The following is a 121,896-nucleotide window of genomic DNA, read 5'->3' as shown; positions in this document are numbered from 1 at the left end:
GCGTCTTTGGTATTGCTCGGGCTCCGTCAAGCCGAGGGGCGCTGGCGCTTTGCAGAGGGCGGGGGACGTGTCGGCAGCGGCGTGCCGTCCGCTGGGAAGAAGAATTGTGGACTTGTGGTTTGGCTGGCTCCTCACCAAGCAAGCAACAAATACAATCAGGTGACCTAAGCGAGCCCACCCAACTCGGAGGAGGAGATGACAGGGCCCGTCGCTAGCCAGCGTCCGAGCGAGAGCGGCCTAACGGTAGGCGCCGCGCATGGCACGTCGCGCCGCAGGGTGCGGGCACACGGCGCGCCGAGAGGGAACACCGGAACAGGGATGCCGCGGCGCCGTGATGCGACATGTGCTTTTGGCGGCTTGGCCTGGGGGATAGCGTAGAAGCAAGCCCTGTTCGTTTTCTACCCTCTAAACTTTAGACCCATCACATCAAAGAGAATCTTGCTATTTAGAAGTATTAAATAAAATCTGTTTATAAAACTTTTTGCACAGCTGGGTGCTAATTCGCGAGACAAATTTAATGAGCCTAATTAATCCATAATCTGCCACAGTGATGCTACAGTAATCATCCGCTAATCATGGACTAATATACCTCATTAGATTCGTCTCGCGAATTAGCACTGGGGTTCTGCAATTAGTTTTGTAATTAGACTTTATTTAATACTTCTAAATGATAAGATTCTCTTTGATGTGACCTCTCTAAAATTTAGACCCCAGGAAACGAACACACCCTAAGTAGTCAAAGATTGCAGCGTGGATGCGCATCCGCAACCGTACTGTATTGAAAAGACCGTCCGAATTGATCTTGTAACAGATCCGCAACCGAACGAATACGTTTATTTTTCAAGTGATTCAAGTATACCCGTTCCAAATTTCATTCCAATCAACTGATCCGTAGCGGCCAATACATCTCATGGTAACAAGAATGTATTGTTCCGACTTCCGAGGGATATCAAGATTCGGTCTCCGAGTCAGTGGTCAACCGCACACACTGTGCAGGAGCTTAAGATTCAGCGACCGAAAAGTCGTACCGATCCGTTGGTCACATGCACGTTGCTCGCGGCGAAATTGTTCGTTTGATCTTTTTTTTTTTGGAGAAAGGGAGGAATTGTTTCATTTTCAAAAGCGAAAATGTACAATACTTCAATTCGTTGTTGAAATGGATCAAATGGGACCGTGGGATTAGCTTCGCATTTCTTTTTTCAGTTTGCGTGATAGAGAAAGGAAGCACGCAAAAAGGAACTTGACGATGCAAATGCCGTCAGTTTAAGCCAACAGAGTCTCCTAAATCCGAGCAAGTAGAAAACATGCCAACGGAGGGCTAGGCACCTGAATAGAGTACGATTATACTACAACGGAGTACTTCTAAGCTGGTGACAGGAGGGGTCGCTGCAAGGGAGAAAAAAAATTGGTAACAAGGGTGGCAATGAAGCTAGACTGTTTTTCCGCTAAGATCATTCACAGTGCAAACTTTATGGTAGTTTCATTTGTATTTTAGAAAGATAACATATTAGCAAATTAGATGACATGATATTTATAACGAGGAATGGTAGCAGTTTCGTCATGATAAAACTCATCGTACATGGTTATCAATACCTTAAAATTGTCTGAAACTTCCATCGAGAGAATTTTATTCCATCCTCGCACATTTCATCCACTCACATTGATCACTTAAGTGCAACATTTAAATGGTACGGTAGCCTAAGGAATCGTAAAGTGAAACTTTACATTGAGAGATCTAATTTTATTTATCTAATAAAAATATCTAAGGCTGGCATGACACTATTACAAACTGTGAAATGAAATCTTGCACTGGTTAAGACTAAAGATATGGAGTACAAGTAGACTATTGGTACACAGGAACCCTCTGATTAAAGGGACGGCTGCAAGCTGCTGCCACCACCTACTGGGGGGAACCGGGGGGCCCAGGGCACGAGGGCCCACGGCCTGGTGGCCCCGGTGAGCTGGCCTGTGGCTGCCACCAGAGAGACATGCGCGTCGTGGGCCGGTGGTAGAGTCCGAGAGGGCCGGGGTGGCGACGGGCCCAGCGCGACAGTGTCCACGCCCCTGATCGGCGGCCCTGTTCACCGCACTTGCTGCCGGCGATGGGAGCTGGACGACCTTCAAAACCAGCCGAGCAGTGCGCCTGCGCACCGCGCATCGCATGTGCCGCGTCCTCCTCCCCATCTCCGTGGACCGACGGCCGTGCGTCCCCGTGCCTGGGTGCCGTGCGCGCACGCTTTATCCGAGACGCTGCTGTCAGCGCACGTACGTCGCGTCGCGTGCGCCAGCGCCCTGCGAAGTGAAGGGGGTTTACGCTACGACCTCGGTGCGCGGCGCCACGCGCGTCGGCGTCTGGCGTGCGCGCGCCTGCGGCTGGTGGCTGGTGCCTGCTGGCGCGTCGTGCCCTGCTCCGGCCGACCGGGGGCCAGCGCCGCAACAAAGCGCGCGTACAGTTGGTGCGGGCTCTCATATTGACAGGCCCGATCCGCCACCATCGACTCCGCTCCTCTGTCGTCGTCTCTAATGGCGCACCAGCAACGGCGGCACCGGCACGTATCGTCCATCTACCTGTCCCTGTTGCCCGGCACGACGCTAGCCTTTGCCCTTGGGGGCATGCCCATGGGCAGATGGGCTGAAGGCTTGATCGTCTCCAATCCCAATGGGGGGCCGTTGAGACAGTTTAGATGTCCAGACGTCCTTTGAGGTTGGTGAACAGCTGGTTCAAGTACGCACACCTTTTCCATTTTGACCTCCGCCATAAATTGTTTTCAGAAAATCGCGTCGTGTTCGCTGGACAACTTCGCACAGGCCCCGGACCATTTCTTTCTCGCCCAACCTGACCAAAGAAAAAAAAAACCCAGCTAGCCCAACCTGCAGACGACTTGCGAAAATCAGATTGCCAGAAGATAAAGAAAACAGACACGCACAAAGACCAACGAACGACCGTTTCTCCTCCACATTTGCATCTTCCACCTCGATCCGGGCAGTAGGCTTGATCGACGCGATCGAGTTCCCGATCAGGGCATGTCTCGGAAGCGCCATGATCTGGGGAGAGCGGACGGCAGCGGCGCCGGCAGGCACGGCAGCAGCAGCAGCAGCAGCAAGGCGTTCGTGTGGGACACGGGGAGCTCGCTGTACGACTCCTACGAGCTGGCCGCCGTGCGCCGGCTCCTCGACGGGCGCCTCCTCGCCGCCGGAGCCAGCGTCCTCCCTCTCCCCGACGAGCCGCCCGCCGCGGCAGAGCCGGGGGGCGAGAACAAGCAGATCGTCGTGGCGGCCAGAGCCCGGAGCAGGAAGGTGACGCTGCGGGCGCTCTTCAGAGCCGTGGCCACCTGGGCGGCACGGCCGAGGCAGGCGCCGCTCGCCTGCGCCTGCGCTGGTAAGGTGCATGGTCAGGGTGGTGCCGTGGTCGAGCCGGATGTGCCGTCGCATGGCCAACTTTGATCGTCACTGTTGAAGCTGATCGGTTTTGCATTGGGGCAGGTTGTTGATCTTCTTTTCCTCTTTCTGATGGTGTGTGGTGTGATGTGTTTTTGTGTCAAGTGTTGGCCTGTTCATGCTGTTGTTGTTCATGGTCCCACCAACCAAATCTGCAGGGAGAGGGAGCCGGGTCAGGCTACGGATTTGTATGTGAGCACTTGAACACTTTGGAGTTTGGACAGCTGTCTCATGGAAAGTTGTGGCGGGACCGACTGAATTTGCTTCTAGTACAGAATTTTTGCTTCAGAACACAGGCGATCTTTCTGAATTTTCTTGAGTGATAACGGCTGCATGCTAAATGCAGTGCTAGGAATGCAGCAGCCATACATCACAGCTACATTACACTGTCAAACAGCTATATTTACATAAGAGCTACTGACAATATACATCTATCAGTTGTGCTAACCCCAAGGCCCCAAACTGATGGATCGTCCATGAAGTACTTTCAATTGACCAGATAAAGTGATCAAAGGATCCAAGACAATAAGAAAGAGATAACTGAATTTCAGCTATCAGTACACGTGTGTATATCAACGATCAGAACCCATATGCAGTGCTGAAGTAGCTCTGGGTGACGTTCCTGTTCAGTATCTGCAGCACCTTGCTGTTGGACTGGCTCACGAACCGCGGCGTCTTGAACTGGCTCACGGCGCCACCGAGGCTCAGGTAGTGGTTCATGACCTGCCCAAAGGTGCCCTTCCGGAGGACCCGGAGCTCGAGGGCGCCGATGGTCTTGATCTTCCTTGAGCCGACGTACCCCGCGTCCACAAAGGCCAGGTCCAAGCTGTTCGCGCAGCTGTTCAGGACCTCCTCGCTGGCGTTACCGGAGCTCAGCTCCAAGAAGATGACGTAGTGCCCTGGGTCGCTTGATCTGTCCACGAGGCTCGTGAAGTCCACCACCTCGAGCTTCTCTTCGGCCAAGAGCTTCTCTGCCTCTTCGATGGCCAGCTGCAGGTCTTTCTCTGTGTTCTTGTCGATGTTGATGCTCAGCACTAGGCTTCTGCGGCAGATGAACTGGAGCTCTGGTGTCGAGTTGTGGAAGCCTGCTATCTTCACAATATCTCCCAGCCTGTATCGAAATAGACCTATGGCCCAATAGCCCATAGGGAAAGCAAGAACATTAAAATGTGCCATTTCGCTACAAATTAGAGCTAATCGATAAACCCGTCTCACGAACAAAGATACGGAACGCTGATGAGTATTGATGAATGATGACTGATAATAAGCTGGGGCTAAAGCCTAAAGCACGCTAACAACCCCCTAAGGTGAGATTACTTGAATCATCATATGAAAAAAAAGATAGTGGGTAAAACAAGATGACAACATATAAATTTGCAATGCAAAATCAAGAATTCGAACTGCAGCGTTTGGATGTTACTTGAGAAAGAGACTTACTTGAGAAAGAGACGTACCTGCAAAGTTGGTTATTACAACTTCGTAGATTTTGCCAACCTCAACTTCAGTTAAGCCTACAGGCTCTGACTCTATGTAGTGAATAGAGGAACTGTTCTCCATTTCTTCCCCTTTCGGTTTTTCCAGAGGAATGAACTCAAAATAAGCAATATTTGGAAGAACGGCGTATGTCACCTCCTCAGGCAGCAGGGTTGGGTTTACATTAGAGCCAACCCATCCTTCAGATGCACCGTAGTCAGCACTCATCAGTGGTAAGTGTCCAGCATAATATCTCAATTTCTTTAGGTATGGCTCCATGGACCCTGTCATGATGCCATAGATGTACTTCGCATTTGGCCACAGTGCTGGGATTACCCCATACCAACTACTCAAATTCCGGCACTTATTGTAAATCGAGCTAGCAAGCTCAGGATTTGGCCTCAAGATTTTCGAAACAGCTTGACGGATAGATGGTGTGGTAATTCGCTTTGAGAGAACACCATTTCTTATATCAGCACATAGATCTTCCCATACCTCCTCGAGGGTATGAAATGCATGGACAAGGCTGTGTGCAAATGGTGAGAAAACAAACTGAACTTCATCTGAATAGATCAATCCACATAATAGATGGCAGTATAAAGACTGATGGAAGTCGGGACCAAAGATGACTTCATCAGGACTGCAGCATTGAGACATGATATCCTTCATGGCTTCCTTGAAACGCGAACTCCTGTACAGATTTGTCGTCGCAGTTGTAGCAAGAATGCCCCCTTGGGTAAAGACTTGCTTGCTCCCATAAACAAACTGCAACGATTTTCCATTACCAATAGGATATTCACTGCAAGTAAGCCCAAAGATTATTTTGAAATTCTGGGATCATAGCACTGAAGTGATCTATGAACATTTTACAAACTCAAAATTATTATATCTAAAATCACTGTCGAGCATATAACATAATTTATAAAAGAAGTAAAATATCATAAGTAACAAGTGAAGTTCCTTACCGGTTTCTAAAAGCATATGAGGTTCGGAATATTTGAATTGTACTCTCAAGCAATTCGTCATTGAATGGCAACAACTTGGGTTTTCCCTGTGTTGTACCAGAACTGAAGCAAGAAGACAGAAGCAATGAAGTTTTGAGTTCGCCTATTTCAGACACCAGTTGATGCAAAATGAGACAAAAAGAAAACTTCAACTAGTACCTTACGGAGAGAGAAGTGATGGGCTTCCCAGTTAGCACCAGTGTGTTGTCTCCATCAGCTATCCGTTGGATGTAGGACTCTATGTCACTATGCACACATAGGGGAATGCAGGATTTGAAGCTCTTGGAATCTGTTCTCCTTTCAAGATTGAAGCGATTCAGATATTCAGAATCAGCATTAAGTTCAAGAATCTTTCTCAGCGTATCCTGCTGCACGCGCCCAGCATCACGCGTTAGCAACTCAAACTCATCAATGATCTCATCACTGCTGCATATTGTCATCGGAACTTGTAGGTCAGAATCTTATCGCCTGCAATTGCGTTGAAGAGGATTCTGCAAATATCCACATCGGAATAAAATAACCACATAAACCACTTGAAGAAGCACTGTCACAGTGCAAATTTAAATCAAATGGCTTAAAGTTCAAAAAAAAAACAGAGAGCAGGGACGTCTAGAATTACATGTTTTTCATGTGGATCATTCCACATGTCTAACCAAGAGTTAGCTGGATCCAGCAGTATATATTTGGGGGTCAGAACTAGAATGGAAAGGATGTACATGCAACTTCATAACTGACAAATTAGGCTACATATCATAAAGTTTGCCATGAAACAGTTGGAGGAAACATATGTGGACACCTAACAAAACCAACGACCAAAGAATGTAATATTTATGAATACATGTTAGTGGATGACACAAAAGTAGTGAGTCTTTCTGTCATACATAAATAAAGGTAGAACGGACTCCCACTTTTATTAAAGGTTGAGAGTTTTCATGACAAGATGTCCTCCTATCCAAGCAAAGTCAATCCCAAATTTTAGAGCAGAGATACCGATGATTACAAGAGTAGCTTCAATTAGGTACGTCTTAGTAATTATGTTAACTACCTTAACACCGAGTCAGCCCTTCTTTCCAATGATCTGTAACCATAAAGTCTACTTCTAGCCACCAATTTTACAAGACAAGCGACAATAGCAGTGACGGCAAAACATTTTGGTAAGTAAGTATGTATGAATTACTACTAAAGGAAAAAATGAGCTACTTCTGCAAGAGGCAAATTTACTGAGGCAGCCATGACATGCATTATCCCGAGACAACCCACCTAAGCGTGAAATTTGCAAATTGTTTCTGCCTTTCTGGCAGAGCAAACAAAATCATGAAGGATTGTCAGCGACTGGCGTGCAGTAATTCGCATTTACTGGATTGCTCAAGAAGTTGCATGAAATAAATGGCTTAAGTACAGAGATTCCTTCCTGATTCAGAGCACTAATGCAACTAAAATGGCAAGAAAAGTACAGAGGTACAGACGCTTGAAGCATTTATTCATTCTTGTACATACCAAACTGACGATGGAGGAAACATGTAGGCCCAGTATAAGCCGAAAACAAAAACATGGTTCGTTGCTAGCGGCAGGAAATCATGGTTTCTGTTTGAGGGAATGCGTTGACCTGCTATTGGGGGGGGGGGGGAGTGGGGTTGGTAAGGTTCAGGTAAAATCCCAACTCCCAGACAGTACATGTACATCCACTGCAGTCAGGACTCAGGAGCAAGGTGATGGCTCTCACACCTCGTTGGCAGAGAACTAAAACTGTACAAGAAGAGGGCCAGATAAATAACCTTAAATCCCCAAATCAAGGAGGCTAATTTCAGGACAAACCTGGCGTCGGAATTTCCTCGATCAGAGACACAGAAATTCTTGGTGGTTTCGCCGCAACAGGAGTTTGGAAAAGAAGCATGCGAGAGAAACAGCAGAATCCATGCTCAGATCCAAAAGGTGTAAAAAGGGGCTTTCCCAGGCATCCTAGCGGCTAGTAATCGGCACTGTTGCGCCCAAAAGAAGCTGGGGGCAAAAGGGTAAGGGAAGGCCAGATCGGCCGAACAAAACATGAATCTTGATGCAGTATATTCCCACTAGTTTACCAAAGCATATATCGCCTCCGAGCACCATTAAAAAAAAGATGAGAATCCCAGTCCAAGAACCGCACTTTTCTGGTTTCTCTCCCCAAAATTCTATCAGGAATCCATTAAAATTCACCCCCGAAACAACAAAATCCAACCGGTAGGAGTGCACTCACCGCGAAACCAACGAGCTGAAGAGGCGGCTTGCGAGACGGGGGCGTGGCGAGGAAGCCGGCCCGGCCTGGACGTCCGGAGGTGGAGGGGAAGTCTGACGCTGCGGCGGATTAGCGGAGACCGGTGGACGTTTACTGGGGGATGCTTGCTGCTTGTTGACGAGGAGCTTGCGGCTGGTTTTATAGCCGCCCTGCTCACTCTCACTCCCGAGTTGGACTCGAGCCAGCAGAGTAGCAGACGGAGCTGGGCGTGGGGATTTCCATCGTCCGGTCAGTTGTGCTGTCTGCACTCTGCACTGCACATGTCAGCAGCGTGCGACAGACGTACAGAGAAAACGGGATTTTTTTTCATCATGGGGAAAAAAGAAAAATGACACAACAATAGTATGACCTATGATGTATAATTGTATAACGACACAAAGAAAAAACATTTTTTTCATCCATGATTGATGGCACAAAAGCTACGGGCCAGGCTTTGTAAGATGGTGGCCTTTTCCCTACTAGATATCATTGTTATGCCCAGATAATTAGGCCATCTCATGTGCCCGTTTTGTCAAAACATATGAGGGTTGATATGGACCCAAGATCGTTTTTGTATTTGCAAAAAGGTAGGTAGAAAGTCGTGCGCTAGTCTCGCTGAGCGATATGAAAAATATAAGTAGGGCGCCTCGAAGTCGGAATTTGAGCTCAGCGAGTATTCGGCAGGTAAAGTCTCCTTTAGAATAAATGATTGACAGAGAAATTTCACAATATTTGATTGCTATAGCAATATTTCTTATGTGTCTCTCTGGAATAAAAGATCAGATATCCTAAAATCCAATAAAATTTTCTAGCGCATCTCAACATATTGGAATTTTAGAGCAAATTTAACATGGGATGTCACCCCTTGGGAATTTTCCTTTGTATATCTTTCTCTCCTCAAATCAATGTGTTTTTCCTCAGTTGTATCCAAACATTCTATTGAAAGTTTCATGCACACAAAATTCCTATAGGATTGCAACTGGCACCCAACTTAAAGAAATATGGTTTTATCTTATTCTTAAATTTTGGTAATCTTGCGTTCCAAACGTGGCCTATGCACGATGGCATGTAAAAAGACAAATGCGATCGATGTTGATGCGAGGCGATACAGCAAGAAGACCTCACTAATAAAGTTGAAGAGGTCATCGGTGAGGAAAAAGAGTTGGTTGCCTGAAGTGGATCCTTTGTTTCAATCGGACAATCAGCACTAGAACGCATCCGTTCGGCAAGCTGAGCCAGAGAAGGGGAAGAAGAATGGGTCAGAGAAGATGACATCCATTGCCATTATATAACCCTGGTGTCTTCCTCTTTAATAACCCTGGTTAAAATCTCCTAAGTTGCCATTATATATATCTGGTTAATTAAACAAAAAAATGATTTTTTTACTCTTTCTACAAGGAGTATCCAACAGCCAAGATGTTCCGTGGAAATTTGGATAGGATGTGAGAGATCTCCACTGCTTGCATGACAGAAACACTATTCGATAAGCTGGTTCAAACTTTTTTACACAGACAACATCCATGTCACCTATTTGGGTACATGACACCAACTTGTACACTTCTTAGAGCATGCCTGCACCAAGTCTTTTCCATGACAAATGTAGGAGAACGTCACATAAGGCCACTAGCGTTTTGGGAGATGGGGTGTGGTTCAGAATCGACCAACGTTTCCTTTTTGCCAAATGGGCAACCCTGACATGGAAGCGGCAATGCCAAAACCTCGGAGCCACCAGTGCCTTCCGGCCTGGTGCAAATCCTAATCACCTGGTGGCCTGTGGATGTAGCTTGTGGACCGCAGCTAAGAGCACGCAAAGGAGGTGTCTGATTGGCGCCCTGACCTCCGATCCAAATGTTTCATGTTTCCTGTTGCCTGTCACTGATGCTTGCATAGTTGCATATTGACTGCATGTGCCTACTGAACTTTTTGCATTGTTTTTTTATACGAAATTTCTGCAAAATTACTTTGTGCACAAACAGGTTGTACAAGATGCATGGTCCGTGACAGGTCTCTTTAAAATTTATCTCTATGCGTGGACATGTTTAGCTGTCATCAGGCACTAGCTGCCTGTAACAATTTTGGACACACACGATTAGTACGATTAGCTTGTCGTTTCACTAGTTTGCACGGAAAGAGTCAAGCCTGTTTTTATCCGCGCTTGTCACAGTCTCAGAGAGTACATCCGCTACTTACATGCATTGCCCAGCTACCTGCTGCACTGCGCTGCTGCGCATTTTCGCTTTCCCCCCATGTGTTTTTGGTGCTCAACAGCTCCCGGACGGGGTTGCAATTTTGGCCTTTTTTTATCGTCACATACATAACACGCTTGACTTGTCTTGTATATAGTTTGTTCTTCTCCTCGTAGGTCACTTCTCATCATGTAAGGCCAAGCAGATCATCATCATCTATCTCGTGTCTATTCTTTGTTGTGTGGCCTCTAGGGCACACGGATAGCCGTTCTTATCCCAGTATGTTAGTGAGATTATAAATTTATGATGAGTTATTTGCAATCTAGATATTCCTACGATGGCGAATCTTAAAAATAAAAGAAGCAATGCAAAGATGAATAGAAATATAGTTGAATTTCATGAAGTTAAATTCAGCACCTATTTCTGAATTTTTCCTATTGATTTTTCCTCCAAAGAAGAGTCAAAAGATTGTTCACATTTGCAACGTGTCGGGAACTATCTTTTATCGGATCTTTTATTGTGCTCTGAACTAGCACGTCAAAACTGCAACTCTCAGTGAAAAATCCCACTTATTTTTACGGGCTGACGCTTCCACGCGGTGCTCCACAGCCCACAGCCCAGATCAACCAAATTTGTGTGGTGGGCACCAACAAAATGGGCCGCGTGCAAGTGGCCTGACATTGGGCTGGCATTTCAAGCGTCGCACAATTTTGAATTGGCTCATCAGACCGATGAATTGGGCCGATATTTCATCTTTGTTGCGGGCCACTAGCCCATCGATGACAATTCCTTCACCAAATGCTATCTGTTATATTGACACGAGCAGAATGTGCAGAAGCCAGGGAGCACCGATCCGGCAAACCAACGAATTAACTAGGGAGAGTTGCATAAACGTTTGAATTCCATAATTTAAATCGCTAATCGCTATAATAGAAGCAACACGCTGAGGTTCAAATCCGAACTATATTTCTCAGGACTTCACCCAAAGTATTTAGTTTCAATATAGAAAACTTCTATAAATACCAGAGCTCCACTTATACCACAATAAAACCATCAAGCGAAGCATCTATGCAAAATGCAAGACTCTAACCTACTAGAACCTATGGAACCAACCAACCAATGCAATGCGGAAAAAAAAAGTCGTTCACCAAAATCGAGCTGCTGGAACGCACACCATTCCATCGTCGCTCAAACATGGCAGCTCCTGGCGGTCTCCGGCACACGCGCCGCCGCCTCGCGGTCCTAGTCCGAGGCGTGCCCGGACGTCGGCCGCCGCGCCGGAACGTCAGGCTTCACGCCGAGCGTTTTCCTTGCCGTCAGCGGAGGCTTCACCGCGCTCGCTGGCTTCACCTTCTGCTGAGATCCTGAAGAGAAAAGCCTTTCACCCTGTCGGTCCTCCCATCGCTAAGATAAGGTCAAGTTTGAAAATTTGCGAGAAGAGAGTGCACCGCACCTGTTTGTCTGGGCTGCGCCTTGCCGTCCGCCTTCGTGACCGGCGTCTTCTTGCCGTCGCTGCTGTCCGGGCGCGACCGCACGGTGCCGCCGGAGACCGTGGACGCGTCGTCCGGCGTGGTTGCCCCGCCCCCGTTCTCCTCGCCGCACAGCGAGTTCCCCTCGCTGCCGGAGTCCCAGGCCCTGTCCCTGCCGGCGTGCGCGCCGGGGATCTTCTCCCTCTCCACGGCCCTGTACGCGAACATCTGGAACGGCACGTCCGCGACACGCGCCGCCGTGCCCTCGCCACGCTGCCACGCCGGGATCCGCCTCAGCAGCTGCGCCTCGATGTCGAGGTAGTCGGCGGGCGGCGCGGCTGGCGGCGCGTCGGCCTGGCCCTGCTGCTGGTCCGGGTTCATGACCAGGAACCGCTTCACGTACCGGAGGACGCGGCAGACGGAAGCGAACGTCGGGCGCTGCGCCGGGTCGGCGTGCCAGCACCGCTTCGTCAGGGCGACGAGGTACTTGGGCGCCTGGAACGGGAACAGCGGCCGCTCGCCGGCGCGGATGTTCTTGCTCGTCTTGTCGCCCTGCAGGTGGTTGTCCTCGAACGGGACCTTGCCGGTCAGCAGCTCGAAGCAGATCATGGCGAAGCTGTACACGTCCGCCTTCTCGGTGCGCCTGGCGGCGGGATCGCCGCTCTCCTTCTCGAGCACCTCCGGCGCGTGCCAGATGCACGTGTTGTCGCCGCCGCCGGTCGCGTTGGCATTGGCGTTGCCGTTGGCAGCTGCCTTCGCGCCGGCTGTGACGGTGCCCGACCGCTCAAACCCGGCGACCTTGACGTGCACGTACCCCTCGGGCTGCCGCGGCTTCACGAGCACGTTGGACGGGTTCAGCTCGCCGTGGTAGATCTTCTTGGCGTGCAGGTACTCCATCCCGCGCGCAATCTGCAGCATGATGTCGACGGCGACGACGAGGGGGAACGGGATCCGCCGCCGCGGGCAGCTCATCTCCTTGACGTAGCTCCCGAGGTCCTTGGCCATGAGCTGGTCCATGACCACGAAGTACTCCTTCCTGTCCTCGTCGCGGAAGCAGTGCGCGGCGTGCGCCACGTTCGGGTGCGCCACCGACGAGAGCATCGCGACCTCGGCCGCGGCGTCCCCGATGAAATGCTTCACCGCGAAGCTCTCCCCCATCCACTGCGCCTCCTTGAGGCGGCCGCCGAGGCGCCTCCGCACGTTGTAGTCGCCGCTGAGCAGGATGGACGCCGGGTGCAGCTTCCCCCGCGGCGCGGTGAGGACGTCGGCGAGCCGCTGCTCGGTCTTCGTCAGGGGCTTCGGCGCCGCTGGGGACTTCATCTCGTCGAGCAGCTGCGACAGCAGCCACCTGTCCTCCTTCCACGCCATGTCCATCCGCGCAACGAGCTCCTGGGACACCAGATACAGCTTGCCGTACGCGCTCTGGAACAGCCTGGGCTCCACCATGTCCCTGTCGTACTTCTTGGCGAGCAACGTCCGCCTCCGCGCGATCTCATCGGCGTCGGAGCCGGCGATCTCCGCGGCGGCCTCGACGGCCTCGACCGCGACGGCGACGCACCAGAGGATGGCGTGGAGGTGCTGCTCCACGCACTCGGTGCCGTGCGCCACCGCCGCAGCGCGCGCCCACCAGCCGCCGCCGCCGCGCGGGTCCAGGCACTGGCGGACGTAGCCCTCGGCGTCGCGGAACGCGCGGTGGAGCTCGCGGAGCGGGGCCTGGACGGCGCGCCACTTGGCGCCTCGCTCCTCGAAGCGGAGGCTCGCGCGCACCTCGCCCGTGACGGCGGCGAACGCGGCCGCGCACGCGTCGGCCAGGAGGCGGCACTGCCGCGGGTTGACGAGGAGCTCTGACTCGAACGCCATGAGCGCGCTGATGCTCCCCACCGCCTCGCCAAGCTGCCGGAGCTGCTCCATCCCGACCGGCGATCGCCGATCAGCCTTGCCGAGACGACGAGGACGGATCAAATTCAAATGTCTGCCTGCTGCCGGATTGCTCCTTCCTTCTGTTTCTTGACAAGGCTTCGGTTTCTGCCCATGCAAAACAAGAAGGTTATGTCAAATACTGCTAAAAAATGCGCGCGTTTCCATTGGAAATGCTAGAACTGCGCGTATGAACAGAGGTCTCTCTGCGTTTTTTTTATGTCGAGGATACAGCATTGATCTCATTACTGCTTGCTTGATACGGCGAAATACTGGAGTATACTGTTACTAGTGCTGGAAATTGATTTCGGTGTATTTCTCAAGATACTACAGACTACAGCTAGCTGTTCGTTTTCATCCTGTTTCTTTCAACCTTTTGAATTTCTCCTTTTTTGGGATTAATTGATGTTGCGTGTGAAATCGAATCAAGAGCACCAATTTCTCATGACTAAACTGGTGATTAGCAAGTACGGACCGCTATTGAGTTGAGATAGCTTTGGTAGATTGATTAACCAGGAGAAAACGCGCAAGATCAATATGCGAAATTGAGTTGCATATCCCCGAAAACATACACGAAAGAAAACCCAAGAAACAGGGGGGGGGGGGGGGAGAGATTGCTTACAGGGCTGTTGGAGCGCGGCGGAGAGAGCTGGAGGACGATCGCCACACCTGGGACCAACACACCGGTCACCGGGTGCTCTTCCCTGGACTTGGAAGAAGAGAAGGCAGCCGAGGACCCCAGAACAGAAGAACCTTGGAAATCCTTCTCTGAACAAGGACGTGTATCTTGCTTGAGGAAGCGGTCAAAATGGAAACTTCTAGAGGAAGAGAGAGGCCTTTTGACGAAGAGACCCTAGCTAAAAGGGACAAGAAGGAGGGGGAGGATCGGAGTCTCCAAAGCAAGCGAGGAAGACGACAACAGGGGAAGAGAGGCCACGGGGAGATGAAGGAAGAGGCGACCGGAGCGACGGATTGTGTGCGAGTTTGTAGCCGAGCCTTGCCCTTTTGTTCTCCCACTTCCTTAACCGCAGGGAGTTTATGGCAGCGATGCTCCGTTTTCTCCCCGAGCCTGAACATGCGACGTTAGTAACTGCAAAGGTGGTTTCTTCAGCTCCACGCCGTTCTGGCCATGTTTGGAAAACGAAGATCCTTGTGAAACTGTTACGGAGTTCTTGCATTCCAACAGGAACTAGATTGTTACCTAAGTTTTTTTTTGTTTCAGAAAAAGTTTCTTTCCCCTCTCTGAGTAGATTGTTTGGCTGCTAAACACAACAACACAAGTTTGTTCGATGCTCTGTTGTCACCATCTGTTGCGATGCAATGCAGACCCTGGATAGCCGGATGCGTGCCTTTTGGCAGGTGAGAGACGCTTTGCCTAATTGCCTTGCTACCACCGCTAAGAGGCGGCATGGCGCTGACCATTTCTCACAAGCCACAGTCCAAAGTGCGTCGCTGACGAGTGACGACCGACGAAGCGATCAGATATGCATACCAAGTTACCAACTCAAGTCAACCAGAATCAGAAAAAGAAAAGAAAAGAAAAGAATAGCATCGTCGGCACAAAGGCCACCTGCTCTCTCCTCACTCTGACATAAAATTGTTGGCATCTTTTGCTTCGCATTTCACTCGCTCGCGTTGCGAGTTGCAAGCAATGCGACGAGCAGCCAGACCGAGCCCAAGAGTGGCGTCTGGGGAGCGACGTGGCCGCCGCCCACGTCCGGAGTGGGACGGCGAGGTGGGAGGTGGGCGCCGGCGAGCTCTGATCCGCTGCGGTGGTTGTTGCTGTTGGTGCGCCCTCTGGTCCGGTCGGTTACCGAACCAGAAGAGGAACCGCCTTTTCCGTGTCCGTGGCAGCCCAACCGCAACCAAACGCACACGCGGATTCACTGAGGCCTTGTCTAGATCGCAAGTTTTTATAACAGTTGGAACTTTTTGCTACTGTACCACTTTCGTTTGCATTTGACAAATTTTATCTAATTATGGACTAACTAGGCTTAAAAGATTCGTCTCGTGATGTACAATTAAACTGTGCAATTAGTTATTTTTTTACATACATTTACTGCTCCATGCATGTGTCCCAAAATTGATGTGATGGAGAGAGTGTAAAAATTTGGAATTTGGAAGCGATCTAAACGGGGCCTGAGATAAGAAAAAGGATGCGGCGCGCCAACGGTCTGATCAGACTCTGATCCGGCCTGGTGCTGGCTGGCTCACATCAGGCCCGTGTCGTGTGTGCTCTTTTTTTTTTCCCTCTTCTTTTCTAAGACAATTCAATGGATGATGATGAAAGAAAAGATGGGGGAGCTCTGCGTTTAGCATAGCCATACGTTTCATCAGTAGCAAGGGGGGGGGGGGGGGGTTTCCATCAAAGCAGGATACGAATTAAAGAGTGGAGGGCTCATATATTTTACTATATGTACACTACCTTTTCTATTCTAAATTATTAATCTTTTTTAGCTTTTGAACATTCATAAATTTTGCTATACATTTAGACATAGCGTAAATCTATATGTATAGTAAAAATTATGTACCTAGAGAATCTAAAATAACTAATAATTTAGGAGGGAGAGAGTATATATTTTAGTTGATTATAATATTTTCAGCAACTTGTCACCTGTAACATTCATTCCTATTAGTTTCTTTCTCGCGAAAAAAATACATTCTCACTAGTTGGTTCAGAATATGTTTCCCAGAATAGTTGGTTCGAATGAGGTGTTCTTTTCTTTTTGAAATAAAGAAGGAGCTTAAAATGTTTGTAATGATGTACGAGTTAGTCTTGCAAATATACCGTTTTAAATCCCGTCACCAAGACCCATCAACATGCATCTCAAATCAAGTGAGTGTTCAGCAGCCAGATTGAATATAATTTTTTTTCTCTAAGTCGCCTGGCTTGGCTGGCAATCATCCTGCATAACAGATGCTTGCCTTTTGGCAGAATGCTTGACCAGATACGGCACAAGAGACGGAACGCCGCTGACCATTTCTCATGAGCTATTTTTGCTGACGCTTCACAACAGTTCAGTTCTGTTGCAACTCGGGCCCAGCAGGTGGTTCAAGTCGAAGACGTCGAGGAATTAGAGATGGTAATGGATCATGGTGTTTATGCTCTCTTCACAATTCGATTTGGCTTTTATGTATATTTAGCTTAAAAAATTAAATAAGATTAGAGTCCGACACTTTTAAGGCCTAGCCTTATCTAGATTAAAATTTAAAACTCTTTACTACCCCTACGAGGAATAGAAGGGTGGAGAAGAAGAGGCCAGTGGAACTATGGAAAGGTTGCGGTGCGCCAGTTTTGCAAGTCTGAAGACTATTTGGTTAATTCGGGTACCCGAGGTCTGGACCCAAAATAACCCAGCTAAACCCGATTAGTTAAAATTGGGGACTGAATTTAGGACCGCCATTTTCCTTTTAAATTATATTATTTTATCTCAATTAGTTCGGTTCGGTCTGATTTCACAAAACTATTACCTTATCTTAATGATATAGTTAGAAATTCCAAAAAGAAAAGAGAAAAAATGGTGTCAATGCAACATGGGCCCAATAAAAAGAAGGCAATCGAGGCCCAGAGGATACAGGCCGATCACCAACCCGAAGCCCACAGGTCAACCGTTCAACCCCAACGGACCCTAGATGAGCCCCTCTCGAGTCTCGTCATTTCGCGTCTCCACCAATTTTTCTGCAACTAGCTCGCCGATGGACCGGTTCCGGCCGCTCATGCGGATCCAGGTGGAGCCCGAGCCAGCGCAGCCGCCGGCGCCGGCTGCGGGAGCTGGCGGGGACGCGGCGCGGGATGAGTCTCCGGCGCCCGCGGCGGGGCTGCTCATGGGGGCCAAGGTGAGGCGCCGCGCGGCGGTGTACCGCGACTGCAAGGGCGACTACATCGGCGTCCCCAACGATCCCTGCCTCACCAAGATCCTCTCCAAGCAAGGTGACGTCCCCTGAATCGCGTCCGTATTGATCTCTTGGGCTAGTTTATCATCAGTAGACAATGGGAGCGATCTTGCTGGTGTTCAATTGGCTCGACAGCTGTGGCGTGGATCTGATGCGCTTGCCGGTGGTCAATGTTTTTGAATCTATGCAACATCGATAGTTTGGATGCTGAAATGCGTCGGGAATTGCCCAAATTCCATCAGTTAGACTTCATACCAGGGTGAATGGGCCATGCGATTTTGATCTTACCTCTTATTAGGGATTTTAATGTGAGACTGAAGTTTAACATGTAGCGTTGGTAAATTCTACCATGTACCGTGTTGACACCCTGATCTAATGGTACTAAGTGCCGGATACTGCACTGACATCTATATAATGCTTCTAGGTTACTAACACGCCTTACTATGCATACTCGAATATGAAGAGCAACACTGTACTGCATAATCCTAGCTGCATGGGAACCACCAGGACATATGTGGCATGAACATACTTATCCATTACAAGCAAATATTATGTAGTATCATGCAAACAATTGGTTACATTGGCTATTCCTAGTTTCGTGCACAATCTCACGACCACTTGTTCCTGTAGCTATCATTATGTAAGTCTCTAAGTCGATGCTCAATATATTACAGGGGACAACAAAGTTCTGTTTGCAGACAAGGTATTGAAGTTCACTCAATCAGGAAAGATGAAAAGGCGCATCCTGGTGATCACAGACTTTGCTCTATACCTTGTTGATCCCGATGCCGATATATTGAAGAGGAGGATAGCACTTGCAGCCGTGGATAAGCTATGCATTAGCAACCTCAGTGATAACTTCTTTGCGATCATTGTGCCGACTGAGTATGATTGTTTAATGGCCAGCACTAGAAAGAAGGAAATTGTTAATGTCATAGTTAAGGCTATCAAGAGCACATCTGAGTTTGAACCTGAAGTGGCTTTCTCTAACAGGTATATTGTTTCTGATGAACCCTTGATATGCCCTTCTAGTAGCAATATAATCTGGTCTGAACAGTTGCTTCTCCGTCCTCACAATCACCCAGTTTCTTGGGAGAATTTTAGACCCTTCAAATTCTGTATGTATCATTGACAGGTGATTGTTTTTTTTCCTGTCAACATGACACATATTCTCATAGTAAGAAACAACTAATGTATGCAGGTGAAATGGGTACTAGCATTAAAATAGAGGATAACAACTATAACGTGCCAATCAGGTTGCAGTGATATATGTCACATCAACCACCAAAAGCCAAATAAACTTTTAAAAAGACCACGCTGAACTGTTCTGCTTATCTCTAATGTCTACCACCTTCTACTGATTTGGATAGTCTGTATGAGTCTCTACCATTTAAAGCTGACCTAGCGGTTATGATTATAGTCCAGGCTCTTCTATACCAAGTTTTTCAACAGTAATTCCTACTCTATCCGTACTGTATCAGCTGTAGTTGCCTTTTAATTCTTCGCTGTTTATAAAGAATTTTTAGTATCATCTGAACTTTCTCACTGCTCTGATTTGATAATTGCACTGGGTTGAAACTCCAAATTTACATATCTTTCCTTAAAACATATACTGGTTTGTATTACTGATGAATGCTAGTCTAACGCCCAGCTTCATCCTGCAGGTTTGAGTATCATGCAGCTGCGGAAGTGACTAAGGTGGTCGAATTTGAGGATGTTGACGGTATGTTCAATGTTAACAATACACAATGTAGATGCTATGTTACCCTCAAAGCCATTTACTGATCATGCGGAACAAGCTAATGCATTGCTCTTGTGAGCTAACAAATAATCCTGTTCATTTTCCTCTTGACCTATCTCTACCTGTTCAATTATGAGAAGGATGTATATACACAGTCATTTATGTTTTCTATTGGCACAGAATTTGATTTTCTTTTTGTGTGCTCTATTTGCTGTTTTTTCTACGCAGGGAGCATTAAAACCAGGATCACGAACTAGGAGAAGTCGTGATCCAGAACTCATGGATAGTGGTTCCCTGTAAACTGTATAGCTCTTTCAGTTTCAAACGGGTGTTATCTTCACATGTGTGGCTGTATGTGCTCTGTATTTTACTAGATAACTGTGTGTCAGCGCCTCACTCTATTGAGCCCTGGGCTTGGATAAGATCAGGCGAGTAGTGCTACTGCTAAACCCCAGGAGCCAATGGAGTGCAGGAAAATCCTACTGAACTGAGTGAGGTATTTCATGGGCCTTGGCTCCGCCTTAGGTTTGGGGCACTGGCCGCTTCACAAAGCAAATACGTATCAGCAAAGGTCAATTATGCATTTTAGCTATGGCTGGTACCACTGTACCCTTTTTGATCATATCAACGGAGAAGTTCATTTTCAACATCACTTCTGTTTATTATATTTTATTTTGTATGCAAATAATAATTCAAGTAGTCTGCAACGTTGTATGCTCTGTCAAGCTTTCATTGTAATTGCATGACTGACCTTTCTTTTGGATCAGCAATTGAACCGATTCGTTTTATGTGGTTAAATAAAGCCGTGCAGACAATGCGAAAGACCTGAACCTGCTTCTATGTCTATAGTTAATCGAGCTCCTCTTTCACCATTGATGCTTGCAAGATTACCTTGGCAATGTTTTGGTTTTGGGACCTCTTCTTGAAGCGTGTGATTACGCAATGGAAACTCTTGGCTCATCTCGGTGGATGATAGTGCTTCTAGTCGGGTGCATTTTCTAATCTAAATTCCACCACACTAAGGAGTAGTCAGAAAGGGACTGGTTTTTTAAATCCCCCGAAAGAACTCAAAGAGAAAATGGTCTTTGGCTAGTCGTGCCCATGTCACATCATCGTAAGCTATCTTTAAAATTCTAACAAACAGCCAAATATGCAACTGGACCTATCTTCCTGAAAAAGGTTGCAAGTTGGGCATCTATCTACCAACAAATAAAAACAGGTGGATCTTGAGAGTTTCACCACTTGTGGAGATCATCACGAGTTGACATCTGCTCATTGGCGTTGCAAAATTTCAACAACTTACTGTTCTGAGTCCAAGCATCAAGCACAAACGTCCCCTAGAGAGCCCAAAGGCCATGCAACGGAACGTATACGGATGTGAAAGAAAACAGGCGGCGACTAATAACCACTTGAGCGCTCAAAATAACGTTTCTTTCGTTCATCGATCTCCATCACCTTTATATCCTCCTCGGATGAAAGGAACACAAAATCCGGTGAATAGGACACATCATGCACAGCCACAGGTCCTACCAACCATAAGAGGAAGAGCCATATCAAAAACAAAACAAAAAAGAAGAAGAGGAAGAGCAAGTGTGTATCTGTGCTCGTTCATGGTCAGAGTTACAAGGATGGGCATCGGCACAATAGAGAACTAATGCCACTCTTCACGCGTACTTGTAATCTCTGTTTTAGCTTTCTCCTGCCCTAATTGTTTTTGTAATATGTATATTGACAAATCCACCTTGTTTCTAATGGAAAATTAGAGCCTATGCAACAGCACAATTTTAAGTAATGACATGCTGGATATCCAGTTTGCTTTTGTGTATGTGGCACCACCAAAAAAATCCATAGCTTGTTGGGCAAGCTCATTGGGATCGGAGGGTGCATTCTTTTTCTTATTTTTTGTGTGCGTCAGTGAGGGGTGCGAAAATTGTTTATTGTTGGTCCGATTGAAAAAGTGGATCAATAATCGTAGTGGAATGTATTTTTAAGAGGAAGCTGACTTCTTCTTGAGATAAGTTTTACCATCCATTGTTTTCATATATAGGACGAGTTTTATCTACACTCGCGTGTAGCTGCTCTCACCATCAGTATACCACCGTGCGTATGTCCGCATACTTATTTATCACTTTGAGTATATTCATACTTCAAATGGATACATACAAAAAATTTCAAAAGCACCCCTATTTTCTAAATATATTATAATTATATCTTAGTACTAGTATATAAAAATTACTATGTCCACATACTGTATGCATGGTCAAATACCCAACATATATACCATAATAGATGTTCTAGTATGATCACGTAATTCACGTACATGCTCTTCATTGGGTCAGATACGTCCTACATCATGAGATATATATGTGGGAGTAACTACAAGTGCGTGTAGAATGGATTTTCTATATATATATATATATAGAGAGAGAGTTTTCTGCACTCGCGTGTAGCTACTCCCATCATCAGTATACCATCATGTGTATGTCCGCATACTTATTTATCACTTTGAGTACGTTTATACTTCAAAGGGATATATATATAAATTTTTTTTCAAAAGCATCCCTATTTTTTAAATATATTATAATTATATACTAAAAATAAGTATGTCCATATATTATATGTATGATCACATACTCAATATATATATATATATATACCATCATAAATGTTCTACTATGATCACATGCTCTATGTACATACTCTTTGTTCGGTCAGATACATTCTACATCATGAGATACACATGTGAGAGTAGGTACAAGCAAGTGTAGAAAAGATTTTTCATATATATACACACCCACACCAACATATATCCTTATTTACAACTTAAATATCGCCAGCAACAAAAGCCAACCGCAGTTGCTAGGAAGCCATAACATAACCAACTAGTTTTCTTCGTAACATATCGGTGTGATCTAATAATGATGACAACAAATAGTAGCTGCCATGTGGCACGGTTGACCACATGATCCAATACAAATGCATTGCTGTGTTTGCTCCACCGAATCCAATATGCCTACATTAGGTCTCAAGCACCGAAGTATTGGATTGTGTCCGTGCCTAAAGAAATTAAAAGGAGTGGGGTATATTCTACAAAGTAAGGCCAGCACTAACCTGCTCATGCCTTGTGGGCATTGCGCTCACCTCAATTTGTAGCCAAAATGACATGAAAAAGGTTCTGCATTTGCACCTTGAACCCACAGTCCTTCCAGTACTAGGAAGATAGGCACCATGTCTGTCCACAGGCTACATGTACATCACCAAGTACACAGTACCTGGAAAGACCCGGCGCATGCATTTACAGCTAAAGACGAACACATTTCCTCTGTCATTTCCAAAGCTTTTAGACAAAACTGAGACTTTGGCACATGATGGAGCCAAAAAAAATTTACACGCTCCAAATCTACTTTCCAACACGACAAGATCTAGATCGGTCGGCCTTTCCTTCCAACGGATTAAACTAGCCCGTACGTGGTGCTCGTGCTGGCCTCGCTTTTGTCACTTGTTTTCTACCCTCCCCCCCTCTCATCACGTTAGCTTTACAGAAACGCAAATGCCGCACGGCTTCTGTGTAATCGTGTGTGGTTTGTAATGCTAGTATTTTACTTTTTGTGTGTGTTCTTGTCGGGTAGAGCACTCATCTCTTGGCTTTTGGCCTAATATATCATCTCTGATCCAGGAGAGATATCCTAGGCATATTCTCTGAACAGATTGGATAACCAGACAAAAAGATGCAGCGCTCTTCTCGCTTCTCAGTATACTGCCAATGGGCACGCGTGTCAAATGCAGTTTAGCATAGTTTTTTTAATAAAAAAACTTTTTATATTTAAACGCGTTTGTGCATTCGAGACCTAATTTTCTCAATCTTTTAATTTGAGAGAAGTTGGCCTGAAGCTCTCGGAAAAAAGCGAGGAAGAAACCAAAGTCGATGAGCCTCAGGAACAACAAGAAGCAATAACGCGTGTCTTCACATAAACTAAATAAAGCTACTAATCGTGATCCCAATTTCGAAGAAAAGCAATTGAAACCATCAATCGCCATCAACTCCTTCTGGAAGGTGAGGAAGATTCCTCGCACGTACACCACCTAACAACAAACACGATAGCAACGTAAAATGCACGCCAATGATGAACAAAGATAGAGAACTTCACTACATACACCAACCCCCTATGGCAACAATGTTTATTATGTACCAGCAACGTTTTTTATTTCGTTCGTGCAACGCAAATAAGGAAACACTACGAGGATGAGTAGTTGAATTCTTGTACTAAATATTCGAAAGCAGTGACGCAAAGTTTCTTCGCTAAAAAGGGAAAAAGTCTGGTTTACATTCTCGAACTATGATAAAAGTCCGATTTTCAACCTTCAACTACAAAACCGGGTAACATAGACCATCCAACTATCGAAACCGTGCAAATTTGACCCTTTGAGTGGTTCAAAAGGTGGTTTTGTATTTATAAAAAATTAAAAAAATTCTAATTATACCTAAAAAATCAAAACTAATCCATTTTAAATCAGAAAATATGAAATTAGTATCAAAATTTTTATAAAAAATATAACATATCTATTATTGCTCTATATGAAACTTATTTATTCAAAAGTAATAGGTATAACTACAAGCAACCAAATACTATGAACATAAAAAAATGGATCCGGATAACTGAGAAATAGAGTGTCAATAGATAGGTTACATTTTTAAAAAAAAGATACCCATTTTATTTTTTGATTTAAAATGAATTACTTATGAATTTTTTAGTTTGAAATTATGTATTTATAATTTTCACAAAATGAAAACCACGTCTGAAACTTCCCAAGTATCAAATTTGCACAGTTTCGATAGTTGGATGGTATCATCCGGTTTTGTAGTTGAAAGTTAAAATTTAGATTTTTATGATAGTTTAAGAATGTAAACCGTATTTTAAGAAAACATTGAGAGAGAAAGTGACGCGAATTTCCATTTCAGAAATGAGGAAACGGACGCCCGCCATGACGTGCTTTAAGATATTTGCTGGTGAAGATCGAGAGGAGGCATCGAACGAGAATACGCTGCCTCCAAATTTGATTGAGAGATCGATGACGCCGCCCGAGAGAGCGATCGAGCGAGCTGCGTTCTTGATTACGCGAAACAGAACAGCATATGCTGTAACAAAACCGTTCCGGAACCAGTATGGCTTCATGCTTAAGCAGTCAATTTTGCCTCCGCGCTCAAGAGACAAAAGGTAATCAGTCCTGGTAATTGGCGGTTGCGCATTTTCAATTAGATTGGTCGGAAATGAATGGTAGGAAAGGATTGTTTGGGGGAGTTTCTTTCAATACCTTAGAATAGCTTCATGTTACAATACCTTAATTTGCGCAAAACAAGTAAAAACAAAACTGAAATAAGCCTTTACAAACTGATCCGATGTCAACCATTACCTCCAGCAAAATATATGGAATCAACAATTGGGGATCACAAAATGAAAGCACACAATCCGACACACACAACCATCCTTTACTTCCGTAGCGATTTGTTCCACGAACAGCATCCCATGATAGATTTGCTCCACATCTAAAAGAGCGTGCAATACCAAGCCAACATCTTCTTACCGTCGGACCATCAGCGCATGCAGGAACAAGATCAAGAACAGGATGAGATGATGATGATGCCGCCTCTTTGCAAGCAAAAAAAGTTTTTTGAGTTGCTCTGAATCGCGCCACGTGCAGATTGCGCGCTTCATCGGATCAGCGCCAGATCGGCCTTTAATAAGCTGCTGTCTCGTCGCGGCACGGAGGAACATGGAATTTGTTCCATCGGCCACCGGGAGAGGCATGCATGCTTGGCGAGAAAAAGGGTGGTCATCCATGGCTGAAGGGGTGCTTGAAAACGGCTTTAATTCCACTTTAGATTTTTCAAAAAAATTTCCTTTGTGGTGTGTGTTTGAGATAAGCTCCTGTTTGACTTGAATAAGCTATATGTGGTCACACTTCAATTGACATAGGGTTCCTTTTTTCAAAAGAAACAAACCGGGGGGTGGGGCGGCGCGGCGGGGGGCTGAGCAGTAAGCACGGGCTTTCATTTTTTTGTTTAGGTTGCTCTCGGTCGGAGCAGATGAGACTAGAGTGTCAAAATGGCCAAACAAATTTTGTATCTCACGCAAAAGGCGGGGCCAAATATGAGAGGTTGTCTAGCAAAAAATTGTCATCGAATCAAACTATGAATGCAGCCAAATATATAGCCGAGTTTATATATACCTAAAACTTTGACACAACGCAAATGAACAAATTTATGTATGACATTGAAGATCTTAATATTAAAAAAAACATTATCATTAGGTGTTATCAAGCTTGAAGCCAAAGCGAACATTGAATAAGTGTGATACTATTTCTCTCTTCTTAGAGAAGGCACAACACAATATGACGAATAATAAGTATATCCAGCAACTAATATAGTTAATTGTGATGATGGGCTCAATGGACAGCCAGCATAACGGATGGGGTATGACAGCTCAACCGTTTTTTTATTAAGAGGAAGCAGTTGGCTTTCCGATCGAAAAAACCTCCAAATCCTGACCATGCTAGTGAGCGGGATATTTTTTAACCTCAGCTCCCACAGAAAGTCGAACCTACCCATGAGAAATGCTATTGGAATCAGCAAACTAAATCAGCTAGAAGCCCGTTGGCACACTACTAGTCCGATAATCCGTTGGTTACGAGTGAACGTTTTGCAGAGTGGTGCTGAAGCATTTTTCGCTGAGAGCTGAGGGGCACGAGGCCGTGTCCGCCGATCCAGAGACACGGAGCACAAGCCCAACAGTGGGCAAACGTGCGACAAGGCCAGGCTAAAACAAAGGGCAATAAAGGCAAAACGAAACAAAATACGCCACGAGCGCCAAAAGAGGACGGGGGAGGGGGCGGGGCGGGGGCCGCGGGCGCGCACCGGCACCGCACCACGGACGGTGGCGAGCCGCTGCGGTGCCGCCCACGTGGCCCCCCCCAACCCAATCCCGCGACGACGCGGCGCCCGAGGCTACTTTACCTGCCGTGCTGCCTCCCTCTGGCATGTGGGTCCAGGGGGTGGACGGGGCCCACGCAGCGGTAAACGTGCGCGCCCGTGTGTGCTGTGCAGTCCTCGGCACACGCGGCTGCTCGCCGGCTTTTGGTTGCCGTCTCGGGCGGAAAGGGTCGAGGGGATAAAAGCGCTAGCATCACCCGCCCGTCGTCCCCAATCCCGCGCGTGACGCCGCGGGTGCACCTGGATGGGTGACGCTCGATCATAGGGGGAGGATGGAAACAAGGGCGGGTTCAATGGATCGTGCAGCCTGGTTCTTGGCAAGTCATCTCCTAGAGGAAAGCAGGTGCCGGAAGCTGGAGCTTGGAGTCACTCTTGTTCCGGGTAGTGGCAATGTGCTTCTGACCAGTCTTTTCCTGATAAATCTGTTTTAGAACAACGCATAATCAAAATATGCAATCATAAACGTATATAAATTTTGATATACATAGTAATACCAAATTTAAAATACCCTCATATCCAACTCCATTATTAATCATTTTCCTAATAAATATGACCTACAGAGGAAGTATAACTTTAACTGTCCGCATCTTCAAAAACTCATTTAATTTATCAATAAAAGGTCGGTGGTGGGTTCCAAATATTAATAGAAAATTATATGAGCGAAATTCGAACTAGTTTAAATATAGATATGGGGATCGAAATGATTTTATCATAAAGCATAACTTTTAGGAACCCACCACAAACTATGTCAAAATACATGAATAGTGAGCCACAGAAGTTTCTGATTCAATATCAGCTCACCTTTTTCCTCTAAACTTGAAGATTTTGTTTGTTTCCCTTGAATTTAACAGCTGAGCTCACTTCGTGAAGAAAAAAACATAACCTGGCGGAGGAGCCACCGTTACAGTGGCCTACCCTACAGTAACAAACTAACAATCCAGCATACCGGCACTATACAAAAGGCCTCACGATCGAATCTAGACGACACGCCAAGCCAGGTGGCATGGCAACCCAACGCACGGCGCATGCGCAGATACATCTCCTTTTCCCCTCTTTTCGACGTCGCACTCCTCGACCAGCAAGCGGTGTGGCCTCAGCGATTTGCCGCGCCTCATCGCCTTTTTTAGCGCCCCCGCTTGCGTTCTCGGTTTTTCTCCTCCTCTTCCCACGACCGCTTCTCCCTCCGCCTCTCCTACAAAGCCGTGGGCGCTGTTCGCGGCGGCGGGGCCTCTCTCTCTCTCTCTCTCTCTCTCTCTCTCTCGCCTTCTCCCGCGCGCAGCGGCCTCAAAAACCCTAGCGACTCGGCCGGCGCACGGCTTGGATCGTGCCCGGGGTGGCCGCTCGTCTCTCTCGCCGTCCAGCACAGGTGTGGGCGCGTCGGCTGTTGTCCGATTCTCTGTCTCCGCTCGCTGTTGGTTGTGTGTGTGTTTCGGCCGTTCGGTGCGGTGCTGGGTCGGCGGCGCGGTGTAGGAGAGCTTGCATCGGTTGCGGCCTCGAATCCTCGCGTATAGGTATTACTAGCCCGTTTGGGGGGCGTTAATGGGTTCGTTCCTTGCCGGCTCTTGTTTGTTTAATTGTTTTGTGAATATATCACTGTTTCGGCCGCTGTTCCTTGGAAAACGAAGTGGGATTTTCGATTTCTGTTTTTCATCATGTGATTTGTGGACGTACAACTCGCAAAATTCTTCTGTTCGATTGACAGGATTTCCCTTTTTTAAAAAAAGGAATTCTGGTCTCGTTGCTTTTTTTTTTGAATGGTCTGTTTGCGGCTCCCTTCGTCGTGATGCGGCCTTTTCCCGTTTCTGTGCAAGTCTGTGTTCAGGGTGCGCAATTTGGTGATAGAGAAGGTCTCACCATTCAAATTGTTGGTCTGCTCCTTTTCTCGTCGCTGATATTGCTTTTTCTAGGATCCTTCGGCACAGGACGCGTGAATTTCATTTGATTTCTGGACGGCCTTCACCCCAGATTTGTCTCGTTGTTGGGTTGTTTCTGTTAGCTTAGTAACGAAATTTGAAGAGCTTCTCAATGGAGAGCGGAGACTTTTATCATCTCTCCCCCTCTCTCATTTTGTCCCCTGTTCGTCGTTACCTAGATTACTAATGTTTGCCGCAGGACAACGGTATTAGTATGGTACCTCCTGTAGTTATTATCGGATAAAGTGTGCATTTATGTCTGAATGTTCCACTTCCTTCAGCGATGTAATCCTTTTAGGCAAGGGGATTATACATTCAGTAAGATCAGTACTGCTTTTCTCATAAACGTGAGTTCAAATTTTGATGCATCTTGTGCTACCAGATGGTGTAGGATTCTTTTTTATCGCATATGGAGTTTTGGTGAGCTGCTCATTTTTCGTGGATAATCAATCCACTGGTTTGTTCCTGATTAATTATCTTGTAATGTAAATACTTAATGCGTGCTGAATTGCAAGCAATTCTTACTTATTTTATGAATTTGGTGTAAAATTAGGTGCAGACCTTTCTAACAACTTGTGAACATCGCATATTTTTTTTTAAAAAAAACAATATAATGATCTTCTAACACTAGTGCCACCTATTGCTAAGGTGTAGTGGTGTACTAAGCATTTTAGAACTATCGTTAAATTTGTTGTGAAGACAGATTTTACTATTTCTGTAGAAACTGTACTGGAGCATTTACTGGAAAAGAATATAAGTATCAAAATGAAAATAAAAATAGCCAACTAGTTGATCAAGTAGGACTAAATGGGGTCTCTAGGACTTTAGCTTGTATCCATAGAACATCTGGCGTAACCTAGATAATAAATAAATAGGAGTTAATAAAGATCGTAGTTCTCGAACGAGCACTCGAAAAGATTCTGGAGGATCCTCGTGATTAGGCACTCTTTTCCCCCAGATCGTAGCATTAAGTATTTCTTGGCGAGCTATAAGATGATCAGATTTATAAGTATCTCTTGTAAAATATGAGCAACACCAAATCCTTCTAAAGCCCAAACTTCCATTTCTCCTACTCGTTGTCCCCCTTGCTTAGCTCTTCCTCTAACGGGCTGTTGGGTAACAAGTGAGTAGGGTCCAGAGAATGATTCCTCTGGCATTAGGACCTTTACCACAATGGTGCCGTCCATGGATCAATTTATTTCGTGGATTGGATTTCACTTGCCTCTAGATATTCTTGTAATTAGCTGTGGTCAGTATGATGTAGGTGTATTTGCTGCCATGTGTTCTTTTTTTCTGTGCCTTCCAATTACTAAGGCCAGCTAGTTCGCCAATTTGGCCCTTCTTGTTCAATAAAAGTAGATAATCAATTGAAATTTGATGCTTAATATGATTCCATTCTCTATTTGACAGTTTAAATCTTATAAAAACTGATCTCGTTTTGCAGGATTGTGATACCAGCTTTCTTCCTTCTGTTATTCGAAGTCATCCAACCTGTAAAGAGCCCTGCTTTATTTGGTACGATTCAGAACCTTTGATACCTTTAATTTCTTAGTCCCAAGTAACTACCTTTTCTTCTTACTGCTGAACATTATTGGATTTAGATGTATTGTTTCTTGATCATGAGATCTTATTATACATGAACATGAGGTATGGACTAAAATTTTCCCTCTGGGGAAAAAAGGAGACAGTTGCACAAGATCCTTGCTATTGACCAAATTTATAGCAACAGACTTGAATTTTACCTGTTCACCTACCGGTGTTTCTCCTGATTGGACATAGTATATATGCATTTGATCTTTGCCTTTTTAAGGTTGAATGAAAATGGTACCACTAGACTTACAAAGTTGTAAGGAAAATAATTAAATTGTATTGATCTATAATATTTTGGCAACACGCGATTACAAAAAATTATACAGGCTGCAATGGCCAAATGGCATTGATTTATCTGGGGAGGCAACTTATTCGTATCTTTACTAGCACTAGTGTTTTTTTTTGGGTAGTAAACGAAGGTTCTTTATGTGTACAGACTCTTTTTGGAGATTAATGAGCAGTGGATTTGACTGCTTAGTGAACTATAATTGTCAGGTATCATTCTAGGATCTATCAATTGTGACAGAAATCCATAATTTCTAATTTGACTACACTAGCTCTGTTTGGACGATGGTAACCTTTTCCTTTGTTATTTTATTCCTTGATGTTAATTGGCTAGTTGGAGAATTTCTAGTCCTTTGGCTGCATGATTAGTAATTGTGACTGACTGATTTTTTTTATTGGCCAGCAGGATTATTAAAGTTCATTTAGCCTGAATGCCACAACTGGAACTTTGCACCTAGAAACTGAAGCTAAGTTCACAACTTCATCATACCCTTTCATACATAGAAAGTGGCGAGACATGGATCGTGATGATATAGCTGGTTTTGTCAGTGGAGGTTGCTAGGGGTCCTAACTTCCTAATACAATACATGGTAGTAGAGTTATGATATCCAGAAGGCAGACAATTGGTTCTTTTCATTTTCTAGTTGCTTTGCGTTCGATGTTCCTCAACGGGAATGGACACAACTACTCGAGGCCTTGAGTCTAATGATGGTATCAGCTCCTTGAAGACTTACTGCTGTTGGAGCACAGCTCAAGATACAGCTCTGCAGAAAGATAATACACCAGATTCCACAGCATATTCCAGCTTTTCTATTTATAAGACAAAAGTATCAAAAAGGAAACAAGGTGCCATGTCTGGAGTCAAAAGTACTGGAAACCCTTTACTTAGTTTGGGTTTAGGATGCTCACCAAGCTCATCTGATAACAGCAAGCTAAGTTCTGGCACTGCTTGTGTAACATCTTCATCTTTGTTAAAGGAGATTGATGAGGAGTCATCAGTAGATCTTGGTCTTAACCTTGGGTTTTATGTTGGCAATGATATTGTGCCCTGCCAACAGAAACCCCATGTTGGTGTTGAAAATGTGCCATCGACAAACTCTCCTAAACTGGATCTTCAGTTGAGTTTGTCTACTGGTTCGCCTGAATCAGTTATCATTGATGCAAACATGATGTCACCAGATGGCTTGGAGATACCAATGGCCAACTCATCACAGGCCATTGTAGGAGAAGGATCTGTACCGCTTAATTGGGTTTTTGAGCATTCAATTGTTTCATCATCATATGCTTGTGAAGCAACATATGCCTTTCGATTTCCAAAGAAAATCAATGAAGGCAATGCCTCTGTGCCTTCTCCTGTCATATCATCAACTATGTTTACAAGTGTGAAAAGTCCGGTTGCCTCTACTTCTGAGACATCTAATCCGCAACTGCGCAATAGTAACACTAAAAGCTGTCAGTTCCCAGGATGCATGAAAGGAGCAAGAGGGGCATCAGGGCGCTGCATAGGCCATGGCGGTGGTAGGCGCTGCCAGAAACCTGGTTGCCAGAAAGGTGCTGAGGGGAGGACAATCTATTGCAAGGCCCATGGTGGAGGCAGGAGATGCCAATTTCTTGGGTGTACAAAGAGTGCTGAAGGGCGCACAGACCACTGCATAGCTCATGGTGGTGGTCGCCGTTGCAGCCATGAAGGTTGCTCCCGAGCTGCTCGTGGAAAATCTGGCTTGTGCATCAAGCATGGTGGTGGAAAAAGGTGTCAGGAGGAGAACTGCACCAAAAGTGCAGAAGGTCATTCTGGCCTCTGCATCGCCCATGGTGGTGGAAGACGGTGCCAGTTTCCAGATTGCACAAAGGGTGCTCAGGGAAGCACAAAGTTCTGCAAGGCGCATGGTGGAGGAAAGCGCTGCACATTCTTGGGATGCACCAGAGGGGCTGAAGGTAGCACTGCATTTTGCAAGGGCCATGGCGGAGGCAAGCGCTGTGCATTTCAGGGTGGCGGCGTGTGCCCAAAGAGTGTGCATGGTGGCACTCAGTATTGCGTTGCACATGGTGGTGGGAAAAGGTGTGCTAGCTCTGGCTGCACTAAGAGTGCTAGAGGGCGCACAGAGTACTGTGTGCGCCATGGAGGTGGCAAGAGATGCAAGTCTGAGGGCTGCACCAAGAGTGCGCAGGGGAGCACCGATTTCTGTAAGGCTCATGGAGGCGGTAAACGCTGCTCATGGGGCGAGGCAGATGCGAGCTTTGGTATTGGCACACAGCAATGCAATAGGTTTGTTCGAAGCAAGACTGGTCTCTGCTCAGCTCACAGCACTTTAGTCCAGGACCACTGTGTTCATGGTGGTGGCACATTAGGTCCTGCAATCCACCAGTTTGCGGCGGATGTCAAACCGACTGAGATGAAAGTTGCTGCAGTTCAGGTAGATCCACATGAGAAGACAATCCATGGTGGCCAAGCTTTGCTGGGTATGGGTGGCTCTGTTCCAAATGGCGTTCATCCTTCTGTCCTGGCCCAGTCTATGATCGATCCACTGCCGGAGGGCAGAGTCCATGGTGGCGGGCTGTTGGCTTTACTTTCGCAGGGCGGAAGCAGTACAAGCGTTGGTGGCTCAGAGAATTGTGCTTCAGGCAAGATAGCGTGGATGTGAGGGGAAAGGTTCTACAAGAAACTGGTTGCCTGCAGTTTTGATCAGTTCCGAGATAGATTAAGTCAAGCCTTCAAGATTCCTTCAATTGTGTTGCTCTTGCTCGGGTTTGATAGGATCTACCTCGTTCGTGTACTATGAAAATAAGAGGGTAGGTCCTTAGAGCATGGGGATGTATTGTCTCTGTTATTGTAATTACTTAATGTCGCTGAAGTGTCCATGTTTGTCTTTTTAGTTTAGGTACTTCAGTGTTCTTGTTTGGGCTAGATTTTGCTCCCTGCAACTTGCTTCGGTGTGAAATGTAATGTTCATGCGGCTGCTCATTCTACTGAGAGCCTAGGGTAAGCTCATACAATACAAGTAGTCATGTGTTTGTCAATTACACAAAGCTTATCACACTGATCCTTGTATTCGACTCGCGAACCCAGTTGATGCCGTCGACTTTTGCCAGTTCCCAGCATATCGATGGTCCAGGCGCAATCAGGACTTGATTCGGATTATGAACGATTTAGTGTAGGCGATCAGAATAGTTAACAACAGCAAGATTCTCGACAACGAAAGTAGACATTAGCAGAGGCTCAACCATATATGGGACATCAGTCATTTACTCATTTACCCAATTTGTTCTGCAGACGCAAAGCAGCTGTTAGAAAATTTTAAGCTAGAAGAAAAGCACCCAAGGGAATCCAATTTACATCTAGGGTGGCAACTCGATGGTCTAGATATCTTACAACGCCGCCGTTAACACCCAGTACAGAGGGCACAACAAAATTGATCAAATATGGACACCCGTCCAGGGGGCAACTAGTGAGGACATTAGCCATAACGATGAAAGAATGAACAAAATTTCCTGCAGAAAGAATCATCGCCCTAAGTATGTGGTCAAAATGCTACAAATCTACCGTCATCGTATGGTTCGAGGCACCGATATCCTCAGGTGGTGGCTTTATATACTTGCCCAGCGTCTTTTGCCGAGCTCTCTTCTTGATTCTCTGGATCTTGTCTCTGCTCTGCTGCTTCCGGCGCTCCTTTTCCTGTTGCCGCATGGTCCGCTCCCTCTCATAGAGACCTTGCCAGAAGACTTCTCCAGTTTGTGGCCAGAGCCACCTCCTGTCTGGGTGGTCTGAGTCGAACTCTTCTGCCAACTCCTCATCCATGCTCTTCAGAGTGGCGTAGGAGAACCACTGGACTGACATCTGACCTTTCCTGCCACTGAGCTGGTGCTGCTCCTGCATTACACCAGTCTCAGGATTGACATAAACCATCCGCCGCGCACTGTGGAATGCCCAAACATTCACAATCACCTCCAGAAGACGACAGTAGCAGTGCTGGTCCTGTACAGAAAACAAAGAGGTCAACAACGCAATTTCTTTTAAGGTAGATGAGCTTATAATTAACCATAAGCATGTGGCAAAAACGCATAACAAAAACAAGGCTCACTATGAGGCAAATGCGAATGGTGAGCTTAAATTTTTCTTCTTTTCTGAGCACAAGAGGATGACCATGTATATTGGCATGGTGATTATCTCAGATTCTTATAGGTACCAAATTTCATTAATACTATTGATTATTCTATCTTCAGAAACTAGTGCTCTGGGACAGGACTTGAAAATTAATTAATGCTATCTCAGGGCTCACCTTGTGAAGACTCAAGATGCAATGACCAGTTCGATGGTGTTTGTCATACATTTGTGCATCCAGTGCATCAACAAACATTCTGAAAAAGCAATAGCATACTGTAACAATAACCAAGCATATAGAAAAGGGCTGGATTAATATAATATCCTATCAGGTAAAAGGAATGAACACAATGAACAACACAGGCAAGCAAATAGCGACCAAAAGGGTTTGCTCCATGTCAAATTGTCGATTGATGCCTAACATGCTGTTATAGCAACACAATGCTTTGAAATGATCAAATGACCAAATACTTGTAGACAAACAGGTTTTGTTTTGGACCCCGGTCAATAAGAAACTACACTGTAGCAGTTAAAACTATCCATGTAAAAAAAGCACTTCATTTGGATCTTGGCTTGCATCACTACGGTCTAACAGGTAAATTACCTGCATAAAGTACACTACCCCAAATCATCACTAGCACCGCAATTCTACCAGTACTGACATAAATATACTTAGATCAGCAACATCCTGGTGCTCATTCACAGTAGATAGTTTGATATACATATAGCATTAGATAATTAACCAGTGCACACATCTTTATCTAGTTATAACTTAGCAACCTTGCTAGATTCTCAATAAGATTCTAAAAACATAAGGCATACCTTGAAAACATAACAAATTCTAGGAATGACCGTGTAGGCAAAACCCAACTTTGCATCACAGACCAAGTGTCTCCATCACTAGGCATATGTAGCAGAGAATCCAGTTCATGATCAAGCTGAACACCATACATCCTTTGGAAGGCCTCCGAAAATGCTAACCTTTGAGGTAGAAGCACAGAGTAGATTAGTTCAGTTGTAACCGAACAATGTCCGCAATGACAATACCATTGAATGGTATACAAGACAGCTGATTACATTGGCTAGGATGCAGGTATTCGTATATACATACATATAGCATATACTCCCTCCGTTTCAAAATATATGTCATTTTGGCTTTTCTAGATACACAGATTTTTCTACGCATCTAGATATACGCTATGTCTAGATACATAATGAAAACTGTGTATCTAGAAAAACCAAAACGACCTATAATTTGGAACGGAGGGAGTATTAATGTAATAGATTTCATAGTTCTGTAACAACGATCTACTTACAGACACTGGAGAACCAGCAGTGAAATAACTACTCTATAAGAAAAGAACATAGAACTCTTTGAATGATTATTCTGTATGAGACGTATTTGGTATTTGCTTCATAGAATTGACTATGTGCAGCAACAACAAAACTCTTCATTCCCAAGCAAGTAGGGGTAAGCTAGAGATGAATCCCAACCAGGGACAAAAAAGCAACATTTCTCAAACGAGCACATTTGCAGGCTTGGATATCAGTTCAATATATGAAATATGAAATATAGTTAACTGGCTAACCTGCAGTTCCCAGCATTGATTGCATCACAGAAGGACCAAAAATCTTTATTAGCATGGTTCCTTGGATCTTGATCCATCCGAACCCAAAAATAAAAGGCATCTCCATGCTTTTGAGATTGAATGGCTTCTAAAATTGCAGATTCAGCATTCTCTGATAAGTTTTCCTGTTTAGAAAAACAGCTGCTCAGTTTAAGTAGGATGTTAATTGTTATGCAAGACAATGTAGATAGTTCTCACTGCACTAAAACAACACGTTCCATACACAGAACACTTGCCTAATCATCATTTTATCAATCAGACTCATGAAATCCATGGTATGCCCCCAAAAAAGAAATTAAAAAAAAAAGAAATCTAAATGAACTTGATCTTGATCATTACCTTTCTCGCTGTTACTCTCCAGGACTGAAACCCTATCCAAGAATTTTTATGTATACGGTCAATTCTGTTGGCAAGAGCAAAGAAAGCTCCAAATTCACCAAGAATATCTCTATAGTAAACATTGTTGAGAAGTGGAAGGCGAGAAGAGGCATCAATATCATCCGCTCCTGGTCTTCGACCTTTTGAAGACTAATGAAAGAGAAGCAAATTATCAACATCAGCCATTGAGAATTTGTAAAGCAAAATCATACGTAGCGAAACTATGCTAGATTTAGTTTTAGCTACTATTTTGCTTGAACATAACCATTTGAAGAAACTATGCCAATTTTAGCGAAGGGAAAATATCTACTGCAAATGAACTTTTGGATGCTAAAGTATAAATGCACGATTCTTGGATGCAGTTTGGATGGATCAGGTTTTGAAGGGGATAGAGGATGCAAATTAAGAGTGGTGGAACTCCACCAATGATGATAAATCATGTGGAATTCTGCCTCCTCAACTGACTATAAATCTGTATCACCCAAATATCATGCAATGACACCGATGGGAGTTTACACATCATCACATAACAGGCCAACCAAAAATATTTATTGTTGCTCAGAGGTAACAACAGCTTACCAGGCCAACTCCACGATAAAGAGAGCTTTGGTGCAGAAAGGGCCAGGTCCCCTCCCCAAAGAAAGGCTCATATATACAAAGCGGCTGACCTGTCCGCTCAAGCTCCTTGTCGTCTCTTTCATGCAATTCATTCTTTAACCTCTCTACCCTTTTGACATTTCTGTACACCTCCTCCCATGTTCCATGAAGTTGGTCATTCCTGTCCTTCAACTACATAACAATCAACCCCAGTTACTTTGTAGCATTGTTTAAAAAGAAGAGGATGTGAAAACCACGTGAAGCATTGTTTTACCTCATCTTCTTCCATTTTTCTTTTGATATCCATAACTTCATTTGCTCTCTGTTCCTCCCAGGCAATTGCAGAGAATGCTTCACTATTCTTCGATGTACCAACAGGAGGGCGTTCCATTAGGTTGCTATGCCACTCCTGCTCTAGTTTCTGGAGTATCTTGTAGCCAGACAAACTCCCATTAACATGGTGTAAATGCTTCACATCCTCAAATAGGTGCCATTTCCACTCTTGTTTCAGAGCTAAAGGTATCTCACCAGCGGTTAAAGGGCTTAGTGCATCAGTGGGGAACTTGATAACATTTTCCAGAAGCTCAGCATAGCCCTCAATGGTCTCAGAAGCCATAAGGTTCTTGGCATAGGCCTTTCCAACTGATGCAATTTTTTGCCCTGAAACAGACACTTTACCATTCGACACTGCTCGAAGTAGGACTTGAGTTAACATGCCAATATTCTTCTTTGGAAAAAGAAGCCCGTTTACCCCATCATCAATCTACACCATACGACAACCATGTTAGTTTATTTCTAATATACAATATGCAGTCTTCAGTATTTGGAAACTAGAGATGAATCACAATCTAAATGTCGGTGCACTCATAAACATACATGTTTTCTAACAATTGCAAGGTCAGGAGCTATAACTAGCTTCTCAAGACTCATAGCTTGGACTAGCACACTGGGGAATGATTGCTCCTCGAGACAGGAACCATATATAACAAGGTCAGCTGTATGAAGGAGGTCGTGCTTGTCACCAGCAGCAACATGCTCCACTGCACCTCTTGGGAAGCCAACACTCAGAGCAGCAGACTATCAAAACCAGAAAACTAATACATTGTTAGATACGAATTCAAACAATGAAGTCTGTAAATAACCAGTTCACATGATGAAACAGAATATGAAGGCGTGAAGCAAACCTCAAGGACCATCTTATGCTTCTCAGTTTTGTTTCCAGTGAAGATCTTCACTTTCAGTTCAGATTCTGTGCTATTCTCGGAGTGATATTGCTGTAACAGAGGACCTATTGCTTGCAAGACAAGCGTCTCTTCCATCAAATTCTCACCATATGAAAATGGAGTACCAACAATTGCAATTACAAAGTCTTTGGTGCTCAAGCCCAAGCTGATCCTCGCATCTTGGTGGGAATGGTTGGCAATAAAGTTATCAGCCTGAAATACTTCTGAGGGAGAACCTGGAACAATGAAATAGTTACCAGAATCAAATGCAGCATACATCACCTGCAGAAAAATATTTAATTATACTTTTAGGTTAGAGGATCTTTATCCATATGACAATGACTGTATGATTGTTGAAATCACAATCAGATTAGAATTAAATACCGGTAATATATAGTTTGGGAAAACTATAACATTTGCCCTGCTGAAGACTTCTTTCCAAGCATCTATGATCTGAATCATTCCACTCGCATTATATTCTTCAATACGATGAGCAAGAGAATATTCATGCACAGTCCAAATGACAGGTACGGATTTGAAAGGCTCGTGCAGAAGACTGTAGGAAGGCACAGACACACGGTCCAAATCAAAAATCTGACTTTGAGAAAGCATTCTATCACATTCTGAAACAGATGAAGAAAAATAGTCATATGATTCTAGTTTTGTAATGCTACCTTGAGAATACTGGTCTTGCCTCAATAGAATTCACAAGTATGCCATCATAGCTGCAGAAATAATGCAAATTAACCTGGTGAGGAAATGATAAGAAAGTGAGGCTGGTGCCACATCTTATCAGTAAAAGCGAGATGGGACACATAATGTGAAAATACAGTAAGCGAGAAGAAAACAACAGGAGAGAGAACTTCAGAAACTTACTGTAACCAATCTACAGAATTAGGTTGGTTTGCTTCCTCAGGTAAAATGCTCACTGGCGCTCCAATGGCTCTCCAAATATTACCACAAGGGCCATCCTCAAGTGAGAAAACCTGGATTAATAATTTGTAAAGAAAACTAAGGTTCACGGAAATCATTTTGGCTGTATATGAAAATGACTAAGCAAATATATATGTAGGAAATCTTAACTCATACTAGCATCAAATGATCAAAAAAAAGAGAAGGAACAAGCAGGTGATGCAGCACATGTTGACTAAACTTAGCAGCTTACTGTGTAATAATACAGTTTTCCAAGTATCATTTATCCAAAAAATCTGCACATACTTAAAAACATATTTCAAGAAATCAATACGAATAAAGCAACATGCCAACTTATCTCCCCAGGAAAAGTTTACTAGCATTGCCAGAATCTTGGTTAAGTACATTTAAAATATGCTGAATCTTGTTGTCTCGTTGTGTTTCTTGGGCATATGGAAGTCTAATAATGTTGCCAATTCATAACTTTTGCAGGTAACACTTTACCCGCACAAAAAAGGGTAAAAGTATTCATTCCTTACATTTTTTAGCACATAAGACCATTCATCATAGAGGCAAAGTCGATCGATCTGGATACCAATATAACGTTATGTTTCCAAGTTCTGACAGCCAAGTAATAATGCAGTGTCACAAATGCTTATATAAAACATGTTACTGGCAGCAGCATTCTAATACACGAGGGCAGATGTTCCTCTTTGAAAAAAAAATCACCAACTAGGCAACTAGACAGGTTTATCAAAAAAAAAAGACAGGTTTATCAACATTCAAAACCAACTTTCAGGACAAAATATAGCACGGGATGCAAGTTCAGCAAAAAGGGTAGCATCTCTAATTTAGCTACTTGATAAGTTGTAGGCCCTGAAATTTTCCATAGCACAAAAACTGCATTGACATGGACGTAGCAAAAAATACAATCCGCATCACGTTACTTCCACACTGAGGACATCCAACTGCAGAGCTATTTAACTACCACACGAGTCAATTGAAGTAATCCCACACTTAGAGTGGTATCCTACTTTTACTTCGAAACTGGAACACACAGATCAACAATGTGGCTCATGTGTTGCCCGAGAGGTGCATACATCATACTGGCAAACCAACTTGCTCTGAAACATTGACGATTAATCACAACAGCTCAGCTCAACCATTAAGCTATAACCAGTTCTCCACCAACAGCTCAGCTCAACCATTAAGCTATCTCCAGTTCTCCACCAACTCCTAGAATTCTCTTTCTAAAAAAAAACTCCTAGAAGCAAAGTCTAACAAAATGAACACAGGGGCATGCATTCCATTCAAATCTGTACCTCCAAGAGCTTGAGCAACGACCAACAAGCACACTAGCAGGCAATGATTCGCAAGACTATGATTCGGTAAAGCAGTTAAGTCATGCACCTTCATTTCGTAGCCCATAGCCTCCAGCACCGAGGCGACGCTAACCATCTGAAGCTGCATTGCGCTGGGATACAAGTCACCAAACACCTACAGAAATTTCAAAGGAGAGTAGTGAGAAAAATCAGGAATGACACCGCAGAAATCAATCCCCGACCGACACAAATCCTCCCCCCACGCCACCACCCATCAGTACTCACCATGGCAAGGCGCGGCTTCCGTACCCCTAGCCTCCTGACGGGCGTCCCGAGCTCCGCCAAGCTCCGGGCCTCCTCCCTCCGCTCCCTCGCCCACTTCTCCCTCAGCCTGGTCGGCTCGAACGCCACGCCCGCCTCCCGCCCCACGAGTCCAAAGTCGACGCGGGGCAGCGAGGGGTGCTCGCCCCCGCCGCGCCCAGGCCCCGCGCGGCGAGAGGGGAGCATCAGCCTGGGCCGCTCGACGACGCCCGACCCCGGGAGGAAGGCGACGAAGACGATGGCGACGAAGAAGAAGGCGGCGGAGGCGGCGATCCACTGGAGGTAGTCCACCTTCTCGAACAGCAGGAAGCGCGCGAGCCTGGATCTCGCCCGCACCCTCCGCGCGCTGCCCGCCCGCAGCGGCTGCGGCGCCGGGGCCAGCCCGCGCTTGCAGCTCCCCGCCGCCGCCGCAGCGGCCCCGTTCTCCAGGGAGCCCATGGCGAGCGTGTCGGCCGCCCGCCCGCCCGCTCCTAGGGTTCCGCGCGCGCGGCGGCCATCAGCGGATTGGTCCGCGGGCGGGAGCAATGGGATTGGGTTGGCAGTGAGGAGACCGTGCTGGGACTCGTGAGCGAGCGCGGCTGCTGCTACTAGTATTTCCGCAGCGAGGCGTTGCGTTTCGTTGAGCTCAACAAGATGGGGGGAGGAGAGAGAGGGAGAGGGGCCAGGGGAGAGAAGAGGGGGAGGCGGTGGCGTTTAAGGCGTGGTGAGCGAAGCGGGGCGGAGCGCGGGCGTCGGATGGGGAGGGGACGGCGGGGATGGGCTCTCCCCACGCCCGGAGCATGGGGCCGCGTGTTTCGGGAAGCGGGAGGGCGGGTGGGGATGGGGGTCACGCCGTCTCGGGTTCCGTAAGCCGCGTAGGCGGGTCTCGGCTACGCTCCCTGCGTGCTTTGGCGTGGCGAGGTGGGGTCCGGAACCCGGCGGGACCCGCGCGACATCCCGCGGGTAGGTCGAGCGCCAGGTGACGTTTGGTTTGGGCTGGGGAGGCGCCTTTGGTTTGGACTCCACTGTTGTTGTCGCCAAGCCAAGGATGGAATAATAAATCGACATTTCCCGAGGCAGATGCCACTTCTCGGGCACATTTTCTTCTAGACGCCAAATTTGTAGCCACAATATCCAATAATAGGAGTGGTATTTTGTTATTCTACACAAAATATATTTTTCTCCGGAGGCAGAAGCCACTCCTCGTGCACATTTTGTCCGCGACGCCAAATGATGGCTCCAACATCTTGTATTTTGATTTTATTACATAAAATATGCTTTTATCATGTCTTGCTGCGGAAGTATACTCGAGAGACGGCTTGATGCTGCCATTATGACTTGTGAGCACGCACGGAAAAGTGGCAGGATTCTTGCGGAAAGAATGTGCTAGCGGCAGCCTTTGATTCGTCCGCCCGGGAAGTTTTTCAACGCCACCGGGCGCACGGAAAAGATTTGCTGGACCTGGACCGGGTCTGTCTCCTTCCTGCAAGAACGAAACGCTCGTGTGGCCGAAAGCTCCAACTGCGGGGTTGGTCGGGGGCGGTCGGGGAGTTTTGCTCGCAGGAAAATGTCTAAAAGCTTGGCCGTTTATTCCTTGCGTTCGTACACAAGATGAAATATTCTCTTTTTTTGAAAGAAGAAATATTCCTCCTTTTGGCACCCGTCTGCTTCAGGGAATTAGTCTTGATGGCACGTAGTACTTGATTAGGAAAAGCAGAGTAGTGTTCCCAGGAATTATAGTTGACGAGACGTACAACTTCAGTACTTTGGTTCGAAAGGAGAATAGTGTCTCAGCTGATTCCATTCGGACTGGATGCGAGAGCGGGCGAATCTTGGTGAATCCTACCAACCAGATTAGCGGAACGGTGGGAAGGAGCCGTAAAGAGCGTGAGCACCTCCGTACCCAAGCGCGCATTCAGGATTCAGTCTCCACACGAGATCAGCGTGCGGCTTGACGGACCGGTAGGTGAAAAGAATTCTGTTTTCTGAATATTCGTGAACCAGAGACTGTCACGATTTCCCTATTTTCTATACCATAAAATTCAAACAATTAAAATTCTTTCTCAAGAAAATTAGACCCATAGTATTATTCATGGATGTCCCACTTCACGGGCCTAAAGATTTGACGAAAAAAGGTGGAGATCTATTTTTTGATAGAAGAAAAATGATTGCATCAAAAGCTAAAAAATTTTTCACCAAACCTTCTACATACCTACTCGATGTACCTGCCGCATGGAGCACCCTCACGTATACAATTAAGGGAGAAGACTGATCCCGCTGTATTTCTTTCCTTATGCATAAATAGAAAATATGAAATAAAGTAGCATAAATGGAAGGGTATAAATTAAGTAGTATAAATTCTTTCCATACTAAATCAATATATCTGAAAGATATTTTGGCCCCAAAGTGGGTTTTGGTGTTTAGATGACAAAACATATGCACCTTTAATCTCGTTATCTAGCATGTATCCAGGTGCTAAAGTTGAACAAGCAAAATATATGATGAAGTCCAACCCCTTAAAAGGAAATAAAAAAGCGGAGATTGAAATTTACTCAAAGAGTAGATTTTTATTTTGTTTTTAGTATAGGAACCCCGTACGGACTTTGATCTGCAGGTTTTAACTTAGAACTAGTGCTCAAGAGAACCCATACAAACTCATGTGAGCCATAAAACCACTTCAAAATAATATTTCGAGAGCGTCTCTGCCAAAACCAGAGTCTCCGGACTTCTGTCCGGAATGTCCGGGAACAATGTCCGTAGTATCCGGACATATATCCGGAGTATCCGGGTATCCTTTCACCAACGGGGAGTCTGCGGGTCTCTATCCGGAATGTTCGGGAATGTACACTTTCTCCAATGGCTAGTTTTTGTGAGTAAGGGTATAAATACCCCCGTATCCTTCCCCCTCCATCCAGCACTATCTTGCCTATATTTTCGAGCTGAATAGCCTCACAAGCCTTTCAAAAGCTCTCACTCCCTTTCTTCATTTCTTGAGAGATTTTCTTGAGGGATTCAAGTGAGAGCGTTGCAAGAGAAGAAATCCGTGCCAGTGAGCTTCCATTCCATCATTTTGAGCACTTAGTCTTCGTCAAACCGGTGGATTCAAGTTTGTTACTCTTGGAGCATTGAGATCCTTGACGGCTAGGCGTGCTCGCGAATGCTCAGCTAAAGTTGTTAGCATCACGGGAAGTTTGTAATCATCTTTCCTCTTGGAGGAACTCATAATAAGTAACCTTGAACTTGAGCGTTGGTCTCGCCCTTGGATGAGGAGCATAGAAGTTCTTGAGCACCGTCTCTTGAACTCTTCCAACTCCTTTGGGAGTGAACTTGGGGAAACAAATCTCTGTCTGTCCGTGTGCTCTTCACTTAAGTTTTGTCTGAGACTAATTTTTTAAGGTTTAAGCTTGATCTACTTATTTACTAGCTTCTAGGTTGAATCAGCTTGTGAGAAACACTTAGAAGGATCCTTGGTACTTGCAAATTTACTCGATCTAGATTTTCCACACCTATACTTTATTGTTTGTTTTTGAACTTTCATACCAGGATATTCCGGATAGAGTATCCAAAAACTCCGGACTTCAGGTCCGGAGTATCCGGACATATATCTGGAGCATCCGAACATTTAGATTACTAATTATTTGAAAAGTATTTTAAAGTTTCAGATTAGCCTATTCACCCCACTCTAGGCATTTTGAGATCCTTTCAATATCCCTATCAATCAATCAAGAGGCTAATTGCCTTTATTACCACAGAAAGCCTTTCCAAAAGTATGATGTCTCCCTGCTTTCCATCACTACACTTATAAAGTCATACACTTCAAGGGTTAGTCATTCACCCTATTGTTACCGCTGCCGCGCCAAGAAGCTGATATCATCTAATTTCTTCTTCCAAGATAGGACCTCTCCACCAATCGGAAGCCATCCAACAGGACGTCGCATCCAATGTCAAGGTTTGCCTCCTACCTATGTTGCAATGTTTATTGTGATAGCAGTTTTATGCTGTTGGTTAGGCAAGAGGTGTTGTTCATCGTGATGTTGAAATCATATCTTAGGTCACCGGCGTAACACATCGTCCGCGTTTTCCTAGCCGTCCGGCGTTCCCCGTTCTTCCTGTCCCTCCTAACGTCGCACATTGGGTGGTCGTCAGCACCGGCGCCCGTTGTCCTGGAGGTCACTGGCGTCTGTTGTCCCTGGAGGTCATTAGTGCCCTTGTCCCGCTAGAAGCCGACCCTAGAGGTGCGAATTAAGCTGTGCTGGCGCTGGATGCAATGGTACATAGAAGTTTGTAGAGGTAAGATTCTGTTATCCATTCAAACATTTTATTGATTTTTTTTTGTCCGCATTCATGCATTCGAATGTTTACTTGGTCACAATCCTCATGATCGGCACTCCTAGCGTGCTACTCGCCACCGTTGCACCAGGATGCCAATCAGTCTACCCTGTATTTCATGTTGATAACGATCGAGCTCTCTGCTGAAACTGCTAGAGGTAAGATATTGTTCTCATTTAAGTTTTGATATATTTTAATATGCTGCTTATAGAAAACCATGTATTTTAGGTGTATTTTAGGTTTTTGTGTTTATAGAGATCCAAGATCCATGTAGTTTTTTTATTATGGCTCTATGCAAATGGTATATTTTGAATATTTTGTAGCAATGGTTGGTCATCGATCATTTGGAGATATCACAAACACGTTGTGTTACATGAGGAGCCTGTTATCCATGATGTTGTCGATGGTATTTTCTTCTCATATCTTCTTTTAGTAAATTGTTATTATAAGTTTCGTATTGTATGGTTGTGATTAATAATCTATTCATGGTTCTTTTACAATTGCAGGTGATTCCACTGATTAAAGCGAAGCTAAGCGGCAAAGGGCAAGGGAGAAGTACGCAAGCCTGCCAGCTGATAAAAAAGCAAAGTTGAATGCAAATATGTGGGAAAGTTACCATCGAAAAAGATTGAGAGAGAAGCTGCTTCAAATAAACTCATGTAAACTCCTATTGATAACAAACCCGGCTAGGCATTCATTCCTATTAGTGCTGGCTCACCAAGTCCCTCACCAATTTATTGACTAGTTAATTTCATAAATATTCATGTGAAAACAGTATGCTTTCATTCCTATATGCTTTCGTATTTAATCAAAGGTTGTCTTATATAGATACGAAATGTTGCTTCCCTTTTAGACTTTTAGATAGCAAATATAATTAGTTATCACACAACAAATAAGATTTTTTAGTAGTAGTTTGATGTAATCCAATTTTTTTTAAACAAGTTGATTTTAAACACGTGCATGTGGCATAATCTTTGCTAGTTAAAAAAAAAGAAAGACCGTCGCGATGCATCGTCAGATCTGCTCGCGTTGGATGGTGTCAACGAAGGTGGTGGAGGATCCCAATCAGGTCGCTTTACGACCACGCAAGCAAGCAAACAATCCAATCAATCATCGCGATGCAAATGGTAGCTATTACAAAGATATGCAGCAGGATCCCCTTTCTCGTCATGATTCGTGAAGCCTGGAGCTGCGGAGGCCACCGTTTTCAGCCACATGCAACGACTCCGAGCCAGTGGCAAATCAGGACAGAGGTAATTCGGTGTTTCCCCCCATCATTTCGACCAGGACTTCTATTTTTGCTAAATAAGATAGTTGCGACGGCAACTAACCGCGCCCTCCAATATCCCAGTAGCTGGCTGGAGACGAAGCCCCACCCCACCGGCCACCATAATCAACATCATCGGGTCCCATTCTGCTGCCCCTGGAAAGGCAATCATATTTTGATTGATTTAGACACCACGGAGGTTGACCCACACACATCATAGCTGCCGACGCTCTGATCTTTTCTCCCTCCACAGTGGCATGGGCAGGCAGATGTTGGATCTCAACTTTCAGCTGCTACGAGAGATAAAAAGAACACCGAACTGCCGGTCTGTTGCATCCTGCAGTGCTGATGGTATCCTCATCTGATGGGGGCTACGCGACGCCCAGAAATTCTTGTCTTGAAAATGTTCGGTCAGTCATCAGATATGAGAACTGGATTATACAGCGCGCATGTAATTTGCAATAGTTCTTGCACATATAAAGGAGACTGGGTTGTGACAAAAGGCATAGGTCTATAATCTGATAGAATATATGAATTATCAAGCCATCCATAAAGGAAATACCTCAGTCTTATCACCGAAATAGCCAAATAAGTTGCTTGGATAAAGAACATCACGAGTAATGCTTGTGCCATTTTTAAAAAGGTAATTCCATTTTCCGACAGAGTATTTATCAGGCCATTTTTAAGCCCAGGAAATCGACCAGAGATCTGTGATATGCTAAACCTAGACAGCATGTGAACACATGGCCCATCTGACATGGCAATAAACAACGGCCATAGTACTGATCTAGTTAAAGCATGACAGGTTAAAATATTGGTACCAGGTCCAGATCAGGATCCTTGGGTTACTTACCTAAAATAAGATGCCAATTTACTTTGAAAAAACATGATGCCCATTAACAAGAAAATTGCAGATATGGCATGAATTACACTGATTGAGAGCGTGTTTGGATACCATGGCTAAACTTTAGCCTTAGGCTTAGCCCAGGGTGTTAAAAGGTCCCATTTGGTTCCGGAGAGCTAAAATTTACCTCTGTCACATCAATTTTTTTTTACCATTTAGAAGTATTAAATGAAATATGTTTATAAAACTTTTTCACGTATGGGTGCTAATTCGCGAGATGAATTTAATGAGCCTAATTAATCTATGATTTGATACAGTGATGCTACAGTAAGTATCTGTTAATTATGGATTAATATACCTTATTAGATTCGTCTCGCGAATTAGCCTAGGGATTTTGCCATTAGTTTTGTAAGTATATTTTATTTAATGCTCCTAAATAAAATGATTCTCTTTAATGTGACAGAGCTAAAGTTTAATCCTGCAGAACCAAACATCCTATGAAAAACCGCTTTGCCCCTAATTAATGCAGGTAGGTAGAGAGGGGGTTGGGTGGGACCGTGGGAGGGCAGAGGATGTCTTTTGCACACCCTAAACCAGTTCTAAACTTTTTACTTTTAGCCTACCTTGAAGGGCTAATGGTTTAATGGGATCTAAAGATTTAGACCTTCACTTTTAGTCCAAATGTTTGGATCTCCAAGATCTAAAACGAGGTTAAAAGTGGTGGTCTAAACTTTTGACCCATAGAATCAAACAGGCCACTAATAATTGATAAAATGAGGTAGTAATAATTGATAAAATAAGATAGAATGGTGCAACCTGGTTGTGGGAGGAAAGCAGGGGAGGATGCAGGGAGTTGTCCGTTCTTCCAGAGCCTCTAACGACTTTCTCGGTCGCCAGCCAGAGTGAGAACTGCTCAGCTTGCTCTCTTTCCCAAGGAATATGCACAGGAAATCAAGTAATAAAATAAATTTTCTCCCATCTGCTTCTGTCTCTAAAGATTAGAGTCATCGACGCGATTCAAGTCCAGTGCTGATAAAATCCTGCAGTCCAGTTACTGCAGTTTGGGAAAGCAAGTGATTGATTAGTTCCATTGGTCTATTGACTTCAGCTGATAAAATCCTGCAGTCCAGTTACTGCAGTTTGGGAAAGCAAGTGATTGATTAGAGTCATCGACGCGATTCAAGTCCAGTGCTGATAAAATCCTGCAGTCCAGTTACTGCAGTTTGGGAAAGCAAGTGATTGATTAGTTCCATTGGTCTATTGACTTCAGCTGATAAAATCCTGCAGTCCAGTTACTGCAGTTTGGGAAAGCAAGTGATTGATTAGAGTCATCGACGCGATTCAAGTCCAGTGCTGATAAAATCCTGCAGTCCAGTTACTGCAGTTTGGGAAAGCAAGTGATTGATTAGTTCCATTGGTCTATTGACTTCAGCTGATAAAATCCTGCAGTCCAGTTACTGCAGTTTGGGAAAGCAAGTGATTGATTAGTTCCATTGGTCTATTGACTTCAGCTTCCAACAACAACAACAACTTGGCTTCTGTCTCTAAAGACAGAAGCAGATGGGAGAAAATTTATTTTATTACTTGATTTCCTGTGCATATTCCTTGGGAAAGAGAGCAAGCTGAGCAGTTCTCACTCTGGCTGGCGACCGAGAAAGTCGTTAGAGGCTCTGGAAGAACGGACAACTCCCTGCATCCTCCCCTGCTTTCCTCCCACAACCCGGTTGCACCATTATTTATTGGTCAGATGAATAACTGAAACTGGCAGGCAATGAATAAAAAATGGCGTCGATTTGCTGTCAAACGACAATATCCAGGTTCTCCCAAAACGCGTGGCTCTTACAATTACAAGGCAGAAGGTACTGAACTAGACAACACTAGGAATCTAGGATAATACACAATAGATCAAATAGACAATTGATAAAATGAGAATGGCACTGCCGTTGTCATGCAACAGCCTGTAATTCTCCAGCAACTGAACCTTGGAAAAGGGTGTCATATCTCAAGCTCCTAGTGACATCAAAGAAATGTGCTACAGCTTCTTCAGGTGTCTTTTGTAGCACACCGTGGCCCAAATTAAGAATATGGCTTTTTGGACCAGCTGATTTCACAACCCTGCAGAGCAGATAGTCAGAAAACAATTATTATCAGTTCATCATAGTGACTGCCTGGAAAGGTATTTCGAATATAATGACTGGACAGTGCAGCCCACTTAGAAGCTAATGCATCAAAATTACTTCAAAAAAAAGAAGCTAATGCATCAAACGATATGACCCCCATGCAACATAAAACAAACATGAAGGGCTTAAAATTGCTTCACTTTTACATGTTCCGTGCGATCATTGACGACATGCAGAAAAAATGCAACACTCCAAGATAGTGTGAGGTGATCAACTATTTCCTATTCTTCAATCAAGAATTCAATACATCTAAGGAGTAAGATGGATACCCATTTGTGTACAACTGACAGATATCCATTTATATACAACCAAACACTTGCGAAAAATTAAACAAGTTAAAGCTGTAGCAAGAAGATCAACACTATGATGGTGTAACAGACATGACAGGAAGACATATACTTCTGAGAGAGCAGTTTTGGAGATCTCGTTAATTAATTGCACACAGCAAAAACACATAAATGGAAAGCATGAAACCTTTACTGACCTATGAATCTCATCAGTCAATACTGGTAACGGTGAAAATAGAAATGCTGGATCCACATTCCCTTGTACACCAATTCCATTACCAAGGCGCCTCCTTCCATCAGCCATGTCCACTGTCCAGTCAAGCCCAATAACATCAACTCCCGTATCCTTCATGCGCTCAAGTAAACCTCCATTTCCATTTATATACAACACAAGGGGTACATGAGGGCACTCTTTCTTAATCCTACTCACAATCTGTCAAAGAAATGGAAAAGGTCAATGAACAGAATAGACCAAATTAGAACTTTTCATGAAATATTTTATTGTAAATAATAGTCTCAAACAAGCTAGAACTTATGCCAATTTACAAGCACAAGATGAAAATTGGGATCCAGCATATTTATGACCAAGTCAGTCAATTACATGTATTGTGCTAGTTGCAGTCTTGCAGATTAGCAGATATGTAAACCAAACTAAAGCAACATATAGTGTCTAAATGCATGGTTACATCATATAATATATAAATCCAAATTACTGAGAACATGTTGCTGATGTAAACATCAGTATGATTATGTGTAAAAGATTAGCTCTTTCCATATTCACTTTCTTCATATAAAGAGATTAACTCTCAGAAGATAATCAACTTTAGAACATTTAGTGCTGATAGACATTACTGATCTATTATACAGTGCAGATACATAGTAATGCCACCGAACATGCCATATGTGAAGGTGGGAACACATGAGAGCATGAAAAGTAAGGAACAGTTACCTGTTTGATATATGGTTTTGACCATTGCTCCCACACATGAGGTGGAAGTTGTCCACCCCATGAATCAAATATCTGTATACACTGAGCACCAGAGTTTACTTGGTAAATGATATAATCAGATATTGCTTGTGCAAGGTGTGAGAGAAGGCCCCTCAAGACATTTGGAGCAGTATGGCACATGCTCTTTATATTTGTGTATGTGTTGGTCATCCCCCCTTCGACAACGTAAGTTGCAATTGTCCATGGAGCCCCCACAAATCCTAGCAAAGCAGCTTTTCCATCAATCTAGAGGATAAAGAAGCAAACAGGTGTATAAGCATCATAAGAAAGTGTAGTGCAGAATGCATTGCTGAACTATACCCAGTGCAATTCATGTTGATATAAGCGCACTCATAAATAAACTGTTGATGTTCATGCGAATGTATTGCGGATTTGCAGGGATAGTTTACCCAGCAGAATATTCAACAATGAGAGCAACAACAATATAGCTCTGGGTTGAAATATACTAACATGAATAGCATTGTACTGATGTTTGACCAGGCTTGTAGTTCATTAATTACTAGGAATTTTAGATTGAAATGCCTAATCAATTCGATACCACCAGAGATTTCGGACAATCACAGTCACAAAACATTTAATTCAGATAATAACAAATATGCATCTTGTAACACCTACACATAATCAACATCTGGAAAGAAATAAAGCAACAGCATAAAATATTTACTAAGTTGCAAATATTCAAAAACCTGTGTCATGAGATACGTCAAAAATGTCAAGTCTTTCTCATTCATACCATGCATCAAAATCTGTTTTCCTGACATTTATTTTCAGTTGGAGGCATTCATAGCAGGCAAAAATAGTCTTGAAGCCACCAAAGTATACCAAATTAACCAATAGTGTATCGCTTTGCAGATGCTACATTAATACTTGGAAGTTAAATGGTTAACAATGAACCTTCTGCCAACATTAGTTTTCAAAAAGAAACGCAAGAAGATGAACTATATTTGCAGCACAATGCAGACCAACTTTCATAAATGATAAATGTATGACTGAAAAGTACAACCGCATCACATTAGCGGTAATAACCAACTATTCCTGCATGACGCTAGCAAATTAGTAATTACCAACAATTTCTATAATTTATTGCTTAGTGTCATTTTCATAGCATGCAGCAGTGAACCTTACAATACTCATTTCATTTTATAGGTCAAATTCCAGCATGAGCGTTGACTTTTAATGGTACCTTGTATAACACTTAGCTAATAATCTTGTACTATTCAATCCTGAACCACTACAACAACGAAATTCAATAGAACCAAGCTTTCCGTAGCACTAGCACCAAAATGTATATGGGCATTACCTCATTTCGCAGAATCCTGAGCGACTCCCCGACGAAATGGAGCTTATCGAGGTCGATGGGCACGAGCTGCCTGACCTGTTCCTCGGACCGCACGGGCGATTGGATCACCGGGCCCTTGGAATCTGAGATATCGAACGGCACCCCGATTGCCGGCAGCGGCGTGAGTATGTCCGAGAACAGGATGACGCCGTCGGGCGCGAAGGCGCGCCAGGGCTGCAGAGTGATCTCGACGATGAGGTCCGTGTTCTCGGACCGCTCCCGGAACGAGGGGTGGCGCTTGGCCAGCGCCTGGTACTCCGCCATGTACCGCCCCGCCTGCCGCATCATCCACGCCGGCGGGCGTGGTAGGCCATCCTCGCCCCGCGCCGCGCGCACCAGCAACGGCTCCTCTGGGAGGGACAAGCGGCGGGTAGGTCAGATTAGGACGGAAATGGTGGAGAGGGAGAGGAAGGGGAATTGGGTTTACCGGAGGAGGAGGACGGCGAGAGGGATGCGGAGATGGCGGCGAGCCGGCTGCGCCGCCGACGGGTGGAGAAGGAGGAGGGCGCCGCGGATAGGAAGATGGCCGTTGCGGTGGCCGTCGGAGACATCATGACGGTGGCGATTTGGCGATGGCGGTTACCGGGGGTTTGGCTGGGCAGCTGGCCTTTCGGTTATCTAATCTTGTTTCGGGCCTCTCGGGGACGAAGAGGTCAGGTTTGGGTGGCGATGAAGCAGGGATATTTATTTTTTTTCCATCTTTACAAATGATCAATATTTAAATACTAACTTTACAGATGTTCTAACATATTTGTCACGGAAAAGAGAATAAATTTTGCAAATTCGCTGATGTGGCAGGCCACGATAGCATGGATATACTATGCAAAATGCCCTTTACACATGCTAACCAACTCTATAAGCTATCTTTCTTCCCTATGGCAGTTGGGTCCCATTTGTCATCTCTAACATCCCTCCCTCAATCTGTTTCATCTGGATGCACCACTCCAAGAATCAAATGCATCTCCGACGTCAGGAGAGCGCCAGATGGCATCTTCGGCGGTCCGGTTGTCGACGAGGCACCGGGAGAGCGCCGGACTGCATCTTCGGCGGCGATGTCGGTGAATTCCTGCAGCACCCTGACAATATGGGGTCCCTGCTCGACACTAGCGCGTGGGATAGCGTCGCGCTGACGAGATCCGGGAAAGGTGGGCTGGCGATTGAGTGCGGCAGCTGGCTGGCGTCGGGACCGAGCAGCATTGTCCCCGTAGCTCCGGGTCCCCAGGGACGACAGGCAATAATATGGAACCTCTTATAATCCAATCGAAGTAAAATCGAGAAGAAAACAAGACGGCGAAGCCAAGAACCAAACAAAGCACCGAGATGAGAAAGAGAAAGAAAGCAAAACACCTAATTTACAAAGTACCTAACTAGAAAAGCACCCAATCAGCAAGGTGAAGCTTAAACCAGGATGTTTTGCTCATCATTTGTGCTATTGTGGGGCTCGTTGAGCATACACCAAATTTCATTAGCACTTTTGAGATTGTAACTCTATTAAATACATCAATGCGTCACTCTACGAACGTCTAAGCAAAACAAAATATGGTACAAGAACATATTATAGAGATAGTTTGTAACGTCAAAATATGAAAGCCTATCAAGATCGATTCTTATTTCTTTGGATGTATTTTGCTGATAATGGTGAAGCCAAAGGTACAAATCTATCGGTGCTCCTCTTTATGTGTTTTCTTTTCCTTTCTTCGTGAATCTTTGTTCGCAGCTCTTTTCTACGATGTATTCAGTTGCTAGATAGTCCATACGCTTGATCATGCTTTTAGGTGGTTTGATGTTTTAAATCTATTACCATGCATATATTAGACTAATGCCTTTCTACTTCGTAGTAACCAGTGTTAATCTAACCGACCTATGCTATCACCCAAACATCAAAATTACTAATGATCTTGCTAGACTAATTTCTTTTACGCTTATAATGAGTTGATTTCTAGTTTTACACAGCTTAATAGATGCGCTAAGTTTAGAAAGAAGCGCAAAACACTTGGAAAGTCGTATGCGCGAAATCCATCTCCGAGACTCCGAACTTAGTGAGGTTCGATCGACACAGAAAAACTCTGCTAAACCGGTTCCACCGCACTGCACATGGCCTTAAACGCTCAGGCATCGAACATGTTCTGAGCAACCGGCGAGATCCGGCCGGGGGTTACTACGGCCGAGGCAGCCGGATCCGAGTAGCCGGCCACTCTGGTCGCTACCCCAAAATATCCCACGCGGCCACAGTGTCACGAACACCCCGCCGCGGATAAAGAAAGTCCGAGCGAAATCTCGGCGACCACCAGCTGACCCGGCAGCATCGCAGCGAAAGCACAAGTCCTCACTGACCCCACGACGCCGCCGCGCTCGCGTCCCCACCACGCATCCACTCCCCGGGCCACCTGCCCCGCGGTTCTCTTCTCCAGTTCTCCCCCCAAAATCGCCCACGGCCACGGGCCACACGTGCCTGTCGCGCTCGCACGCCGGCGGACCTGCTCCGCTACTCTATTGCCTTGCCCGCCGCGCCCAACCCAACCCACCACACCCCACGCGCCCCCACGCGGTTGTGCTCCGCGCCGCGCTGAACGCTCGCCCTCCTCCCCTGTCCTCGCCTGCTGCTTCAAACATCAGAACCGCAAACCGGGAGGCTCCCGTCACCTCCTCCCCCCTCTTCCTTCGTCAGACCTCAGCCCGGCACGCAGCCATGGGCAACCGCGGGTCGCGTCACCACCGCCACGCAGCCGACCAGCAGCCGCCGCCGGCGCCGCCCAAGCCCCAGGCCCATGCGCCGCCGCCGCCGCAGCAGCCGAAGCCGAAGCCGGCGGCGGCCCCGGCGGCGGCGGACGCGGGGGCGGTGGGGCGCGTGCTGGGGCGGCCGATGGAGGACGTGCGCGCGACCTACACCTTCGGGCGCGAGCTCGGCCGCGGCCAGTTCGGGGTCACCTACCTCGTCACGCACCGGGAGACCGGCCAGCGCTTCGCCTGCAAGTCCATCGCCACGCGGAAGCTCGTCCACCGCGACGACATCGAGGACGTGCGCCGGGAGGTGCAGATCATGCACCACCTCACGGGCCACCGCAACATCGTCGAGCTCCGCGGCGCCTACGAGGACCGCCACTCGGTCAACCTCGTCATGGAGCTCTGCGAGGGCGGGGAGCTCTTCGACCGCATCATCGCCAGGGGCCACTACACCGAGCGCGCCGCCGCCGCGCTCTGCCGCGAGATCGTCGCCGTCGTCCACAGCTGCCACTCCATGGGGGTCTTCCACCGGGATCTCAAGCCCGAGAACTTCCTCTTCCTCAACGACAAGGAGGACTCGCCGCTCAAGGCCACGGACTTCGGCCTCTCCGTCTTCTTCAAGCCCGGTGAGTGCTTCATTTTGACTTCATCCCTTCTTCCATATGGATCCTGCAGTGCCCTTTTGCGATGTTTGACACTTTGACTAGATGTGGATGTGGCTTTGACTTGACCGATTCGCTCCGTTTGACGGTTTCGGACCCAGCATCGCTAAACTTTTAATAGTATCTATATGGAGGTGGCGTTATTCATATATGTCCATTCTTGTTGCGAGATGCTATGTTAGTATTAGGGATCCAGCTCAACTCCCAAAGTAATTGAGCTTTAAGCTTGTTCCAGAGGTGACATTGTAATGGTGTTGTTTACTCTCTACATATGCGCTACATTGCTTCCACCATTATTCTTTAATGGAGTAAGCATATAGTATCAAACTTGTAGAATGCTTGCACAGAATTCTATATGATACCCAAAGTCTGTTGCATAAAAGCGTGCTTGTTCATTTTGCAAATCGTTGGTGATGGTGGAGGGTATATTGTTGGCTTAGTCTATTTTTATATTTATTCTCTCTCTTTGTTTTGTCTTCTTAGGAAGTGAAATGGCTTATCTGTTTGTATTTGCGGCGTGGTCATGAGAATGTATAATGGATGATGCAGGGGAGACTTTCAAGGATCTTGTAGGAAGCGCGTATTATGTTGCTCCTGAGGTACTCAAACGGCACTATGGGGCAGAGGCTGATATTTGGAGTGCTGGGGTTATGCTTTACATCCTCCTTTCCGGTGTTCCTCCTTTTTGGGCAGGTAATTATTTTAATTTTGAGAATCTCGTTTCAGTCAGATGATTTTTTCTGGCTTCTATCGCTCTAATACAATTGTTTCTTTTCCTTCACGTTGTCCTTTGATTTTGCCAGAGAATGAGGATGGCATATTTGATGCTGTCTTGCATGGTCACATTGATTTTTCTTCTGATCCTTGGCCTTCAATATCTAATGGTGCAAAGGATTTGGTTAAGAAGATGCTGCGGCAAGACCCAAAAGAGCGCCTGACTGCTTCTGAAATTTTGAGTAAGTCAACTGCTCTTTCACTGTCTTTGTATGTCTAGTTGTCGAATCACGTTCCATAATATGACATTTTCATTTTTAGAGAATAAACACTCATGTAGTAAGTTAGTAGCAAAAGGGAAGTAGTCTGCTTGTTTGTTCCACATCTTTGTGCTTTTCGATGCAAGAGTGACAAAGCGCAGAAAGTAGCTATAGTATTCCAGAAAGAAACTGCTGTTTTTCTCTCTTCATTAAAGACCTGTCCGCTTTCTCTCTGTAAAAAAGAAAGAAAGGTAGAAGACAGCCTGTGTTTTTCCACATGAACTTAATATTCATTTGCAAGTATAATTTATCGGTCTAATATTGTGAACATACAGATCATCCATGGATTAGAGAGGATGGAGAGGCCCCAGATAAGCCACTTGACATTACGGTCATCAGTAGAATGAAACAGTTCAGGGCAATGAACAAACTCAAGAAAGTTGCTTTGAAGGTGATTAACTGCTTGGAATGTGACATTTATTCCAGCAAAATACTTGATTTTAAGGAGCAGATAATTCTAATATCTTTCATTATAACCAGATTGTTGCTGAGAACTTATCAGATGAAGAGATTATGGGCCTCAAAGAAATGTTTAGATCCCTGGATACAGATAACAGTGGGACAATTACTCTTGAAGAGCTAAGATCTGGTTTACCAAAACTTGGCACTAAAATTTCTGAATCAGAAATCAGACAGTTGATGGAGGCGGTATGTTCATCCTCCAGGCCCATATGCTTCATTTTTTTGGTTGACTGCATAATTTACTTTCAGTATATTTTCATTGTTCTTAAGTATTTACTATGCCAACTCTCAAATCATATCTCCAATTTGGAAAACTGAAAGCAACTGTCTAGGACTGCCTTGCACCCCACAGCCTTTTCCTGTTTTAAAAAGAAAACTTCATACAGGTTTCTGGTGTTTCCTATTGAATGGAAAACCCAGTATCACAATAATTTGGAAGAGAAAATGGGATGGAACATGTGAAACTGCTATAGATCAAACTTTCAAACATTGTTGATAGAATTGTCGTAGTAGTTCAGCGCATACTACTTTGTTTCCTTATTCTTGTTTTTAATTCCCCAAACAGGCTGATGTTGATGGAAATGGTACCATTGATTATGCGGAGTTCATATCAGCCACAATGCACTTGAATAGATTGGAAAAGGAAGACCATATACTCAAAGCTTTTGAATATTTTGATAAGGACCACAGCGGGTAACTTCACTTCTAATTTTGCCTGAACTTGTTCTGCAAATATCTACTGTTTTCATTTGATTTCCTCACTGTTTAAATCTTTCTATGCAGATACATAACAGTTGATGAGTTGGAAGAAGCTCTGAAGAAGTATGATATGGGAGATGATAAAACAATAAAAGAAATCATTGCTGAAGTAGATACAGATCATGTGAGTATATATTTTGCAGAGTTTAAGTAAAAGCTTAGCTATTCAAATATTTAAATCAATCCACTCACTGACTTCAGTTATGTGGCATGTTACTTACTGTTGACTCCAACCACTTGACTTGTTCATAGAAATGAATCTTATAGGAAGAGAAGATCCAAAGATTTGACTGGTGGGGGGCTTGTATGTTAGAAAATGCTGATCACATTATTTTTTTCTGGATGCACATGCATAGTAATGAGTTCACATTGAACCGAAATTCATGGAGACTACCAATTTGCTGTATTTGACTGGGGGATAAATTAGCAAATGTCCATTATCTCTAGCTTCTCATGACTAACCTACATTGGGAATGCCAAAGATCAGTGCCCTTTTATTTGTACTCAAAAGTTCAATAGAGGCTGCCTAGCACAATTTGTCACAGTGCTAATGTCCCATTTTATATTTGTTGGCAGGATGGAAGAATTAATTACCAGGAGTTTGTTGCCATGATGAGGAACAACAGCCCTGAGATTGTTCCGAACCGGAGGCGCATGTTCTAACTGCCATGTACAATTTCAATGGACACTTCTGGGGATATTTTGCCCTTAGACATCTTCTCCTGGACCCATGTTCTTTTGGGGAAAGCCGTTAAGAAGACTCCATTTGATATCCATATCTCTGCAGCCACAACCAGTTTGTACCAGAATGGGATGCGTGATATAGGGACACAAACCTAGATGATATGGACTATGGACTCTGGGTGCAGTGTTTCTACCCATTGTAATCATAATGCCTTTGAGACTGTTATACGGCTTCGATCTGTATTTTTTCCCCACCTTCCATTTTAGTGTCTCCTCAATGAGGTGATCAGTTAAGTTGCAGAATTGAGAGTGTTGTGACTTGTGATCCATGTGCTTTAGTCCTCTTAGCCATTTATATTAGAACCGGCATTGTAAGAGGGTGTTTAGTGATCATATCTGGCAGTGTTGTATTACTCTTAATAAGCACAGCACAAACTTGGTCCTGGATTGGCCCTAGGTAAAACGCTGATCCATCTGCGTTCTTCAGTATACAAATTTCTTATTTGGGTGAAGATGGACCATCCAAAGAATCATGTGTTCACCCCTGTCGTATGGTCTCCGGAAAGGGTCATGTGTAATTTGACTTGGTTTGCCGACGCATTGTCACATTTCCCTTCGGTAAGCACAAGGACGGGTACTCTTTTTACTCGCGTCAGACTTGCACAGTGGGAAATGTGTTTGACCTTTTATAATTGTCATAGATTCGATCTCTAGCTATCTTGACTACTATCTTGAATACTTTTTACAAAGAAAATAGTGTACATAAGTTCTCTATAGCATAATGCATACAACCAGATCTTCACATACAAAATCGGAGTGAATTTTTAGAAATCTCAGGGATTTGCACACTTTGTATTACATTATTGGTACCTTATATTATTCACTACCAAGCGTGCATTTTACACTTGAGCCAACTCCGGGACATAACTTACTGGATTAATCAAATGAGCCACACACCTTTTATTTCTTGCAAAAAAAAGTGTAATCATCAACTCCTTATAAATTCCAATTACACTGTAAATTTCTGGACAGTGAGATGACACTAGGGTATAGAACTATTATCGTATATCCATATAAATCATTACATTTAGGTCATCAGCAAGATGACATTAAGCCAGACTGATAAGGTATCAGAAAAGGTTCATCTCTTGAGCATAATATACAAGATCCAAATACAATCTACAACATGTATACATAGTTTCTTCCATGCCCTTAACACTTCCATATTGGTATGGCTGTAGCAAATTGCAGGCTTGCCGTTGATCAACGAACAGAGACATTTTTCATTTTTGCTGATCTGTGCTTAACAAAGAAAGCAGCTAGCATACTTTTTGTGCGAAGCGGAGCCTTCTGGATTTGACGCCCTCGTGGGTTGTCAAAAGAACTGAAAGATGACAAATGCCTTGGGTTGTCAAAAGAGCTGAATGATGATAAATGCCTTGTCTTGGGCTGATCCTGAAAATGCAAATTGGACGTTTCAACTTTCAATGTACAAGTACAATAGAAGAAAACTTCCATTATGCGGGAAACAGACTGAATTAACATGGGAGTACATAAAAATACTATATCCTCTATGATAACCATTTGCAACTATTGCATCATCAAATACAATACAAGTTCAACAGAAAAGAAACTTTCATTATGGGGGAAATAGACTGATTTAACCTGGGAGTGCATAAAAATAGTATATCTTCTATGATGACCATTTGCAATCAGTGCATCATCAAATAAAATGTAAGCTTTAATCTTGAAAAACATGTTTCCATCATATTTTTTTATATATACCATCAAAAATCAGTCTGGATGTTCTATCATATTGTGGTTTAGGCTTACCTTCACGCTGACACTAACAATATCCAAACTGGTCATGTTGGACTGCACATGTTTGGACAAGGGAGATGCAGATGGTTCCTTGCCTGAAACATAAGCAGTTTCAGATTGCATATAGGCTCAAAGTCTCCCGAATGATGATAAACATAACACCAATATAAGCAATTAAATACCTAGCAGGCGAAGGCCACTTGATGAAGGCTTAGTGGTTTTTGTTTCTCCGAGGCTGCAGAAAGCAGATGACAACAATATCACACAGGATCAAGTTAGCAGAGCAAATGCCCCATTTAGCAAGACTGAACCAGAGACATGAATGGCTTACACGAATTCAGACTGATCTGGTCTATTGGTCTTGGAGTTCTTCTCCGAAACCAAATGCCACTGAAGGGTCTTCGCTGCAGGGGGAATCGTTTTCAGTACACGAAGCACTTAATACCAAAATTTCAAATGTTTGCACAGAAGCAAGAAGTTGAACCTGAGGAATAAGGTCTTGGAGTTGTGTCAAAATCAGCATTGCCTTGCATCTCAGAAAAAGCTTGCATTCTTTTATTTCCCACATCTAGCTCAGAGAGAAAGTCAAAAGCTTAGCTAGGCATTTATCGTTTCATTGACTCCAGAATTGCATGTTTATTCTACAAACTCTTACATGGTATGATGTAATGTTTGTGGAGTCTGCTGGCAGCTCCCGTCATCTGCTGTTGCCTAAGGCCTTCTTTATCCGTGTAAGTTTGGCAAGTAAGGACTTGCTAGAATTGGACCATAAAAATGTCAGCTTTACCCATATATTGCACGATAAGAACAAAATCACTGCATTATGGCAGCAGGAGTACCTGGTTCAAGCATGCTACTTTCAACTCGAGGGTTGAGATTTCTGAAGCCTGCTGTTCGTACAGGTCTGTCAATTTGTAAGCAACTGTGCCAAGGTGGTCGACAGCATTGACCAGGGCCCTGACAGCATAATCTTTTAAGTTGTCCAGCACCCTGATATCAAGAAGCACGGGAAAATGGATGAGAGAATTCCTAACTCGACGTGTTTTGCTGCAGCACACTCATTACTTTGCAGAAAGTTCTTCAGTTTAATCAACACTGAACTGGACCAGGAGGACCCCGGTGACAGCACCAAAACTAGCAGAAACTTGCAGTGCCCTTGTGTTCTTCAGTAGTAGTTATGAACCACTTTTGCAGGGAAGTCAGGTACTCATAGGCACACATCCATTACACTGCAATTCCATGGAATATGTGAAAGTATGTGTAGTGCGGAATCAGAATTCAGAATCTCCAAAGTAGACTGAAATAACCAACCCCTCACTAGAAAACTCCAAAATTTAACTTCTGCACAACCAATCAGCCCAATACAAATATTTTTCTCGTATCCATGTCTCGAAATTAAATCTCCACAATTGACAGAATTTCCCCCAAAAGGCAATTGCTGCACTTTACAGATGGATCCTGTACTCCTGAACTAATTCTTCATTAAAACCTACTGTTCGTAGACTTGTGACACCAAATGAGAAGATAAAAAAGAACGATCCAGAGACCATGGTGGGCTAGAAGCGACAGGTAAAATTGTTATCCGGTACTACTAGCCACTGGCATGAATTTATTGCCGAGAAAACTTGAGTTGCTTTCAGAAGTTGCACGGAGGTGGGAATTCCGGTACGATCGGGACAAGAGGAATCTAGTCTTACATTTGCTTCTGCTCGCTGTGGAGGTAGGACTTCTCGCAGTACTCCGAGGCCGAGTAGAGCTGCGGCCGCAGGTTCTTGAGCTCCTGCAATCATGTCATGGGCAGCGATGGTAAGCACCAAACTGCAAGGACCGGGGGGCAGCAATCAGGGCTCCCGGGAAAACCCGGATCTTTGACACACCAATACGATCGAGAGAAAGAAATGGATTCGTGAAAATCAGGATCGGGTCGGATCGGAGCGGGGCGCGCCTGACCTGGAGCGCCTTGACGAAGCTCTTGCTGCGCTCCATGGACGCCTCGTCGACGGTGGTGGGCGCAGGGCCCGCCCCCGCCCCGGCGGGCTCAGCGCCAGACCGCCACGGTTCGTGCTGCTGCATCGCGTCTGCCCTCCGCTCCTCCCCCCCTGATCGACACGCCGCCGCCGGTTCGCTCGGTGTGGGAATAGGAACAGGTACGGGGAGGAGGAAGCGGAGGGGCCACGGCACGTGAGGACGAAGCAAGGAACACGCGACGCGCCTCTCGCGCGGCTCCCCTCGCTTTGCCGGGGGCCTCCCTCCCAGGAGCAGCGAGGTGCCGACTGCCGAGTGGGGTGAGTGGTGACGTCCTGGTGCAGGAGCAGGAGAGGAGGCGGGCAGGTAGTGGCGTGGGGTGAGGTGGGCGCCGATCGGATGGCGACGAGGTGGTGGTTGCCGGCAAACTTTTTTGTTAGGTCCGGCCCAGTCAATGGGGGGCGAGGAGTGGCGGCAGGTTTTGATTGGCGGCGAGGGGATTGGGGCATCGAGTGGAGGCTTCACTCGTAGCCTGTCAGCTACTGCTACTGCTACTGCTACTGCTGCTGCGAGGTGGTCAGCCTGTCTTGCGGCCGGGACGGAAAGCTTCCGCGCCCTGCCCCGTCCCGTCCCGTTCCCGTCATTGGATCCCGGCCGATTTCGTCCGTTCGGCCGTAGCTTTTGCCGTTTCGCCTTTTGCTGTTACCACTCCTCCAGCTCCAGTCCTCCAGTCCTCCTCCTGTCTGTCCTGCTCCTGTCCTCTGGTGTTCATTCTTTATGGTTGGTACACTAACTTGTTTGGAGTAAGCTACAAATCTTGCAGGTACGGAGCAGGTTTTTTGTTGACGAGGCTCAGCCACGGGGGGTGGTTAGTGACGGTGATCGACAGTGGTTATGCTCTGGCGTGGTGGCAAGGTATCGAATCGAAGCTGTGCTGAAGCGAAGAACCAACGGAATCTTGTATGCTTCTGGGTCCTGACCCCCCGCGAATTCACAGCCGTAGTTCCAGTCTTCCAGAAGAGCGGCTACGCTTTCTATGCCAGACAAAGCAGTCTTGTCGTGCCCTGCCGTAAACCCTTTTATTTAATCCAGTATGTGATTGCGCATTGATGAAAAAGTCAAACGATGTCGAAGCATCAAGCCTGCGCATTGATGGCAATGGAGATTGCATCTGGATGACGGGATCACCCACCGGATCCCATCCCCAATGTGCAGAGCTGCGGCAGGAAGCAGGCTTCGGTTCAGAACCGTGTGCCAGTTGATCAAGAAAGTGCCAAGACTACAAGTCTAGAAGAGCGGTCCTCGCCGTGGCGGCAATCGGGCTGTTGGGCGCCATTGTCATCCCATGAATGCTTCTGGTGTTTGGCTCCAGAATCCTAATTGCGAGATTCTGCTACACCTCCTATGCTCAAAATAAATACAAGTCCTAATATTGGCCTTTGGAGGAGTGGCAGCCGGGGGAATTAGCGATCGCCAGTGTTAAAAAAAGTGCATACCCAACAGGGCACCAGTGCACCACATTCGCTTCTGCCTGTAAAACTTAGTTCACTGTATATCCGTTTTTTCTGCCTTCCCATTAGCTCTCATTGTGCAAGAATTGGTACATGACTTAGTTCCCTTGACTTACTGCTTTGACTAAAATAATAATAATAAAATTCCGATTATTGTTATTTTGGATTAGATAATTCATCAAAGGGACCTCAAAGGGAGAGAGATCAAATCGCTTGAATCAAATCACAAAAACGAAATTTACTGAAACAACGGAAAGCATCCGTTACAAAATTCATGCTAATACTTTTGCATCTTTTATTTTTGAAAGGAGTACTTTTGCTAAATGAAGTAATGTTGCAACAGATCATGCGACAGGATTAGCAATTCAAAGGAACTGGAATAACTTTCCCGTGCTATTTTTTTTTACCAGCACAGGCATCATAAAGCAAAAAAAAATATTCCAACAGCATAGCAGCTTTCGAAAGATACAACAGATTGCACAAATTAAACGAATAGGAACAAAATTTACTGAAAACAGCTGCTTTAGAAAACGTATCAAATCGCACAAATTTAAATCAACAAAACAAAATTTACTGAAACAACTGAATAAAATAGAAAAGTATCCGTTACAAAATTTCATGAGGCTTTCCTTACGTTCATCTCTCCATCTCTCATCTAAAGATTAAAAGGGAAACTAATCAGAAGAGTTAGGCCGAAGCCGGAGCACAGACCTCAGCTGGGGCCGGCGCGGATGCACAGGCCAGCGCAGCAGATCGAGCCGATGCGGCTACAGGTAGCGCAGGAAATTTGGACATGTTCTCGACGTCCAGGACTAGCATAGAATTGCAGGTCTCCCGGTAGTACATGTCATTGGCTGGATGTCTTTGATGGTGCCCACCTGCTGCAGGTAGTAGCACCTTTGCCAACGCGCTCTTGTTGGAATCTGCCGATGTTGCCACCCTGCTGCTGTTGTTGGCGGTACCCACCATTTCCTTGGTACCTGCCGTAGCCGTGTCCACCATTGCCCTTGTTGTACTCGTCGCGGCGGCCAGGGCCAGAGTAGTCGCCCCTCGGAGCGTCGTGCCTCCGCCATTGTAGGCACCCATTGGCGCACCATTGCTATTTCGGACGACATCTTCTTAATCATAAGAGACGCGTCTTCGCGGCTTGAACCCGAGGTTTTGCCGGGTGATGGGGGATGGTAACCTAAAAATAATTATTAAAGATTAGATTCCGTATGACACATCAAGTTGGCGTTGAACTACAATATTTTAAGAAATTCTTATACCTTCTTAGGTTTAGCATGCTTTGCAATATCCTTAAATTCTTCAGTAGTGACCTTCCTCACCTCAGACCTTCCTCACTTCAATTTTTGAGGCCTCCGAGTACTTCTTTTTCTCCTCATGCATCTTCTCATACTCAGCAAGGGTCTGATCAAGTTATGAAGGTCAGCAAACATTCGACAAGCTAGAACTGAATGAAATTGCATTGGTGAGATATTATCTTTTTCTCTTCTTCTAGTGGTTGCTTGTCAGCCTGTTTCTTTGAACCATCTACCTCAGGATCTTGCTTCTTCGCCTTCTCTGACTCATTGCCGCTGGTTTTCTTAGCACTTTTCTTCTTCCTCTTCTCAGAGCCGTTAATCCTCTCCTTTCGAAAAAATTTCCTTTCTCCGGTGCCGGCACCTTATCCGTTGTTAGGACCATCTTGGGCAGCACCCTGACAATAAAGCATAACAATGATAAGTTTTGGATTAAAAATATTACATCTACATATCTAGAGAATTTATATAACAAGATATTAGAACTTACCCAGTAGATTTGTTTGATTCAGAAGCAATCACAACGTCAGCATTATCAGCATTGACCTCCTTCTATTTTGTCGCACTAGTAGACACCACATTCTCTTCAGCCTTTTCCAGCATCAGAGGACGCCTTCATCTTGCGCACATACACCTTCTTCATCCTAGGCTGGATCTGACGGTTCCCCTGCCTCTCACTATTGTTGTAGTTGTTATGACCTCTATCAACCTGCCTCTCGTCATGTCCATATGAGTAGTGCACACCACCATCATACATATGGTCATTGCCCCCACAGTCGCCAGTGTCATTATTATTGTAGACATTACCATTAACACCATCATAATTGCTACCAGAATCTGCAATGGCCAAATCAGAATTGTTGGGTTTCTTCCTCTGATCCTCCTCCAAAGGAATGCTATGCTCCTCATAGAAAGCTTTTCTTTGAGGCACCAATATGGCTTCCTGAATCCTCAGTTTTCTCTGCTCTTCCTTTGCTTCTCGGACAACTCCTTGATACGGCCTTCGTTCCCTTCCTTCTCCTTTAATTTTGTTTCCTCCTCCGTCAGTTTTATTAGAACCTCCCTCAATCATTTCAGCTCTTGCTGATGCTTTCTTACATCTGGCATCCAACAAGAGTATGGCGGGGTGAGACGCAAACCAAAACGCACATAAAAACTATGGATGTCATAACTCAATAGTCAGACAAAATTATGATTACCATAATAGAATAAAATCAATCTACCAATCAGTAACAGTAGCATAAAAGGAAGTAGAGTATAATAATCGACGCAAATGGCAAGAATGCATCACGTAAATACAATACTATATAGGAGAAGATTTAATTGAACAAGATCGGAATCAGTAATCATATAACTATAACTAGCTAGTAAATTATAAAGAATCAGACAGATCACATGACACCATGCACAGATTACATATAAGCGATTGAACGATGAATTGTAAAAATAGATCTACACTAATATCTAGCCATATCAGAACAATCTAACCAAGACATGCAAGATTGCATCAAGCAACAAGCCAGCCAGCGTGAGTGATCATCTAATTCTAATCTAGATATATAAGATTAAAGGGACATGACCATGGGAGCGGGGTCGATGCACACTGTTATCGTGCTGCAGCTTGGTGAAGTAGGAGTACTTGAGCCTATCATGGGCGATCGGCTCGGGGGGGGGGGGGGGGGGTCGGCAGCATCGACAAGCTTGGCGGTGTAGGCCTCGTTCTTCTTCTTACTGATGACGACGGAGACTGCGGTCTCCCCTGACTCGCCGTCCACGAGCTCGAACAGCTCGAAGTTGTAGGTGGCTGTCACGACCCAAATGTCATAAACATAATTATCATTTAAACCCACCATAATTAGCATCAATAAATTATGATGGAGCATCATATGCATATGATTGAATGAGTTTATTTATTTTCTTGCCTTGTTTGTGTGAATGTTTGTGAAGAAAGTTTAAATTTTGTTAATAAAATGTGCCTCCAAATGATTTATTCAAATACTAGATATAAAATTATGAATTTAAATTATTTTTTCAGAATTTTGTGACAGCTAACCCGAGGCAAAAAAATTCTTTGAAAATTAAAAAACAACTGTTTTGTTTATTTTTCTGTGAGCAATCTAGAGCATATTTTTTTTGTGTTTGTTGTTGCAGTGTGAGCTTGGTGATTTTATCTTTGTTCTGTTAAAATGTGGTGATTTTTGGTGCCCGGAAAGTGTCAATTTTTGAATTTTTAATCTGAAATGGTGTTTTTCTTTTTCCCTTCTCGCCGGGGCCCACGTGTCAGCCCCTTCTCCTCCTCCTGCTTCTCCCTCCCATGCTGGTTGGGTGCCACGTCGCCGTGCCTAACCGGCTGGCGAAGCTCTAGGCACGTGAAATTCCGCCCATGCCCTCTCGCTGCTCCTCCATTAAACCCCACCGGCCTCCTCCCCAAAACCCTAGCCCCCAATTTTCCCCCTCCCCCCTCCGTTACCAGCTGCCACCACCTCAATTGCCACCACCGACCACCTTCAATTCGCTTCCTCCGGTGAGCTCCAACTAGATTCCTCGCAGCTACGGCCTCTCCTCGCCCTCCACGACCCATTCCGGTCCTAACCCCCTCCCTTCCCTGGCCGTGCAGGGCTCTCGCCGGAGCCCCGCTTTTTCTCCGTCGCCGGTGTCGCTGCAGCCCTCGTTGCCCCTGCTTCCCCACCTCCTCATCACCAGGGTGAGGCTCGCCACCCTCCATGACATGCCGTGCGCACGCTCCTGCCCCTCTCTGCGCCCCTCGCCGCCGGCGAGGATCCTACCGAGCTGCTCTGCGCCTGCCATGGCTGGGCGCGCGCGCCTCGCGCATTCTGGGTATGGCCAAGGCTGGCTTGTTGTGCCTTGACCCGTCCTGAGTCCGCTCCCCACTGGGCCCGCTGGTCAGCAGCTCAGGGTGGCTCTTGCAGTGTAGATCCAGCAGTTTTTGGGCTATTTTATGTTGTTTTGTAAATTTAAAAATTTATAAAATGTGTAGAAATTTGTGTAGATCTCTGAAAAATATGAAACTTATTTTGTTGGATTCCTTGCACCGAGATCTACCTTGTAAAGTTGAGGGATTGCATGTTTCTATTTCAGTAAAATAGTTATGCTTTGATTATGTTAAAGTAACTTAAATGCTTGGTAAGTTTTCTGCTGCACTAAAATTTCCAAACCTAATTTTGTTAGACTCCTTGTGAAATGTGCTATCAAATGGTGCAGCTTGTTCTAATGAATCTCTACTGTTTCATAGGATTTTAGTGTGATTTATTGTTCTCTTGCTGCAAGCTTGTTTAATTCATAACTTTTGATTGAATAGTGATAAAATGCCAAAACCACTTCAGTTAGCTTTGTTTTCATGTATACTAGCTACGATAATTTTCTGTTAATTGTTTGAGGTGAATTGCATGTCTGTTAAGATTTAACTTATTTAGAGTAGCTAAAAATTGTCATGTTGATAAATAATTTTATAAAATTGATTTTGCTACGAATCCAACTTTCATGATTTCTTACTGATGTTCTATGTATTCTTAAATTAATTCATGATTTATGCTTGCTGTATGATTTTCTTGTTATTTATACCTGCTTAATGTTTTTCATGATAGTCTAGTGAAAATGCTTGATTGGTGTTATTTATGCTTATGTTTGTGTGTCATCTCATGGTGTGCCATTCATTCTTCATTTCATATCATCTCATGCACAAATCATGGCACCATGCTAATGCATATACTCATTCATATATTTTAATGACCGAAACGCAAGAGAATAAGCCCATTGAGCCCACCGAGATTGTTGAGCCCGAGCCCAGCGTAGAGTTTATGGTTGAGCCTGAAGATAACCAAAGCTAGTAGCTAAGCATGTTTTCTCTACCCACCTAAATTGATTTAGTTTAGTATCTCACTTGGATATTTATGGTTATGTATTTATATCTATGTATTGCATTGTTGTACCTACTTTTCATGCATTTCCCTTCCTTGAGTTGTTATTCCTTATTTCCTTATCCTTGTCACGTGGTAGCTAGTGAACTAAATAACTAGTTGCTTAACCATGCTTAGAGAAATATTATAACTTGGAAGGAATAGTGGTTTAGTGTTACACTACACTCACTTGGCAAACTTGGTTATCCTTGATCGCACTCGTTCGGTTATGGTTATGTTAGAAACATGGTTTCATAGTTCGGGCGGAATGGTAGGGCCTAGAGAAAGAAGTTTCGGAGGCATAGTCCGCTTGAATTGTTTAAGGACCGTCTGTGGATGTGGATGGTGTCGATTTTGAACAACTTATCATGCTACCATGTATCCAAATCATGGTAAGCATGAGCCTATTACCTTCTTTGTTTTGGCTATTGAGGCTCGGTTCTAGACGCGTGGCCGTAGGGCTATGTAGAGAGGTTTAGGGGTGTGCCCGGTGGATCTAGATGACTCTCCGCGTAAGCTAGGCGTATCCTCAGTAGCCGAGGCTCGTTGGGAATGGTCTCCCCTCTCATTCAACGTGATCGGTTGGGTGAGCCGCATGGTCCTTGTGTTGTGTGGGTAAAGTAGTACACCCTTGCAAGGTTAATAATCAATTCGAATTGTCGCGCTCTCTGTCATGAGCAAGCTCAATATCCGTTGAATTCTTCGTAGAAAGTTTCGTTATTTTGGGAATGGTTCATGGTACCTTTATGATCAACTATTTGTTCTTCTCATAGCCAACTTAAATTTGTGTTGCAGGTTGGGCAAGATTAATTAATTTTGGTTAAAGAGCTAGATGTTAGTTTAGAGAGCTCATGCTTATGCAATAATTACTTAATCCTAAAACTTTTATGTTGTTGAGCCCTTCATTGCATACTCCTTGGTTATTAAATTGCGTAAATCGTGCGAGTACATTTTGTACTCATGTTGCTTTTTAAACTAAATTCCAGGTGAGCCGGAGATTGTATTTGGCCACTTGTACCCCACTGATTCCGGTGTGGGGGAGGAGTAAGTCGTTGTGGCCGCAATGGTGTCCTTGAGCAGGACACCATTATTTTTTGTTGCGCTTTTATCAAGTTATCCGCTATGTAGTCATTTTTTTTGGAAGAGCATGATGAACCTCTAAAATTTGAATTCATGACTTTCTTTAATGATATTCGTGAGCTCAAGCCTTGTAAGATGTATGGACCTTTTAATTTCAGTCCTTCTATGTTAAACTTGTAATATTAATTGTTGAACTCTTGTAATGCTTAAAATTGGTTTTGTGATTCATCGGCAATGTTTGTGATGGTAAACCGTATGTATATATATGCTTGATCTTGGGCATATTGTGGAGCACGTACCGGGACTACCGGATTTAATATCATTTTAAGTGAATGACGTATCAGTTGTTCATATCTCTATATATGTATTAACACGTGGCACGTTTTTAGATGAGCGTGTGTTAGTTCTCATCTTAACAATGATGACCGACGGTTTAATGAAATGAAATCGGCGGTTACAGTGGCCATCGATAAATCCTCGCCGCCTTACTAGTAACTAGCTAAAAGCCTAAAACCTGGCGTACGGCGAGCCCGACTCGAATGGAGAAGCAGCGCCACTGCTTCTGAACTGGATCGATCGGTGATTCGGTGGTCTGGTTTGTTGCTGCCCCCGATGGTGGAGGTACGGCGCGTTTTATATGGCTGGGATCCGGGACGCGGCGATCGCGTCCGGCTCGGAGGGCCCGCCGGTTCCGCGTCGAACCAGAACCAGAACCAAAACCGAGTCAGGTACATATACTATACATACCCGCGTAGCAGGTCATCGTTGCCCAGCTGTATTCGATTCCAACCACCTCCCCACGCAGAACCAGGCTGCAGCCTGATAGATACACCATTGTAAACGACGTTGCTGCTGCAACCTCGTACGCGGATCGACGACCGGCGGTGAGCCGGTGAGATGGCAGGAGGCGGCTGCTCTCCTCTCCAACAACGACCCCGGTGATAGTGAGGCGGCGGCGGCGGCGGCCAAGCAGAGACTTGACGACGGGAAGGCCAAGGACAAGCAGCAGGCCACGGCCAGGGGCGAGCCGGAGAGCGGCGGGGTAAGCGGCGACGCTGCAAAATAAGATCGTTCCGATAAGAAGCCGCGGCGACAACTTTCCGCCTCCCCCTCCACTTCACCCGGCCTCTCTCCCGCAAGTCCCGCCTGCTCGTCCACGGCCCGCCGCGCCGTCGACGAAGGGCCGTCGTGACTCGTGCCTCTCTTCCCAAACCCGCGGCCGGCCCTCGCTCTCCAGGCTCGCGATTCTTGTTGCCCTCGATTGCCCCGACGCCCGGGCCTCATCCCCATACTCGCTCATCGAGTGTTGAGATCCACACGCTGTTCCCATGAGCCGGTGGGGCCACGGAGACGTTGCAGGTGGTGGTGCAGGATATTTTTTTTTTCGACCGTGCCTAAGCATAAGGATACTGATGGTGGTTCTTCCTGGTTCGCACCGCTAAAGCCGGCCACTGCTGCTCGCGTATTCCAGATGACACGTGTCCTTTCTTGTTCATCAATTCATTCTGGCTTCCAGATTGGCATAGGTACGGATCCTTTACTACATGATGCATTAAATTTGCGATTTGAGGGACTAAAGAAGTTCTATAACATAGGATGCTCAAGTACCTATGACCATAAGTCTACACTGGAATACATGTATGAGTATGTGAGAAGCGCCGGGAGTCTTCCAGAAATAAAAACTTAGTTTAAATCGGAGTGGATTGTTACAGTAGTTTAAAATTTTAGTAGCCATTTGATGCAATCTTAAATATTTATTTGAAAACACGTGCTTGTGGCACGTGCATCTCGTGCATCTCATGATCCGTAAACTGGAGCATGGGCCGCATTCTCCTTCTCCTTGAGAGATCAATAACGCACATGATGGCTCCTCCATCCCTCCTCCTCCTTGGTGGGTCGAATTTATTCTTTCGTTTTATCCGATAGTACGTATTCATGTAAACAACTGTCACGAAAGATTAAAACTCTTGTAGCAACAGATAGTCTATCGATCTTGCGCCGGTCGAGGCAGCCGTTCAAGCGCCACACACGTGGCGTGCGGATGGTACTAGTCACTACAAGCATAAGAGTGAGATAACGGTCGCACCGTCGATCTCCTTGGTTTGGTTGGTCCCGATATTGTGTGATCAGTGATCTGCTGTGTATGATACCTTGCACGTCGATCTTGTACATCGCCTTACACGATCGAGTTAGTGGCAGTGGCCTTGTGCGGATTTTGCATTCTGTGGCCATGGAGGGAGAAGGCGGCGGCGGCAACACCGCCGGCGAGACAATGGGAGAAGCTCGGCAAGATGCTGGTGAGATGATTACAGGCAGCATAGCGGTGGAGGCCTTCGGCTGCCATGTCCGCGCTAAGCCCCTCGGGCCTCCGATGTTCGAGGTAAACCAGCCACACCATTGGTGTTTAATTTGTGTATGCAGAATTATTGTAGGTTAATTAATCTGACAAGAAAACGTACGTTTCTTGATGGATCAACTTGACAATAAACACGTGTATATTATTCTCACGCGGGGCCGGGCTTTACTTGCATTGCGTGCTTTGTTCTAGTGTCCCGTTGGGCATTTCTTCGTCTGCTCGTCCTGCCGCGACAATCTGCCTCAAGACAAGTGCAAGTTCTGCTCCGGATCGTCTACCCTCGCGCGCAGCCTCGGCATGGAGCGCGCCGTCCGATCCATCCTAGTCGGCTGCTGCTACGCCGACCGCGGGTGCACCGAGAAGACCGCCTACTACGACAAGGACGAGCACGAGATGGCGTGCCCGCACGCGCCGCGCTTCTGCCCGGGGAGCCCGGCTGCGGCGGCTTCGTCGCCGGGACGGCGGCGGAGCTCCTGGACCACCGCACCGGCCACCACAAGTGGCCGTCGACCAAGTTCCGCTACTGTGTGCCGTTTGATCTGCGCGTCGTCGAACCAGGCACGCACGTCCTCCGTGGCGCGCGATGACGACGACCAGCTTTTCCTTGTGAACGTCCGACCGGCGGCGCGGCCGCCTGGGCACGCCGTCTCCCTCGTCTGCGTGCCGCCCTGCCTTGAGCCCACAGGATTCGGGTGTACGGTGTCTTTCTCGTGCATTAGGCTCCATCGCGGCACTTCGACGTTGGACGATCTGCAGCCCTTGCGGCTTTCTGATTGGCCTCCGACGGAATGCATCTGTGTGGTGCCCAAGGCTTGGCAACACGACGGACAAAACGACGACGACGGTGTCGTGCTCACCATCACCATCGTGCGCGCTTTCCCTCTTGAAGATGATGACAACCCGTACGACATGAGCTACATTGAGAGCGATGAGGATGACAGTGATAGTTCGTGATTGCTCGACGATGCACTTTTGCCACGTGCATGGGGTGCGTCCTTTGTGTTGCATTTGGATTTTTATTGTCATTTGGTGGGGTGCATGCATGCATGATATGTTGAGAGCTTGAGATACCACATCGTCTAAGGTTTCATCTGGTTATATATATTTATATATATTCTTGTGTCTAATACTAAGCAGTATGTTTATAATTTTAAAAATATTTGAGTAGTTATTTTTTCCAAAACACAGTACAGACGCTGATGCTCATCTACACGCATGCACACTCACCCTTGTAAATATACGCATACAACTCTACCCCTATGAACTTCTCCGAGAGTCTGAGCCGACATATTTTTTTTCATCGGCGTCTTTTTTTAATTATGACCCAACGTATAGAGAGAGATCTCAAAAAAAAAAAAGTAGAGTACTTTTGGTTCACTGTCTGCTCGGCTAAATCAAATAGGCACCAATAGCCCGGACTAAAATGCCACGATCGTTAGTGAGCTCATCATTATTAAATGTCATTATCCATATGTATCATCTACTTCCTCAAAGGTTAGCTTTTTTAATTACTTCAGCAGTCGCATCAAGTCGGCAGAACTAAGTAGCTAAGGCAGTCGGATTAACATACATTGGTACCACAAAGCAGTAGATGGTTTGAAGCATCAGAGGTGTAAATCAGAGAGTTGAGCTAACTCCTATTGCCAAATGTTGATATAGCATGCTGTGAGAAAATTTATAATCTACTAAGAGCTCTATACTAAATTAAGAAAAAAAAGACAACAAGAAAGTCTAGAATCTACTAGTTCTTGCTATAGTTGTAGGGGTATATGCCATAGGAAAGGAACTACATTAGAAATAATGAAATACGAGAGTAAGAAGTGCAATCTTAGAGTAACTCCAAAAGACCCTCTAAACAGGCCCATATCCTAAGTTTAGAGGGTTAAAAAAAAATACGCTCCAACAGATCCTCTACTAGACCCTTTATTTTAGGAAGACCTTTAAATTTTCTCCTTCACTCTCTATTCCTAAGGGGTCTTTAGAGAGCCCTCTATTATAAGTTAGAATTGATGGTTATTGCTGGAGTTGAAGCAAATTTGGAAGCCTCTAGAATATAGAGGCAATCCCTATTGAACATTTGGAGTGTCTGATTTAAGGACTGTTGCTGGAGTTGCTCTTACATACTAGATCGATTTTAGGTGGCCTTGGATAGTTGGATTGTCGAAACCAATAGCTAGTAGAACCACTAGCAAAATCAAACATAAAAGTTATTTAGATAAAATTTACTAAAAAAGTTATATAAATTAGTTTTCGAGGAATGTTAATTCAACTAGTTTTATGAAAAAATAACTAAATGAATTTATGAAGAATATTTTTGTAATTATTCTTTCCAAAAAACATTTAAATGTATTTTTAAGAAAATATAATTTACATAACTTCATTAGAAAATTTATCTAAATAACATTTTAAAAATTATTTAGATAAAAAAGTTTAGGAATCCAGAAACATGTAAAAAGGGAAATGTTATGGGAAAAAAGAAAAAAGTTTTTAAAATAAATTTTATTAAAAAACTATTCCCACTAAAATTATTTAAATAGCTTTATAGAAGAAGGACATGCACGTGGGGTTTGTCGGATTTTTAGAAAGAAGAGGACGAGAGCTATGGGTTGAAATCTGCGGAGAAGGTGAAATGAAAACCTAGTATGGGCAAACCTGAGTATTTCCGTGCGTGCGACACTTTTGACTATTAACGTGCGAAAAATAATACTGGTGCGTTGCTTGCCTCCTTCGACTCCTATCTACCGCAATTTGCACTAATTTGGGAGGAGAATGGTGGTTTGAGTGTTGTTAGTTCTACCTCCAATGTCCGAAATTAAACTAACTTAAAAGGTAGATAATTTTCGACCAATTGGCATATAAACAGATTTTTTTTTTGTTCACCCCTTACAACGCTCCTGTTCAAAACTGCCTAAACCCTTTACACCAAATCTCGTTGTTCCTCCGATCAGCACAACCCACGTACCTACAACAGGAAGGCTGCGGACCGTGCAAGGTGCAGCGACACGAGCACGAGCCAACTCCCAACACGAGCCGCAACGGGGTCACGGCTGCCGGAAGCAGCCGATGTGGCCACGGCGCCGGGGCGGCCACCGACAGTGCCATTGATCCAGACCAGGTGCTGCGTCGTGCGGCTCCTCACGCTGTCACAGTCCGCGACGCCGGCAAGCGCAACGACGCCCTCGAGGCCTTCCTGCTTGGTGTCGTAGCACAGCCCTTCGTTGCCGCCGACGCGGAGCTTCTTGCCCAGCCTCCACATCATCTCCTTGCCGAACGGTATCGGCCCCACCAGCCTGTTGCCGTCGACGCGGAGCTCGCTCGCCCTCTCCAGCCGCCGGAAGGTCGCCGGTATCACGCCGGTGAACTGGTTGCTGTCGAGCAGCAGCACCCGGAGCTCCCTCAGCTCCCCGATGGACTCCGGGATCGTGCCGGCCAGGCCCATTCCGGAGAGTACCAGCGTGGTCAGCGCCTTGAGGCCGGAGAAGAAGCCACCGGGCACCGTCGTGAACTGCATCCGGTTGTCGCTGAGGATCAGCGACCGCAGCGACGACAGCCTGCTGAGCGCGGCCGGGATCGGGCCGGACAGCGCGTTGTGGCTGAGGTCCAGCAGCATGAGCTCGGACAGGTCGCCGAGCGTGTCTGGTATCGTGCCCGCGAGGCCGTTCTGGCTGAGGTCAATCTTCAGCAGAGACCGGCATTGGCCGAGGCTCGCCGGCACCGGACCCTGGAGCGCGTTGTGGCTAAGGTCCAGGATGCTGAGGCGCTGGATCTTGAACTGCGGCACCGGGCCGGCGAGGCGGTTGTAGCTGAGGTCGAGCATCTGGAGGTGGCTCAGGGACTGGAGGGTGGCGGGGATGGCGGAGGTGAGTTGGTTGCCGTGGAGGTCGAGCACGCGGAGCGCCTTGAGGTTCCCGAGCTCGGCGGGGATGGGGCCGACGTGTCCGTTCTGGCGGAGCACGAGGGACCGGAACGCGGGGCCGAGGCGGCCGAGCAAGCCCGCGATCGGCTGCGGGTTGCCCGTGAAGCAGCGGTAGAAGAAGAGCGAGCGGAGGTGCGGGAGCGCGAGCACGGCGGGCGAGAGCGTGGCGGCCGCGGCGTCGCAGGCCGGGAACGCCGTGTCGTCGGAGAGCGCGCCGAAGGCGAGGGAGACGACGTGGTAGACGTCGTGGCGGTCGGGCACGCACTCGATGCCGTGCCAGCGGCCGCGGCAAACGTCCGGGATGCCCCACGCCCAGCCGTTGCCCGTGGCCGCCATCACCTCCTGCACGGCGCGCTGCTCGGCCGGGTCGGTGCGCGCCCGGTCCGAGAACCCCGTCTGCGGCGCGTCCACCAGCGCCGCGGCCGACGTGTCCGGCACCACCACCGTGAACTCGGCGCGACAGCGCGGCGGCAGCCGGGCGCCGACGGCCAACGCCACCACCAGGACGACCATGATCCGCGACCACGCAGGAAGCGCCGCCGAAGCCATGGCAACGTGCTTAAATTGCAACCAGCTCGATCGCCGCACGGGCGGAGAATGGCGCGCGTGGGATACCGGGAGTGCCGTGTCGTGTCGCGGCCGTTGGAGGCTGGAGGTGGACGGGAAGAGTGGCAGAGGGCGCAGGTTTTATAGTGTCAGAGGGGGCAGAGAGACGCGACGCGGAGCGCGCATTGAATTCCGAGCCGGGCGAGTAAATGCTGGTCACGGGATGGGGGAGAAGGGGAGTGAATGAACTGAGGATTTGCCTGCATTCAATTGGTTTCACGGGAAATCGGGTCGAAGCAATGCTGCTCGCGTTCATCAATGGCATGGGGCACCTCGCCATCGAGCGTTCCGGGCGATACCAACTGCTCGATCGTGTATTGCGTGGTTTGGCTCAAGAGGACGAGCTGTTCAGTTTAGTTTAGCGTCTTTGTTTGCCCCTTGAAGGCTTTTAAGATCTGAATTGGCTGCTCCAACAACCTTGCAATCTGAAACTGACCTGGACAAGAAATGGAGATGACGCTGAGCCCTGAGCACTGCATCTTGATCAAGCTGGCAACTTATGCGCAGAAATATTAGCATATACTGAAACGGCTCTGCACCGTTTAGGATCTGGTAACTATTGAAGCATTTGCATGGTACTGATGCCGCCGTGTCAATGCAGTGCTAGCAGTGTCATACTGTCACCTCTGTCACTGCTTTTGCTTTGATGCTGTCCGGTCGACAGTCTACAATTTTTTTTAAAAAAAATGGATCCATATACTTATTGCAGTTTACCTGGTCCGTTGTAGAACTCAAAAGGAACACTAAAGGATGGGGATGACTGGAGGTCAAAAAAGAGCTGCAGAATGCAAATTTCTTTTACCTGCTTTCCTGCAACCTCTGCAAACCCACCAGTAGTTTCGACTCTGCTTCTGTTGCATGCAGTTGCATGCTCTGCCTCCGTCTGCACTTCCTCTGTTACTTTGCAGCAGCAGGGCCTAATTGCTGCGCATGCTCAAGTAACACAGGGAACGAGAGAGCAAGGAGTAGAAAATTTTTCAGCCCATTACAAGGCCCAAGGTCCTCCTCACGTCGTGGGCTTTGTAGTAAGCCCACAAAACCAGGCTCAAATTCGGACCCAACACAAGCAAGGCCCCTCCTGATGTCGTAAATAAATTCACCAATTTCCAGAGTAATTCTAGAAACCCGTGGCATGTCTCATTTCTTTTTTTCTTTTCAAAAGCTGGCATGTCTCATTTCTAAAGCACTTCTATCATATGTTAGGTTATGGTCTGTATACATGCCCATCTTTCGTTTCAAATCTGGCATGTTGCCGAGGGACCAGTCAGCCTGCTGATGACCAGCTAGCAATCCACACAGCCAAACCTTTGTGCCGGGGCTCTGCACCTGACCTCCTGAAGCACTGAAGCTTGTCGCGTTCAGCTTATCCGAAACGCGCTGTACTCCATGGATTACGCCTTAACCTGAAAGATACTCGAATAGTCATATCCACGTACAGCAGAGTTGAGTGTGGTCACGCCCACGCTAGAGCTGACAGGAACAACCACCAAGTAAGCTCCCCATCAGGCGAGTCAGCTCTCCGCTGGGTTACAGTAAGAAAACGTGCCTGCTCCCAAGAGCTAGCGACGTACTCTACGTACATCCGGGAGTCAAACCAGTGCCAGAACATGCGCAGGAGGGATCGAACTGCAGTCGCCGCCGGGCGGCGGCGGCGGCGGCGCACGCTGCCTGCAAGTTGGCGGAGAGCCGGAGCGCGTTGAACGGATAACCACAGCTCCGGTGTCGGCGGATGTCCTCGGGCCTGTACCGCGCCGACGGGAGGTCACCATCGTGGACTCGCCGCGACGCCGCTACCACGGATCCGGCGTCACTGATGGGTACGCGCGAGGTTTCCCGCAGGAATTCGGCAGCTCTGTTCAACCGACGACGGACCGGCCGGTGTCGCGGCGCATGAAAGCCAAGCCTAGCCAGTGGCCAGTCCAGTCACGCGCATATATCTCTCTCTATCGGTACCAGTGGCGTGCCGCCGCTAGTGACGTCTCGGGAGGCATTGGCATGCATGGAGCGTGCTGTTGATACCGCTGTGCGGCTGCCGGCCTCTGTCCCTTTCCTGTCAGAAGGAACTCGATCTGCAAGTCAGGAGCACATGATCTCCAGTGATCAACGCATGGACCAAGCGTCGCCCAAGACGATGCGCGGAATGGCAACAGTATTTCCCCGAAACTTTTTCCATGAAAAGGGTTTATATAGCTGTGAGTTGATTCAACCAGTACTGTCAACTTCATCCCCAAATCTTCAAGACCAGAAAATTTAATTAATTAATTAACGTTCATGGTTTATTCTTACTCAAGTCCACACAACTTACGTATATATCATACACATATATATCGGTGGATTTACAAATTAACCAATCTATCTTCCTCACACTATATCCTCATCACCACAAAAATGCTCCGAGGATACCCGTGTGTGCCGTCGCATGTCCGACCATTGCATCCACGCCGATCGATGCGTGCGTGCTTCCGCTTCTTCTCCGGCGACCCCACTCCTTCCTTCGTACTGAAGAGAACGGGAAAAAAAAATCCGCTATGTGCAGCTAGCTAAGCATCTCGCAGCTATACGACGTGAGACCGCGACGAGCTAGAGCTAGAGCTCACGGCTTGGGTCGGGATTTGGTGGTGGTCACGGACGCGTCGGTCTCGGTGTCGCCGGCGTCGGACTGCGCCGGCTTGGAGAGCGAGAGCACGAGCTCCTTCATGTCGGAGCTGGAGGAGCGCAGGTGCGCCAGGATCTTGCTGAACTTGGGCTTCTTCCGGGTGATGGCGATGGACACGTCGTTGGGGAACAGGTCCCTGAGGACGAAGGCGTGGAACACCGTGGTCACCAGCAGCCCGGCCACGGTGACTGTGGCGATGCCGGAGAGCCCGATGGAGAGCGCCTGCGTCAGCACGTTGGTCACCTCCGTCGCGTACGTGATCGTGGCCACCGACGCGCCGGTCATCGGGAACGTGTACGCCCACCACGCCAGCGAGAACCGGAAGCCCCGGAAGAAGTTGATCCGCACCGCCTGAGCCATGATATCAACGGTCAGAAATCATCGATATATATCATGAACGACACGAATGTGTATACTAGCTCGTTCGTGTTTGGTACACGTACGTACCAGTGACATGTAGAGGAAAAGCGCGATGAAGTAGGCGATCCGTGCGCCGGCGTCGAACTGGCCGTTGATCCTGGCCCAGGCCATGGACGCCACGCTGGGCGCGGCGACGAAGAGGAAGAAGACCGGGTGGAGCTCCTTGGGGAGCGTCACGTTGGTGGGGAGCCGCTGGTAGAGCGTGACGAAGAGGACCATGTAGTGCGCGAGCCCGACGGCGAAGAAGAAGATGGGGCCCTCGCGGAGGCCCATCTTGGCGCCCAGCAGCGCGCCGACGAAGTTGCCGACGATGGACAGGTGGTTGGACGGGTTGGCCACCTTGGACAGCCGGCGCTGCCCGCCGGACATCCACTGCCCGTAGATCTTGAGCTCCAGGCAGAAGATGGGCGCCATGAGGCCGTACCAGACGCCGTGGTGCATCTCCGCCACCAGCCGCGGCGCGCCCAGCACCAGGAACAGGCACGCGATCCACGGCGCGAAGAAGAAGTTGGCGCGGATCGGGTGGTAGAACTCGCGCCGCACCGCCTCGAAGTAGAAGACCACCTTGAGCAGGTAGATGACGGACACCAGCGCCATCAGCGCCAGCGCGGCGTACCACAGCACGTGGTTCACCACGGGGCTCACGTGCAGGAACGCCGTCGGCGGCTCCGACGCCAGCGTCTTCCACAGGATGGACTGGCTGCTCACGCCCAGGCACATCCCGAACGCGCTGATCGGGAACCGCAGCAGGAACGGCCACTTCTCGTCTTTCGGGAGCACCGGCACCTCCGTCGCCTGCAAGCTAGACAATCTCAGATTTTCCGGCCCCCCAAATAGAAACGAAACCGATACGTCCTTGTCACGCCAAGCGCGTGTTGCTTACCCTGAGGGTGTCGAGCTCGGGGCCTTCCAGGGCGTCGAAGTAGCGGTCGGCGGCGGGGACCTGGTCGGTCTCCTCCTCGGAGATCTTCGAGTCCGGGGACGCGCCGTCGTCGGGCTCCTGCGGGCGGCCGCGCAGGTTGGACAGCTGCCGCTCGAGGCGGCCGGAGAAGGTCTTGAACGGGTCGAAGCGCTTGTCGCGGGTGCTGTCGCACCGGCGCGCGCCGTCGTCGGCGTTCTTGGACTGGTGCAGGTTCAGGATGGGCTGCGAGTGGAACCGCGTCTGCTTGAGCAGCCTCGGGGAGTGCAGGTGCGCCTCCGCCTGCTGCTGCTCCTCCACGGGGTGGTGGACGTCGAGCCCTCCGGCGGCCGGCGCCACGCGCGCCTCCACGCGGCGCGCGGACGCCGTCCGGAACTGTGACAGGTGGAACCCCGACGGCGACGCGGGCATGCTGAGCGAGACGGAGTACGGGACGTGCGCGTCGTCGTACGACCTCGCGGCCGCGGGGATGCTGATGACGATGTCCTTGGCGCTCCCCGAGGTCTGCAGCTCCTCCACCCTGTCCTCCAGCTCATTCAGGGAGACGGCGGCGTCGGCAGCGACGCAGTCGAAGCCGGTGATGGCCTGCGAGGGCACCTGGATCAGGAGCGCCGGGAGCGCCTCTTCCCTCGACGCCAGCTCGGCGTTCGCCCCGGCCATCTGGACGTCCTTGCTGATGCCGAACTCCATCGCGCCGGTACCCAACAGCTAGGACGCCTGCGGCACAAAGAGTACGGCTCCATTAACAAGCAGCATGCTGACGCGACAAAGCGCATGTGGAACTCGCTGCGAAACAGAAATAACCAGAGGAGGAAGAAGATCATCAAGTATCGCAATACCAGATCCACCAACTCGGCCGGAGCACGGCTCGGCAATCCCGTACGGCGATGCTTGCCATATCGATCGATCTAGTACTAACCAGTCTAAGCTCCTACCGGTACTCACCTTCGTCGACTGGACTAGGTAAAATTAATTTATCAGCAGGTCTGTACTGTACTCTCTCTTCTCCGACCGACACCGACAAGTTCCCTGGACGCGAAGCACCAGGCGGAAGAAGTTGCAACGCGGCGGGCGCGCGAGCGGCGGCCGATTTATAGAGCGCAGCACGCAGGTGGGGGGACTCTTTCGGCGCGGAGGGGAGACCGGCCGGGCCACGCCTTTTCCAATTTTCCCGCACGCGAATGCGCGGGTGGTGACCACCAGCTAGCGGGAGCGGCGGGGCAGGCCGCCGGCTGGCCGGGCGGCCGGTGAAAGCGACGGGCCGGGGCGCTGGCCGCGAAGAGCGCCCATGCCCATCGCGAAGGTTCAGTGCACCGCCAGCCAGAGGCGTCGCCATCCGCCGTAGAAAACAAGCTAGTTTCACCACGCTTTTCTTCCTTGTCAAATTTCGACACTCCCTCTTCCGCACTCACACACGCGAAAAAAAAAAGATCAAGTATTCAAGTTGGTCTCCGATGGCACAGTTCAGTGCCAGTAAAAAGACAGTGAGACGATAGGTAGTAAACCACACCTGGTCCGCCGGCCGTGCTCTGCCTGGCCGAGCCGAAACAGAGGCACGCATGCAGTACGGACATGCCATGCGCGTCCGGTTCGGCAAGGAAAAGGGCCCGACGGGACGCGTTAGAATCCGGTGCAGGGGGTTGGGTTGACATGGCAGGTCCTTTCACTCCCGAAAGGTTGACAGGAGCAAAAGGGCCGGCCCGGGACGGACGCGTGCAGAACCCGAACAAGTACGAGCCAGGGACAGCAAGTTCCTCTGACCTGACCTGCGTCTCCGACCCTGCTAGCCTACCGCGCGCGCACGACGTGACGTCCAAGGGATCGCCGCGTCAGCTTCTGCTCCTCCGATTCAGGAGTCGCCATCTCCGAGGATCGCTGAGCGCTGGCTGGCTGGCTGCACGCAGACCAGTAAACTTTAAACTGGATGGGAGCACGCACGTCGCGGTCCGGCACGGCTCATCCCGTCCACTGCCGGATCGGACCGCCCCTAGATGTGGCCCGCGCACAACAACCTTACACTGACTCGGTGCCATGGGTGCTAGCTAAGCTATCCCGTCCGCGCCCGTGACGGAGGCTCCTGCACAGCCATGGCCCATGAGCCATGCAAACTCGCAAGGACACAGCCGTGCAAAGGTGTGCTACATATATGCCTAGATCCCCTCTAAAATCAAGACCATGCCATGCTGAACCGAAAACTTTTCACTCCAAGATAGGAAGATGCATGCCACAAGCAAGAACACCCATGCTTTACCTCCGGTTCCAGAACCAGTTCAGCGTGGCTCCACGGCGGCCTCGGTCGAGGTATGAAGCTGGATGTGGTTGGCAGGGGAAGTTTGGAGTAGGAGCGGTGAGAGACGGCAAGAAGCTACAGCAGTAGCACTCTAGCAGAGCACAGTATGAGGCTAGCAGCCCCAGCAACCTAGCTAGCACCTGCCGAGTGGAAGGAAGCTAGGAAGAAAGAATGAGCTAGCTGCGGAGGGAGGGAGGTGGTAGCTGCCAGGCTCGCCTGGGGCGTATATATAGACGGCGCCCGGAGCTGCCGAGAGCTGAGCTCCTCTTTCTTCCAGGAAACAAAAAGAAAAACAAGGAGAAAATAAATGGTAATCCACGGAAATGGTGCCAACCGCATGGACGAGGAGGACAGGGTGGAAATTGTAAGAAATACAATACCCCGGCAGAAAGGTGGCAGAGGCGATTGACGAGTCAAACCGCGGGGGGCCTCTTCCTTCTTCCTCCTCGGGCTGGGCACCACTCCGTCCGTGGGCCGTGGCCTTGACCGACGACGGCGCGAACAGCCGGGCCCGCGCGAAAAGCCACGTGCTTCCTGCTTCGTGCTCCCGAGTTCTTGCGGGAATATTGGGCGGCGGTACGGGACACGGTACGGAGTGCTCGGGCCGCCGGACTGTGTGAACGGGAGGGTTGAAAACCCCGGGCGACGAGATCGTCGGAGGGATCTTGGCTCCTGTACGAGCCTACAGTACACGGGCCAACTGTTTTTTCTCTACAAACTCGTGGGGCTTTACTTCTTTTTCTCCCGCGCTTTTATTTTTATAAGATTTTGATTTGAGGTGGCAGTGGCACGGAGCGATATCTATCGCGAGGAAAATAGGGGTCGTCTCGGAGAGGGAGGCGTGGCTGGATGAACACCGCTTCCTGGGAATTTCTTGAGAATCAAGGTCTATTCGATTTGATAGGCGTAGTTCCTAATTTACTTCAAAATCGTAGTGTCAACAAAAATAACTTTATGTACGGTTTACTCATGGAATTCTAGCTGAACTCGATTTCCTTTTTTTAAAAAAAAAAGATATCTTTTTTATGGCTGGTTTCTTACTATTGACGGTGGTGTCAACATAAACCAAAGTGTAATGATTATGAATCGAAAATTCTTCGTAAGGACATATTTTTTTTCCTAAGATACTGTGTGAACTCGATTCTTGTGTGACATCCATAGTTTCTATTTCTTGACAATAGTGTCAGCAGAACGCAAGTTACGTCCCTGTTACGAAGCAAAAATACATCATCTTTTGACATTTTTCTATGTCGTCACGGAACAGTATGTACAGGAAATCATAGTCTTCATTGACCTTTGATTCTGGGAAAATGTAAATCTCATGTTGCCTGACGTAGTTACTAATTTTTGGCAGTAGTTTCTAATTTTCCACAGTAGTGCTAGCAGAAAGCAAAATATATATACTGCTGCCGGAGCGAAAGATATTTCATCTTTGATGTTCACACCGCACACCATCTCTGTTTTTTTTTTATAAAAGTTGTTACGGTACAGAATGTAGAGGCATGAATTCAGAATCTTAATTGTCTTCCTATGTTTGGAAAACATAAACCTCGTGTTTGCGTGACTTGTTCATAATTCTAATTCTCGACGGCAATGTCAACAAAAGCACGGGCCTATGGAGTTAGATTCAAAAGTAGTGGCCGGTTAAGCATGCCGTACGTTCCATGACAATTTTGTTGCACGGCCACCTATCGCTTTACAAACGGCAGGAGCTAGCGGTGCCCGCGGGTGTAAAAATTAACGTGTTGGGAGGTAGTAAACGGCGCAGATTGACAGCGCGACGACCGTGATCAACCCTGTATGTAGTGTCTTGCTTAAGTGCTAAGAAACAAGTTTAGTTTCAAAACGCTTGGAAATCTTTTTGATGCACTTACTAGATGTGCAGATAAACTAATCACGTTAACTTTTGCTAAACAAAAGCATCCTATTTTTTGTTTGAGAAGTAGGGGGCTCTAGAGCTTTCTAGCTATAGTAGTTCGCATTTTGTATTCCTCCTGGGTACGGAGCACGGACCTGAATAGTCTTTGGAGTTACCTGAGCACTATGTGCGATTTGGATGTGACCTATGGGCTATATATGTTGCCATGCACATGTACGCGCGCGCACTGAAGCCATGTCAAATTGGCCATGAACGCCGCACAAGGACACTTTCTGAAAAATGCACAAGCCACAAGCCACGAGGACGCATAGCGTAGAGTACTAGCTAGCAAGACGGACTGTTGAATTCACTGTTTCTTGCATTATTATTGCATTGCTTGCTAAGAATATAATCATCGATCCAGAATTTCCATCGCAACTATGCAGGCTTCATCTCTATGCGTCCTCGAACGAATTTCGAGCTGTGCCTACGTCGCATTCGAATCTTGAATGTGCCGAATGGAGAATGAATTCTATCCTGCATGCATGCATGGTGGTCTAGAAACCGGTTGCAGCTGCGCACAGTCTATTATTCTAGCATCCGAACCGATTACGTGCCTAGATAAATGCTGTACCCAGATCTCCGAATCGATGCTAAATGCCTAAATATAACGCAGTGACAAGGACTAATAACAAAGCTGAATAAAATCAGCAGACACCGCTCCAGTGGTCAGAATATGAAACCTAGCAGGAGTGACCGGATTAGGATACTGGTCGACATACCGTAGATGTCCTAGTCATCCATCTTAAGAAGAAAACGGTGGATCTGTACTTGCTTCCGGACAGCATTAAGAAAAGCCTGAAAAAAATTTGGAGCGTGAAAGCTACCAGTGCCTGTTTGGAAGGTAGCCATGGCGGAATATCTCACCAATATCGAGCTACTAGTGAACAGTGGCTCCAGCAGACAGCGGAACGGGTCGATCTGATGCTACATGAACGGTGGGTCGCTGAGCTGACGTGTCTGAATTTCGATGAGCAGAGAGAGCTCCCCGACCAACCCACACGCAAACAATTTTGTTGACCACAACGTGATGCTCGCCTATACATTTTATACTAGTACTCCTATCTTGGCCGTGTAGGAGTATATTATTCAAGTGAAAACAAACGGACCGTACAGAAAGACAGCAGGGGAGCGCGAGCCTGCTAGCCGTGCGTGCGTGAACTAGTCAAACGCCCAAGAAATTAAAATTCAAAAAAATTCCAGTCTGGGAGCAAGTGGTGAACACATGTGTGGTTACTGGCGGAAAGCAAAGGGATATGCCTGCATGCGTTTTTTTTAGCAAGATTAAACGTTTGTTTCCTAGATTAAATATTGTTGCCTGCTGGTGGCTAATTTAACCAACCATAAAGAGCTCTGAGGTCACATGGGGCCGATTAGCCTGCAGGCTTTCACTAACCCCGCCTTTAGTTTCTAGCACCTTCTTAACTTGGGGTTTCAGCAAGTAAGAAAAACTAGCATGCAAACTTCTAATACTAATACTGGTCACGATCAGGCATCCAGGTGACGGCTAGCTACCCTCTGCCCTGGTGCAAGCAGAGTGCGACCAGCAGGCAATCCTGCCGGGTCATCATAGGGCACAGCCGCGCATGTCTCGTCTCTCGTCTGAACCGTGACTGCTGCTGGGATAGACGATGCAGACTATACAGACACACTGTATAGCGCGACATGTATCCATCGACGGCGGCGCTCGGGATGAGTTGCGGACAGCTAATAAACACAAAACACGCGATCAGTAACTTAACTAGTTACTTGCCTACCTGCCGTACGGCACACTTAAGTACTAAAGCGTCGTCAGGCAGGTCGCTGACTAATCCCGATCATCAGCTGGAGCAGATCGGACAACACACCGGACGCTGTCATGCTACATACATGCAGCTCGACCGCTCCGTTGAATTGAGTCGGAAACAAATTAAAACTCTACATGGGCACGTCACTTGTTTTCTGATTTCAACGAGCAAGCGCATCATGGGACGTCCTCGTCCACGTCCACGTCGCCTTATCGCGCAGTGTACTAGTGACCAGTATAAACAACGCAGTACGAATCGCGGCAAAATCTGGGGGAGGAAACGGGTTGACGAGTGCGTGTACGTACCTGGTCAGCAGCAGCCTGGTTGCGGTAGTCGGAGTAGCAGCAGTAGTGCCTGCCTCGCTAGCCTCCAAGGCTCGCCGCCGGCGCGGCAGGTAACTTCGGCGTGCACGTTGCCTTCGGCGGCGGCGCGCGCGGTGCGGCAAGTAGGCTCCTGCTGCTTCTGTTGGGTTCCGAGCCCAGGCACCCGGAGATTCTGCGGGTGGCGCGGCCCCGGGATGCGAAAGCGACGCCGACGCGGGTGCAATGTGATCGGCCGGGCCGGCGCGTTGGGGACGACGGGCGGCGGAGCTAGCGAGAAAGCCGGCCGGCGGCCAGGGGTCGGCCGCGCCGGCGCCGGGCTGGTTGGTGATGGTGGGGAGTGGAAGTGGGGGTCGAGAGCAATGCAATGCAAGTTGCCGCGCCTGCTCGCTCGCTCGCTCCCGGCTAGTGCGTCTCGCACTGATCGATCTGCCACGCCTCGGCAGCCATGGCACCCGGGCGCCTTTTATAGCCGGCCGGGCGGCGGGATCGAGGCGGGCTGATGTGCGCGCACGTAGATGGGCAATGACGGCCGAACGAATTTCAGCTGGCGCGCGCGGGGGGATTTTTAGGTCACGCAAGATGGATGGGGGCGGTCACCTGTGCGCGCGCCGGCGCGCGACATGGCCGAGTGGTGCGCTACGGGTTCGCGACGTCAGCGCGCGGGGCGCGAGCCCGGCGCCCCGGCCGGCCGGCGGGTAGTGGCCGCCACATGCGTGTTTCTTTGTCAGAGGCCAGTGACCCGGCCGCCGGGGGTCCTCGTGAGTGCCATGTAGGAAAGGATCTAGCTAGCTAGCCCCCGCCGGCAAGGTAGGTCGTCGCGCGCCGGGGGATAAATTAAACGAGGAGGGGCTAGCTGCGTGTCCAAAGACGTTGGGTGTGGTTCAATTTTTTTTTTCATCTTCGTTCTGAGTTTTTTTTTCATCTTCTAGGTCGTTCATGGCAGTAAAAAGTTTGTGTGTGGCTCCACGCCAGCCAGAGAGTTTCTGCGTGCCGCGCGACGTCGTACGTCGAGGAACGTGAAAGAAAGACGGACAAAAGAAAAGGAAAAAGAAAGGCTACGGCTATAGGATGTCGCGGCACGGGCAAGGGCTGGGTGGGCTGTGCACGGTCCGTTGCCATGGATCCACCGACTGGGGGTGGTTTCCGGGACGAGAGGAAGCAACGAGCGCATGCACCAAAAGGCGCCAGCCACTTGGCGCCTACTCGCACTGCATTGTGTGTTTTGGATGGTGCGGCGCGGCCGCCACGGCGCACCCAACCCAACCCGTTAGCTAGGTACAGGACTCTATGCTCCGACCCGACCCGGCACGGCATAGTGGGTCGAGATTTTGTTCTCTTTCCCTGACCTGGGGCATGTCGGCTGCAGATGCTTCCAGAGGGTGGTAAAAATTAGGAATGGTGGATCCGGATTTTTATTCTTCTTTTTCCCGACCTGGCCGTCTCTCGGGACCTAATAATACATTACGTCACAAGTAGGTGGCCGGCCATCTCCATTTTTTTTTCCTGAAAAGAAAAGGATCGATCGAGCCATCATCGCAGAACATGCATGTGTTTGACACGGTCACCTCGCATCGGGTGTACGTTTACTCGAGACCGTCTTCGCTTTCTACCTGACAGTTCGCTCGTATGATCTGACTGAGATTGTATACACCAGAGTAATGATCCTCCTCTTTATTTTCCACACTTTTCAAGTGTGGAAATGCGCTCTGCTTTGTTTGCCGGCGGCTGTTGCTTCACGCTCGGCCTTTCCAACAGACCACTAGCCTGCCTGGTCGCCATTCTTGGACCAAGACTCCGACCTGAGCCGCCTCTCGCGCATGCCGCACTCGACTCGCCTCCGACCGATCTGCTAGGAGCCCAGGCTCGCGACCGAGGCACTGGCCAACTCCCCAGGAGCCGTCCCACCCAACCGGGTCGACTGCCCACCTCGCCAACCCGACCCGACCCGTCGGGTCCCAGGTAGGCGGTAGCTCGTGGCGGCGGTATCTGCATCTCCGGCCTACGCACGCACGCGAACGCCTGGCACTGTATGAGCCAAGCAGAAGATCCAGTCATCGTACGACGCAGCCGCGCAGGCCCTGGTCGGATGATTGGGTGCGGTCGCGTTGCGCAACAACTGGTTTCCAGAGCACTCTCGCTCGCTGCTGAGCCATTGCATCATCGAAAGCCGGTAAAGCTAGCGGCGATCTCCCCCGAGTGGGCGACCCATGATAATTCACCGGGCCAGATGTGCACCGGAACTGACCCCGGCCAGCATCAAATTGAAGGCCAGCGACGAGGTGGTTACTTAATGGTTGTTATTTCGGGACAGCGTAGCACCATGGGTTACTATTTAAGTGATTACTTAACTGTGTGGTAACCTTTCTAGGACTTCTTTTAGCGGAAACATGTCATTTGATAGGAACTAGCAAGGTGGCCCGCGCTAATAGCGTGGCAAGTCTAGTTTCACCTATCATAGTGATAGGTAATTAGTATTTATCTTTTTCCTCTAGGTAGTTTTCTTATTTTTTTTGAAATAGTGGTGAGATATATGTGTAGGTTATCATGGTGTATATATAATCTATGGACATCGTAGAATAGACCTATACTCTTTCATATTCTCCTACTATTTTCTAGCATGTTTAGCTCTAACTCTCAACATCCTGAACTAGACCGACTTCATATTCTCCCACTATTTTTTTTTATCAAATTCCATCTGGCTTTTGTGTATTTTTTGAGTTATGCTCCTGGTGTCTTTCTCAGTAACTACACCAATTAACCATCTTCTTTTCCACACCTTGAGCAAGCCAATTTCCTCGCTAGGCATCACAATCTCGATGCATGTGTAGTCCATCAACATCTTGAACTAAACCTCCCTTCCTTGATGTTCTAATGGGATTTTTTTTGGCCGCAGACTGATCCAGACCTCTCCACCTTGTTATTTGCAAACTCTTTTGGCTATGCTTATACCTTCTTTTATGCTTTCTGGCTCGCCTTAACCTTCTGTGTGTCGTTGTTCTTGTCTTCTTGGTATGGTTCCTCTCACCATCATGCACCTGCTCCATGTTGATTTGTAGGCTATTCACATTCCCATTCATCATGGAGGCTTCACATGCATATCCAATTCAGGTTTTGCCATACCAATTTCTACTTTGGGGGGGGGGGTAATGTCGAGTAGAATAATTTCTTTTCGCTGATTGTCCCTGTCCATCCATCACCTTACATCTCCGTGAAGCAAGGCAGCCCACGGCTATAAAGCTACACAACATCTTCACCCATTTTTTGTAGTCCTTACTCTACCTTGTATATTCCACGGCGATGTGCTAGTTCAAGGCTCACCGAAAAATTGCAATTCTAATGCTGTGGACTATTGTTAGGTGAGCACCGATCAGGATGTCGAGAATGTTAGTTTGTTTAGTGACCCTCTCCACTTGCCTAGTTCGACTTTAGCTTCTCTAGCCATTCCCACTAAGGATGCTTTCGTAATAAAGAATCAGGTAGACACACTGAAGACATGCCAGACGTAGGGAGGCGATGATTTATGAAAAACTATTGGATGTTCCATGGTTAACTTGATTGACACATACATATATATATATATATATGTGTGTGTGTGTGTGTGTGTGTGTGTTTCTTTTTCTCTTTCAAAACTAATATGTTACCGAGTACAAATATTTTATTTCTTAAGTCATCTGAGGCCAACACATTTCATAAATATGCATATTATTTCCTTTTCTAGTATGTTATTGTGTTTGCAATTTGTTTAATGTGTACTAATACTATAGGTATATATAATGCCTCCATGATCAAGTATATAATTTTGAAACAATAATTAAGTTATCTCTTAAGAAGTATAGAAGTTAGTAACTGATAATATGATTGATTAGGTATTGTATAAAATAAATAAATAAATAAATAAATAAATAAATAAAAGTTTACATCACAATATTTACTTTCACACGCACCGTCTCTTTCCTTCATGTTTTATCTTCTTATGGATGGATAAGGCGATGATAGACATGGCTGTTATCAACAATACTATATGCCTCCTATCTTTTTTTTATGGATCTTGCCTATATTCCCTCATTTTTGTTCCTATCCTATTTAGGTTTTGCAATGCCAATTTGTATTTAGGGGCTAACATCGAGTAGAAGCATTTCTTTGCACTGTCATCTCCACAGAAGCAAGGAAGCCCATGACTACGAAGATACATACACGGCATGTTCGCACTCTTCATGTAGTTCCTACTTTTGTTGCTCATTCTCCTCTATCTCTAGCTTGTATTTGGGTTTTGGGTAGTTGGGTCAACCCAACAAAACTTGCATACTGAGCTATCATAGCTTCTTCCGTTCCCCATAGGCCAGAGCATTATGTTAGAGTAATGGGCTTGGCCCATTCATTCCATTGCATTAAAAGAATTTAAAGCCCACTATTAATGCTAGGGAATCAATGCTTAATTCCGTACCGGGAATTGAGGAGGATCTCAACCGACTTAAAAGGTGGACTTCGTGTACACCACTTGAGAAGCCGGTAAGAGGAGGACGGTGAACCACACGCGCGCGCGCGCTCGCTCGCCTCGCCGAGCCTGGCCGAGGCCGAGGCGAGGCGAGGCGCGGCCGGCCGGGCGGTGCGGTGCGGTGCGGTGCGGTGCGGTGCGGTGAGATGAGAATGTTTTTGCAGTAAAGAGCATTAAAACAGAGAGTTAATGTCGATACTAATGACCAGACATTGAAGGCTCTTTACGACGTCCAGGTTCGTTGAACCTGAGGCACATTAACTGCTGCTCATCAAAGCCATTCATGACGTCCAGGTTCGTTGAACCTGAGTCATCTCGTGCCTATATAAGCCAGTACCCTCTCCTCTCATCCTCACTCATCTCAAGCATTCTCAAGGTACTCCTCTTCAGGAGACCTCTCCCTTCTCCCTCAGCTGCTTTCTGCCTTCCCCACCGCTAGCACTGCGCGCACAGGTCTAGCGAGAGCAGGGCCTCCGGAACCTCTGCTCGCTGAAGGTCCTGCACGGGACGCGGGCAATTAGGTTTTTGGGGAGCGTCTTGACGCGACTGCTCGCTCCCTGAATGACTCCTACGTCTACTTCCCGGCGCAACCGCTCGTGCGAACGACTACTTCGTCTACTTCCCGGCGTAACCGCTCGTGCGAACGACTACTTCGTCTACTTCCCGGCGTAACCGTTCGTGGGACTGCACTGCGAACACCTTCCTGCATCGACTTAGTTCGGCTACTTCAAGCAAGGCCAGTCGAATAGCATGTCTATTCCAGCTGGTAACGGCACAACCGGTGCCCCCGGCACTGGTCCCGCCTTGGGGTACATACTAAACCTATTCTGGTTTAATTATTTGTTCATGCTTATTAGTGAGAATAACATGAACACATGCACATATCTCTTAAACACATTATCACTCATCTATGTCATGAAATTGCTAGTAATATTTGGAATTAAAATATACCGAAAATTGCCTAGATTTCTAACAATCCAAAAACCTAATTTTGTTAATAGGCTTTCGGTATCTAGCTTTGCTGCATCAATCAAACCACCACCATTTGATGGTTCAAATTACAAACGTTGGCAAGAGCGGCTTATACTATGGTTAACACTATCGAGAGTGATCCATGTGAAAGAGGGTAAGCCTGAACAATTCTCTCCAGAGGAAGAGAGTGCGTTCGATGAGGCTGATATCCTCTTTCGAGGCTTGATCATAAGTGTTCTCGGTGATAACCTGGTGGATTCTTATATCCGGCTGCCAACTGGCAAAGCATTGTGGGATGCTCTTGAGGCTCAATATGGAGTATCCGACGCCGGGAGTGAGTTGTATATCATGGAGCAATTCCTTGAGTACAGGATGGTCGAAGACCGTTCTATAGTGGAACAGGCTCATGAAATACATACTCTGGCAAAAGATCTCAAAAATTGCAGCAAAGAGTCCCCATGTGTGTTACCCAATAAGTTTGTGGCCGGAGGTATAATTTCTAAGCTGCCACCTTCTTGGAGGGACTTTGCTACTTCTCTAAAACACAAGAGACAAGAGTTCACAATAGATGGACTCATAGGGACTCTTGATGTTGAGGAGAAGGCGAGAGCAAAGGACATACGTGGGAAACGAGTTGTTGGTGCTTCAAGTGCCAATCTTGTTCAAAAGAACAACTCCCACAAGAACAAGAAAAAGCCACCGCAGAACCAACCAAAGACTAAGAAGACAACCACTTTTAAGAAGAAGAAGAAGACGGGAGCTTGCTATGTGTGCGGTAGTACGGATCACTTTGCTGCAAAGTGTCCGAACCGCAAAGGCAACGACTCCGCCAACATGGTTATTAGCGAGCCTGGAGGAACATCGGGGTACGGTAATTTATTACCTACTGTTCTTTCAGTCTTTGGTTCACCCGAGTGGTGGGTTGACACTGGTGCTAATATTCATGTTTGTGCTGATGCTTCTTTGTTCTCTTCTTACCAGACCGGCGGGACTTCCTCCTTGCTGATGGGGAACGGATCGCATGCGCGTGTTCTTGGTGTTGGTACGGTAAATCTGAAGTTTACTTCGGGGAAGACCGTACAGCTGAAGAACGTGCAGCATGTCCCCACCATCAAGAAGAATCTAGTCAGCGGCTCTCTACTGTGTAGAGATGGTTTCAAATTAGTCTTTGAGTCCAATAAATGTATCTTGTCTAAGTTTGGTACTTTTGTTGGAAAAGGTTATGAAAGTGGAGGCTTGTTCCGTCTTTCTTTGTCAGATGTTTGTAATAAAGTTGCGTACAATGTTATTAACGTTGATGAAACAAATGTTTGGCATTCGAGGCTTTGTCACGTTAATTTTGGTTGTATGATGCGCTTAGCTAATTTGAGCTTAATTCCAAAGTTTACTTTTGTCAAAAATTCTAAGTGCCATGTATGTGTTGAATCAAAACAAACTCGTAAGCCTCATAAGACCGCGGAGGCAAGGAGCTTGGCACCCTTAGAATTAATTCATTCCGATTTGTGCGAAATGAATGGAGTGTTGACAAAAGGTGGTAAAAAATATTTCATGACTTTGATTGATGATAGTACTAGATTTTGTTACATCTATTTGTTGAAGTCAAAAGATGAAGCTTTACACTAGTTTAAAGTCTATAAAGCTGAAGTAGAAAACCAACTTGAGAGAAAGATCAAAAGAGTTAGGTCAGATCGTGGTGGCGAGTATTTCTCAAATTTATTTACTTTATTCTGCGAGGAACATGGTATTATTCATGAGAGGACGCCTCCCTATTCACCTCAGTCAAATGGGGTTGCCGAAAGAAAGAACCGCACTCTAACGGATTTGGTTAACGCCATGTTAGATACAGCGGGACTTTCCAAGGAATGGTGGGGTGAGGCTATATTGACTGCATGTCATGTCCTAAACCGTGTTCCTACAAAGAATAAAGAGATAACTCCATTCGAGGAATGGGAGAAGAAAAGGCCAACACTGTCATACTTACGTACATGGGGTTGTTTGGCAAAAGTGAGTGTGCCAATAACCAAGAAACGTAAGTTTGGACCTAAAACTGTGGATTGTATCTTTCTAGGTTATGCTATTCACAGCGTTGGATATAGATTTTTAATAGTGAAATCTGGAGTACCTGACATGCATGTTGGTACTATAATGGAGTCCAGAGATGCTACATTTTTTTTAAAACATTTTTCCCATGAGAGATGAAACAAGTTCATCTAGGCAAGAGTTCATCGAGGATGATAGCTCTGCTGAGCCGATAGAACACAATGAACATACACTTGTAGAAAGTCTTGAGGAGGAGAACAATGATGCTCCGAAAAAGAGCAAGAGACAAAGGACTGTAAAGTCTTTTGGTGATGATTTCATTGTATTCCTCATAGATGATACACCCAGAACCATTGAAGAGGCATATTCATCTCCTGATGCTGACTATTGGAAGGAAGCAGTAAGGAGTGAGATGGATTCTATTATGTCTAATGGAACCTGGGAGGTTGTTGAACGTCCTTATGGATGTAAACCGGTTGGATGCAAGTGGGTGTTCAAGAAAAAGCTTAGGCCAGATGGTACTATTGAAAAGTACAAGGCTAGGCTTGTGGCCAAGGGTTATACCCAAAAAGAAGGAGAAGATTTCTTTGACACTTATTCACCAGTTGCCCGATTGACCACAATTCGAGTGTTACTTTCCCTGACAGCCTCTTATGGTCTTCTCGTTCATCAGATGGACGTTAAGACGGCTTTCCTCAATGGAGAGTTAGAAGAGGAGATCTATATGGATCAGCCGGATGGGTTTGTATCAAAGGGTCAAGAAGGAATGGTTTGTAAATTGTTAAAATCTTTATATGGTCTCAAGCAAGCGCCTAAGCAGTGGCATGAAAAGTTTGATAGAACTTTGACCTCTGCCGGCTTTGTTGTGAATGAAGCTGACAGATGTGTGTACTATCGCTATGGTGGGGCTAAAGGAGTGATTTTGTGCTTGTATGTGGATGACATACTGATCTTTGGGACTAGCCTTAATGTGATTAAGGAAGTCAAAGAGTTTTTATCTCAAAATTTTAAGATGAAGGATCTGGGAGAAGCTGATGTTATCCTTAATATAAAACTGGTAAAAGAGATCAATGGTGGGGTGATTCTTACACAGTCTCACTATGTGGAGAAGGTGTTAAGTCGCTTTGGTTATAGCGACTATAAACCTGTCTCAACACCATATGATGCCAGTTTAATTCTTAGAAAGAACAAAAGGATAATGCGAGATCAGCTGAGATACTCTCAGATCATTGGTTCATTAATGTATTTAGCGAGCGCTACAAGACCTGACATCTCGTTTGCTGTAAGCAAACTGAGCCGGTTTGTTTGAAACCCGGGAGATGATCATTGGAAGGCTCTTGAAAGAGTAATGCGCTATCTGAAGGGGACAATGAACTATGGAATTCACTACACCGGGTACCCAAGGGTACTAGAAGGGTATAGTGATTCAAATTGAATCTCTGATGCTGATGAGATAAAGGCCACAAGTGGATATATGTTTACACTTGGTGGTGGAGCTGTTTCCTGGAAATCTTGCAAGCAGACCATCTTAACGAGGTCAACTATGGAAGCAGAACTCACAGCGTTAGATACCGCCACTGTTGAGGCTGAGTGGCTTCGTGAGCTCCTTATGGACTTGCCGATAGTTGAAAAACCATTACCGGCAATTCTAATGAACTGTGACAATCAAACGGTAATTGTCAAGGTGAACAGTTCAAAGGATAACATGAAGTCATCTAGACATGTGAAAAGGCGGTTGAAATCTGTCAGAAAATTGAGAAACTCCGGAGTTATAGCCCTGGACTATGTTCAGACGGCTAAAAATCTGGCAGATCAGTTTACAAAGGGTCTTTCACGAAATGTGATAGACAATGCATCTATGGAATTGGGCTTGAGACCCACGTGAGTCATTCTATAGTGGAAACCTGTCCTATGTGATCGGAGATCCCGTGAATTAGGATGGTGAAACAAACTAAAGTCTGATGGTGAGAAGAGAACCTTTGTGAAAAGGGCTCATTCCGTGTGTAAGGTGCATTTCTCTTCTAATCTGTATGGCAGGTTGGTCTATACCTTAATGTGTTCCAGGTGGTTTCTTTAAAACAGATGAGTTGTTTTCTTGAAACAAAGATGTTGTCCTACAGAACATCTGAAAGGAACACACCTATATGAGTTTGACCACTAGTCATGGTCTATGAGAACTGGGTATTCTCTAAAAAACTCAAGAAGGGCCTGGAGTATGACTTATAAGCTCCAAACCGCGGGGATGCTCTTGCAGCCTAGTATCAGTGTAGGGCTCTGGTCAAACTTGTTTACACAAAACTGGCAATTCAAGGCATAGTCCATTGCACAGTTGTGAATAAGTGTAACCTTTGTCCTAGATGGAAGTTCAACTTAACAGTCTCTGTCGAATACTGGTATATCAATGAGGGAATGAGGGCATTTCTAGTGCGGCTTGAATTTCTTGGTGGGGATTGTTAGAGTAATGGGCTTGGCCCATTCATTCCATTGCATTAAAAGAATTTAAAGCCCACTATTAATGCTAGGGAATCAATGCTTAATTCCGTACCGGGAATTGAGGAGGATCTCAACCGACTTAAAAGGTGGACTTCGTGTACACCACTTGAGAAGCCGGTAAGAGGAGGACGGTGAACCACACGCACGCGCGCGCTCGCTCGCCTCGCCGAGCCTGGCCGTGGCCGAGGCCGAGGCCGAGGCCGAGGCGAGGCGCGGCGCGGCCGGCCGGCCGGGCGGTGCGGTGCGGTGCGGTGCGGTGCGGTGTGCTAAGATGAGAACGTTTTTGCAGTAAAGAGCATTAAAACAGAGAGTTAATATCGATACTAATGACCAGACATTGAAGGCTCTTTACGACGTCCAGGTTCGTTGAACCTGAGGCACATTAACTGCTGCTCATCAAAGCCATTCATGACGTCCAGGTTCGTTGAACCTGAGTCATCTCGTGCCTATATAAGCCAGCACCCTCTCCTCTCATCCTCACTCATCTCAAGCATTCTCAAGGTACTCCTCTTCAGGAGACCTCTCCCTTCTCCCTCAGCTGCTTTCTGCCTTCCCCACCGCTAGCACTGCGCGCACAGGTCTAGCGAGAGCAGGGCCTCCGGAACCTCTGCTCGCTGAAGGTCCTGCACGGGACGCGGGCAATTAGGTTTTTGGGGAGCGTCTTGACGCGACTGCTCGCTCCCTGAACGACTCCTTCGTCTACTTCCCGGCGCAAGCGCTCGTGCGAACGACTACTTCGTCTACTTCCCGGCGTAACCGCTCGTGCGAACGACTACTTCGTCTACTTCCCGGCGTAACCGTTCGTGGGACTGCACTGCGAACACCTTCCTGCATCGACTTAGTTCGGCTACTTCAAGCAAGGCCAGTCGAATAGCATGTCTATTCCAGCTGGTAACGGCACAACCGGTGCCCCCGGCACTGGTCCCGCCTTGGGGTACATACTAAACCTATTCTGGTTTAATTATTTGTTCATGCTTATTAGTGAGAATAACATGAACACATGCACATATCTCTTAAACACATTATCACTCATCTATGTCATGAAATTGCTAGTAATATTTGGAATTAAAATATACCGAAAATTGCCTAGATTTCTAACACATTATTGTCCACCGCCTCGGTTGCCTGCAATGCTTAAATCCTCACCAGGATAGCTCATTCGTGGAATGGTGCCTCGCAAGCTCGAAGGAGATAGCTAAAGAGTCGTATAGACTAATAGCATAAGACTATTGATACTTGATCAATCATGAAATCAATTCCGTATTGATAATAATTTCATTGTTATTCAAATATCATCTTTTAGTTGAAATTGTTGGAAGCGCCCCGTTTGTAGGAAACATGTTGGTCTTGTCAATGACATGTTATGAACCGGGAGGAGCATTCACAGGAGTACTAACATTTCTCCATAGTTTCTTTACAAGTGGCCAACTGTTTCTAGTATGTATATTGTTGGTGATTTGACAACATTGTTGGGAAATATACGAATTATACTAGGAAAATTACCAGCCACCTGAGAGGAAACTATTTCAAAAAAAACACTAAAGTCCTTGAGGACTCATCGAAAACTTTAGGAAAGTTATAGCATTCTGGTATTGATCAGTGACCAAAGTGGTCACATATGCGAGTGTCTCAAAAAATTAGGACTCCCTTTTATAACTGGAGTGAGCAATAGATGGGATTCCATCGACCTCTCATCATTAGGATAGTAATTAGGTCCCTGCCTGGATCAGCATCGCGCGCTTTTCGCAGACGACCTCTAACCAATCATCAAGCTTAGGTCGCGGCTTTCAATTTCGCAGTGCGCGCGCAATGGGATCACTTTGGGTGGCTCAGAGAGCCTACATGGCCGGCCACATGCATATCTATCTATATAAACTAGGAGCCTGTGACCAAAAGCAACGTGTGCACATATAACGTCTCCGATGCCGCCATGGGTCGATTATCCATGGCGACCGGAAGAGCCACCAGAGGTTGGTCGATCGTTGGTGATGGATGATGTTAATAAGGTTCCTTTTTTCCGAGAGCCGGCCGGTAATGCGAATGTTCGGTACCATAAGCGGGTGGCCATTGACGCATGCATCATGCTGCATATACTATGTGTGTGTGTGTGTGTGTGCCGAGACCAAATCTAGATAGATATATATATATATATACACACACGCCTGACCGGCCTATCTGATACGCCATCGCGCATCTTATCAGCTAGACTAGATGCAGCTAGCGCTTTTCACCTCCACGCCGGGTGGGCGGGAGATTAAAAGAGCACGTGTACAGGCGCGTGCTTGGCCGCATGAACAACGCAGCGCGTTCCATGAACCAAGCAAGAGTGGGTTCTCGATCGATAGATCTCGTTTGGATAGTACTAGTAAGTAGATGCAGCATTGCAGGTTCAGCACGCACGCGCGCTTTGTCTGGCAAAGCGCACGCGGTGGCTTTGTGTATTGTACTTTTCCTGCGCAGGTAACGCATCAAGATAAGATAATGCAGGGGACGGATGGTAGACCGGCCAATGGGCTGCAGAGATCGAAGCTCCAGATTAATCGATCTCTTATCTGGCTCGTGCGTGCCGACGATGGGGATCGAGTTGCGGACAGATGGCAGGCACGAGCCCGCACAGCTGCACGACACATCGAGGGCGGCAGCGCGCGCGCGCCCGGCCCCGGCGGCGGCGCCGACGCCGCGTGGGCTCGATCGTGTGGGCAGGAAGAAGATTAGAAGAGATAGCTACAGCAGCCCGATCACGTCGCACTTGTCTCCACTGGCGCCTCTGCTGCGTGCTTCGCGCGCTGCCCATCTAATTTCGCCGGCGCGGCGGCCTCTCCTCGGCCGATCGTGCGGTGCAGCTCGCCAGCTAGCTATTATGATGCGCGTCAGTACGAAAAGCGTCAAAGTGCACGGCGGGAGAAAGCGGTGGGCGGAGTTCACCGCGCCACCGGTTTAGACACCAAGGACAAACCCAAAAATTCTGGAGCAATGAAGAAGGGAGCTCGCAGCCAGAGTCAGCCACTCCTGCCAAGGATAAGCTCCTCTATCCGATCGATCGAGCTACTGTCCAGCTCTCAATAGAGACCGTTGATCCTCCATCCAGCGGGCGCATCAACGGACTACGACTACGGCGGCCGGCCACACGACGCATGCATCGGTCGCGCAGTACAAAACCAGCTCCGTGCACGAGCGGGACGGGTCGTCGTCGTCTCGCCGACGAGTGATGCGCGTCGATGCAATCAGTTGACGTCGTTGCCCGCCTCATTATTTTCACTTCTTTTGCACCTTTCTTCCGGCCTTCCTTTCGCCTTTGTCTGACGAGCGAGCTGTGGTGAGAAGAGCAACGCATCGCGCAGGAGCATCCTGTGTAACGTCATGGCCGGGTTCTCCAGGTCGGCGGCGGCCGTCCGGCCGGTGAGGTTCCGTGCCCGGATTTAATTTTCGACCACCGTAACCTAAGCTTTTGGCCCTTTCAGGGCTTTATCGACGGCTTAAGCGTGTATTTTTTGCACGGAAAGATGAAAAGGGGATCGTAGAAGAGTCGGCCAGCAGCCACTTTTATCACCTTGCACTGGAGACTAGGCCTCCGGGTTTTCACATTAGCTAGCTAGCCTGCCCTCAAGTTTCCAGCTGCGCTAAAAAGTTGTGAAATTCGTCGCAAAAGGAAACTTGGAAACTGGCTTCCACAGTCAAATCAGAATCCCCACCGGAAGTTTCAAAGTTGCCAGGTATTTGGGTTCAGTGGGTTATAATGCCAGGTGTCTAATTATAAGTAAATGTTTCGGGTTAGTTTTTTCTAGTTCCATAGTCGTGTGATTTAGAAATAGGTATTTGGGGTTGGGTTATTCTTTTTAATTATATTGCTGGCAGGGACATCCAGCTAATTTTGTATTCTTAGTTATTTTTCATAATGGCAGAACGAAGTGGATCCTTTGAATCCGGCTAGATTCAATGGCCATCGTTGCAAGTGGTGGTCGGAGTTCACCAAACCAAACCAATGTTTGAATACTTTCTTAAGAATTTCTAGGATCTCCTTTTCTTTTCTACATGTCTTATATAGGGTAAATGTGAATATTGCAAAAGGAGAATCCAATTAGTCAATTACTATGCTCTAGAAAAGGATAAGATGCTTGAAAGAGTTGAGATGATTTTGGACCAGTACAAAATTAACTTCAAAGTGGATATGTTGAAAATCTAAAAGGAGGGCATTACCCCATTTCTTTTTCTCCATAATATATACTGCGTCAAAAGTATTGTCTTTTCCTTGTCCTCATATACTATGTTAAACTTCTGTACGTGACATGTGTCATTTCTTCAGCAGGGATATCTCGTGACCTAATTATACAGGTTACACATCACTTCTTCAGCAGCGATATGTCGTGACCTAATTATGTACAGGATTAGTTCGACTTTGTGTGTGGATGATGACTCAAGCAATAAAGCCATAGATATGTGTTCTTGAAGAAAAAGCAGTGAAAAGGTGCGGATTAAGTGAGTCAAATCAATGTCAAATGACGCATTCAGTTGTATAAGCACAGACCATCGGCATGCATGCCTGTTCGATTTATGGCTAAGCTAGTTTGTTTATGCATGTGTATCCCGCAGAACTAACTAAAGCGGAGCGTGGCTGAAAAAATGAATCTAAAGAAGAATAACCATTCTCCGAAAGTAGATCATCCTCCAGGTAAAGGGATTCATGTCGAGATGATTACAGTTATGCATATAGCTAGCACTGTAGCATGTGCCTCTTTGTTGTTTTCAGTGGGAAACATTATCAGCTAGCGCTATCCAAACCCACGCGGCACATTATCTCGTTGCCTCGCCCAGCAGCATAATAAAATGCTCAACATGTACCACCATGAAGTTAGATGCTTCCCGATACTATTATTTTTTCCCTCAAATTTAGTTAAATAAGATAAAATAAGTACCACTAGATCTATCGTCAAATGTACTTTATCTTTGACTTGTGGATTTATCTATTTGCAAAAATATTTATAGAAAGGACAAAATGTTAAATGAAATAGTCAATATATATTACCATATATCTAAGAAGGATGAATGTATTATAAACCATCTCCCCGTTTCCTATGTTCACGGCCGCCAAGAATCCACGGGAGCTAGCATTGCTGGTACGGCAAAGATAAGATTATTACAGGTAAATGTATAGTATCCTTTTTGCAAGAAAAAAGATTGCAGATAATATTAGCAACTCGCTTTATGCCTAAATCCATCTTCTTTTGAAGGATCCGAATAATACACTCCGGCGAACTAATGGCGAGCGTTCGTTGGTTGCAGTTTCACGAGTCCATCCATGCCTCCGAGTGCGGGGACTCGCGGTCGGCCACCGCTCACCAGTCACCGCACAGTTTCCGTATGGTATGTTCCCAGGCAAGAATCCACCGGAGCATTATGGTACGGCGGCACAGATGCCAGGATCAAGACCACAGATAGATGTAGTGTCTAGCATATCTTTGTACGAAAAAGATTGCAGATAATATTAGCAGCTCGCTTTATACCTAAGTATCCACCCCATAAATCAATTCAACGCGTCTTCTTTTCAAGGATCTGCTGGCTGCATAATTTCGCGAGCCACGAGCCACGAGTCCATCCATCCATCTCTCCCCGTGCGTGTGCCAAGACTTGCGGTCGGTCACCACACGGTGCACACACTTTCCTATCGAGATGCCGCGCCGCGGGCAGGCCGCGTCCACCGATCACTTTCCACTACCCTGGGCACGCACGGGTGCTCCGATGATCGATGCCGTCCGGCGCAAACCACGCGTGCAGCCGTGCTCGTGCGGGGGGACAGCAGGTTCCGGGGTTAGTTACGAGCGACGAGATCGCGTAGTAGCCCGCACGACCCGGTCCCGCTCCAGATCAGGAAAGGGCCGGGGCGGGCGATCAAGTGATCAACGCCGTGGCCTGATGCGCCTCTCCCGCCGTGGAAAAGGATGAGACCGGATGCTTAGCGAGCGCAAGCCGTGTTTATGGGTCACTAATAAAGCTTTGCTTAGATCAATCTTTTCATGATGCTGTGTTTCTTTTCTTCTCCTCCTCCTTATTGTTTTGTTGCAGTGCAGTGACGCCAACGAGAGAGAGAGAAGTTTCAAAAAAAGAAAGAAAGAAAGAAACGAGAGAGAGAGAGAGAGATTAGAGCATCATAAAATAAACATAAGAGACTTGGTGAGAGTGGAGGGTGAGGGCCCAGGGATTTGACCTAAAACTGTCCCGGTCGGATCGCCGGTACGGAACGCGGTAGGAAAGCATGCTTGTGTTGCAGTCCACGTCAGACGGCACGTTCCGAGGTTCAGGAGTTTGTGGAAGTGCTCCGATCCCTTTTGTTTATTTTTTTTCCTTTCTTTTTCCCCTTTGGCCTTTTTCATCGTGCTGCCTCGTTCCTGGGGAAGAACATTCTAGGGACAAATTCTAGTTGAAAGATCGCGGGGGGGGGGGGGGGGGTGGGGAGAATCGCGTGCCGCGTCTGTACCTGGTACCGATCGAGTTCGATTCCTTCTTCTTGAGTTGCTCTGGCATGCGTACGCCAGGTAGCTGCAAGGTCGCCGTTCCAGATTTTGGCACGTAATCTTCAGACATTGTACGTTGGAGTACAGGTCCAGAGCTAGGAGGCTGGCCACATGCCATGCGGATTTGCAAATTTAGCATGAGAAGATAAAGAAGGTGCACTTGTAATAAGATGCCCCAGTATACATACTAACTATGTACTAGCTATAACAATACCGTCTACCTTTTCGAAGCTACTAGTTAGGATTTGCTATGATGTCTCTAAAAAGACTACGACTTTAAAAAAAATGCACGTACAGCGTACATGCATTCGTGTCAGTATATACAAATCCAATGTGGTAGGGGAGGAGGTAAGATGTGACCAGGTATGATCCAAAGCATTTTCTAGGCCTTTTATCCTCGGCTTCAGATGCCCATTCCGCGCGCCCTTCTGTTCATCAGTTAACCTGCACCACCACCCACGCTATGACGCGCACTCGATTGGAAGAAGCGCCTCCAGCAAGAATTTGGCAATTCTCCACTGTGCAGGCCACCACCGTAGTATATGGGTCACACAGGCGCCCACAGGAAAAAAGGTTGTTGGGACCTTGCATGTCTTCAGCCTCTCAACGCTGAACTTGTCCTGCACCGTACAAGGTCCACCATCACCTATCGCCTCATGCGTTCAGTTGCTTCCGTTGAATTCAGCATCCATTCCCAAGTTTTTCTTGCGATTACATCCGTGTCTCCAAGACTCTTTAGCTCTTTAAGAATGCAATAACTCTCAAGAAATCAGAAATGGTGTACACGCGAACTGCAAAAGTGAGCGATCGAAGTTACAGTTCACTGCAGGGGGTGGCTATCCGTCATCCCTGCTCCTGTGTTTACTCTAACTTACTGGTGATCCACAGATACCAATCCTGCAGGCAGATATTTAGCTAGTCTCCATCCATGTCACATCGTACACTAGGCTGAAGCAGACTGAAGACGGCTTAGCTATCCGAAGGAGCTGATCAGCCAAAGCAAACCGCGCACTTATAGGCTTTTTATCCTCCACTCTCACGAGTTCATTTCGTCCTCGCAGAATTTCTCAACGCAACTTGCTGGCTTCACCACCCATTGTCCACTGATCAGTTGCAGTCTAGAGATCACATGCATGCAACAATGCCTCGTCAAATTTGGCCCGTCTGCTCTAGCGTGAACGAGCGCTAGCCAGACGGTACGGTTCAAACAGAAGCCGCACTGCTGCAGACAGGGAAAGAGGAGAGCTTGCCAACCCCTCAACACCCGGCTTCCGTTCCGTCACTGACTTTTCGCCGGCGCCAACCGAAAATTCCGCCCGGCCATCACGACGAGGCTCCTGTTGGGCGCGCACTGCGGCCGGCACCGTACAAGATCGATCGTCCGTCGCGTCAAGCATCCCGGTCAGTGGGCATGCAGAGTTGGAGAAGGCCATGATGGCGGGTGCCATGATGCCATTCAAGAGCATGTGGCCAGTGAAGGTGGGAAAACACAAAGAAAAGGGACACAGCAGCAAAAGCCGTGACCAAAAAATGAGAATGGAACCATGCGTTTTTGAGATACATTCAAATGCAAACTAGTAAAGGTAAAGATGAGAAAGAATTTGTCTTCTGTTAAGGTTGCTTTGAAATGAGGGGGAGAGAGAGAGAGGAGCCAAGACTTGGTCAGTGGAACATAGGCGTTTTCTTTTTTGGAAACATAACATAGGCGTTGAGCAGTCAAATGTGATGAAGAGAGAACCCAAAGATTTAGCGAGGAAACCAAGGCGTTGAGCAGTCCACAATGAAGAAGAACTGAAGAAGAGGACTGGCAGCGGCATGCGCGAAGCAAGAGGATGTCAATTACACAGACCTTCATTGTTTATATAATGACGCCATAACCACAGCCCACAGGGAGATATTTGCGCCGTCGAAGAAGCCCAAATCAACAAGCTCGCCCAAAACCCTCATTTAGAGGTTGAAGGGGCCGGGGAAACGGGATCAAGGTGAGAAAGGATAACAGACACCTGGTAAATGCAATAGCTAGCCCAAGAGCAACTTACCAAGACCAGAAATGAGATAGTAGCCAAGCTTAGAGTCTGTTCGGTTGAGCTTTTCAACCTGTTTTTAATTTTTTTAAAAACCAAAAACCAACTAAAAAGGATTGGCTCTCATCTAAAGTCATAGCCAAAAGCAGCTTTTTCGTAGTTCATTTTTCATAGCAACTCTCTTCCTGCTTTCTGTGGCCGTGGAGAGTAGTTTTCTTAGAAATTATCCACCTGCCACGTTATGAAACTATGCCTTTGTTTTCTTTTCTTTTTCTTTCGCCGATTCCTTCCCCGCTCGGCCTTCTCTTCTCCACCCGACCACCGCTCGTCTCGGCCGGCCCGCGCCCCGCCTTCCTCCGCCCCCTGCCGTGCCTCTCCCTCTTCCTGCTCCTCATGGGTAGCGCAGCCCACGGCGCGACGAAGGACGGAGGTGGGAGCGGGACCGCCTCGCATGCGGCCGGGGCTAGTCCTGCCTCCCAACCCGCCGCAGCCGACCGCTAGCGCCCTAGACCAGCTCTGCTGGCGGCGGCGGCCCTCTCCGGCCCCTCCTCTCCCGGCGGTAGCACAAAAGGGGGCCGAGAGGAGCTGCGCGGAGGGGAGCGGCGGTGGGCTAGCTTGGAGGGGAGGGTAGTAGCGGCGGCGGCCGGCGTGAGGGGAGGAGCTGCCGGCGGGTCCGTGCAGAAGGGAGAAGCGGCGACGGTCCTACGCGGAGGGCAGGAGCGCCGTCGGGTTCGGCGGAGGGGAGGAGCGTCGTCGAAGACCCTAGCCTCTCCCGGTGGCGACGTCCTCTCCAAGCCTTTCCCGGCGGCGGGAGCGATGGCGCATAGGAGAGAGAGAAAGGGAGAGAGAAAGAAAGGGATTGAGAGGCTAACATATTAGGCCCACCATGTCAGATATCTCATAGCTCACAGTTCACACCAAACGGTTTTTACCTTCTCAGCTCACACCTGGTACCCGCTTTTCCACGGCTCATAGCCCACAGCAGTTTTTTTACAGCCACAGGAGAGAAGGGAGATGAAAGAGAGAATCTTGATCAAAAGTAAATAACAAGCTGAGGTCAATATTGCATTGTATGCGCGAACCAATTCAACTCAAAAGTTTAAGATGATGGGGAGAGATGGACAATTCACTTATACTTCGACAATTCACTTATACTTCAACACTTCTCCTCACGTGTAGGCTCCGCCAGGCCTCAAACATGGAAAATAGGAGTTGACTGCAATTATTTTATTTAATCGTGTCCGCTATGATTCAAACTCGAGACCTCTGCCCCTGATATTATATTAAGTTGCATGCACCAACTAATTCAACCTAAAAGCTTAAGTCTATAGGTGGGCAATTCAATTGTATTTCAACAGTTGAGCTCCAGAGGTGGACCCAAGTGGCATTGGGTGGCCAATAAAAACATCCACGAATTTTCTTATCAACTTGATGAATTAATTTTATGCTTTTATAATAGGTTGTTCGAAGGGATCTCTGGTTCTTCCATGGATTGAAGGGTTTATAAGAAAGAGAATGTAAGGTATGGGGTAAAAAGTAGCATCACATAATGAAGAAAAAATATTTTACTTTATGGAATAATGATCTATGGTTTGGCTCTTGCACCATGATTTATATCCAAGCACTTGGCTCTACTGTTGAGCCTCTGCTCTACGATGCCATGTACTAAACTCTAATGTATCTCTTATATGTCTCTTGCCTTTTTAGGACACGCCCACAAGAAGTTGGTACTCAGTTAAGCACAGTTCAGATTCTTCCCTACAGCATTATACGGTACCAGGTGCTACATTGATCCAGCCAAGCTACAGCACCGCACATTGTTTGGGATGCTTCCGGTCACTAGATTGGATCCTTTTTTCTTTTGGAACGGGTCACTAGATTGGATACGACTGCATCGGCTCTGCATCCCCGAGGCATACCGCATATTCGGTAGCCTTTTTTTTTTCTCGGAAAGATTTTCAGTAGGCCTTTTATGTTCCACTTCGATGCGTCCATATTTTACCTTTGAATAATCCATCAACGTGCCTTGGCGTTCAACTGTTTCGCGCTGTCCGTCAACTCTGTTGAGAGCCGTAGATCGAGTGACGCGCGCAGCCTGGAGCCATTGCGCTGCAACTTCTCTTTCTCTCCTCCTGAAGAATCGCCTGCAGCAGGTGACCAATTCACCATTCGTCCAATACGGGCATCCTCTCGAGTCTGAACGGTCCGTACTGCTCCGTTGCCGGTCTGCTAGTGTTGGCGGGGACCAGCACTTGCCGTTGCCGGTGAGCCGTCCGGCGGCGCCGGGGCTGGTCCTGCTTGACATGCGCATGCATAGAGTTATACTGGGCTCCCGATCCTCTTGCCAATTACAAATTTTTAAAGAATTTAGTACATATATATATTATATGCATGTTAGTTTTGTATGGCTGCATGTGTATTTTACACTCATCTTTTTTCTATTAGATCTGCTAGAGATATAAAAATTAACTCAGCTAATAAAATCTGTGAAATACTTTACCAACTGATCCCCTTAATTTCCTCCGCCACTGCATCGGAGTTGGACGATCGGTCAGACCGTCTCCAACCGTAATGTGTATCGGACTCCCTATCTATGCAGCCAAATCGGTGGGGCCCTCCACTTCCGAATTCTTTTACGGGGCTCCCGTCCAGCGGTGTCTCCTATACGAGCTCCCATCGATCAGTTGGAATCGGAGGTGCAGCGCGTCCCGTAGGATTCGGGGTCGGGATGGAGAGCCCCGAGTTTTGCGTTGTTGGATGGGTGTATCGCTGGGACGGTGAAGAGGGACGTGGGCCGCGGAAAAAAGCTTCGGGGGTCGGATAGGTGTAACAAGCGGCTCCTACACGGCGTGCCCACCCATTGGAGTGCGCTCGCCGCACATGCTGCTGGCCGAAATGCACCCGCCACCGCCAGGCCGCGCACTACCACCCCCGCGGCCGGGCATGCGCAAGCGCCCGTTTGGATTTTTGACTAATTTTAATCTCATTAAAAAATCATGTTGTGCATAATTTGGACCCTGATGTTTGGATACCGGTTGGAAGTATTAAATATAAACTATTAAAAAATCAATTGCATAGATGGACGCTAATTCGCAAAACAAATCTATTAAACCTAATTAGTCCATAATTTGATCATATTGTGCTATAATAAACATGGGCTAATAATAGATTAATTAGAGTTAATAGATTCATCTCGTGAATTAGCCCCGCTTATATAATTAATTTTATATCTAGTTTATATTTAGTCTCTCTAATTGATATCCAAACATTCAATACGAGCCACACCGCCTAAAAAGTAGTATCATCCAAACAACCAGCTGCTCGCTGCACCGAGCCGCCGATTTTGCCTTCGTCCTCCCGCGGCAGAAATGTTGGACGGAGAAAGCGGCAGGAGTGGTACTAGCAGCTAGGCATTCCGAATCTTTTGCTTGGATAGTGTCACGGTGTGCTCGCGCTACCTTTTTTCTCCTTCAATTTCCTTCTTCTCCCTCCCTCGTACGCATGCTTTCCCCTGTTCAACGTCAAGTACGTTCTCTATTGTTGATTCCAGACACCGTGCACGCTACTAAAATTTTCAAAGTTCAAACACCAAGTACGTTCTCTTAACTCCAACAGCACCAGGTACGTTCTGTTTGCAACAGGGAGGTTGTTCTCGTCCGGCCCGGCTAGTTAGGTTTGGTATTTTGGACAAAATCAAATCATCGAGAGAAACGTGACTTGGTGTGTGTACTACCAGTAGCACCGACCATTACATCACCCAAGGGTTCCCTTCGCACACACATCAGGGTTCAGGTCTTCAGGAACGGTTGGTTCATCCGGGAAATTTGGTAACGGGGACGTGGACGTCACTCCCAACTGCACTTTTTTTTTTTTGAGCAAACTCCCAACTGCACATGTTCCTACTACTACTACCACTACTCTGATTTGAACAGTTTCGGCCCATGCAAATTGATTCAGCTTGGCCCATGAAAATGCGGAGCGGTTCGCGCTGGACTGGGTTCCAGCCCAGTTTCTGATTCGCCGCCCAGGGCTGGCCTGGACGCAGCGCGGGCCATGCCTAGTAAAGGCCTCAGCCCCTTTTTGATTTTTGCAGACGGAGGAGAAGAAACGGGTTTTGGGTTAGTGTGTATCGGCTTGCGGCTTGCATGGCCCATTCACTAGATGAGGTGGCGGCGTCGCCGAAGCTGCGCGGCCCATCTAAGGAGGCAGCGCGCCGCGCGCTGACAAGGCTGCGCGTCGCTTGCGTGTGCCGCGTCAGCAGCAGTCCTGACGGTCAACAACCGCGTGCCGTGGACCGGAGCGCAGATGCCGCCGTGCCAGTGACGAGGTCTCCTGTCCCCCGGCGTCCTACTGTCCAGTCCTGCAGGCTGCAGCAGGAGCCCTGCCATTCCTCCGATCCTGCACGGCCGGCGCCCCTGCCCTGGCCATTGGCAAATTGAGAAGAAACTTCAGAAATTTATCATCAGAAATTCAGAACCGAACTTTTATAAGGCTAACCATGAACGGATTTACCCCACGGAGATGGCAGTCCGATGAATTTGATGGTAGACCACGTGAGGCATGAGGATTTAGCGGCGATTTTTGAATTTTCTCGCAAATGGAGGCACCAGCTACCGTCCTCCTAGCCATACCCAATGTTACCCTTGGAATTACGCAAAACAACAAACTTACAAGATTTGCATCAAAGAGAGCAAAAAAAAAAAGAAAAAGTGCACACGTACAGCATGGTACCCTGGTGCAGAGACTTAATTTAGCCACTAGGTTAATTAATTAAAATTCTTCTGTTTTGCTCTAGTAACTAAAGCCGAAGAGAGATGCATTAGATAAAAATAAGCAAATAAGAAATCCTTTTCTTGCGGGCTAGGATCTGAAATAGCCCAGTCACACCTCGAATGGGAAATCATTACATCCTAATTCAGGTGAAACTAGAAGATAGAGTGGTTACAATCAAAATGAATTATCCTTGTTGTTTCAATCTATCCCTCGTACATTTATGCCACCTTTTTTGTCATACGTTAAGCTTCTCTAATTTTGATTAAGTCTTACAGAAATATATTAAAATCCACAATACCAAATAAATGTATAATCAACGCATATTTTACGGTGAATTTAATGAAACTAATTTGATGTTTATAGATATTGGTGTATTTTATATAGATTTGTTTGAAGTTAGAGAAATTTAACTTAAATCAAAACTAAACTGATATGATATTCGAAACTGTAAGAGTATGTGTTTTAGTAAAGATAGATCAGATCTCTAGCTAGTTCCATCGCAGTAGTAGGAGGACAAAGACAATAAGAAAATGGTGTCCAAGTAACATTTGACCGACATGAGCTTTGGAAGGAGGAAACGATCACCCCCGCTTCGTCACCTTTGAGATAGCACGGGGCTAAGATATTGCATTTTTCATTTCTCCATATACTCCAATAATTTCAAAGAAGAAAGACAACATATTTTCTCATCATTTCAAATTCAAGCCCGCAAGAAACGTTGCCAAGGAAAGGAGGCGGGATGCGGTGGGTACAATGGTGGCTCCACATATAAACCTTTCCATATATTTGCAGTCTTCGTAGAAAAATTCCGCAAACATACAAGTACCATTGTAACTTTCACATTAAAATACGTATTCTAGAGTATCTTATTCTACTAAAAAACGTGAGTATATTATCCAAGGTTCTGGTCCATCCAAGGACAGTGAGTATAGTATCTAAGGTTCTGGTCCATCCAAGGACACCACACTAACTAGAGGTAAGGGGTAGAAAGGATTTCTCTCGCTAATAATCTAAAGATAAGGTACAGTTATCCTAATTGTTTACTTCAAGTTGCTGGCTTCTTTCTGGTGAAAATCTAGCTGCTCCGGTACTTCGACGCTACGATATACCGGGACATGGAGAATTACGGAGGACAGACAGAGCTGTCACCACCTTCCGCCTATCTCTACAAACGTTATCACCTGCCACCTACCTCTACAAATGTTAGACTAGAGCATCCACTAAACTAGTAAACGAGGATCCCATAAGTAACCAAGGGACTAGAACTAACTTAAATAAGAAACTAAAGTACAAGAGAAATCACGAATACTTACTATGATTGATAACCATCCTTCGAGTTACAGGCTGGAGGAGAGTGACGACAAATCCAATACTTTCCCTCACTCTCCTCCTATTTTCTAAACACTACTAAGGCAACGCTAAGCCTTAGAATGAGCCTTGAGCTCAGGTGTTAGAGTAAAAGCACATGTGACAAGCGTGTGATGGTGTGTGAAGTGTGTCTTCGAAATGAGCCTCTTATCTAGTAATTATAAGCTTCTTCGAGGCGGTAGCTACCGGCCAACCCGTTACAACAGACTTCAGGATAACTTGTGGGAGTGACACGTGGCGGCTGGGGACGAGGGGTTCGGCCGACCCCTCGGTACTGCCTCAGCCACCGCCCTTTGGCTGGATGGCTGATAGGTGGGTCCCACGCCTAGGTAAGTGTGCATGGCGCGTTTTTATGTCGGTTTGGCCTGGTTTGTGGGCCCTTTGATCCATGTGCTAGCTCGTGATTCGCTGGAAGCATGTTGTCTTGGATCTTGCTTGTGTTTTTCTTTATTTTCTGCCCAAATACACATGCACACATTTTTAGACCAACACTTGTGGAATTTATTAGATTAAGATCCTATTTCTAATGCATCCGGTGTTGGTATTTCGTATTTTATATTTTTTTACAGGAGTTGACTATTATTTTGGTGTTTAACGACCGTCAACAATTATGATGTTACCATTTGTACTTGGTCTTGTAGGTCACACTAATATGTTGGTGCTCCTATTCATTTTATTTGATAACCACTCTTTGATATTTTTTTCTTATGGCATCCATGTTTGACAACTGCCCTTAGTTAACTTTCTACCATGTGGCTATCATCTTGTTTGATAACTAATATCGACTCATTTATTTTCCATTATGCCATTAGAATATTGTGCAACACCGGACTATATTACCCGTGCTATGTTCTAGCCTAATATAAAGCAATATGATTTATGGATACATTCAGTGCTTGATAAAAAATAAATGCTCACTATAAAAGTGTGATGTATGCTTGTAAGTGTGCATTTTAATGAAAATCGATGGTTCTAATTAGCATTGTCCATTTGTCTGTGTTTTATTACATTATTCCCTAGCCTTCATAGAGTTTCAAATGACAAAACTCAAAAACTTCTTCACCATTTAAAATCCTAGCCGAAAAAATGTTGTCAAAGCAAGGATATGGGATATAGTGAAAACATTGTCAGTCCCATATATAAATCCATTCATTAGCGTGATCCTACGTGATGGTATAATTCAATACGAAATCCTCATTTGTATTTGCTCCTATAGGTCACAGTGGCGTGCTCGCACTAATGTTTGTCATGTTGGATAAGTAATCTCCATCAACTTTTGTTATGGCATGCATCATGTTTGACAAAAATCATGTAAACTTCCTATAGCAACATCCATATTGTTTGATAATCTTTGTCAAGTAAATTTTTATCCATCATGCTATTTGAATTATTGTGTGAGATCAGGTTATATTGGTCATGATGTGTGCCAACACTGTGGTTTATAAATACTTTAAATATTGATACGATAAATTATCCATATACAAGCTTTGAAATGTTACGAGCATACATATCAATAGTAATTGTTCATCATAACTTGCTTTAATTGCATATTTGGATGTGGATACAAAATTATTCCCTAATCTTTTTAAAGTTTCCAAAGAGAAAACACAACATCTTATTGTTATTCAAATTCTAACCCTTTAGACATATTTTCAAAAAAGGTGTGGTGTCTTATGTGGTGTGTACAGTGGTGGTTCTACATGTGAACCCGTTTATGATCACCCATCCTACATGTTCTCACCTTCACCCTGGCACTAGCATTTGTACTTGCTCCTGTAGGTCTCAACGACGTGTTTCTGCAACCGTTCATTATGTTTGATAACTGTTGTTCGTTAACTTTTCTGACGACATGCATCACGTTGATAACTGCTTACGTTAACTTTCTATCAAAACGTACATCTTGCTTGATAACCGCTATCTACTAGCCTTTTGTCTGCTGTGCCATTGGAATATTGTGCGACGTCAGGCTGTATTATTCGTGCTTTGTTCCAGCCCAATATATTCAAATAACATAATATATTGCTCTGATTTTTGTGATTGATATGGTAACTTATGATGTAGAATTGGTTGAGAATAGTACACAAACACGCTAATTTTCATCATGCTTGATAACTATTCTCCATTAACTTTCGTTATGGCGTTTGATAAAAACTTTGTAAACTTCCAATGGCAACATCCATATTATTGATAATCTCTGTCAAGTAACTTTTTATCCATCATGTCATTTGAGATGTTGTGCAACATTAGATTATATTGGTCATGATATATGCCAACACTAATTATGAATACTTTAAGTATGGACACACTTAATGATCACTATCCAAGCTTTGGGATGTATGGTTGCGAGTGTGCATATTGATAGTAATTGCTCGTCATAACTTGCATTACTTGCATATCTGGATGTGGATACTACATTATTCCCTAGTTTTTTAAAGATTCCAAAGAGAAAACAGAATAACATCTTCTTGTTATTTCAAATTCAAACTCCTCAAAAATATTTTCAAACAAAGGAGGTGGTATGTGATCTCTGGTACAGTGGGTATGATGGTGGTCCCACATGTAAATCCGTCTATGAGCACCCTCCCACGTGTTCTCTCCTTCACTGTGGTGCTTGTAACCTGGCATTTGTACTTGCTCATGTAGGTCCCAGTGACGTGTTCTTGCTACTATTCATCATGTTTGATAACTGCTCTCTGTTAACTTTTGTGACGACGTACATGCATCACAGTGTCACTGCTTCCGTTAACTTTCTATCAAAACGTCCACCTTGTTTGATAACCGCTATCTACTAGCTTTTTATTTGTTGTGCCATTTGGAATATTGTGCGATGCCAGGCCGCAGTATTCGTGCTATGTGCCAGCCTAATATATTAAATGAATATAATTTTTTGTCTGATTTTGTGATTGATACGGTAACTTAAGATGTAAATTGGTTGAGAATAGTCCACTAGAGTTCAAGAGCCTTTCCAATTTCCAACAGTAAGATACTCACTATTTTTAATACTTGTTCTTTCAAAATTTTACCAAAGAAAAAAATGTAGAGTGTACAGTGCGGCAAGTTAGCGTATAGTGCTGGTCTCAATGTATACAGACATGTTCATCGAACAACCATCTATGTTTGCTATCACTTCATTTTGCTATAATGATGTGCCTATCTTTTCCATCTGTCGTATTTGATAGTAGCTCTCCGTTAATTTCCCATCACCTTTATTTAATAACGTCTCCGTTAACTTTTCATCGTGACACCCGGTTTGTTCGAAACTGTTCTCCGTTAACTTTAAGTAAAGGCACCCATCGTATTTGATAGCGGCTCTACGTTAGTTTTCCGTCACCGTCGACCACTCTCGAATTACCCATACATTTTTAACCTTTTGGAGGACACCAAACAGTCTTTACCTAGGACAGACGGGCACCACTCAATTCAGCGCGGCGGCACCACCCCCACCACCCCGAAATTTCACTCTCCTTCCCGATCCGCGTTGAGCACCCCGCGGGCGCGCCGCCCGAGTCCCAAGCGGACCGTAACTCCGACTTGCCGTGGACTCTCGTAGACTTGACGGAGCCCGTTCCCCAGCGCAGCCCTCGTCTCCGCCTATAAATACCCACGCTCCGCTCCCCGCCGCGCCGCGCCCCCCACCACCAACCCCTCGCTGCGTGCTATCGCCTCGCCTGCGAATCCGTCCCTGCCCCACTGCCAAAGTTGCATGCCCCTGTGCCAGCCGAGAACGCGCGGCGCGTGAGGCGGCGGTGTCCCGGCGGCCGGCGGCGATGGACCACGGTAGCAGCAGCGGCAGCTTGTTCGCGTCGGCGGTGGGCGTCGGCGTGGGCGTGGGAGTCGGCCTCGGCCTGGTGTCGGCGGGGCTCGGACCGTCGGCCCCCGGCGGGGGCGGGGCCTCGGGCGGCGGCGCGACGGCCGCGGTGGTGGAGGCGGAGCTCCGGCGGCTGGTCGTCGACGGGCACGAGGCCGGCGTCACCTTCGCCGACTTCCCGTACTACCTCAGGTACGTGTGGGGTTCTACAGCTCCAGCCCGACGCGGAAACAGGAAGCCTGTTTGCTCCCCGTTCCTGTTTCGATTGGGAAAAGGACGCGCGATCTGATTAGTTTATGATTCTGCTGTGGAGTGTGACGGCTACTTTAGGGATCCGCGTCAATACGGGTCAATAGAAATCCAAAGATAATGTTCAGTGAACCATGACTGATCAGGCATGCGCTCCTCTGTTTTGCAGCGAGGAAACACGGCTGGCGCTCACGACCGCGGCGTTCCCCTACCTGAGTCAGACGGCCCTGCCGAAGCACATCCAAGTCCTCGACGACTCGAGCCGCACCATACTGCTCTGCGGCCCATCAGGTTCGCCTCCGCATCGATGCCTGCTCTTTTGGGTCGGAAAGACCATGTTTTGAGGGTTTGTGGTGTTCTTGCTGCAGAGATATGCCTGCTGTCGCTTGCCAAGGCCGTCGCCCACCAGTTCAATGCGCGTCTGCTTGCGCTGGATGTCTTCGAGTTCTCGCGTCAGGTCAGCTTCATACTATTTGGGCGATTGTAATCTTGTTGTCCCATTCGCATGATATTGTTCTAATCCATCTGTTGTCGTTGAATGCCATTACAGATCAAGCACAAGTACGGCGCCCCGAGCGATGCACAGGTTGAGGTTGGTACCTTGTTTCACCTTCTCATTTTAATCCAACACAGTTAATACCTTCGTTTTGTATGGTACACTTCGTCGATGATCTCGAATACAGTAATGCTTGATTGGGAGGACCTGCATTTATTTTTTCCCTGTAATTGATTGGTGGGTGTTCGTATCAACACCCTTCGGCAGCAAGATTGTTGGACATTTCCCCCATCAGGAAACATATTTGGAAGTGAGTCGAGTTTGTGCTCACATGAAACCGTGGGGTCCTTGAAAAAGGACAAAAGTAGTCTGTCCAAATCTAACACTTGGAAAACGACATTAGCATTTATGCATGCTATTTTTTAATGCTAGCTATGATACGAAATTTCTGATGATTTATCTAACCGATTCTGTTCATTCTTGATGCAGGTTCCTAAAACATCCATAACCAACTCGACATTCGGCAGAGTTTATGGTTTTGTTGAATCTTTAAACATATTTCGCAAGAAGGCTGAACCAACAGGTATCAACTTATTAATCACTCTGTTTGATACCGATTGAGTGTATGCTTCTTTTAATTGACCAATGTTTATGGTGTAACATATGCTCCATTTGCCATTGGCACAGTTTTTCCTACTAACTTTCTTGCTTGTTACTTGAGTCCTTTAACCAGGCATCTTTTTGTGGTGTTCTGATTGTGTTGTCATGAAATGTTATTGCAGGATCATTGGATCATGAAACGGACATTCTTGATGTAAATACGAGGTAACATATCTGTTTTTTTTAGGGCGCAATGTAACACTAGCTTTCATATTCGTTCGTGCCTCTTATCATTTTCTGTTCTTCATCGACAGTATTCGCTATAAGATCACAAAGCCAGTTGGGGTATACATATCCTTATTACCTTGTGCAAAGAACCAGGACACAGATTCCGACGAAGATCATGGTGAGTTAACTGTGGTTTACGTTTCGTAACTCATTTATGCCACAAAAACATGTATGCAATAATCATTAATCAAATGTATAAAGCATTATTGCCAGCTTCCATCAGTTTGCGACTTGAAAAATTCAAATGGCCTGTTTAAATCAATTCATCTAGCTGAACTTTCTAAGCGTAAGGCTTGTTTACTTTGTTTAGGTGCTTGTTGATAAACCGTAGTTCTTATTTTGCATGAGTTAAACTGCAGAGGAATGAACAATGTGAGTGCATACTTATGGTTCCTCTTCTGATGCAGAAATAGTTGTTCCAGCCTTGAGTTTAGATGAGAAAATTATCATGCAATCCCTTTACAAGGTAATTCAGGCTTCGGCTTCATAATTGAATTTGGTGTGCAGTTCTTGTAATATGTAATATTAAAATGATCTTTGCAGGTTATAGTTTCCGTTTCAGAATGCAGTCCAGTTATTCTCTATGTAAAGGAAGTTAATGATCTCCTTGATAGTTCACCGCAAGCATATTCTTTGTTCAAGAAAATGTTGAACAAATTAACTGGAAGAGTTTTAGTAATTGGTTCGCACTTCATTAGTGCTGATCAAGATAGTAGTGATGTTGATGAGGATGTGACCGAACTATTCCCATACATTCTAGAGACTAAGCCTCCCAAAGAAGAGGCTCATCTTCAGACATGGCAAACCCAAATGGAAAATGATATTGCAAAAGCTGCGAATGAAGCCTTTGTAACCCACACTGAAGGAGTTCTGTCAGCATACAATCTGGAATGTGGTGATTTGAGTTCTATCCCTCCTGATGATTATTTAGCAATTGGAAAATACCTAAAGCATATTATTGCTCCAGCAGTCTCTTACCATTTGATGAATAACATGGACCCTGAATACAAAAACGGGAGGCTCATTCTATCTTCAACAAGGTTAGTTAATTTATCATGATGATCCATGTTTTAGTTCTTCTGACCAATTTAGGCTGACAACATCCTTCTTGAGCAGCTTATCTTATGGATTAAGAATTTTTCAAGAGAGCAACCTTGGGAAAGGTACAGTGGAAACGAAAGTTGACTCAAAGGTATCCCATATTTCTCATCAAGAGTTTTTTTTTCTTTACTCATTTGGTGGAAGCTCATAGAAGTGGTAGAAGACGGTGTAGTTACCATTTACATATTTGTCTATTGACTTACAGGCCACTAAAGACAATGAATATGAAAAGCGGATTAGGGAATCATCAGTAATACCTGCCAGTGAAACAGGAGTGACATTTGATGACATCGGAGCACTAGCTGATATCAAAGAGTCAATTCAGGAGCTTGTCATGCTCCCACTTCAGCGGCCTGACCTCTTCAATGATGGTTTATTGAAACCATGTAGGGGAATTCTATTGTTTGGACCACCTGGAACTGGCAAAACTATGCTTGCCAAGGCTGTAGCCAATGAAGCTGGTGCTAGCTTCATGAACATCTCAATGTCCACTATTGTGTCGAAATGGTATGGCGAGGCTGAGAAGAGCATCCGAGCGGTGTTCAGTCTAGCGGCAAAAATCGCACCAGCCATCATTTTCGTGGACGAGGTGGACAGCATGCTAGCGACACGGGAACGTTCAAACGAAAATGAGGTGTCAAGGAGGATCAAGAATGAATTCATGACGCATTGGGATGGACTCTTGTCCAAACCCAATGAAAGGATTCTTGTGCTTGCTGCAACTAACAGACCTTTTGACCTTGATGATGCGATAATCAGGCGGTTCGAGCACAGGTGCGTTTGAAACACTGTCTGGATGAAATTACGCTGCCTCTAGATTAGTTACTGATGTATCATGTTGTATCAAACAGGATGATGGTTGGCCTGCCAACTCTTGAGAGTAGAGAGCTTATTATGAAGAAGCTGTTGTCGAAAGAGAAGGTTAAAGATATTGACTTCAAGGAACTCGCGAAAATGACTGAAGGATACAGTGGCAGTGATCTGAAGGTTTGCACGCTAGTTTTGAACGATCAATATTAGCAACTGTTCATGGTCATTCTCTGTTTGTCTAAAGCTGTATTTTCGCAGAATCTTTGCGTGACGGCTGCTTATCGCCCTGTCCGAGAGCTACTTCAGAAAGAAAAGGAAATGAAGAAGGTAACAAATCCCTTGTCAAATTTTAAAGAACTGTATCTAGGCTTATTTATATATTAACGAATAAGAGACATGAACTCTGTTTCACAACGTAGAAATGTAACCTGTCATAGAAACTGGACAGTACAGTACACTCGCGTTTGACCCCCACATTCACATGGCATTGCATGTTCTGATGATGATGTTTGTTGCCCCAGGATAAGAAGGCAAAGGAAGAAAAAGGGAAGAAGGTACAAGCTGAGAACCCGAAAAATTCAGGAAGCGGGAAGGAAAAGCCAGAAAGCAGCAAAGCCAATGAAGCCACATCAGGGGGAAAAGGTGCCAAGGTCGAAACCAAAGAGACCGCTGTCCTCAGGCCGTTAACAATGGAGGACCTGAAGCAGGCCAAGGATGAAGTAAGTGGCTCTGACTTAGTAGGATACATGTTCAGACTACCTCATCACCACGGGTACAGATTGCTAAACCATTTGCTCATCTGACACAACACAACGCAGGTCTCCCCAAGCTTTTCTATGGAAGGTGCTGTCATGAACGAGATGAGGCAGTGGAATGAGCTCTATGGCAAAGGCGGGTCGAGGAAGAAGCAGCCGCTGACATACTTCCTCTAGTGAAGGATTCAGAATTTATTTATGTATGTAATAGATGTAAGTTGGATTTTGGTTGTCACCCTGGTGTTGTGCCGCCTCTGCTCTGTGCCGAGACAGTTGTTGTTCAAGTCGACCTGTGTACCTTATAATCCGTTGGAAACTTTGGTTATTTAATAAGTATAAACAAGATTATGTATAATAGTTGGTAGTGGTGTGCTTGGTTTGGCGCGTTTTAGCTGTGGGCATTCCCTTGGTCGACGTTGGAGCAGTGCTGAATCTTGGCCAAAGGTGAGCCTGACGCTGTGCAGGTGGATCTTGCTGCAGGGATTGCTCGCGCGTCAGCACATAGGTGACGTCGCGCAGCTCGTCAGACTGCACGAGAATATAGTCGCTTTTTTTTTTCTGTCTCTGAAACACAATAACGTTTTGGACCAGCCATGGGGGCAGCCGTCGCCGGAGCAGGCAGCGTGCCAGGTGCCCAGGTCGATGATGATGGAATTCTTTGCTCCATGTGAAGTGTGAAGTGCCCGCGGCCCGGTGGCGAGGGTGGCGACGATGGCCGCGACCGTCTCGTTCTGTGCACGTCCACGGTGTTATTTATTTTACTTATTTTGAAGGCTCAATTTTAAGAAATTGAAAAGTCAGATAACTTCTAGTATCCAGAAATAAAAATCCATAATCAGCTGTCCGGCACGGTGAGGTCGAAGTTCCCCAGTCCGGCACGGACACTGTCGCCGGGTCCTTGGACCGGCAAGCGGCGGAACCGGCCGAGGCGAATGCGGCGGAAGAGTCCGGCCGGCCGTCAGATTTTGCTTGGAGGCCACAGCGTTGTGCTACTATTCTCCACCCAACTTTGCATGACAACGTGTACCGAATTAAAGAGCACCGTTGCTTGCCATGTGCCATGAATAACATGCGAGGTTTGGGTACTTTTATTTGAGTCGAATGCAAGAGATGTTGTCGAGGAGAGGAGGCAACTTGAGCGGCTGGCGGCCTTGCAGTCTAGTCCCACACGGACTGGGCGCGGCCGTCGATTGTGCCGCCGGGCACGGTGACGCCGTCGACCTGATCTAATAAAATCCAGTCTTCCACATACTGGATCTGATCTCAGTTTCAGCTCTAATTATATACTGTGCTGGGCCTGCTAGACAGTTTCAGGAGATATTATCTCTTCCTGAGACACTTGACACTTCAGGACAGCAGCATGCTCGGCCTTTTCATCATCAGGCATTACCCTTGTGAGAGGAGGCTGTTATAAGCTTCCATCGTCCTGAAACTTGAATCCTTTCTCGCGCATTTTCGCATGTTTGTTCTCCTTCGCTGCAAGATGGTCAAGTCTTATGGATTCGAGCTTCTCGGCTGATAAATTTTTTGCTGCAATTCTAGTACCTTGATGCGGTTTTCATTAGCTCCTGTCTGGATTTTGCTGAATCTGTCAAGCTGATTTATGCGACTTCCGCGGTTGGTTATTGAAAAAGACTCAAAAGTCCACCAGACGGGTGGGGGTTGCTGCCCCTGCATGAACGGATACATAAATGGCGATAAAGTGAGCTTTTCTCTTTGGGAAAAGTCTAATTTACATACTTGAATTATCACACCAGTCCAATTTTCAACCTTCAACTATAAAACCGGATAACGAGGACCATCTAACTATTGAAACTATTGAAACCAGACAAGTTATGCTCTTTGAGTGTTTTCAAAGATAGTTTTGTATTCTTCTAAAAGAATAAAAAAAATCTGGTTAGATCTAAAAATTAAAACTAATTTAATTTAAATTAGAAAAAATGAAACTAGTACCAAATTTTTTTAAATATGCAACATACCTACTATTGCTCCATATGAATCTTATTTATTTAAAAATAATCTTACTATTACTAATTGGAGGCTTCTTTTGAAGCCTCCACGTGAAGCCACCTAGATTCTAGGTGGACACTTGAAAAAAATAGAGAATCCTAAAAATTTCCATAAAAATCAGAAACATCTTG

At 46.4% G+C, this 121,896-nt stretch overlaps 12 protein-coding genes and 1 pseudogene across 15 annotated transcripts; 6 read left to right on the top strand and 7 right to left on the bottom strand.

Annotated features, from left to right (window-relative positions):
• The first annotated feature begins 2,824 nt into the window (after nucleotides 1–2,824).
• Nucleotides 2,825–3,730, top strand: LOC112893300. The gene is made up of 2 exons (XM_025960543.1): nucleotides 2,825–3,483; nucleotides 3,597–3,730. The coding sequence occupies exon 1, from the start codon at nucleotides 3,025–3,027 to the stop codon at nucleotides 3,442–3,444; it is 420 nt and encodes a 139-aa protein (XP_025816328.1). The 5' UTR covers nucleotides 2,825–3,024; the 3' UTR covers nucleotides 3,445–3,483; nucleotides 3,597–3,730.
• Nucleotides 3,731–3,740: 10 nt separating this feature from the next.
• LOC112893299 (jasmonic acid-amido synthetase JAR1-like) lies at nucleotides 3,741–8,344 on the bottom strand. Its single transcript, XM_025960542.1, has 5 exons — nucleotides 8,149–8,344; nucleotides 6,075–6,406; nucleotides 5,877–5,978; nucleotides 4,893–5,710; nucleotides 3,741–4,565 (listed from the first exon to the last, which is right to left on the bottom strand). Exons 2-5 carry the CDS (start codon nucleotides 6,353–6,355, stop codon nucleotides 4,018–4,020), a joined length of 1,749 nt encoding a protein of 582 aa, XP_025816327.1. The 5' UTR covers nucleotides 6,356–6,406; nucleotides 8,149–8,344; the 3' UTR covers nucleotides 3,741–4,017.
• A 2,952-nt stretch (nucleotides 8,345–11,296) lies between these two features.
• Nucleotides 11,297–14,796, bottom strand: LOC112893297 (mitogen-activated protein kinase kinase kinase 7-like). The gene is made up of 3 exons (XM_025960541.1): nucleotides 14,361–14,796; nucleotides 11,806–13,846; nucleotides 11,297–11,716 (listed from the first exon to the last, which is right to left on the bottom strand). Exons 2-3 carry the CDS (start codon nucleotides 13,730–13,732, stop codon nucleotides 11,595–11,597), a joined length of 2,049 nt encoding a protein of 682 aa, XP_025816326.1. The 5' UTR covers nucleotides 13,733–13,846; nucleotides 14,361–14,796; the 3' UTR covers nucleotides 11,297–11,594.
• A 2,593-nt stretch (nucleotides 14,797–17,389) lies between these two features.
• Nucleotides 17,390–20,091, top strand: LOC112891638 (myosin IC heavy chain). Its single transcript, XM_025958545.1, has 4 exons — nucleotides 17,390–17,669; nucleotides 18,307–18,625; nucleotides 19,297–19,355; nucleotides 19,602–20,091. The coding sequence occupies exons 1-4, from the start codon at nucleotides 17,435–17,437 to the stop codon at nucleotides 19,628–19,630; spliced, it is 642 nt and encodes a 213-aa protein (XP_025814330.1). The 5' UTR covers nucleotides 17,390–17,434; the 3' UTR covers nucleotides 19,631–20,091.
• Nucleotides 20,092–27,733: 7,642 nt separating this feature from the next.
• Nucleotides 27,734–33,167, top strand: LOC112891955 (annotated as a pseudogene).
• Nucleotides 33,168–33,349: 182 nt separating this feature from the next.
• LOC112891954 lies at nucleotides 33,350–41,276 on the bottom strand. The gene is made up of 14 exons (XM_025958971.1): nucleotides 40,594–41,276; nucleotides 40,397–40,483; nucleotides 38,951–39,060; nucleotides 38,749–38,799; nucleotides 38,459–38,630; nucleotides 38,036–38,356; nucleotides 37,728–37,928; nucleotides 37,126–37,614; nucleotides 36,834–37,043; nucleotides 36,216–36,404; nucleotides 35,838–36,001; nucleotides 35,071–35,229; nucleotides 34,427–34,505; nucleotides 33,350–34,122 (listed from the first exon to the last, which is right to left on the bottom strand). The coding sequence occupies exons 1-14, from the start codon at nucleotides 41,065–41,067 to the stop codon at nucleotides 33,679–33,681; spliced, it is 3,150 nt and encodes a 1,049-aa protein (XP_025814756.1). The 5' UTR covers nucleotides 41,068–41,276; the 3' UTR covers nucleotides 33,350–33,678.
• Nucleotides 41,277–48,800: 7,524 nt separating this feature from the next.
• Nucleotides 48,801–52,553, bottom strand: LOC112893638 (uroporphyrinogen decarboxylase 1, chloroplastic). Its single transcript, XM_025961068.1, has 5 exons — nucleotides 52,291–52,553; nucleotides 51,825–52,213; nucleotides 50,465–50,749; nucleotides 49,713–49,948; nucleotides 48,801–49,163 (listed from the first exon to the last, which is right to left on the bottom strand). The coding sequence occupies exons 1-5, from the start codon at nucleotides 52,415–52,417 to the stop codon at nucleotides 48,995–48,997; spliced, it is 1,206 nt and encodes a 401-aa protein (XP_025816853.1). The 5' UTR covers nucleotides 52,418–52,553; the 3' UTR covers nucleotides 48,801–48,994.
• Nucleotides 52,554–54,304: 1,751 nt separating this feature from the next.
• LOC112893637 (calcium-dependent protein kinase 1) lies at nucleotides 54,305–58,729 on the top strand. The gene is made up of 8 exons (XM_025961067.1): nucleotides 54,305–55,213; nucleotides 55,799–55,942; nucleotides 56,053–56,205; nucleotides 56,559–56,674; nucleotides 56,764–56,931; nucleotides 57,311–57,438; nucleotides 57,529–57,628; nucleotides 58,081–58,729. The coding sequence occupies exons 1-8, from the start codon at nucleotides 54,553–54,555 to the stop codon at nucleotides 58,165–58,167; spliced, it is 1,557 nt and encodes a 518-aa protein (XP_025816852.1). The 5' UTR covers nucleotides 54,305–54,552; the 3' UTR covers nucleotides 58,168–58,729.
• A 441-nt stretch (nucleotides 58,730–59,170) lies between these two features.
• LOC112893639 (probable protein ABIL1) lies at nucleotides 59,171–62,369 on the bottom strand. Its single transcript, XM_025961069.1, has 9 exons — nucleotides 61,960–62,369; nucleotides 61,707–61,789; nucleotides 60,849–60,999; nucleotides 60,665–60,764; nucleotides 60,494–60,577; nucleotides 60,341–60,413; nucleotides 60,192–60,244; nucleotides 60,022–60,104; nucleotides 59,171–59,643 (listed from the first exon to the last, which is right to left on the bottom strand). The coding sequence occupies exons 1-9, from the start codon at nucleotides 62,080–62,082 to the stop codon at nucleotides 59,452–59,454; spliced, it is 942 nt and encodes a 313-aa protein (XP_025816854.1). The 5' UTR covers nucleotides 62,083–62,369; the 3' UTR covers nucleotides 59,171–59,451.
• Nucleotides 62,370–72,013: 9,644 nt separating this feature from the next.
• On the top strand, nucleotides 72,014–73,093 carry LOC112892464. The gene is made up of 2 exons (XM_025959623.1): nucleotides 72,014–72,163; nucleotides 72,332–73,093. Exons 1-2 carry the CDS (start codon nucleotides 72,014–72,016, stop codon nucleotides 73,091–73,093), a joined length of 912 nt encoding a protein of 303 aa, XP_025815408.1.
• Nucleotides 73,094–75,101: 2,008 nt separating this feature from the next.
• Nucleotides 75,102–76,604, bottom strand: LOC112892463 (protein TOO MANY MOUTHS-like). Its single transcript, XM_025959622.1, has one exon. The coding sequence runs from the start codon at nucleotides 76,602–76,604 to the stop codon at nucleotides 75,102–75,104; it is 1,503 nt and encodes a 500-aa protein (XP_025815407.1).
• Nucleotides 76,605–78,910: 2,306 nt separating this feature from the next.
• On the bottom strand, nucleotides 78,911–87,092 carry LOC112895259 (S-type anion channel SLAH2-like). 4 transcript variants are annotated; one of them, XM_025963205.1, is made up of 4 exons: nucleotides 86,957–87,092; nucleotides 80,621–81,373; nucleotides 79,765–80,532; nucleotides 78,911–79,668 (listed from the first exon to the last, which is right to left on the bottom strand). In XM_025963205.1, exons 2-4 carry the CDS (start codon nucleotides 81,344–81,346, stop codon nucleotides 79,255–79,257), a joined length of 1,908 nt encoding a protein of 635 aa, XP_025818990.1. In that variant the 5' UTR covers nucleotides 81,347–81,373; nucleotides 86,957–87,092; the 3' UTR covers nucleotides 78,911–79,254. The 4 variants fall into 4 exon arrangements, with proteins under 4 accessions (XP_025818990.1, XP_025818987.1, XP_025818988.1 ...); XM_025963202.1 differs by lacking the exon at nucleotides 86,957–87,092 and adding an exon at nucleotides 82,908–83,154; XM_025963203.1 differs by lacking the exon at nucleotides 86,957–87,092 and adding an exon at nucleotides 81,496–81,915.
• Nucleotides 87,093–115,259: 28,167 nt separating this feature from the next.
• LOC112891444 (peroxisomal biogenesis factor 6-like) lies at nucleotides 115,260–120,110 on the top strand. Its single transcript, XM_025958297.1, has 15 exons — nucleotides 115,260–115,648; nucleotides 115,875–115,996; nucleotides 116,074–116,162; nucleotides 116,256–116,297; nucleotides 116,691–116,784; nucleotides 116,984–117,026; nucleotides 117,116–117,207; nucleotides 117,497–117,555; nucleotides 117,633–118,129; nucleotides 118,206–118,281; nucleotides 118,396–118,964; nucleotides 119,042–119,177; nucleotides 119,259–119,327; nucleotides 119,522–119,719; nucleotides 119,819–120,110. Exons 1-15 carry the CDS (start codon nucleotides 115,416–115,418, stop codon nucleotides 119,930–119,932), a joined length of 2,433 nt encoding a protein of 810 aa, XP_025814082.1. The 5' UTR covers nucleotides 115,260–115,415; the 3' UTR covers nucleotides 119,933–120,110.
• Nucleotides 120,111–121,896: the final 1,786 nt, after the last annotated feature.

Source organism: Panicum hallii, chromosome 5, assembly GCF_002211085.1.
Source record: "Panicum hallii strain FIL2 chromosome 5, PHallii_v3.1, whole genome shotgun sequence".
NCBI classification, from domain to species: domain Eukaryota; kingdom Viridiplantae; phylum Streptophyta; class Magnoliopsida; order Poales; family Poaceae; genus Panicum; species Panicum hallii.
Note: the sequence above shows the minus strand (reverse complement) of the source record. Positions and strands in the feature narration are given on the sequence as shown.

Coding starts and splice junctions, on each gene's coding strand:
- LOC112893300 (XM_025960543.1), top strand. CDS start 3,025: ATGTCTCGGAAGCGCCATGATCTGGGGAGAGCGGACGGCAGCGGCGCC.
- LOC112893299 (XM_025960542.1), bottom strand. CDS start 6,355: ATGACAATATGCAGCAGTGATGAGATCATTGATGAGTTTGAGTTGCTA. Junction 5,711..5,876: donor TCATATGCTTTTAGAAACCG/GTAAGGAACTTC, acceptor GCTTACTTGCAG/TGAATATCCTATTGGTAATG. Junction 4,566..4,892: donor TGTAATAACCAACTTTGCAG/GTACGTCTCTTT, acceptor ATTGGGCCATAG/GTCTATTTCGATACAGGCTG.
- LOC112893297 (XM_025960541.1), bottom strand. CDS start 13,732: ATGGAGCAGCTCCGGCAGCTTGGCGAGGCGGTGGGGAGCATCAGCGCG. Junction 11,717..11,805: donor GGCGCAGCCCAGACAAACAG/GTGCGGTGCACT, acceptor TTTTCTCTTCAG/GATCTCAGCAGAAGGTGAAG.
- LOC112891638 (XM_025958545.1), top strand. CDS start 17,435: ATGGACCGGTTCCGGCCGCTCATGCGGATCCAGGTGGAGCCCGAGCCA. Junction 18,626..19,296: donor GAAGTGGCTTTCTCTAACAG/GTATATTGTTTC, acceptor TTCATCCTGCAG/GTTTGAGTATCATGCAGCTG. Junction 19,356..19,601: donor CGAATTTGAGGATGTTGACG/GTATGTTCAATG, acceptor TTTTCTACGCAG/GGAGCATTAAAACCAGGATC.
- LOC112891954 (XM_025958971.1), bottom strand. CDS start 41,067: ATGGGCTCCCTGGAGAACGGGGCCGCTGCGGCGGCGGCGGGGAGCTGC. Junction 39,061..40,396: donor CTATGGGCTACGAAATGAAG/GTGCATGACTTA, acceptor TTATTAATCCAG/GTTTTCTCACTTGAGGATGG. Junction 35,230..35,837: donor ATCAATGCTGGGAACTGCAG/GTTAGCCAGTTA, acceptor TCTACCTCAAAG/GTTAGCATTTTCGGAGGCCT.
- LOC112893638 (XM_025961068.1), bottom strand. CDS start 52,417: ATGATGTCTCCGACGGCCACCGCAACGGCCATCTTCCTATCCGCGGCG. Junction 50,750..51,824: donor TCAGGATTCTGCGAAATGAG/GTAATGCCCATA, acceptor TTTATCCTCTAG/ATTGATGGAAAAGCTGCTTT. Junction 49,949..50,464: donor CAAAACCATATATCAAACAG/GTAACTGTTCCT, acceptor TTTCTTTGACAG/ATTGTGAGTAGGATTAAGAA.
- LOC112893637 (XM_025961067.1), top strand. CDS start 54,553: ATGGGCAACCGCGGGTCGCGTCACCACCGCCACGCAGCCGACCAGCAG. Junction 55,214..55,798: donor CTCCGTCTTCTTCAAGCCCG/GTGAGTGCTTCA, acceptor TGGATGATGCAG/GGGAGACTTTCAAGGATCTT. Junction 56,206..56,558: donor GACTGCTTCTGAAATTTTGA/GTAAGTCAACTG, acceptor GTGAACATACAG/ATCATCCATGGATTAGAGAG.
- LOC112893639 (XM_025961069.1), bottom strand. CDS start 62,082: ATGCAGCAGCACGAACCGTGGCGGTCTGGCGCTGAGCCCGCCGGGGCG. Junction 61,790..61,959: donor GCTTCGTCAAGGCGCTCCAG/GTCAGGCGCGCC, acceptor ACATGATTGCAG/GAGCTCAAGAACCTGCGGCC. Junction 60,414..60,493: donor TCCAAGACCTTATTCCTCAG/GTTCAACTTCTT, acceptor TTCCCCCTGCAG/CGAAGACCCTTCAGTGGCAT.
- LOC112892464 (XM_025959623.1), top strand. CDS start 72,014: ATGGAGGGAGAAGGCGGCGGCGGCAACACCGCCGGCGAGACAATGGGA. Junction 72,164..72,331: donor TCGGGCCTCCGATGTTCGAG/GTAAACCAGCCA, acceptor GCTTTGTTCTAG/TGTCCCGTTGGGCATTTCTT.
- LOC112892463 (XM_025959622.1), bottom strand. CDS start 76,604: ATGGCTTCGGCGGCGCTTCCTGCGTGGTCGCGGATCATGGTCGTCCTG.
- LOC112895259 (XM_025963205.1), bottom strand. CDS start 81,346: ATGGAGTTCGGCATCAGCAAGGACGTCCAGATGGCCGGGGCGAACGCC. Junction 80,533..80,620: donor CCGAGCTCGACACCCTCAGG/GTAAGCAACACG, acceptor TCTAGCTTGCAG/GCGACGGAGGTGCCGGTGCT. Junction 79,669..79,764: donor TTTTCCTCTACATGTCACTG/GTACGTACGTGT, acceptor ATCATGGCTCAG/GCGGTGCGGATCAACTTCTT.
- LOC112891444 (XM_025958297.1), top strand. CDS start 115,416: ATGGACCACGGTAGCAGCAGCGGCAGCTTGTTCGCGTCGGCGGTGGGC. Junction 116,298..116,690: donor CGAGCGATGCACAGGTTGAG/GTTGGTACCTTG, acceptor TTCTTGATGCAG/GTTCCTAAAACATCCATAAC. Junction 117,556..117,632: donor TCATGCAATCCCTTTACAAG/GTAATTCAGGCT, acceptor TGATCTTTGCAG/GTTATAGTTTCCGTTTCAGA.